This window comes from Astatotilapia calliptera, chromosome 2, assembly GCF_964374335.1.
Source record: "Astatotilapia calliptera chromosome 2, fAstCal68.1, whole genome shotgun sequence".
Taxonomy (NCBI): Eukaryota; Metazoa; Chordata; class Actinopteri; order Cichliformes; family Cichlidae; genus Astatotilapia; species Astatotilapia calliptera.
In genome coordinates this window covers 24,111,774-24,243,598 of record NC_137423.1, presented here as the reverse complement: position 1 = coordinate 24,243,598, position 131,825 = coordinate 24,111,774, and the positions used below count along the sequence as shown (strand labels likewise).

Genomic DNA, 131,825 nt, shown 5'->3' with positions numbered 1-131,825 from the left:
TGCTGCCGGACCCACTGAAGTTAGGAGGAAACTGACACCCTGGACCTTGTTTCTTGTACTGCCTTTCCCAACTGTCCATTTTTAACGGACAAAAGTAGACGCTGGCCTTGTGGGGAAGATGGATGGCCGTAGTAAACAGGCACTGGAGATGGAAGGAACAGGAGTGCAAAGGGGAGGGAGTGAGGGAGAGATGTATGGTAGCCCACATCGCCTCAGACAGAATGACAGATGATAGGATTATGGAGCATGGCTACTTTCCACAGTGATCAAAGTTAGGTGGCCTCCCTTTACAACCAGGTATAGTCCGAGCCAATCGCTTTGGTGGATAGGGTCAAAAAAGAAGAGAAGCAGGAAATAACCCTCCCATTTCAACGTAATATTTCACTCCATAGTGCAAAATTCCCTGCTTAAGTCCCTGCACTGCAAAGCAACACTTCGATTGCTGTTTCCATTATTTGCAAAAGAACTGCTCTCCTGAAATACCAGGTATTTTTCATTCTCCCAGTGGTGTAGCTGCTTGCTTCGAGTTGCAAGTGGGCAATCTCTTTCTCTTTTCATTCTCAATGTTAAAGTTCCCTCTAAAGACACTCTTATAAACATTGCTAACTCTAAATTACAGTCTCCCCCCACCCCCGTCTTCCAAGCCCAATGCATATTTAGCAGGAGCACAAATGAAATTTTACCATAACAGTCACATTATCTAAAAAGCATTACCGTGGTAATGGCAAATTTCTTCTCATGCACTTATTTAAATAACTGCTTATATGAAACAGCTGCAGAGAGCATGTGTGTATACACGTATAGCCCACATATGTGAGTGCGTGTGCAGGTTAGCGCACATTGGCGTGTGAAGCAGGTGGGATTGTAATTTTGGTAAACACATGGTGTGAAGTAAAGCCTGAATAATGGATTCAGCCACGGTAAGAGTAATCAGTGAACCCTGAGCTCAGCCTATTGAAGTTTAATAACATTCTGAATGTCAGAACACATGACAGCAGAGAAACATAATCCCCTCTCCCTGTAGAGAGAGGCCCAAACGAACTCTACCTCTCTCTCTCTCTCTTTCTATCCCCTTCCCTACTCTCTCTCTCTTTCTGTCACACACCGCACACACACACACACACAAACACACACACACACACACACACACACACACACACACACACACACACACACACCAAGGTTGGTAAAGCCTTTTTCAGATTAGCTGGTGTGATTTAAACAGCATTTAAAGAGAAGTAAATAAGGGGAGAGTTCCAGTTCACCAGAGTTCACATATCCCCATCCCCGCAGAGTTCTGTCACCTTATCACACTCAGGTTCTCTCTGTTTGATCATTAGAATTAAAGTTACACAGTGCCCCGCATGGCTTCTTTTCTGTTTCCAGCTCATGTGACCCATTCTGTTTGCGGGGTTTTTCTGCTGTGAAATCACCACTTGTTGATACAGTAGCTGATACTTTGAAATGCTTCTCAGATTTTCATTAAGATCTCGAGTTAAGCGAAAAGAAAAGGGCTTTAGGCTTATTAGCTGGCCAGAAACAATGCCTAATGAATGATAATGCTACTCTGTCTGCTGGATGTGTAAATAAGCATCTATTTCCTTAAGTGTGCTTGACTTGAAGTCTATAGGATAATGATGTGCTTCCAGTTCCCTTTCCACTGGCCCAAGTTAGTGCTGTGCGATACTGTAAATTTTGGTATCGATCCTATGCCGATACTTTTAGTCAGGTTATGTAGAGCAGCGGTCCCCAACCTTTTTTGTGCCACGGTCTGGTTTATGCCTGACAATATTTTCACGGACCAGCCTTCAAGGTGTCGCGGATAAATACAACAAAATAAAACTAGTACCGGTACCGGAAAAAAGAAGATTTATTCATAAAACACGTGAAAAGACCCAGGAAAACCGAGTCAATGATAAAAACGATAACAAAATAACGCTGAAAACCGATAAAAACCCTGAAAACCATACATTTCACACCTGAGCCTCAACTCTCATGGCCCAGTACCAAACGACTCACGGACCGGTACCGGTCCGAGGCCCGGGGGTTGGGGACCACTGATGTAGAGGACAGCAGTGTGTCATGCTTTATGAGTTGAAGCATCATCAATTTTGAAATTCTGAACAAATTTTAATGACCACTAAATCAGTGTCATTTTTTTTTTTACATTGTGCAATAATTAGTTAATACATAAAAGCACACCTTTCAACTTTTCATGTATTTTGAAACTGTTTGGGGGGGGGGTTGGCGACCTGGAATGTAAATGTGCCTGTCTTTAAAGGACATATTTATTTTGTTAAATGTGCTTTAAAAAAAATAGACATGACAGTCAACACATTTATAGTGCATGTCTGCGGTCTATGTTTTCATTTCCAAAAAAAATTTATCAATATTTAACACAATTCAGTGGGCTACATATTCAAGTTAATAGAAACAAAGTATCGATTCTATCGGGCTATTGGTCCAATACTAACACCAGCGTTAGTATCGTTACTGGATACTTGGATCGATCCAGCCACTTCTAGCCCAAGTGGCTGAAAAAACAAACCACTTAATGCGATTGTTCAGCAAGTGGATGTACAAACCTAAATGTCGCATTAACATACAGCAATTTTTAGGAAACCTAAATCAAAGGTTTTATGATATTTACCCCACCCACACTGCTGTTTTCTATAATGAAACTCAAGGCCAGTTGCTGATTGTCGATGTTAAATAGGGAGCATGCAAATAAAGTGTACACGGGAAGAAAGGGATTGTGAAATCATGATAGCTAATGATGTTGCTTGTATCTGAATGCCTCATTATCATTCATTAGCATGAATTCAGTACTTGAATGCCTCTTTATCTCTCTCCATTGCTCCCTCTGCCTCTCTCCATCCATCTCTTCCCTGTGCCCTCTCACTCTCTCTCTGGCATCTATCACATCGTCTCTCCACACAGTCCCCCCCCCCACCCCAACCCCATCGTCACATTTTCTCACTGTCCCTCTGTAATCTGTAAAACCGCACATTTGGCTCGGTACAGAGAGCGATGAGAGGAAATGTCACATTCCAGCGCAAAGCAGCGGACCATCACACTGGAATGTCAATTGGCCAAGTGGTGTTGGAGGTGGAGGGAAGAGGTGGTAGCGGTGGTGGGGGGACGGCTGGATGAATGGGCGGAGGAGTGGAGGATGACAGGAGCAGCCCCATTCTATTGTGCGTTTTTTTAAAGACATGGCGGTTTTTTAATGATTATTCTAATCCCACCGAGGACCTCTCAGCCAGAACTGGGTGTCTTATCTGCCCTCCACAGTCATTCTCTCATTAAAACACAATCACAGGCCACCAACTCTAATAAACCTTCAACTTCCTCTTTGAAAGAGGGAAGGGTGGGGTGGTGGGGGGTGCAGATTACAGTAGGTCTGTCTGCCAGCGCCTCTGTACGTGACACGTGGAACAGGAATCCTGCTTCCAATCACTTCTTGTGCAAAAAAGGCTATTTTAAAAAAAATCATTGGATTTGGTGATATTTTTTTTTTATATCCACAATGAGAAAGGTCACTCTTTAATAAAGACTATAAGGATTATGGAGTGCCAAGTGGGATTTGGCTGGCGTGTACCTCGATTGTTTTTGATTGCCTTAGAGAAGTGACTTGGTGCACACTTTTCAAGTCACTGTTCTCTTGGAGTTGTCCAAAGTTAAAATCAAGCCAAACACTTCCAGGCATTGATGCTGCAGCCCACAATCCATTTTGACTACCATATCCCCCCTTTCACTCTCTCTCTCTCTTTTTCTCTCTCTGTGACAAACACACATGCACAAACACACACTCCAGACAGGGTTTTAAACCCTCTTTAATCATCAGCTCAAGTGAATATATCAACCTCTGCAGCTTGGCTTTAATTCAGACATGATGCAGTGAAGTGGGCCAGTTTTGTCAGCTGCTTAACAGCTTCAGTATTTAAGTATATATATAAAAATATGTGTGTGTAGGACTGGATAATAAATCAGATTTACTGACAATAAGAATCTCTAACCGATCTAAATGTACTTTTACAGTTTTCAGTAAAACTAAAGGCTTTTAACTGGCAATATAGCAAACACATTCAGATAAACAAAAGTAAGCCATATTTCATTTGTGTGACTCTATAAACTGTGCAAAGCTTTCAGGAACTTCAGATATTTGGCTTTATTGCCGTCATGGAGGGAGGCATTACCTGGCAAACAAAGGCCAATTCTTGGCACTATATTGAGAAGTGGTCTCATTTTATCTTTACTGTGCACTGTTGTAACTGCAACAATGTAAACCCTGGAAAAAATGAGGCACATGAAAGGATAGAAAAACTTTTGCTTAGCTTAGCATCTCCTAGTAAAGGACTGCTGCTGGCTTAATGATGACAGGATGAAGAAAAGAATGGGCATTGTTTCCCACTAGTGATGATTAAGCAAATGGAAATAATGATCCAGCATGAGAACAGAAAAAAAGATATTTTTTTCTCAATGACTGTGAAAAGGAAGACGCCACAGTAGCTGGGATAATATCTTCTCTATTAAAGGTTATGTGCACAGCTGCTCCTATCTGACTCGTCCTGGACCTCTGCAATGCACCACCTTTTTGTTTCTGTTTCCTTCCTTCTCCCCTCCAACCCTTTCCGCTAAACCTTCCCTCTGAAACATTCTGATCACCACTAGCTATATCTGAGTGGAAAACAGAAAGAGACTGTCTGCCACTCTCAACAGAGTATTAGTGATCTAAGTCCGATTCTTCTGTAATGTTCCACTTTCATCTACATGAACACTGCTATGATATTTATTTCCAGTCCACCTCCCTCCCACGTCTTCCTGATACATTTTGACAAAAGGTAAACCGCTATGGAGTTTAAGTGCTTCAAGAAATCTTAAGGCCACTGCTTCCTTCGAATTCCAAGTACTTTGCTGACTTGTCCCTCAGGCCATAGCCCCTGCTTGCATGTCAGATTCGGCATTATGTCCTTTGCATCTGGACACAGCTTAGAGATGTAAGGGGAAGAATTTATGGAAATAATATGCATTAAAAAAGATGAGAGAGGAGCTAAAGTCAGAGCAGGCACCTGTCATTGGTAGTGATTCAGAGGTCTATGAGGCCTCTCACTTTGCTCCTAAATTATTCATGCAATCTGTCAATGCTGCTGTCTAGGCAGACTCCTCTCCTCATGTGTTCAATGATGACAGAAATCCTGCGCTATGTTCACTGCTATCTTCTGCAAATCCCTCACCGTAGACATCCACACTCGCAAAACATCAGCACATGCTTTCGTGTGTATGCGCGTCTGCGTGTTTTGATGAGGGTGCATGTGCACATGTAGATATTAGTGGGCTCCCACTTGGTACTGATAAATATGGCTACACGTGTGCTTGGGTGTCTCCTCTTGAGAATTTCAGTAACTTTAGAATCATTTTTCATCTTTGTGCTCTTTGTGAATGTTGCCTTGTGTCTCTGTAATGATGCATTATGCATATTAGATGCAAAACGCACTGTGGAATATGAATCCAGGCACAAATGTGCACATGCAAGCGTCACAAACACATATGAAGAAGGAGCTCCTTTGTTCTTTCCCATCTTGGTGAGAAGTAGCTCTGCAGCACTTTACATCCCTTTGTGGGAGACTAAGAAAAAAAAGACAAACATCCCTCAGATCTTGCAAAGAGTATATTGTGGAAACACAAGCATCCCCAACATGGTAAAAGTCTTAATATCAAAAACAAAGGGTGCAGGATGCACCAATGATGAGCCTTGAATGATCTTTCACACTGCACTGCAGTTTTCTCTTTAAATTGTATGATCTTGTGAGCAAATGAAATAGAGCTTTAACGTGTTGCCAGTTTTTTTTAATCTGTCTTGGTTTCAACAGTGTGGCCCACACTGTTAAAACCAAGACAGACGCAGCCGTAGATCGTAGTGGTCCAGGCTACTGTCCCTCAGCATTAAGATGGATCATGTCTCATCTTTAAGGCATTACTACTTAGACTGATGACACTTTGGTTTTTAAAGCAGTCTTGGTGTCACATTGGACCTTTTTCTTTCATATTCTATTAAAGAAACTGCTTCTGTGTTCTTACACTATGTTTTGCCAGAAGCCTCAGAGATGATATAAGCAGCTGAATAAACAGACTAATAGAAGGATGCAGAGTTAGAGACACTAATATATTTGTATGAACACACTTTAAATATTGTGCCTGAATACACAGGATGTTTGCTTCCAGCAGTGATTTCTAATTAAGAAATACTCACTGAGAATATTATCAGTGTAACACAAACCATGGTTAACAGCTTTACCTCCATGGCAACTAAACATAAAATTCTCAGAAACTCCCTGCCTAACTGTCTGAGCAGTTAGCCATTGTTTCATGGTAACCTGTAGGTGCCAACTCTTTACTAAAACATTACTGTTTTTCCCCTTTATTTCCATTTCATCACATCTGACGTTTCACCTCGTTGTGCTGTTGCATATTGTCACAAGACTTGTTACGGGACTTACTGATAAGATAAGACCTGAAGGCTCAACAGTAAATACGTTCACATCGACTGAGGGCTTTGCCTTTTGCCATTCCTGTTTAGACGTTCCTTTATCTCCCAGAGACATCTCTCCTTTGCAACAAGCTTAACTTCCAAATTCTGCGGGGGTTGGGAATGCTTTCCTGTGATCACGTCATGGCGTCTTGTAGCTGGTTAAATTATGACCACGAGGTGATGGGATCAAATAGAATAATCAAATCGATCATGCGTGTATTTTTTGATAATATAAACCAATGTCTGTATCTGTTATATCAAAGTGGTTGCCAAATCACTTTTCCCCCCCACGGCTGTCTTTTCTAAGTCAGAAGTATAGCAACTTCTTTCTTCCTTTCCTCATCTTTATGGTGATCATTATCCCCTCCATTGTCTTGGACCTTGTTGTAGATATGATCTGTCACACTGTTTTTCATTATTCAGATGGTCGTTAGTCAAACGTTATCTCTCCCATAAGTCTCCTACCATCCTGACACTTCTTTAAGCAGAAATATCTGTCTTTTGCCTTCACTGAAAGCTAAGCCTTGTGATCCCAGTCTGACTTTTGTTCTGCTTCATAGTGCCTTTGGAACTTGTTTCTCAGAGGATTGTTTTTTAAATACGGTTTAAGTGCTGTTAATGCATGGGCTGTTATGGCGGAGACGCCGGAGGGAGAGGGTAGACCCAAAATGCAGAGTTAACGTGGCTTGGACATGAAAACTTTATTACACAGAACTCAATACTCAGTGATACTAAATATAACGAGAAAGCCGTGATTGGAATCCGGTGCTTGCAACTAAGAACAGATAAACAGGCAATGGGTCGTGGTTCCGGGAACAGAGACTGGAGAGCAATGAACCTAAGCTTCTCCTAATCCTACATTAGCAACCAGAACAACCAGAACACTGTCGAGCTTTCAGGACAGGAGAAAATATTGCTGTCTGGAACATGCAAGTCTGTCAGCAGATATCCTCATAGTAGGTGTCATATTTCACTTCTCTGAAGTCAAAATCCAAACAGATGAGATGGAGGATATGGATTCAAACGGTGAACGCTCCACATAAAGCTGAATCCATCAAAGATGAATAATAACTCCCTCATTTACCAGAATGTGAGATGCTACGTAAAGCTTTTAGCTCAGTTGTTAGCACTAGGTTAGCAGCAAAGAAGGACAGCTGAAAGCTGAATGTTAATTATAATGTAATGTAATATGAGAGCCGATATATGAATAAAAGGCAGCGGTGTAGCAGACTGGACTGCTTTAACTAAGCTGGAAAACTGGATAATTTAGCTTAAGTTTCCAATAGCTTAAAACCCAGTACTAATATTTAGCTGTCACCTGAGCACATATCAGAATTATGATTAAAAACCTCACACAAATGTTAAATAGAATAAAATATAAACAGAATGAAATAAATTTCACAAATAAATTTGGAACAGAAATTAAAGAAATTTGTGTTTGGTTGATTCTTTCTTTAAATGATGTCACATTTAAAGGGAAATACATTTATCAGTTGGGCAGCAGAGTTTAGTATGCGAGTTGTACCCATGAAAAACTTGCCAAATCTTCTCTCCCAATGCCAAACAGCTTGTTTTGCTATTGACTCTTGTTTGTTGTCATGTATTGGATTGAATCATTGAAGTCTGAAGAAACAATATACAGATATACTGGTAATTTAACAGTTTATTAATGTAACAAACTGGGGTCTCAGTAACATGTGGAAGAATCATACACATTCACAACAGCCAGGCATCTCCTCCTCATGCTGGTCACCACCTTGGTCACACACTGCCGGGCGATGGCATCCCATTCTTGAACCAGCGTTTGTCGCAAGACAGCCAGTGTGGTTATGTTGGTCACTCTGGAATGAACAGCACGACCAAGCTGATCTCACAAGTGTTCAGTGGGGTTTAGTTCAGGACTACAGGTAGGCCATTCTATCCTCTCAAGTCCCAAATTCTGGAAGTAGTGTCTGAGTTTTTTCCCCTCACTGTGGAGATATGGGATTGGTTGCAGAATCTCAGATCAATATCTGCCAGCACTGAGATTGCCTCCAGTGATGACAAGTCTTGTTTTTCCAGTGAGAGCTATGCCATCCCACACCATCATACTGCCTCCAACAAAGGCTATTACCCTATCAGTACAGCAATCAGCATAGTGTTCTCCGCGTCTTCTCCACACTTTCACCCTACACTCATATTGCTGTAGGCAAAATCAGGACTACTTTATGAACATAAAGTTACCCCACACATTCAGATTCCAGTGTGCATGAAGCACAATCAGTTCTGATGATAAAGGAAGTCATGGCAGGCCTCTTGGCAGTCATATGAAACCAGAGATTCGCTGTGTGCAGTCAATCTGGATTGTCTGTGTAGAGAGCCGTCGGCCATATCATGCCGCAAACCTTGACTTAGAAATCTGTAGAAGACTACCTACGCTTTACATGTGCTGGTAGGGTAAGGAAACAGTCTTTTGCTGGTGTCATCTTCTTGAGATCCCCACTTCGTAGCCTGTTTCTGATTTGCACCGTTATATGGAACTTGGCACTCCAACTTGGAGACTGTACTAGGCCTCACCCCAAATAAGTAGTGAAGTTGCTCTATGGCATGGGCACTATCCAGATCAATCAAACGTGTCATGCTTGGAGCAGACACCGACTGACCGCTGCAGCAGGGTCCATGCTCACAGGTGCAGCTAATCAAAATCCAATTGGGCACCTGATTATCAGCACCTGGTGTACCAGAAGCTCACAATAAGATTCAAGAACAGACTAAGCTGTTTGGCACTGGCAGAGAAGATCTGGCAAGTTTTTCATGGGTACAACTCACACACTAAACTCTGCTGTTCAACCCACAAATGTATTTTCCTTATAGATCTGACACCATTTAAGGGGACATAAAAGGGATTTCCAACTGTGTAAGATTTATTGCCAAGAAGCATTGTTGCAACAAAGAAATAATCGACCAAACACAAATGTCTTTACTGTACTATAATCAAGGTAGGGATATATCCAACTTCAATCTGTTTGAACTGAACACAGCCTTGAGTGCATGCCAGACTGAGATCATTGAAGTGGCTGAAACTTTGCATGTTCAGCACACACTTATTTAGTGACACTTGGATGTCCATCTATTACATTCCTTCAAAGTCCTCACAATAAACAATTTTGATATAATGCACATGGCTGTTTTGTGTATTTTAGGTTAACCAGATAATGGAAGAAAATTTAAGCATGGAGTTTATAGCAACAACCTTCAATCAAATAGGAATATTATGTTTCTTATGAATCATTTTTAAATCCAATCGTCATTCTATTGTATATATTAATCGCCATCTGTGGGTGGACAGCAAAGAAAGAATTTCATTGCACAGAGAAATGCATTTTTCTCTTGTGACACATGAATCTCGAATCTGTTCCTATATTATTCTTTAATCTAATCTATAATATAAAGTAATGAGGGTTTGAACAGTGTCTGGCTATACATCGAAAGTTTGTACAGGCAAGGTTCAACTCTTTACCCCTTGAAAGCTGACCAAGAGTCACCACTGCAGCTCTTTTCTCTGCGGTTTTTGTCATATTTCAGGCCTGCTTATTAAATAAAATGACTGGATGTGCATCAGTTAGCGAGGGTGGTCTGTGCCTCTTTAAACTATTCTAATGGTCATCAAAAAAGAGGTTTATTGATATATACTTGGGTGTCAAAATTAATATTTAAATGTTAGTGGCCAGTTCATCAAATGCATTCTTTAAAGAGTCCAGGAATTTTAAACATCCACACAGCAGAGTAGTCAAGCTGGGCTGAACTTCCTCTGACATGCTCATGCTGGTATAGTAAAAACACAGTGTAGCCCAGCTTCCCAGTAGCTTCCACAAAAACAGTCATTAACCTTATCTTGGAGCAAGCAGCTGGCCTTTGACCCTCAAATACAATTCTGAACATCTATTCACATAATGCCGGTGGAAACTCAACCACGGACACATTCATATTCCTACTAATTCCTAGAACAACCTCTTGTTATTATATTCAGCTCTCCCTTTTCTTTGTTCTCGTACACCAGCAACGCGCCGTGCATGCAGACCATACAAAAGCAGCCCCACAGCCAGGTGTGTGACTCTGTGGGCATTAGCTCTACAAATCAGTGAGCCAGTTCCATGACATCACATCTCCTGTGGTGCCCCAACCATTTCCTGTTTCTCCTGTCCTTCATCTGCCAGCAGGTGATCCCAATCTGCTTCATTTGGATTGTATTTTTTTTCCCTGTGCAGTATGTAAAGAACACGTAACAATAAAACCAACTCAATCTGAGCCAGTGTTTCCTTAGAGATGTAGTGGCACCGAGGGGTACCTAATCCATCTTTATTTTTTTGACATGTTAGCATCCACACATACAACATCCAAAGTCAAATTCTCTCGTTCTTATCACAAATCACAAGTTTAGGCCTTGACTCATAAGGTGTCGTAGAAAGCAGAGTGTGGCTGGTTAACCTTATGACGTGATGCTCCTTTCCAGGCTGTCTCTCGCTTGTTCTTTTATTTTTTAAATCTTGTGTTTCTCTCCACCAAAGTATTTAATATGTGCCTTGGGGGAGGGTGGTAGCCAATATGTTTACCTTGGCTCTCGCAGCCACTGACACACAACAGCGTACTCATGGGTTTGTCATCGTGTAGACACTCAAGAGGATTATACAAAGACAGAAACAAGCTAGGTTTATCAGCTTCAGCCCGACAAGAGAGCATGAGTACACACACACACACACACTAAAAAACTAATCTTACAGCAAGAAAACACAAACACACACAAATTTGAGCTCTTTTTCCTCTATCTCCCACTCCCCTTCAAGCTGCTTCAATTCACTGCACTTATATCTGAAGGAATTAGCTCCCTGCGTGTTGTCTTTCATGCTGTGTAAGGTACACAAAAATGCTTTTCTCTTCAAAGAGAAAGTTTCTTTACTTCCTAATTGATAATCCTGCTCTTGACATGTTGGTTTTCCAGGCTGGGTTTTGTTCCCAGGACAACAAAAGCATGCATGCGTTCTCTGATGCTCTTTTTCTGCTCTTGTTCCATATTGTCTGGCTATGTCTATTTTAGTAGAAGCCCCTGCGGGTTGTTCCACAATCATGGGGGATAATTATTAAGTAGTCGTGCGCATACAAACTTGTTTGTATCAATATTGTTTCTCGGGGCCTTAACTTTACCTCTATCTGTCGCCTTGCACCGAGACCCTTACCTAACAGAAAATTCCAACTTTTATATATTATAATTTAACCAAAATATCCAGGGGATTCTCTTTTCCCCGTCAAGAAATGTTGGTTCTCTTAACAGCAGAAATACTAGCACGCACAGAGTCACAGCGAGTTCTCCCCTTTGCGATAACTCCTACAAAACGCCTGTCATCCTTACTCAGTCATACACAAGCGGGGAGTCAGCGCAAGCCGATGGATCAATTTAGTAGAGAAAAGCTGTGGCATTCTTCAAATGTAATGGGCTTTGATGTCGACGCTGAGCTGCATTACAGAACCTCACTGAAGCCAGTGAAACCTCTTTTTATCTGTCTGTTTCCTATGCAGAGGACGTCGGCAGGAAATATACCTCACTTCTGCTGCACAGATGCTTTTTTCCCCCTTATTATTGTTCAAAGACATCTACATTCATCTTCTTGTATTAACGCCTCTGTATTGGAGAATCTCACGCTGACCCTATTTTCGTGGACGTGATCAGTTTGGGACTGAGATTATAATGAGAAAAATAAAATATAATAACAGTCTTGTGAAGCCTTCCTCGTTTATGAAGTGCCATGCCTTAGTCTTTAGCGGGTATAGACTGCCCCCTGGTGGAACCTTGATTCATTACGTATATGTAGGCTATTGCAGGTTTAGAGTTTATGTAAAACAACAACAACAAAAACATGTATTAACATATTTTTGATTGTGCTGCTGCAGTCACTTCCTCCAATTTAACACATAAGGTCTGGGTTGGATTAAAAATAACCAACTTTGAATTATGCACCATTAATAAAAGAAATGCCTGAAGGTTGTGAGTCATCATAACCCCTGCAATTTCTTTAGAGCTGGTGTAGTTAATCTAGAAATAGCTTCCAATTGGATATTCACAGGGAATACCCATTCAACCTCTTCTAATTTAAATTTCTATCCACAAGAGGAAATCATGGACTCCTTTCTCACTGCCGCAGCTGCAGCACTTCACAGTTCTCTCAGTAATTATAACAGTTTCCCTGCCAAAGTGTGTTATTATCAGTATGTGAGGCATGTTTCGCTCCCATCAATTCTTCCTATGTGTCGGTTTCTGTCATGCTGTGAATTGTAATAGACCCTGGCTCTCCCATTTGGCGTGAAATGTAGCCAGAAAAACTGGCAGCGTGACATTCAAATCACTCAGACACAAAATTAAAGGAAGATTACGCAGAATGTGAGAATTTTTTTTATTTATAACAACATTTAAAAAGTTCAATCTGGGAGGGAGGGGGTGGGGTGGGCAAGCAGGTAAGAAATATTCAGATCAAGATCATTCGCTGCTCTTGGCTTGAAGGGTGGGGGGATTTAAAAGCAAATCCGTCATCTGGCGCACATTGTTCTCGCTTTCGGCAGATTTGCATGCACCCATTGCTGACAGAGTGGTACTAAAACAGGCATGTCTTCAGTTCACACGCAGCCCACAGACCACTGACCGTCCAACCACAGCGGCCAACGTTTCCTGTAAGATCTGCAGCACATAGCAGGAACAAGTCGCCATGGTGCTTTTCACAGCCTTTTTATTTTTTCCTGAGCAGACAACTGTGCGGCTCATTCTCATGGGCAATCGCTGCCAAGAACAGGTCGCTGATTATGCCTCGTGTTCAGCATCGGAGACGGTGTGGATTCAGTGAAAACTGGTTTAACTGTGCTCGTGGGCATTTTTTTGACAGTCCGGTAGCACCGATGTCAATGAACAGCTGCCAGGGTGTAAAGGGGGGGGGGCATGCATTAGCAGACGTTTGAACCTACACAATGAATGGACACCAGCTAAACACTAAGATGACAAAGAGTTAGACTGGGATGAGTTGTTTTGTAAAAAAAACAAAAGCATTGTGAATTGTAATCTCACAGCGGCGCAGGGTAAACTAACGTGACATAGCTGACTATGATCGACACAGATCATTATTCTATTCATGGAAATCTCTTCAAACAATAACACTGACAAACGGAAACATGCAAGAGGTGTGAGGGACTGTAGGTGAGCATCAGAAAACAAAGCCCCACCAAAATGATTTTACTGTGCAAAAGTATTTGTCTTAGAAATTGAGTCAGAGAGGTGAAAAAAATCGCCTCTGTGGACATGGAATTAAATCCCTTTTCTGATTTGAGTTAGCTTTATTGTCTGGAAGCAGGAAACTGACTTTCGTGTTTTATTTTTGTAGCACATTCATTGTCATCTCTGATTCTACCCTCATCTTCAGATTACCTCAAATCTCTCAACCGTGCATGTGAAATTTTTCTTTTGAGCGTAAGCTATATCTAAGCGGTCTCTGTAGCGGGGTGTTGGCTCGCTGTCATACAAACTGTATCTGTTAAGTGTGTTGCTGGTCTAATTCTTATTATTTAAAGTGATATGTTGGCCAAGAAATGTTAAAAAAAAAAAAAAAAGTTTGCTGCCCACCATACAAAAGGCATAAAAGGAATCAAGGCTAGCTTCAGCATCCATGATATAGACAGACATAAACACAGTGACAAGTTGGCCAGCTATTTATATAAAGCAATTAATATAGAAATATCAATGGCACATGTATCAATTTTTCTTTTTTAAAATCACCCAGTTAAGCCTATAGTGTTTAGTAAATTAGTTCTATGTTACTTTACAGCTTCAACATTCCACGGAATGTAGCACTATATCCACAAAAGATCACCCAGTTCATCATCAACGCCATGTAAAAACTAAGACTTGCAGGTCTCCTGGTGGGTCAGCCCAGGCACTCAAAGGCACCACGACTTTGGTGGTAGATGGGCCAGAGTTAGGTGTCACCACCTACACAGACTCAAACTTTACAGTAACTGTTATCAGTGCAGACAACACACCATATCTACTTTTGAAAAAAAAAAGAAAAAGAAAAGAAAAAAGAAAGAAGTGGAAAAAAATGGCTTGTGTCAAGAGTGACTTGTTATTTTACACCTGACACACGTACATGCAGTGCTGTGCTGCTACTTGACCATCAGCATGCATAATCGCAGGTTTGTAGCATAATGCAAACCTGCTGCTATCTCAATGCCATCATTTCACTGAAAAAGAAAAAAAAACAGCAGCTTTTACTCTTTAAAAAGTGATACTCAAGTTGCTGCCATGTGATAGTATAAATTACTGGATTATTTGCCAGTGCTAAATAGGGATCTTAGAATATTCTTTAATAGTACAAACTTAGTCATAGTCAATAGCGTAGATGCAGTTAACATGCAGGCATTACAAATAGTGTTGTGCAGCACAAGACAATCACTGTGAATTTTCCCCAAAAAAATATTTTGGCACATGAACTTTCACCCTCTGGAGGTTCATAGTCTTGCAAAAATATCTCTACAAATTAAGTGCCGATTGCTGTTTATGCTTATTTCAGCTCTCTTCCTTCTGAATGCAACAAGTGCAGCTGAAGTAGATCATATATGCACGTTTAACAGTTGGGCTGATGCTATTGCATGATTTTCTAAATGTAACAACTGGAGTAAAACAGTGACACCCAGTGTTAGTTTTCTGCAATGTTATCGATTTCCCCACAATTCATGATCAATCTTTGGTCAACCCTGTAGTTCTCACTGGTACAGCATGTACAGTGTGTGTGCGCAGAAGAATATTCTGGTGTAAGAAATATATAAAGCACTCAAAAGAGCAAAAACCTGACTCTGACCAACTGGATTGTGTGATAAAAATCACAAGCTTTTAGCTAGCAGCCAGGTGATCTGGCTTTCAGTTGTGACTCGAGCACAGTCCATAGAAACGATACAGGATAGTTACAAACCCAACCCTGAAACTCAAAATGTGTTGTGTGCGCATTTGTTTGATTTCACTTCTTTTTTAAATGTGCTGTGCATAATATTGGTGTCAGTTAGCCGTGGTCTCAGTACCACTGTGCTGGAGGGTTTAGCTCTGAGAGAAGTACTCAAGGACAAGGCGGAGGTGTCCCAGGCGATCTTTGAGAGAGTTCAGGGACAGGACGGTGGTCTGATAGGCGGGGTCCAGCTGGAGGACAGACAGCAGCCACCAGCACCATCCTGGACCATTAGGCGAAGCCTAAAAGAGAAAGTTTAGCCTCTGTAATCATGAAAATACATTAAGTGCCAAACCAGTCCAATAACCCTGTGATGGTAATGAAAACTTAAATTCTCTCAACCAACCGACAATCGTCAATCCAATAATTGAGGATGGGCGATACATTCGCGCCTGTGCAGACTTTTTGACAGGCGCAGCAATGTAATCAGGCACAGACGGATTTGCGCGTCTACAACTCAGAAGTCCAAACATGAACGAATTAATTTCCCCAAAAAATTAGGGCTGTCGGCGTTAATGCGGTCATCACAATTAACTCATTTGGAGCGCAGAATGAACAAACTTTGGACAAACTGCCCGAAATCCAGACATTTCAGGGATTTTGAGTCAGTCTGTGCTCCAGATGGGTTAATTGTTAATCATGTTAGTCGTGATGACGGCGCGTTAACGCTGACAGCCCATTTGGGACGAAAAAGGGTAAACCTAAGGATGTAACCAAAGCGGTGTGTGACTTGTGCAGACGTATAGTACGAGCAAAGTACTCAAACACGACTTGTACGTGTCCGCCATCCGGCTGAGTATGCTAGGCTAGGCTATCACCAGCTTCTGCAGCTCCATCAACAAGCATTTGGGCGCACTCTGAGGAGGGTGCATTTGCTCGCAGATGAAACAAGGTGCTGTTAAAACAACGCTATTACTTTTTTTTTCTGTTGACTTTTCTATTAGCTGCATCATTATTAGCAAACGTACCCACTGGCAAATAAATGAATAAATCGCCCTTGTAAAAACGATCGATATATTCGTCCAATCGCCCAAACCTAAGTGTAACTGAATAATACTCTGGATAATTCTCTGTTCCACTACCACAAAATCATTTAAAGAGACTGAAAGATAAAAGAAAAGCCATTCTTTAAAGAAACACTACTCAAAACCAACATCTGAATATAAAATTTGGACGTAGCTGCAATTACATAATCTCACTGGTCAATGACGTGCTGAGGCAAAACCTCAGTGTTTTTGCTATTGCTATTATAACTTAAACATTACTATTACATACTAATACGACGCATGAAAACATCGATCAGAATACTTAAGAAAAAAAATTAATCTTTTAGATTTTTTTTGCACTCATGATAACACTGGTCACTATTTGACATTTAAAAGGGTAAAAGCAGTGGCTACTGAGCAGAGTGAGGGAAATGAGTTTTACAAAGGTTATCAGAGCAAACGTCACACTTAAAGCACAAACCTGAATGTTGTCCTCCTTATCCGGCATAGCACCATACTGTCTGTTGATCTGTTCACGGAGGCGGCTGCCGAGTCGCTGGTACCAGTCCTGAGCCTGCTGGTACACGCTGTCGTGCAGACGCTGCAGAAGCTCCAACTCACTGCCATCAACCTAAGAGGACGCAACGATATTAACAATCACAAAGAGAGAGACAGAGAGAGAAATGCTGCTGTTTGTAATCTCAGAAACCCTCACCTTGATGTCCTCTAGGTACTCTATATCAGCGGTGTGGTAACCATCCCTTTGGCCTCTTTTCAGTACCTTGAATCTGCTCCCACCAATTGTTTCCACATAAGAACGTCCATCAGGCAAGAGCTCCAGATCGAGAATCTCCAGCATACAGCCATAGTCTGCGAATCTGACGCACAAGAGATAAAAAGCAGTCTTTAGGTTCAACATATTAAAATACATCTTAATGCAATAATTAGAAAATTATGCAGGAAGAATATGAGGGGGTTGGAGTAAAGCTTATTTTGCGATAGTAATGAATATAAACTAGTTTTGTTCTGTGCGTTTTCAAGGCATTATTAGCTTGAAGGAACACAAGAACGTAACTGGAAACCATGTCAACCTGTGACACAAAGATGAGGATAACTTAAAAATGATTAAGGTCATCAAAGTCCCACCATGACTGCTGTCTCCCAACATGGTATACCCAGCACAGACTGTATATATACACATATCAGATGGATGGGATTAGTTAGATTAGATTAGTTTCTGGACCACATTTTAGAGCCTCAACATTAGTGTCTATGGTCTCTGGATACTGACTTGCTTTTTGGGGCCAAGAGTCCAGTGGCCACTCAAGGAACTACAGATTTTTTTTTCCAGTCTGTGCTGGCTTTATTTTTCAGCCCTGGAGGTTGTAGTGTGATCTTTAAAGGCACGCTATTCAGAAGCAGATGAAAATGCACAGCAGATCTCATGGCAAACCTGTGACCATGTTGTTATTTTCCCATCCCCTCAGGGTCACAGATCAGTGATTTAAACTTTGCCCCTGCGCTGTCTACTTGCGGTGCCCTGCTGACATTCCCATCAGGTTCCACCTAGCCTGTTGTGAGCTTCACAGTCGGGAAAATGTCAAACCCAAAATCTCTCTACACACACAGACAGCCTAGAGAAAGTTATTTTAAATTTCTATACACATGCAATCATATAGGCCACTGTTCTCATCCCAACATCATCATCAGAATTTGATGTACAGTATGCTACGTGTGGAAATAGGTAGAAGATTCTGTTGCATACCCTCTGCCATGCTCGTAGCTGCACATGCCAAACTTCTTGGTGCCGGTTTCCATGCAGCGGCGCATCATCAGCCGATAGCGAGGCTCAAACACATGCAGTGGACAGGGCACTCCAGGGTAGGCCACGGTGCAGATAAATATAGGGATGTCCTTAGTGAGACTAGAAGAAAGAGAAAAGACCACAACTGTAAGGACAACGGGCTATTTTGTGACAAAACAATCTATTAAAGTCGCGACAATAATTAGGTGTAGACTGTGTCGGTGAAGCGCCTACTTTGACAGTTCAGCCATCTCAGCATCGTGGACCTGTTTCCTCTCAGCCAACTGGGGGGCAAAAAGTCGGGTCATGATGTCCTGGAGCAGAACTGTGGGGTTGTACTTCCTGTTTCTGAAGTACTGGAAATGAGAAGAAAGAAAAGATACTACAGTACTGCAAAAAATAAACAAAAAAAAAAACCCTGCAACCATTAAACAAAATTATACTTTGCACTGTTGTGCTCCATCATTAATGTGAGTGTCAGGGTGCTCATAGATATACAATTGTCTGTGACTGATTTGTCTGTGTTTGATTACGGATACTCCAGTGGCAGTAGTCCAGCAATGGAAGCATGAAATGCAGTGGTGCAAGTATGCATATAATATGCAAATACGCAAATTAGCAGCACAAGTAATTTCTATTGAAGCCACCCTTAAAATATTGATTTTTTTTTTTAAATATAGTACATTTTTAAAGTCTTGTCTCAGCTGTATATATAGCTACTGTCGAAAAATATAACTGTGCTGATATAACTGTGTGATTACTTCATTTTGGCTATTTTACATGTCCTATAGGTATCATCCCATTTACTAAAATCAACTTGAATCCGTGCTGGATGTCTTCAGTTTCAGTGTTATTCCTCTGTAGTCCCGCATATAGCGACTGATATGAGTGTTGTTCAAAAATTCCCTGAAGTTTTTCATCTTGGGCTAACAGACCAGCTGCGCCATATCCTCTAAGTGTCTTATTCTTATGGTCTGTTAGTATTTTTTATGCTAAAACGTTCCTTTTTTTCTTCAGCCACAGTTAGCTTTATTAGGTTAAAATATATTCAGCAAAGCTGCTATTTATTTCAGCCCACTTTTAAAGCATGATCACCCCTGTGGAAAAACTTTGGAAAGTGTGCCTTTTCTTCCTTCCTCTTCAGATACTATTGTTTCAGTGTCTTCAGCCAGACCTTCTCTTTCCTTTGTTTGAATGGTACAGATTTAAATGTGTTTCCTTATAAACAGTGAAATGGGGATAAAAGAGTGTGATAGCATGTTGTATGTTGCAGATTGCAGGTAGCAAGCCAGAGCCCACTGGTTTAAAATGATTCAGATTGACTGACACACAGACAGTATTAAGAATTAAATTGGCCAACATAAATCCAACATTGATTTTGAGTGTGCTTAGTAACATTTCTATTAGAAAATGAGGCCCAGTATCTTTGCACACATTGTCACAAAAGTAGAGCATTGAAAAGATTCATGTCAGAGTGCCTGAGCTAAATCTGGCGCCTGAAGACCGCAATGTGGTAGCATTAACAAAGCTTATATAATAAAAAAAAGTACTTTTTTATTTAAAGTGGAGCTGTTTGGCCTTCTTCCCATTGGGTTTAAATGCACTCAGTCTAGTTACCTCTTGCAGCGGCTGTTTGCAGAGTGGACAGCGGAGGTTGTGGTCTAGGCTCCTCTCGATGCAGTTTTTGCAGAATGTGTGCCCACAAGGAGTTGTGACTGGCTCAAAAAATAACCTTTAGAGGACAGACATAACACATTAGGCTGTTTATGCTATGTATGATTTAGCTGTTAAATCTGGTGAGTGCTGGCATGTGTGCTAAACACTAACCAGACAAAGCAAGGAAAGCGAGACCAGCCAGATATATGACCCCGTTACAAACAGCGGTGCATTATTGATTGCAGCGAGCAGTCCAACACACTCACCTAATGCAGAGAGGGCACTCAAAGTCTGACACGGTGAGAATAACCATGCCGTTCTCTCTCTCGTGATAACTTTCACCTAAGACTGAAAGAGAAAAGACACAAAAACAGATTCCCTTGAAACGTTTGCAGTGAGTTTGACCTTTCGGAAAACAAGTCCCGATCATCGTGTAGTTTCAAACCATCTGCTGGGTGGCGGGGGTGGAGAAAGCTGTTTGCAGTTGCAAAAGACAAAAATGACTCCTACTGGGTACGCCGATGTTAAAGATGAGAGTCAAATCATAATGAATGCGAGCACCGATATATTGACTTACACTTGCCGTGCAAGTCTTCTTTCCTCGTCATCATCTCTTCATCCTCATCAGCAGCGGGGAGGAAGGAAACCGCTTGGCAGAGGCTGAGGCAGCATTCAGTACCCGTGTCATGCTTCACCTTGGAGAAAGCAGATATTAGGTTTTATCTGTTAAGATTTATTTTTAAGTGCATAAGCTTCCCCACACTCACCTCATGGGAGGACCTTAAAACAGAGGAAATTCCAGGACTACGGCCATCTATTTGCAAATTCTGACACGCCTCATGTTTTTTTTTTTTCCTGTTTTTCTTAATCTTTAAAACTCATTTTCTAACTACATATGAAATGTTTACCTGATGTGTATCTCTCCTCCCTTTTCCTTCTCCCTTATCTCCATGAGGATGTTTGAAGCCTTCAGCATGAACCGGCCCCTGCGAGCTGCCGAGGGTTGTGATGGGACAGGGCTCTTTTAGGTACTCGGACACTGCCTGCAAAATGCAGGGCATCTCCTCTGGCACTTCCACTCCCTCTGCCTCCAGGATCTGCCATTGTAAGAATAAAATCAATATAAAAAGAAAATGTGCCATGATACCTCACTGTCATCACAGTGAAGTTAGGTTTTAGTGCAAGAAGACTGAACTAAGTGAAGTAATGCAAATAAAGCTAAAATGGGGGTGTGAACATTAATTTTAAGTATTAATTTTAATATTTTATGGTAGGTACACTAGAATAAAGGGGTAAAAAGGCTTTTTTTCAAAGAAATAATAACTCTTTAAGTAAATTTAAGTACTTCACCTGCACCATAATACAGCCCGTACAAGTGCCATATTCCTTACATTTCACAAAGTTTCTATGAAATGATGCCCAGCTTAACATGTATTTACAATATAATTATTTCTTTTTTTCTTGTAAAAAAATGACTACAAATTTATTCTATCGTGCATAACTTTAAGTATTTGTAGGTAAATACAACCATATTGTAATTTCAAATAAAAAATATTAAAGTTCCATTTAATTACAAGGGAATTATGCCTGTAATCATGGGTTATATTATACAGTGATATCATGTATATTTATTTATTTATTTATTTATTTATCTATTCATTCATTCAGTTGTTTGATTTAAACACACACACACACACACACACACACACACAGAGAAACAAACTAAATCTAAACTGATTTGGAAGTTCAAACTTTAAAATTAGCTCTCTAATAACTGATTGCATCTGTTATTAGAGGTATGTTTGCCTTCTGAACATATGACCCATGGTGTGACCTATAATTAAAAAAAAAATCATACATTCACACATATCAAAAATTCAGGTCAGATCCTAAAACATCTCTTAAGATCACCTGTTCTTTAAATGATTTGCGCAACTCTGCGCAGAATGCTATTGCAGGTGCTGCTTTAACCTTCTATGACTCCAGCCTTTCATTTAGCAGTGTCTATGTCTGTGCTACATCCTGTTATACATAAGGAATCGCATGTGCTCTTCAACTTGAATTACATTACATTTCTCACTGATGAGTTCTTGGGAGGTTTAACAGACCTTCTTAATCTGGCTCTTTGCGGGAACAAAATCAGCTTGAAGTTTTAGGCAACGGTGGAAGTGGATGAGGGCTTCTTTCTGCTGACCCATTTCCAACAGTACATTCCCTTTATGAAAGGAGCCCTGCACAAACAGAATGATGCAATCAGCACATTGGTGTCTGTTTAAGCAAAGACCTCCAGAGCATTTAAACAAAAACTCTACATGAAGTATGTTGCAGAATTACAGATTTTTTTTTTCTGCACTAGAGGCAGAGTCAGTCAAACTGTAAAATGATGGTGTTACGGAACATTTCCTGTAAAATAACATCTCTGGATATTCAGTTCAATTCAGTTTTAACTATATAAATATAACTATCACAATGACAAGGTGCTTTCTATTGTAAGGTAACGACCCTAATATTAGAAAGAAACGCCAGCAATAAGACAAGCACCAGCTTAGGCCTATTACAGTTTAACTAAGGGAGCGTTCAGGGTCAGCTGATCCAGCCCTAACTATATGCTTTATCAAAAAGGAAAGTTCTATGCCTAATGTGAAAAGCAGAGACCATGTATGTCTCTCAAATCCAAACTGGGAGCTGGTTCTACAGAAGATGGGTCTAAAAGCTGAAGGCTCTGCCTCCCAGTAATCCTAGGAAGTACAAGAAAGCCAGCAGTCTGAGAGCAAAGAGCTCTAATGGGTTGATATGGTACTAGGAGGTCGTTAAGATAAGATGGGATCTAATTATTCAACGTTTTGTAAGTGAGGAGAAGGATTTAATTAATTATATTTAATTATGAATTAACATTGATGCAATGAAAAGAACCTAATATGGGAGAAATATGCTCTCTTTCTAGTCCCTGTCAGTACTCAGAATTTTGAATCAACTGAAAACTTTTCAGGGAATTTTTAGAACAACCTGATACTAATAATGAATAGTGCAGCCTAGAAGTAATAAATGCATGAACTAGTTTTTCAGCAGAGGTGAGATAGGATGTTTCTAATTTTAGAGATATCGTGCAAATGAATGAAGACAGTCCTTGTTTAGTATGTGTGCTGAAGGACATATCCTGGTCATAAACAATTCCAAGGTTCCTCATGGTGCTACTAAAGGCCAAAGGTGATGCCACCCAGAGTAAGCATCTTGTTAGAAACCATGTTCCTAGGATTTCTAGGGCCGAGTACAATAACCTCCGCTTTGTCTAAATTTAGATATAAAAACAGAAACAATGCAATAATGGACTCTGTACAGTATGTTTTTCTGCATTAGCAGTGAGTCACCCACTGGCATGGAGTGATTAAATGACATTATGACATAAGTAGCTGTTTGCATAACATTGTGAATGACATAACATCAATAAAAGCAGGGGAATTGCTTCAAATGTATCAGGTCGACATGGTAAGGCAAATTATGAAATGAGGTAACACCTTCTTCCTGCAGTTACGGTTGTGCCGTAGCATGCATGTTACAAAACCAAGCCGACAGTGGGAGGGTGTGCAGGTTCAGATTCGGCTTTCCCACACCAGAGTGCAGTGAAATGCTATAAATGTGGCACTGTTAATGTTCCCTACAACAGATCAGCTTTTGTTGTCCGGACAAAAGAACCACACAGACAGCAAAGGCACACTGCGTCTGGCTGGCTCCGCTCCGTTCTCACCTCCGTCCAGCTGGGGCGAAGGCAGCAGAGGTAGTCGAGGTCCGTCAGAGCGTCGGAGAAACGCCTCAGGCCCAAGTTCGCTTCGGCCCTGAACACCTTCAAACTCTGGTCGTCTGGGACTAGAGGAAGTGAGAAAAGGTGAGATAGGTGAGGGATGATGGTGTGTGGAGCTTTTGAGGAGAAGTGGCCAAAATTAAAACAATCCAAACATTCAAATGAGGAAACACGCATCAGGTAGTAACAGGCCCACATAACAAGTAATTCTGCTTTCTGGAGCATGGAGGAAATCGATCCAAGAACTTATGATGCGCCGCCTTAAGGAAATAATTGCTTTTGGCACCACTACTGACCATATAAAACAAAAAATGCAATTAAATGCCACTCCTCAATCACTGACATAACACACACATGGGCACGCTATATAAAGATAATTAATATTTGATCGAGCCCCTCCACCCCCCTGGCGCCGACAGCATCTGCACCTTCTGCTTCACATATGTGCACAGTCATCTCCTATTCCAGTCCATTCAAGACTTTCTAGCTTCAGCTGACACACTAGTGTGCATTCTAGGTTCCTGGTGACATTGTTACCTAAAGCTGCTTGACTAGTCATTACAAAAGAACCTGCAAGGTTATGCACATAAGCATTTGCAAACACAAAGTCAGTTCTTGGTAATGATCCTCTGAAACAACAAGTGAAAGTGAACAGGTGCCATGAGAAATCATCAAAAGAAAAGACAAAGAAGAAGAAGGGGAAAAAACTAGTTCACAAATCTGCAGGGAGCTCGTTACACAAGAGCCCGCAATGCTGGAGCAAGGTAGGTAGAAGTATTTAACTGGATTGGCAGAGGAGGCGAACATGAAGGTTAATTCAACTGATTCCCCATAGCACAAACACTCTCATGATCCCCTGGGCGCCTGCTGACTTGATCGACACATCTAAGGCAGGAGCAGACCCTTTTACTTCCTTGTGGCTGCATGAACCAAAAAAGAAAATAAAAAGAAAAAAAATCAACCGCACATGCAAAAGACGCCGAAGGTAAGCAGTTGCACAGATAACAGCTTGCAAGGCTGCAGTTGTTTAGTTTTTAAAATATTACAAAACATCTTTAAATTCCCCTCCTCCTGCAGAGGTGCATAAAAGAAGCACACACACCGACCGAGTCTGTGCCAGATAAGTTTATCCAATCGACATCTCACCTTATGTCATAATGCTTAACTGCGTAATACAGCTGAATGAGACAGATGTTTCTTCCACTGCATCTTGCTTATTCAGCACAAATCACAAATTACTTTGTTGTTTCAATCAAATGGTTTAATATGTTTGATCATTTTGCATTCTCTATTAACCTTCTTAATAACCCGGGTACTTGGCTTTTAGGGGGGCTGCACCATCACTGGACACCAGCAAAGAGTATGTGCAGTGCGTAAAAGTGGAAGAAAAGGAGGAAAAAAGTAATTTGATTCCACGGAAAATAATAATAGTATTTATAAATCAAACAAACACTTAAAAAGAAAGAAAGAAAACACACACGCACACTTATGTGTGCCTGCACTTGTCAAGACCTCTCACGTGTGTCACTTACCTAAGTTCAGCCCCTCGTTCGCTAAGCGTAACGCTTCCGCGAACTCGGTGGCTTTGAGTTTCTCCTGAATTTGGCACTTCATCCCCTTCTCTTCGGGCCAGCACTTTTCCACGACGCCGATGAGCAAGACGTTGTTCCTCGTGTTTTTCACCTCCTTTTGTTTTAGCCTCTCTTTGCACAGCGGACATTTGGAAGGCAGGTAGCCCCCGACGCACCTCCGGCAGAACGTGTGGCCGCACGACACGGTCACCGGCTCGCACATCAGACAGAGGCAAAGGGGGCACTCCAGCATTTCCATTGTATTTTTTTTTTTTTTTTTTTTTTACTGGTTATGTCACTAGTACAGTGTCCCACGGGAAGAACTGTCGCTTTGTTCGTCAAAGCACTGCAGATAGACGGTTTGGCGGTATTGTTACTGCAAGGACCCTTTAAATTACATGCTGGCAGCTGGCGATGCACTAATAATAGTGTCACACATCAGCCTAAACCAGACCGCTTTCCGTCCGGCTGCAAAACTGAGTCCTCATACGCTCACCTGGCAAATTTTCTTTTCGTGTTCAAAACATTCAGTGACATTGTTCGTTTTCAGCCCTAACTTAGTCTTTGTATTGGGACAAATGCCATGTTCCCTTTTCAAAAAAGACTCTCGGCTCCCAGTCCAATGCGCCGGTTTCCTCGACGCTCCAAAAATCCAAACACGCCGCACGATCGAGGTCGGTAAATCCGCACATTAATGTTATTTCTCTTTAGTAATCCGAGTCCGCTATTAACCCCTGTAGCCTACTTCTCCGCGGCCACGAAGCTAGGTGACTGTGTAACACCATTGCATTACATAAATAAAGATCACGTGACGCAGCAGCGAGCAACCCGATTGGGTGAAGTGAATGGCTTTCCACCCTGTTGTGAAACCCAACGATGCCGAGTTTCATAACATAATTCCTTCGACTACGCTTCCTATTATTTTCATCTGTACATTTAAACTACCCCAGGGCACGAGTTGATGGTATAGCGTGAGTAGGGGAAAAATGGTGGATATGATAAATCCAAGGGTGGAGAAAATTATGGAAACTACCTTGCCTCAAAGCAGGGAATTCCAGCTAAGGGTAATAACTTCCGAGGGGGTGCGGTGAAAGGATCAGTGCATATTACCTGGTTCTGTCCATCCTGTTTGTCGTTTAAAACAAAAGGTCAACACAAACACAGCTTAACGTCTATGCACAGCTAAAATGTGCATACAGTTTGTGCCATTACATCATTACATAAAATGCAGTGTGCTGCAGAGCATTTACTCTAGGTCAATGAAATAAAGCTGGAATTTGCAACTGGCCAAATACACATACTCTTTATGTCTCAGAGCGACACACATCATGACTCCTGCCTGCTTCAAAAACAGCACACTTTTTGCACAGACATTAGAACAGAAATCCTTGATGAATTCTCAGAGAAACAACCTTGGGTTGTCTTTTCAAATAAAAGAAAAATTGGGCCAAAACACATCTTGTGTATCACGCACTGATTTATTGAACTTATGCAAGTTACATAGACACCTCAGCTAACATCACAGAAACGCAAGTAGTGAAATCTGCGCTGCAATCACCAGCCTGAGGTGTATTTTCAGTTTCAACAACCAAACATGTGCACTTGAATTGCTTTACAAGCAACCAGTTGAAAGGCTCACATTTCTTTCCCTGAACAGTTGTGTAAGAGCAATCTGCTGCAAGGCAACACAAAATTGGTTATACTGTTAGGTATGCTTATGAAAACCTATAAAAGAGGGAAGGGGGTCAGAATTATTTGACATTTTACATAATATACATGACGACTTTTTTGTGACGACTCTCCATGGATTACACAATCTGCAAATCAGTGACAAGAATCATGCATTGCAAACATAAAGGCAGTCCAGCATTTACATGAGTTTTCATGCGACTCTGCTCTGACGGGTCTAATAAAGCCCTCTATGTTTCTGTGAGATGACTGCACTCTGACTGCAAATTTGTTTATTGGGTTTATTACAATTATGCAAACTTAGCACCCCCACCTGATCTATGTTAAAAATTTCTATTCTGGGAATATGTTTTCCGGAATTAGTCAGAATTTCTACATTTTAAATAAAAACAACATTCAATGGGGCCCTTGAAAACACAGCTAGCACCCTCAAATGTCCATTTCTGACATTCACAGCTTCCCGTTAATGTGACAGCATTTATTGTCATAGTTTCAAGTTTCGTGGGTGAACGAGTACACTGGTCACTTCTAAATAAAGGTTTAGGCATCAGCCTTACTGTGTGGTACCTAGTAAAACAACACAAACGTGAATGATAAAGTCACATTAACTGACACACATGGACAAAAGCATGACTGTGCATTTCTCTTGCTGGAGTGCTCATCTTATTAGAGCAGCAGTTCTCACACTACCTGCATGGCGGGAAACACTGGTGCAGTATAATCAACAAGGTGAAGTGAAACTTGAGTGGATTTTTTCTTAATGTGACCTTTAAGTAAAACTTTTTTTCTTAGTGGTTGGATAAAAACTGTGGAGTTTGGGGATTTAAATTAAACGTACTAGAAAAACTTTGAGAACCGATGCAGTTGAGAAAGCCATAAACAGCAAAGATGAAATGAGATAAAATGTTGCGCCCAACATTTTATCTCACCAGCTGTTTCAAGCTAGCAGTAAGAAACATTCGTCGATGATGTGTTTTGAAAGTTCCCAAGTCAGAAGAGAGGTTACCGAGCATCACTGTTGTACAGTGTGGTTACACTTGATTTAATGCTGATAATTCTTGAGGCCCCAGGCACACATTTTTTATGTGTATGGCAAAAACCACAGGTATAACATGTTCACTCTCTAAATCACTCTCGTACATGAAACCATGAGAACAGAGATGTATTACAACCATATACGTATAACTCAATAGCAGAATGCAGTCATGTTAAAGACTTGTGGAGCAAAGACCAGTGACATAACCAGTTATAAAATAAAAAGAACAAAAATATTCTGTGTATACCATGTACGAAAGTGCCATATTTACACAGAGTTCAGCAAAGAAACGACAAAAAAGAAAGAACATAATATTAAACTATGCTAGTTCATCAATAATGCTGCACATGGCAGCATCCTTGTCCCATTTGTCACTTCTTGAAGTAGGGATGCTCTTCTCCTGCTGACTCGTTGCCATGCAGCTGGCAGCTGCTTCCTCTATATCCATAGGTTCTGTTTTCAGCCTGGTGGCCTGCCCAGATGAACAGCCAACACTAGCTGCAGGAGGCGCACTCTTTGTCCCATCACAAGCACCATCCTGACCTTCCACTTGAGGCAAGTCATCAGGCAGGGAGGCAAGGCACCCCTGGATCATCTCCACCACCCTCTCCAGATGTTTCTGGAACCTCTCTGCTGTCTCTAGCCTCTGTCTTTTCTGGACCTCCATCATCACCCTTAGCGTCTCCCTGGCTTGATGCGGTCTGTACTCATTTATCAGATGGTGCATATGGACAAACAGAAGCTTTATGTCTTCCAGCTTTTCTTCACGCTTTATACTACCAGGGCTCTTGATAAGGATGTCCAGAAGGTCCAAAAAGTTCACAAGAATGGACATGTTCAGTTTCTTGAGCTCCCGTTTGTGGTCAAACTGCATAGGGTGAAGCCTCTCAATGCCTTGGCTTTCGAGAGGCCGGATGATGAGGTCATCACACTGGAAATGGTTGCCAAACATCATGTAATTATCTCTGATGGGTGGAGGTGGCTTAGGGGCCAGACCCTTGCGGATGTTTTCATCTGTGTACTCTTTGATGTACTGCATCGGTGGAGGAGGCAGGGCGCTGACCTGCTGTGGTTCACCCATGATACCGACCTGAAAGCACAAGAATCCGTGTCAATATATATAAAAAGGAAAGCAACATACATTAGGTTTTGCAATTTAGTATCTTAATTTTAAAAAAAAAAGTGTTTACAGTTCACAGTAGTTGAACATAAACACATTAATTTAGGCTATGTGCCTAAATATAACAGAAGTGAAAAGGTGTCTCTCTCACTTCACTATTGGGGGCACAGGTAGACAAGAAGCAGGATGTTTGCCGCAAAAAGACGGCATAGCTTTTTAATTGCAGAGACGTTAGCCGTGTCTAAATAGTTTGCTTGCACTAACTCCAAACAAATTCAGTGTTTGTTTGAGACCATCGCTTCGAAAGATGTGCTAAGAGGCCTATGCTAACACAAACTGCCCAGCCAGTTGTCTGTACGGTAAATATCTGCATATAACTTATGTTAAACGCTGTCTGCATGGGAATAGAGTTGAGTGAAGACTACCATTTACTGTCGCAAACCTTTGTTTGTTTTATCAACATGTTAGCCCTTTACTCTCCAACTAACTGCAGTCGTTAGCTTACCTGCTGACTGACTAACTGCTAACCTCCGCTAACGAGTTAAATCGCTACACCAAATATAATGCTAACCCACAATACCGTTAAAAGGGGGAAGACTTATGATATTTATACACACCTTTCAAATAACTCTTTAGTCGCTGAAGATATAAGACGCTAGATATAGACGTCCGTTAGTTCCGACCATTAGCTTGTAGCTAGTTTAGCTCCTTCCATTCCACACTAACAAGATTTTCGTTTCAGTCCCTAAGGCTCGACGTCATTGGTTTTTGTCCCGCGGATTGGACGATAGCAATTGAACAAACTAAACACCGATTGGGTGTGAGGATACCACGCTTGATCTTGTAGTTTTTGATACGAAAGTGCTTAATTTGAAGCTTATTTTGTACAGGACTGATGTCTTTTTACAATAGTGACCATCTCCAGCACCTGTTATCATTTGGTAATGTCAAATATTTTTCTAGTCAAAGCAAACCAGCAGTTTACAACGCCACCAATACTTTTAGAATAGAATAGAAAAGAATAGAATAGAATGCCTTTATTGTCACTATACAGTTGTACAATGAGATACAGAGCACCTCGTACTCAGTGTAAACATGCTCGGGGGGGTACAGTTCTGCAGCGCTATATACATATAGACAGTATTAACATAGGAAAAAAGATATATATATATATATATATATATATATATATATATATATATATATATATATATATATATTAAATATATATATATACATTTTGTACAAACATGTACGTTTTTTTAAAAAAAAGTAATATGTAAAAAATTGGGGGGAGGGGGGGGGCTGTGTTATCGGTGCATGTGTGAGTTCAGGGTGGTTATGGCTTTGGGGAAGAAACTGTATTTGAGTCTGTGGGTTTTTGTGCTGATGCACCTGTAGCGCTTCCCTGAGGGAAGCAGGCTGAACATGTTGAAACCAGGATGGGAGCTGTCCTTGATAATGTTTGCTGCTCTGCTGAGGCAGCGGGAGGAATAAATGTCCATCAGGGAGGGGAGAGGGCAGCCAATGATCTTTTGTGCTGTCTTGACCACACTCTGGAGCCTCACTCTATCCACCTTGGTGCAGCTGCCATACCATACCGTGATGCAGTAGGTTAGCAGGCTCTCAATGGACGAGCGGTAGAAGGTCAGCAGCAGGTAAGAGGTAAATAAAATGTGGAAGAAAATTACAATAGATATAAACTATTACGAATACAAGAGACAAAAGCTTAAAAATTCAAGGATCTATCCTTAACGTTGTGTCAGTATAAGACAATTTTCTAAACTTTCCTTTGTTTTTTTTCTTTTCCCCCAATTTATCACTTATATATGGCTTAAAACAACAAGAAGAATAAAATACAGTTGAATGCTTTTAAACACTATAGTGTATTGAGCATCTTAAGTTCACCCTTCTGATTCTGTCACATCTTTAAAACAAATGAAAACTTTCCACATTTTTAGTTTGGAGCTTTAGATTTAGAAAATAAATTATTTAGTGTCACACGGTCCTTCACATCTACTTTTACACTTATTTTATACTTATTTGCACTTATTCACATACAGCATGACAAATGTTCTCTTTTATTAAATACTCATATGGAACAAAATTGCTGAACATTTCCCATTCAACAGCACGTTAACTCCTAAAAATGTTAAATTCAGGTATTTTCTGGAAATGTTTTTAATTGACAAAAGAAGAAAGAGCCTTGAATTTTGACATTTACACAGTTCAAACTGTATAAAAATATACAGTCAAAGCCGATTTTGTAATTTTGGCTTTTTGGATCTGTTTTGTTGTTGTTGTTTTTTGACAATAATTAAATTAAATTAAATTAAATTAAATTAAATTAAATTAAATTAAATTAAATGGCAATCCCAACTCATTCAATCCACACCAATCTGTTGGAACTCTTTCCTGGTGGTGGTGCTGTAGTATCCTTTAAATCTTTCATTCGGTGTGACTGTAAAAATATTTTCAGATTTTAACTTTAACTACATTTTCTTCCATTGTAAGTTGACAGCACTACCTCAGCAGTTTGAAATTTTTCGGTCACTTTAAAATCATTAATGGAGCCCAACCATATTCTTATTACCATATCATTACTGTTACAATATTATTGTTACTATATTATAACCTGTATTATTATTATTAACCTTCTTTTCCTGCACAAACCCCCCCAAAACCAAGTAAAATATAAGGGAGAAAAAAGCAGTGATGGAGAAAAAACAGGGCAAATCCTAAAAGACATCATGAACACGTAACACCAAACTCTAAATGTATTAATTATGGCAGGGGAAAAAAACAGATTCTTTTGTGTGTGTGTTTCTTGCAATCTCACAATCTCAGTAAAAACTTTTGTTTTTTCCCCTATTACTTTCTTGTTTCAAGTTAAAATCATTTATGCCATTTTTTGCCCTCTTAGATTGAACCCCCCTTTGCCCAATGCTGACATTATAACCCAACCTCACTGTAGTAGTGGGACACATCCGTGACCTTTGAAGTGAATGTTGATGGAAAGCGTTGAAAAATGTAAAGGTTAACGAGTCATCCTTTTTCTGGGGATCGCACTACTCATAGTGGCTGACTGCAACGTGCACTAAGTGAGTGAAAGTGCCTGCGAGCACCCTGAACGGTGTGTATGTGCGCGCACGCGTGTATTTCGCTTGCACAACGCATTTGTTGCCGTAGGATGTGGTTTACTGTGCAACAACCCTATGCCGGAAACTCTACGACATCTATCAACTTATCATCCTCAATTTTTTTTTCTTGTACACTCACTGCTACTCTGTCTCTGCATGCTGTAGGCAATGCCGCCTCTCTTGGTATGACAAAACAAGGCAGTATTTCTCATTGCGCTTCTCATAGCTGGTAAAATGTTCCCCAGGGTGATTTTGAAGGGAACTCTGATCAAAAAATCTCAACAGAAGAAGCGAGTGTCACCCTGTAACTATAAAGAGCGATTTTTTGTGTTGGATACCCAAGACCTGAAGTATTCTGAACGTCGTCCCGGGGTAAGTACAGTATGTGCGGTTAATCTGTAGAGCTGTTTCAGGAATGCAGACTCTTGGCTGTTTGCTGTAATCTAAGCTGTTTTGTTGCAGAAAAAGCCTTTGCTGAAAGGTTGCATCGAGCTGTCCAGAATTAAGTGCGTGGAGATTGTGTGTACTGATGTGCCTATACCATGCAGCTTTAAGTACCCTTTTCAGGTAAGATTCATCATTTCCTAGAGACCAACTCAATTGTCACCGCATTAAAATCTACTAAACACTGCGACATACACCCTATATACAGTGTATGGTGAAGTATGACTGAAAATGACAACGCATATAACCTTTCTTTAAAATCTCAATTCTTCTGCAGGTTTTTCATGAAAGTTATTACCTCTACATATTTGCACCAGACAATGACTGCCGTCAGAAATGGGTCAGAGCTCTTAAAGAGGGTAAGCCATTACCATATATCACCAGTCAAATAATAATAATAGTACTATGACAAGTCGATGATAAACCGCTGATTGTATGAACTGCAAACACATACGGATGGATATTTCAAACAATATTTCCCTTGTTCTGTCTGATGTAGAGACAAAGAATAACAACTTAGTTCCAAAATACCACCCAAACTTCTGGATGGATGGAAAATGGAGATGCTGCCAGCAAACAGAGAAACTGGCGACTGGGTGCAACGTGTACGACCCAGTGGGCTATGGTTTGTAGCATTTCTTTTTCCTTCTCTTCTACTTCGTGAATCCAATGATTTGTGGTAGCGATTCCATTTGAATTAAGATATTTGTATGGCTTTCGCACATATGGTTAGAGTAAACTTGAACTAAATGCTTTCGTTTTGCCTAATCCAGTTCATACCGTTGTTGCTTTGTGAGTTTAGATGGGCCAAATAGCTCTCCAATTTAACATTTCTGTTTCCCCTACAGCCTCTAAAAAGCCGCTTCCCAGCCTCCCGGAGCCAGAGGTACCACCATCTAAAACACAAACGACACAAGCTTTTGAAATGTTATTGTGGTTATTACTGATATTCCAATGAAGCGAGGGAGACCAAATCACTTTTTCAGTTTTAATGCCTATCATGTTTGTCTGCAATACTTTTAAACACAGTTTCTCTCTACATATTTAATAATTAGGTCATGCATTGGTTTTTAACCACTGTTTCTGTGGTTTGATTTTGTGTGTTCAGGCAGCAGCTCTGTAGTTGTTTCAGCGCACATGTGTTTGAGTGTTTACTTAAATAGATAGATAGTAGAAGAAATAGAAGTACATTAAAGTTTGTCAAATGAAAATCCTTGTTGATACTTTTTCCTTTGGCACTATGAAAATGTAATTTTATTTGAAACCTCTGGATTTCGTATTTGTGTATGAACTTTTTGGGAAGAGTTCACTCAGACCTCTCAATAATTTGTACCAGGTTATTTCCACCACTTAAAAAACATTTTCCTGATTGGCAGAGCTAAATTCAAAATTTGGGGTTCTTATTGCAAAACTTCAGCTTCATGATTCTAAATCTCGAGTTATTTTCTCATCTCATCTCGGAAGTTTATGATAGTATGTCGAAATTTAGAGGTAATAACCCAAAATTTTGTACATACCTGTACAAATGGTTTTTAAATCAGATTTTTTCCTCCCTTTCCAGATGGAGCTGGAAGATTCGGGGCAACAGAAGGTCATCGCTTTGCAAAACTACACGCCACAGGGAGACAATGACTTACCTCTTCAGAAAGATCAGGAGTATCTCCTGGTTAAGAATTCCCATTCCACCTGGTGGCTTGTACAGGATGAGAGAGGGTAAAGCGCATTACAGCCAATGCCAAATTCATTTGAACTGTTTACATTAAAAAATAGCAGTACATTTCAAAAGAAGAACCATTAGCTAAATCCCTTTTCCTGTCACCCATTAGGAACTCGGGTTTTGTGCCCAGTACATACGTAGCTGAAAAATCCATCAACAACTTTGAAAGATTTGAGTGAGTTTGAATTCATTTCTTTTACTCGAGCTTTTAATTTGCAGTGTTTATTGCTGCTAATGAATTACCATGTTTTCCCTCCAAAACTGATTTAATTGTTGTGTTAAATGTTTAATGTGTTCTCAACAGATGGTACAACAAAAACATTAGCAGAGCGCAAGCAGAAGAATTGCTAATGAAAGAGGTAAAAACAAAAACTCAGTTCTGTTTGGCAATAAAATTTCAAATGATGATTTTGATATGATGATGACAGGCAAGATTTAGCCCCTGTATGACACAGTGCATTTTGATGCGACTGTGCCGCCAACAGCAATGTTGCATTTGCAAAATCGCTGCATATGCACCTGCACAACGACAATTCGACTTGACATAGAACATGAAAAAAAAATTTCTCACAACCACAAAGTTTCCTCCAATGTTGAATTTCCTGCTTTGCTAAGTTTTGCAAGCAGGAAGGGAAAATGGTTATCCATCGTCGTCTTTGAATTAAAACGGCCGCCAGACGTGTTACAGAATGCACCGCCGAACGTGGGAAATCTTATGTGATCTCGTTATTCTGTCTTTAGGGTAAGGAAGGTGCATTCATTGTGCGGGACTCAAGACAGGCGGGAGTGTACACAGTGTCTGTTTTCACCAAAGCACCAGGGTAAATGTTATTTATAGTGTTCTTATGAATTTACTTAAAAAATATCTATCAAACAACTCTATAATTAAAACAGTCATATATGGTTACTTATATCATGAAAAAAAATTGATGGCTCATAGGATTTCAATCATTTTAAGTGACCGTTAAAGATGTAACCAATGAGAATTAAGTATAAGATTAGTGTAATCTTGTGATATTTTTCTGATCTTCCAATGTTTATGTGTAATCATCTGCTCAGGCAAACATTTGCTTTAAAAATGTTTGTTAAGTTAAGCATATATTCTCATCAGGTCTAATGGGGAGAAGAATCCGAGAGTGAAGCATTACCAAATCAGACAAACCGAAACGAGCCCAGCTTCTTTTTACCTGGCAGAGAAGTACCTGTTTAGCACCATTCCTGAGCTCATATATTACCACCAGCACAATGCTGCAGGTAAGTGTGCCAGCTTTTCTCATGCAACAGCATTATTTCAAAAAGTTCAAAGGATAAATGAAGTTCATCTTATGAAACGGCTAAATTCTTGGTCCTGCTTTTTAAATTTCCCGTTGTCTCTTTCTCTTTGTGCAGGGCTAATAACACGGCTGAGACACCCCGTCTCTCAAGGTCGATGCTGTTCCCAGGATTCTACTGATATCACAAAAGGTTTAAGTCTTTTTGTGATGCCCGAAGTTTGTTGAACTAAAGCTCCAAGCAGTCCTAATTTATTGCTGTGAATCTTGTTTTTGCTGACCTCTGGTGGGTTGCACAGAATTACACTTCAGGGCTGTTAAGTAACTCCACCCTTTTGTCTTTTAATATAAACCAATGTAATACAAATTAATCTTTGCTGAAAAAAAGCAAGTGAAAATGAGAAAAAAAAAGTCCTTTTTTATTTGTGAAACTTGCATGAAGAAGTTTAACTCTATGGTTATATAACTGAGCTATAGTGTGGATGCTTTGGTTCACTGCTGGTTTGCTGGTTAACAGATCAGTGGGAAGTGGACCCTGAGGAGCTGATACTGGGTCAGGAGATAGGCAGCGGCCAGTTTGGACTGGTGCTGGAAGGCAGCTGGAGGGATCTCAAGGTAGCGGTGAAGATGGTAAGAGAAGAGTGCATGTCAGACGACGAATTTAAAGAAGAGGCACGGATTATGATGTAAGTACAGTTCACGGTGGAGATCTGTAAAACGAGTTTGAAACCACTCAGTTTATCTGTGCATGTGTGTTTTAACAGGAGACTCTCTCACTCTAAGCTGGTACAGCTGTATGGCGTGTGCACACAACATTCTCCTATCTGCCTCGTGTTTGAGTACATGGAAAACGGCTGCCTGACGGACTACCTGCGAGAAAGGAAAGGCTCGTTGTCTCAGGATATATTGTTGGGGATGTGTCTGGATGTCAGCGAAGGGATGGCTTATCTAGAGATGTCCAACTTCATCCACAGAGATCTGGTAAATAAATAAAGTGCTCTTTCACGATACACTTTCATATCCCTGCTTTGTTAGAGGACTTTATCCTTCCTTTCTTCCTTCCAAAGGCTGCCAGGAACTGTCTCGTCTCAAAGAACAACGAGGTGAAGGTATCGGACTTTGGAATGACCAGGTATGTTCGTGAAGATCAGTTTTTTAAATTATTACATAACATTAATGTCACAGTGAGTCACAGCTTATGGTCTGTGTCCACTCTCCATACCCTAGATTTGTTCTTGATGATCAGTACACGAGCTCACAGTGCTCCAAGTTCCCTGTCAAGTGGTCAGCCCCAGAGGTCATCAGATACTGCAAATTCAGCACCAAGTCTGACGTCTGGTCATTCGGTGAGTTTGGGCGCTTGTCTGCCATTCAGCTGTTTGGTTTGCATTTCTGATTCACTCGTCTGGCAAGTTTTGCAGGTTGGGTGAGAGCAGATTAAATCATATTTGTTTTCCTGATGGCACATGTGCTCAACTGTAGTTAAATAACACTGCAGTGGTTTAGACGTTATATATTAAACAATTCTTTTTATCCTGTGAAAAAAAAAAACTGTGCTCAAACTGGAGCACAGTTTTCTTGGGCAGACTATTACTGCAGTTATCCGTGACAAAGCCATTTTTTTTGGTAAATTTTTATATAAAATAGTCTAAAAGCTAGCCATTTTCATGATTCAGTGACAATTAGTGGATGCACAATAAGCTCAGACAATTGCCGAGGTTTGAAAGGAGATTAAACAGACAGAAAGCTTTTAGCTTGACGTCATCTTTGGGGGAAAAAAAAGATTCTGTATTATGAATCTATGATTTTCTTGTGTAAAACGGATGTGCTAAAACTAAGTAAAAATAAAACATATTATAACTTCTACAATAGGGGTTATTATTTCTATTTCTAAACAGATTTGAATTATGACCTATTCTAAAAAGGTCTGGATCCAATTACTGACGTCCCTTAGAAATCGTGAAAAACAAATGAACTGCAGTGACAGTTTAAGCAGGCTATTGCGTTTCATTGGTAACACAAGTGTTTTCAATCATGATTCTATGCATTGAAATGGTAAAAGAGTAATAATTCAGCTGTATAGTATCATTGTTACACTGATGATGGGCAGGAGAAAGAGGGGAAAAGTTTGTCTGAGGCGTCTTTCAAAAGATTCTTTATGTCAAGATTTTTACTTCCTGGTTAAATAACGGTTTAAAACTAAAAGAGACAGTCGGACCATCTACAGGCTGTGTGAAGTTCTTGAGACTGCAGCTGCTAAGAATATTAGGAAACTCTTTCATTGGATTCTTTCATGCCGGCTTCAGTGGATGAGGCTACCAGAGGAACATTAACTCCAGACTAAACAGAGCTGATTTAAAGGATCAAAGTGCAAAAGCGTCTGTCGACACCATACGTTGGTTTCTGAATGAAGGTTGAAAAAAGAGACCCCGCTTTTGAAAGAGGATTATAAAAAAAACCCCTTAAACTTGTGTTTGATAAAATACAAATAGACAAGTCAAAGTGGTTCTTGTTGGATGAAGTTTGGGATTTAAAACTAGTTTCCAAGTTTGCCGAAAAAAAGAAGCTTTTGAAGAAAAGAACGCTGGGGACGACGGATTTCATCAAGATCATCTGGAGTGAAATACATTTATGTGCCAGAGCTCTGTGCCAGTCACAGGCCAACGCTGCTTCTTCCAACAGTATAAAGATCTGAAACATACTTCCAACAAGATGGACTGAAACAAAATCATTTGAGCCGAGTGTGGAAAAAGCTGAAACTCACAGTGGGGGGAAAACGTGTTCATCAAACCTGAATGAACCGCAGCGGTTTGAACATGAAGAGTCAAACGACCTACAGAGATGTGTGAGTGTGTGTGTAGGTGTGTGTGGGGGTAGGTAAGTGGGTGAAAGGGAGGTGGGCGTCCTCTTGTGAAGAATCACAAAAACTGCTCAGCTGCACAATATTACAATTAAGGATCAAATACTTTAGGCAGACGACTATATTTGTTGTATTGAATGAAAGCGAGATGAATTACTTTTAAAGTAAGAACTTACAGCAGAGCAAATTTTAGGTGTGTGTGTGTCTCATGTGTAGGTGTGTGTATTTTTTTTATTGGGTAGCAACAATTTTGGCCAATTCTGATCTGTAGTAAATTACTCTCAAATGAGGCTAAAAATAAATGTGTTTCAGTTATATAAAAAAAATAAATAAATAAAAACACACTGCACTGGACTAGAGTAGCTCACTGTTAAAAGAACGATACAATATGGACTAAAATGCTTCCATATTGTTTAACAAGTGCTGTCTCCGTGTCCCTCTTCAGGTGTGCTCATGTGGGAGGTGTACAACGAAGGCCGACTCCCCTATGAGAACCGCACTAATGCAGAAGTGGTGGACTCCCTGAACGCAGGCCTGAGGCTCCTGAAGCCACGCTTGGCCCCGGACTCTGTCCACCTACTCATGGAGTGGTGTTGGAAGGAGGTGAGGACATTACCCTTTTTTCAAGCAGAACTTCTGCTGATCATAAAATGAGCAAACGATTAACTGTCGTTTGTTTTCTGTTCTGTTCCCAGAAACCAGACGATCGCCCAACATTTGGGCTCCTCTTTCACGAGCTGGCCTCCCTTTCAGACGCCTGAACCAACATGTGATTTGTGATTTTTTTTATATATAATATTTATTTTATTTATTTACTGTAACCAGTTGCTTGTCATTTGTAAAGTTAGATTATTCCAAAGCAATTTTATATCCTGGATTTTGCACTTTATCTCTTTCGTAGCTTTGTAAGTATCCCCTGAGAGGGCTCACACAGTCCATTCACACAGCTACTGGTGCTTCCTGCAGAATCATGTAAAGGTCTGAGTAATTCTATAAGCCATATAAAAGTGAGATGTTTGCTTTTCAGTCAGCTGACTGTCATTAAACTGAATGTTTTACATCTTGTCACTTCTCACTGTCTTAGTTTCCTCCACTACAATAATGAAATCTTGGCATAAGAAATATTTTTGTTTCTATATGAAGAAATTATTGAAGTTGCCAGATGTTATATATATTTAGAAATTAGAAAGGCTTTCCTGTTTTATGGAGCTCACTGACATTAGCCACAACAGTCATATTTTTGATGATCATCCATATACTGTATATAAAAGATGGACATAGCTACAACAAAGTCATGAGTCATGTTTTTTTTTTTTTTTATGAATTAATTTTGGAGTCACAGGTGACCACATTTGGTCAAGATAGATTTATTACTCATTGCTCGGATACATCGTAATATGTGGTAAGTAATATGAGTCATTGAAACTGTGCTAAAGGTGGAGCACAGTCTTCTTGATTAGACTATTACTACAATTATCCAGAGATGAAGTCATGTTTTTGTGAAATTATATTTAACAAAAAAATGCTCCATATCGCACCCACACCATGAACAAGGTTGGTCGATTTCAACTGTGTGACTCTAACTTCTACAGCTGTCTATACCAGCAGCCCCCCACCCCCGGGCCACGGACCGGTCATTTGGTACCGGGCCACGAGAGTTGAGCCTCGGGTGTGAAATTTATGGTTTTCAGGGTTTGTATCGTTAACTCGGTTTCCCTGGGTCTTTTCCCGTGTTGTAGTTGCGTGTCTTTTTTTGAAAGAAATATTTACACATTACCATAGCGACCAGAGAGCATTAAGAGGCAGAGAGGAGGATGTTACTCTCAATGTTGTTGGTGCATTTCAGGAGGACGCTGCTAATTAACTTACACAATTACACAGTGAATTCACGTTTATTATTATATTTACAAAATACCACAGTTTTTGTCTTGGTCGTATCTTTTTTTGTTGTTGTTGTTGTTGTTGTATTTATCCGCAACACCTTAAAGGCTGGTCAGTTAAAATATTGTCTGACATTAAACCGGGTTGTGGCGTCAATTTTTCAGTCAAATAAGCCATACGTTATTGGAATGACTCACTTTTGGAGCCAGACTCCAGTGGCCAGTCAAAGAACTGCAGTTTCTGGTACAGGCACAGTAACTTTTTTCCCATATCAAATGATCAATAATTCTCTTGTATCATGTAAGTAAGTAAGTAAGTAAAATTTATTTATATAGTGCTTTTCACAGATAAAAATCACAAAGTGCTTTACAACACAGAAAATGGGAATATAAAAACAATATAACAGTAAATAAAACAATGTAAAACAATAAAACTATAAAAACAGCATAAGAAGAAATTAATCAAATGCTTTTCTAAATAAAAATGTCTTCAGCTGTTTCTTAAAAGAATCAATGGAGTCCGTGCAGCGAAGAGACAGTGGGAGAGAATTCCACAACCGTGGTGCCACAGTCTGAAAGGCCCGATCACCACGAGTTTTAAAACGAGTGCGCGGTGCCACCAGCAGTCTCTGATCTAATGACCTTAAAGCCCGAGAAGATGTATGTGGTTTCAGCAGGTCAGATAAATATTGAGGAGCCTGACCATGTAGGGCCCTAAAGGTTAGAACTAAAATTTTAAAATGAAACCTAAAATTTACAGGCAACCAGTGAAGGGAGGCCAAGACTGGAGTGATATGCGATCTTCTCTTGGTGCCATGTCAGCCAACGCATTCTCTTCTGACGATAGTGGCAAGACGTGGAATTGCAGTTTCCTGCTGGGACATAGAGCAATGTGCAAAAGTCTTGAGCCACCGCTCATTTTTTAATATCCATTATAGGAAAATGGAAAAAAGGTGCAGAGAATGGAAATCCAGTGTAATTTGGCATACCTCAGCCTTTTCTTTCCATTTCCCTTCCCTAAGGATGTCTTCTTGACACCAAAGTAGATGGATCAGCTGAAGGGTCAGGCACATCTCTCAGGTTCTAAAGATACAATTTAAAACTGATTTGTTGCTAAATTGTGTGTTATTTGCAGATAGAATGAATGTTGGTTCATTGTTTGAGTGCCTTGGTGGCTTTTAAATGCTTGAAGTGTTAAAGCAGCCAATGTATAAAGAAAAACTTTGAAAGACCTTCAGAAAGCCTGAAGAACTATCACTCAAGACCACATTAAGAGGTTACAAGAAAGTCAAGAAATCAAGAATGACTAAAGACTCTGCACAGCATTTTTTTTCAAAGAAGGCCTCGCATATTTCATCAAGCCAATACTGAACACAACACAAGGCAACTCAATTACAACATATGGCTACATATGGTAGAGGAGTCCGGGTGCAGAACTGGCCAGTACAGACGTTTCTCCATATGAAAACATCTGGCGTCAAATGAAATGGAAAATACTACAAATCAAACCCAGGAATGTCGAGCAACTACAATCCTGTATCGTTCATTTTTTGTGATTTCTTTGCTTAAAATGAGCAATTTTCTCAAATTAAGCATGTTATATGTTTTCTATGTTGTTGTGTGAATAAAAAATAGGTTTATAAGATCTGCAAGTGAAAATGGGATTTCTGTGGTCTTTAAGCAGTTCACACAACATTCCAAGTTTTCTGGAATCAAGGTTATAGCATGTTGTCATTATAAAGTACTGTATTCAACACATACGTTTGAAATAATAAACAATAATATTTAACTACATGCTACTACATGCAACTTGAATTCATAATTATAAATAGTGGTACAAGGTGGGTGAAGTAGGGCCCTTTACTTTTTTCTATATCCTATTTATCATGTAATTAGAATTCATACAGAGAACTAAGAATTTACCACCGCCTCCTTTAAATGAGGTTACCCTCAGTTTCCCTATACATACAACATATACCCACAGCTTTTGATGTTGTCAATTTAAAAGCCTGAAACGCATTGTGTATTTATCCGTACCCAAAGTATTTTTAAGCAGAAAACTAGCTCAAATGAAGCGAATCAACATGTCGGGGCTCCTCTCATCGTCGCCTGTGCTCCACTGTGACTGTCTCTTTAAGAAAATGCACTTGCAGCCATTTTCTGCTCTTTGTGTGGGGTGGATTAGCACCGGGTTGGTACTGGGCGAAACTAGAGCATCAGTCGACATAGAAGACGTGGAAAAAAAGAAAAGAAAAACCTAGGAAACATTGGCTCGCCGTCGCAGACCGCGACACGGTCCGCCCGATTTAGTTTGTCGCCGGACGGACATGCAATTTTCAGGTATGTGGCAAAAAGTAGCGATGGATGCAGACGCAGCGAAGAAGATGAACGGGGCTGGTGATGTGCTTTGGGTAGTGATGATGGCTGGAGACTGGAGTGCTGTTTTTCCCCCCCTTCTTTTTATTTTGCCTCCTTTTCGCATTTCACATCCTTTCCCTTTACTTATCTGTCCGTGCGCAAATGTAACAATAGGGGGATCCTTGTAAATAGGAGGGACTCGATTGGGATCGAGCGCCCCGCTTTATCGTGGATAATTGTGGCACATGAATGGGATCCCCGTTAGCTTACATCGGCATCGTAGCTCACGCTGAGATGGGTGGGGTGAGGAGAGGGTGCCTGTGTGGCAAGTGCACTGATGAATGATGGAGCACGTAAGGCTCCACGGTTTTCTGAGCTGATAACAACCGTTTCGCTGCACAGACACAGAAAGATGTCGAAAAATAACGTTTTGGTGTTTCAGATTGCTCGATTTCACGACGATGCTCTGGCTTTTAAATTTTTTTCCCCCTTAAAGGTCCTCTCCCCTCTTTCCAATCGACTAACAGGCCACAGCACGGTCAGATGCACAGGATTGTTTCACAGCTATCACACCAGCAGGCAGGCAGGGTGTTCCAGATCAACTGGCGTTTAGATCAACTGGCGTTGGTCGAACAGATGTGTGGCAGTCTTGCGTTTCAGGAGCTCCTACCGACAAACCAGCAAAAAAAACGCCAAATGTGTCATCTGTGACACTTGTGAGGTTATCTCAAACACACTCCGTCAGTCTTGATGCTGTTGAACAACAAAATGTTTAAAAATGTGGCGAGTTTACCTGGTGATATCCTCATGCGCGACGCGATCGCGAAAACAGCAAACAAGTAACACCACGCCGTTGTTGTTCACAGGACAGCAAGAGTAAACGATCGGGAGACCCTTGTCGTCGTTATCGTTCCACTCGCACGGTTTATTTCACCGAATTCAGCGTTTTTGCTCCACAACTAAAGCGAGCAGTTTGCTCTGTGCACTAACATGGACTCGAGTCAACCAGCGCCACCTCTGGCCAAGTGCCACAGCCTACAGCCAGATCAACCTGTGACACACATCTGCACCACGTTTGAATTCGTGTCATGCACATTTGCACCTTTCAATTGTGTGTTTGTGCGTCATGCAAACAAACCTTTGAAATGAATGAAATGATATCATGTATTTAATATCAGCCTACATTTGTACAAAATGCCAAATGACATACACATAAGAATCACCATCCTGATATCAATACTTTTGCCCATACGAAAAATGTCGTGAACACACTAATATTTCACCAGTGTTGTAACATCACATGTCGTTAGCGTAGTCTGTCTGTGTCTTCCCTCTGCAAACAAACATGTTAGAGTTGGTTGTGATATACAGTCTGCATAAGTGTGGTCAATCTAATAAACATTTGTAAGGAGATGGCAGTTACTGTGAATGTACAGCAGGTGATTAGTAATAAACAGCCAGACAATGACTCTGACAATCTCATTCAATCTTGCAGATTGCACCTTCTGTGGAAAGTGGTACCACACAGTGTGTGTGGACTTCCCCTGTGCAGAAGGCGACTACAAATGTTGTGGGTGCTAAATAAACAGAAAAAAGTGATCCCTGTTGTCTTTGCTTACTGATTGTTTTCAGTGTTGACAATCCACATTGCTGGCATTGCATCTTTCAACATGTTTGTGGGCAGATTTGGATGTACCAGGGGTAAGTGCAGCCACTCAGCCTCTACTCACTGTGATCATAGCAGCAGGTGCAGATGTGTCACAAGTTAATCTAGTAGTGGGCTATGGTCATGTGTTAGTGGTGGGAACAGTCATATCCACTCACTCTCACTGGCTGTTTATTACTAATCACTGTGTAACTGCTGTGGATTCACAGTAACTGCCGTCTCCTTACAAATCTTCATTAGATTAACCACACTTATACAGACTGTATATAACTCCAGCCATGTTGATGAATTGCCTATATTGGCTGGAAATATTCATTTTCAGGGAAAAGACACAGACAGACTATGCTAGCGACATGTGATGTTACAACACTAATGAAATATTGATGTGTCATATTTGTCCAAGGCGTATTTCATTGTTATGGAAAAAGAGAATATTAAAATCATGATGACCAATTGGAGTGGTGATTTCTATGACTTTGTGTATATAATTTGGAATTTTGTACAAATGTAGGCCAATAAGGAATATATGATATCATTTCATTCTTTTCAAAGGTTTATTTGCATGACGCACAAACACACAATTGAAAGGTACAAATGTGCATGACACGAATTCAAACGTGGTGCAGATGTGTGTCACAGGTTGATCTGGCTGTAGGCTGTGGCACTTGGCCAGAGGTGGCGCTGGTTGACTCGACTCCATGTTGGTGCACAGAGCAAACTGCTCGCTTTAGTTGTGAAGCAAAAACGCTGAATTCGGTGAAATAAACCGTGCGAGTGGAACGATAACGACGACAAGGGTCTCCCGATCGTTTACTCTTGCTGTCCTGTGAACAACAACGGCGTGGTGTTACTTGTTTGCTGTTTTCGCGATCGCGTCGCGCATGAGGATATCACCAGGTAAACTCGCCACATTTTTAAACATTTTGTTGTTCAACAGCATCAAGACTGACGGAGTGTGTTTGAGATAACCTCACAAGTGTCACAGATGACACATTTGGTGTTTTTTTGCTGGTTTGTCGGTAGGAGCTCCTGAAACGCAAGACTGCCACACATCTGTTCGACCAACGCCAGTTGATCTAAACGCCAGTTGATCTGGAACAAGGGCCGTTACTTGTGCTCAAATGACAGGTTCACCCACTTCCGTCTCAGACAGGCTTAGTCTAAACCCAGATGTTTTTCCTTTCCATTTCTCTCCTACAGACGAACCTGCCAGTTTGGGTAGAAATGTAAGCCTGCCATTGCTGCAGACTCTCTGAGCTGTAAATCTGTATGCCAGACCCTCACCCACAAGCAGTGATGTAATGCTTGAATCTTGATGCTTTGCTCCTGCTAACACTAAGGATTGCAAAATTAAAACCACAATGAAAATGAAACCCGGTGCCATTAATAGTCAGGTAAAATTAGGATTGTTTTTTTTTTTTTTTAAAAAAGAGTCTTCTTTAGGTTTGTGATAGTTTTACGGGAAAACTTCACATTTTTGACTGATTAAAACGAGTGTTTCTTGTTTCTCTGAAAGTGTAATTTGCTAAGATTGATAATAATAATAATTATTGTTGTCAGTAGTAGTAGAAGTAGTAGTATTAATAAGAATAATTTGTTGCAATTCAGGTATTATTGTTAATATTAGCTTGCTAACCTCGCTCATGTGTTAAAACAAACACACACATATGTTAATTTATGATGTTTTTTTTTTATTTTCATGATTGCACTGTATTCAGTCAAATGGCAAAAAGTATTGTTCATATACACTAAAATATAAATAGATAAATACATAGGTTTATTGTTTGTCTTCTTTGCAAAATCCATATTCATTGCATAAGATAAAGTAATCAATTACTGGCATTAGTAGCATCACTGCTTGATTGACATTTATTTACAGATATACATTCCAATGAACCCAGAGTACCACGGCACTAAAATCTGTTAAGCAAAATGTGTTTACAAAAACTACAACATGCATGTAACATACACATATGTCAACAACGTACATGTAGTGTACATCTAATGTCAACAACTAACAAGTACACGTAATGTCAGCCACATACACGTAACATACACGAAATGTCAACAACATACATATAATGTTGTTCATTTTTCAGGTCAGGTACTTCACCTACATTTATAATTTGTAAAGATTTGACTGGTATTAAAAAAAGTTCCCAAAAGCTACATAGATGTTAATAATCCTGGTAACATAGACAGTTTACATAGTAAGTTACAGATTCAATTGTGTCTAAGAGGGTTAATACGTACATATGCTACGATCATTATATAAGATAATAATTAGTTGCAACTCAAGTGCTAACATTACTGAAGTGAATTCAAGGTTGGTTTCTACGAAAGTTGGCTTACTGCCACCTGAAGTGAAAAACCATCAAATCATTTACTGTGAAGTCGGTCATGGTCATGTTTGTCATGCTTTAAAATTAGAAGAAAAAACACATCTAAACACCACCACAGCATCCCGCTATTATTGTCACAGAGAGATGTCTGAACTGCTAAGGCTAGTTACCAGCTGTATGCCAGGCTAATGTGGTCTAAACCAGTATACAGCTAGAAATGGAGCTGTCTAAAACATCCCTGTTTGAACCATCTGCTGAGAATAAATCATGAGTGGTTAAAATTGACTCATAAACTCATCTCATCCCCGTTTCTCCTTTTAAGAGCTATGCTGTGAGTGCAACCAGGCAGTTCCCTTTAACGTAAAAGGGAAGATTGAATTATATCCTTTAGCTTATTATCTATTTTGCTTTTGGGTAGTGAGGGGGGCTGGAGCCTATCCCAGCTGTCATAGGGCAAGAAACGGGTTAAGGCTGATTCTTGACATGAGACACCTACAGTCATTTTAGAATCACCAATTAACCTAAACCCAAGCATGCCTTTGGGTTAGGGTTAGGTAGCTGGAGTAACTGGAGAGAACCAATCAGAAAAGCCCCAGATTGGAGTTCAAACCAGACATTCTGTCAGTGAGGCAATAGTGGAAACCACAATACCAATGTGCTGCTTTCATACCAGTTCCATTCTATTAAATTGGTTAAAATTAATATTTAAACATCCTTATATCTCCAGAGTTCTTCAGAAAACAGTATATTAAGGAGCAACTGAGTAGTCCGTTGTGAAAGATGTGTTGGAAGCAGGAAACTGGTCAACAGTAAGAACTTGCAAATGACAAATTGTGATAGCTAGAAGACTAATTAAGGGCACCTCCTAAACAGAGGGCTTTGTGGGGTATTCCTGGTGTGCAGTAGTTAGTGCCAACCAAAAACTTGGTGAAACGGCAGTTTCTTTGTCAGGTAACAAGGCTCGTTAATGCTTTTTTTTGGAAGGAAAGGCTTACTTGTGTGAAGAGCTGAAACACAAATTGCTGGAAACTTAATTCTGGCCATGATGCTGACCCCTGTTTGTGCTCACAGGAAGCATGTGAGCATTAAAGTGGCCAATGGTGGGCTGCTCTGATTAATCATCATGTGGTCGGCTATATGTGTGCAGTGTTTACCTGGGAAAGCTATATAGGTCCATAAGCTAGAATATTGGAATAAGTCAGTGTGATCATCAGGAAAGCATTCTGCTAGGAAACCTCGGGGTCATTATCACTCATGTGAGTTTCATTTTTCCACTTATCACCTACCTAAACATTGTGGCAGACAACAGCATTCAGCACATTTTCTCCTTTAGCAGAACAATTTGCTCTGCAAGAGTCCGATTTGTTGATTAGGCCTTCAGATTTCCGAGATCTAAATCCTGTGGGATGTATCCAAAGAGGAAAAAACAATATGTGCAGGTCCCACCTCACAACTGTTACTTGCCCGAAACAGCTCAGTGATTCAGGGTACAAGTACAACTATTTTGCAGTTGACTGATTTGAGAAACACAGCGAGACAATGAGTCTAGATATAAATAACGAACTAGACAAAGAAAAAGGAAGCAGCGCAAGCTGTTGTGGAACTGTAGCAGTCAGATGAAGTTATTATTATCACCACTTACAAATGTATTTTCATAAAGTTGCCAACATAAATACAACTAGATACACCTGGTTTACTTTTCGTTTGCTGTCTGTACTTTCCAAGCTTGCTGATGGTTATGCGAGGCATGCTCTTGTTCTTTCCCTAGTCTATATTCATCTCTGCAAGCATGACATCACAGAAATCATAAGATGAAAGCAGTTTTTTTTTTTTTTCTTCTTCTTCTTCTTGTGCTGCTTTCAGAAATGACAACCAGCCTGTGAAATACCTCAGCCACACACCGTCCCCTGCACAGGATGCTCTGCACAGACGCTGCTGGGACGCACATTTAGCCGCAGAGTTAGTTGGTGTCGCTGAACGTTTTCTAAATGATCGCATGCGTGACTAAATGCTCGAGATCCGTATTGTGCCTGCCTTCAATGCTGATCACATATGGTCTTATTGCGTGTATTACAAAGCTAGCCTTGGGTGGGAGATCCCATGGAGTGGTGCGAGGCTGGAGTTGACACACTTTCTCTCACTTTGTCTTCCTCTCGGGCAAGATGTATTACACAAAGGCCTAGCAGCGCAGAGTGGTCATATTTTTTTTTATTATTTTTTTCTGCCTGTTACATCATGCTCCATGTTCTGACTGCATCTCATTCCTTTCCTCTGCTTTATTCATGATATTCTGGGATCTTCTCACCACCTCATTGTTTAGTGCTGTCACGAAGACATCAGACCAGAGCTCTTCATGTATAGAGGCTGCAGTTATAACGTGAACTCGGCGGGGGGGAGGGAATATTACTGTGTGAGTTTTGTGAAGCGAGTTGTTGTCTCGTTGCCTCATTTGTCCCTCTTTGGTTGTTCTACTAGGTTTCCAAGTGCCCAGAAGGGAATGAAGGGGCCCTTTTTGCTGGGCGAAGATGCACATACACACAGAGACTGACAGATAAACCTACTGTTTAACAGAGCCCTGTATAGGGTGGGAAAGTTTGTTCAGCCAACCCAGGCTTTAGAGCGCGTCTGTATTTGCATGCACAGATGGGAGTTTAGCAGCACTGAGCGCGTTTGTCTGCCCGACAAAGCCCCTGTAGCGAGCTGCGTGTTTCATTTTCTGTATGCCGAATGGTTATAAATAACCAGCCAGGTCTTAAAAGAATCAGGCAGTGTGCGCATCCAGGTTGTAAAGCAGCACAGCAGTGTAAAGAATACAGGAAACACTCTGTTCAAGATGACAAAATCCTCAGACGTTTAAAAAAAGGGGTTTCTCACACACACACACACACACACACACACACACACACACGTGTAGAGTATAAGTTGGTACACAACATCCTTGATACACTGCCGGCTTTTATCTGTTTCACAACCACCGTGTCCACATTAAACGTCATACTTAAAATTATGGAACAGAAACAAAAAGAGCAGTTAAAGGGCGATAGCGCTCAGCAAATGAGTGGTACTCTATACCATAATGGAAAATGATGTCACCGATAATCAACTAAAGAAGCGGTTATTCACACAATAGCAGAAACGGGAAGTGGAACAACCTACATTTAGCATCCAGTAATCATTATACTTATCTGTGTACGTGTTTACGTGTGTTGATCATGGTAAAATCTGATATTGATGAGACCCGCTGTAGCTGGAAGTACTGCAATAGTGACAGAAGGTTGGTAGTTGTTGTTTTGTTTTTTTTTTTCCTTTTGTGGTGTTGTAACACCACAACATACACTCACGAAACTTTATGGGTCTTTAGTTCAGATCAAAATAAAGGTTGAGTTTTGAAAGCCCGTGTGGTCTGATCCACAAGCGCTAACTAAAGAGGCCAAGTGGCCGTTTACCCACTTGTGCCACATTCTTTTTTTTTTTCTCTTCTTCTTCTTCTTCTTTATTTTGTGTTGCAGTGTAAACTGTATACAGAGCTGCAGCACCCATATAAAGTATCTTTACTGTGTGTGCATATATTTTGGAAGCTGGGTGAGGTCTGAGAACTCGGTGCTGTTTGACTGGTGGCCTACCATGTGAAAAAAATGTCACAGTCTGATATGACAGGAAACCCCACCCACTTTCTATTCAGATCATTTGTGATCATTGGTTAAGCCTGCATATGCGACCATTACCGATGACCAAGAGCCGGCGAACTCATTATGTAGGCTTCTCGTCACAAAATGACGGTTTTGCAGATTCTGCATTTACTTTAAAGTTGTCCCGTCTTCCCATTTCCCACTGTTGGAGGATTTTATTTTTCAATTTCCCCTCTCTTGTATTTTGGCGTTCACACTTTCCTCTCTGCTTGTGCTGGCTGTGACTGTGTAGTTTTTAACGTTATCCTGCAGTGTGAAATCGTAATCATGCATTCATATATACCACCTGATATTTATTTGAATTGATAAAAAAGTACAAAGCTGCCAGCAATTTGAGAGTTTAACAGGAAAGCAGATTTTGCCAATGCCGCATTTACAAGATAACACGTTTTTGTGTTTGCTGTCGAACTTTCACTGTTTTTCGAAGCGTTTTCTGCTTTTTGCCAGATCAATGGCATTTTCCAGGTCTTGGCATTTCATGAATTATGCTCTTCAGATATTCTTCTAGTCAAGCAAAAAGCCAAAAAGGAAACTGCAAGGGGCCTCTTCCCCTTTCTTCCCCCCAAGTGATACAGGTGCAGGGTGAATGCACACACTTTCTGCACCAAAACAGGGTTTCATGGGAGGAAATGAAGTTGTCTAGACATACTAAGACAGTGTCTGGTGTATGTGTCCTTTAACCCTGCAGTATCTGACTATAGAATGCATTTGAATTGCTAGAGTGTAACCTGCTTATTCATTTTTATCTGTTTATTCAGTAATTTCTTGATCAGTTGTCCCCTGACTTTTCTGTCCGATTGAGACAAGCACCCCAGGTTCATTTTGCTGCACAGTATCACGTGTCAGTTTGGGTTTTTTGTATCGAGGACACCAAATATTGATATTTTATTATTATTATTTGAAAAGAAACACATACATGAAAATACTCTGGAGATACTACTCTACTAACAAGAGGGCTCACCTCCTGATATAATATTACCTTAGCAAAATTACAATAAATCAGGCCAAACAGAAAAGACACATTTAGCTTGACAGAGTGTATAATTGACCCCATGCAACCGTAGACTGATAGCAGACTTGATTCTGTGTTATGGCAGGTTTTACTCACAGTTTAAAAAACGGTTACTCACAAAATATAACTTTAAGGATGTAATTTACAATTGAAAAAGGTAATAAATGGACTGAGAGCTTAAAGTGTTTTATACAACATGCCTCATTCACCCATTTATACAAGCACTTTTTTCTAAGCTCTTTCTATGTAAGTGCTTTGATGCGCCAGAGAGCAACTTGGGGTTAGTATCGTGCCCAAGGATATTTGGCATGCAGACTGGCGGAGCAAAGATCGGAGATCGAACCACCAACCTTCCCATCAGTAGATGAGAGCTACAGCCACCCCAAATTGCAGTACATGTCAGTGCAATACAGAGCCTATCCGATTGTTAAGTGATGACGTGACGAATCCTACTTCCGGACCTAAAGTAGTCTGCGTTTAATATGGCTTTTGTGTTGTTAACATGTTTAATGTTATGTATTTTCTTCTATTTAATCTCAAAAAGCTCCTAAAACAGTCAGTGATCACTGTTGACCTCCCTCGGCTTTTATTACCACTAATCATTTATTTAAGCTCAGTTTTTAAAACCTTAGGATGTAACTACAGCCCAGCCCATGCAGCAGTATATAAATGACTAACCTCGTATTGTGGATGGATTATCTCAGTTGTTCTCCTGGCTGAAGTTTGGTCCTTTTACAGCATCCTGCCATGCGATTACATTTGTTCCTGACCACCGAGAACACTCACGTTAACTTTTATCGAGTGGAAAAAAAGTTAGCTTGTTTATATTATGCTAACATAGCTGTGTCACTAGCGGTCACGTAGCACATCATTATATACCAGCTAGCCCAACTTCAGTAACCCTACAAACGTCACTGCTGTTTAGTTTTCTGTCTTCATTTATGCTGGAAGTGATAACAGAGCTGTACGTTTTAATTTGTTTCCAAAACCCCGCAGTCAGGACATGCTATATTGTATTTAGATAGAAGCTAGCGAGCTAACTCCCTGCTAACTTCTAACTCCGTTAAATGTCATAAATTCCGTTTTCATGGATGCCTGGATGTTAAACTCAATTGTTACACCTGGTAGAGCAGAACGCTGATCATTTTATTAAAGATGAAAGACTTTAGACAGTTTTTCAACTCTCAGTAATGCCATAGTGATCGTTTGATATATGGACCTGCAGCGGAGTTTAGGCCCAGACACGGCTAGTGACGTCAGACTTAACGACCGGATTGCAAAGAGTATTGTGTCGTGACTGACCAAGTCATTTTCACCTGTAACTTTTTGACCCGTTTGCCGACATATATGTGTAAAACTGCAGTAGGAAGTACTCGTGTGAGACCTTCTGTTTTGGGAATCACAAAAGCACTTTTCCTCCTTTTTGCGGTGCCTCTTTAACTCCTATCTTTCCTTCTGTTTTCTCTTTCTATGTCAGCCTGGGGCGTTGTTTGAGTGACACCTCGTTACCATGACGACCCACGTGACCCTGGAGGATGCTCTGTCCAACGTGGACCTGCTGGAGGAGCTGCCGCTCCCGGACCAGCAGCCGTGCATTGAACCCCCTCCCTCCTCTATTATGTACCAGGTACGCACTGGTTCACAGTGCCGCCACCGCTGCCACCTACCATCGTCCCCAGCTGATTGGTCCTTTTCAGTGTACAGTCTTTTGACCCCTTTTTGTCTCTCCTTCGGCAGGCAAATTTTGACACCAACTTTGAAGACAGGAATGCTTTTGTGACTGGCATCGCCCGTTACATCGAGCAAGCCACAGTCCACTCCAGCATGGTGAGACCTGCGGCGCTGGTTACTAAAATAAACATCACGGGATTCCTCTCCATTCCACTGTTTTTTTTTTCCTTTAATAGCTAACTAGTGAAATTCAGTCTTTTGTGGTCTCAACTCAGTAGTTTTTGTTCCTCTTTCAGTAAAATCAAAGCAGACTGTGGGAAGCAGCCTCGTGCCCTTAAAGAGAGCCTCGTTTCATGTGAATTGATTATCATTTGGCTCGGCCTGTGGCGGGACACACATAAAAATAACGCACGCACACTCTTGCAGACACAAATTCCACTCACACGCTGGTGAATCAGAGAGGCAGCCGAGCACTAAACATCCCTCCCCTGATTGTGAATGAACAGAGAATGTGATGTGACTGTCGAAGAGGGGAAGTGAGAGCTTTATTTAACCGGTTCAACGAGGAAGTCACATTCAGGTTGAGGCCAGGCTATTTGGGGGCACTCATCCTTTAGCCGCAGGGATGGAGGAATCTGTCTTTCCTATTTCTGAGAGGATGAAATGTTTCCCTGCTAAAATATTTATCAAGTCCTGCAATGTGGGTTTAATCTGAGATGTGTGATGTGTTTAGTAGCTTTGCAGAATGTCTGTTACTAAGATATAGTACCGTGTAAAGGTATTCACCCCCTTCCAGATATCTTTTTAGATATCTTTTATTTTATTTTTTTGCTTATTTGTCACACTTCAAACAGATGTTAATGTTAGACAAAGATAACCTGAGTCAATACCAACTGCAGTTTTTTAGGGAAGAAGAAGCTATCTAAACCTACCTGACCCTGTGTTAGAAGCAGTTCTCCTAAACTTCCCCTAACTGTGCCACAGCAAGAACTGCAATCAAGTGTATGCAATAACTGGCAGTGAATCTTTCACCTCAATGTGGAGGAATTTTAGAGAGCTGTTTTAAATCAGGCACATCAGAGGGTTTTCAAGCATGAACGGCCTGTTTAAGGCCATGCCAGAGCATTTCAATTGGGTTTAAGTGATTAGGCCACTCCAACACCTTTATTTGGTTTTTGGTTTTTTTGAGCCACCCAGAGGTGCTCTTACGGCGTGTTTTGGATCATTGTCCTGCTGTGTATCCCAAATGTGCACAGATTGATGGCTGGACATTCTCCTTCAGGATTTTCTGGTAGAGAGAAGAATTCATGGGTTGAAGTCATCCAGATCCTGAAGAAGAAAGCAGCCTCAGTCCATCACACTACCTCCACCACTGCGTTTGACTGGTGGTGTGATGTTCTTTATATGAAATTCTCTCTTTGATTTTACACCAGATGTAACGGCACTCAAAGATTCCACAAAGTTCAGCTCTCTTCTTGCCAGCCCACAAAAGATTTTCGCCTCGAAAGTCTCGGAGATCATCAATCAGAATCAGAATACATTATTGATCCCTAGGGGAAATGATTTTGGGTACAGTGCTCCAGGCTTTTTTTTTGGCAAATGTAAGACGAGCCTTTGTGTTCTTTGTGGTCAGCAGTGCTTTTCACCTTGGAACTCTCTCACAGGTGACATTCTTGCCCAGTCTCCTCTTGTTGAATTTTAAATCATGATCACCGACCTTAACCAAGACAAGTGAGGCCTGCAGTTCTTCAGGTGTTGTTCTGGGTTCTTTGGTGACCTCCTAGATGAGTGATCGATGCGCTTTTGGAGTAATTTTGGTTGCCTGGTTTAAAGTTTTGTCTCCATTTGTGGATAATGGCTCTCACTGTGATTCACTGGAGTCCCAAACCTTTACAGATGACGTGGTAACCCGTCCAGACTTCAGTGTTTTACATCTGTTCTTCATTTTATTAGAGATCAAAGCTTGATGAGTTGCTAGATGAGATTTTTGTAGCCTGCTTCAGTTTGTTAGAGAGGTTATAGTTAAGTGTTTTGTTGATTCGAAAGAGCTGGCAGTAATCAGGCCTGGGTGTGGCATGTGAAATTGAATTCACAGTTAATTAATGAGTTAACAGTTAATGGGGGAGGGGAGGTTTTCACAGAGGGCCGGGTACGGTTGGGTCATTTTTATTTTTACTGTTTTAATGAATAAAATCATCATTTAAAAAAATGTATTTTGCATTTACTCAGGTTTTTGTCTAATAAAATAATTAGTTTGATCATCTGAAACAAAAAAAATGTGGCATGTGCAAAAAAGAAGATGGGAAATACTTTTTCACAGCAATGTAGATATAATCTTGAGCTTGTTGAGGTATCTAGTTCTGGCGTGACTTCAGCTGTGCATGAGGAATTAAATGTCTTTGTTCTGTTTATTTCTACAGAATGAGATGCTGGAGGAAGGACATGAATATGCTGTGATGCTTTACACATGGAGAAGCTGTTCCAGAGCCATTCCCCAGGTTAATGATCACTTCCTTCATGTCCTCACATCTTAACCTTTAGATCTAATGCTAAACCATCATAACAGAGTTTTATTCAAGCTGTCACACTGTCTTTTCACTGTAAGGAACAATTACCCAAAAAAGGCCGTATGAAATGCAGATGTTGCCAGGCTTGAGTTGTGGGTTGGTAGTTGGGTTGCCTAACTTTGCACCTTTTAGCCACTGAACCAGAAGCTCAGCTGCAGGCGGTGGTGATTCTACAGAGCAGAAACAACGCCGCCTGCAGCTGAGCTTCTGGTTCACTGACAGCTGTATTTTTAGCTATAAATAAAAAGGGGGGAAAAAAAATCAGAAACCACCCTGTTACGTAAAAAATTCAAACCGAATTAGACTGCAAAGCATTTGCCTTAACAAAGGGGTGCAGTCACAAGTTCAACACAGTCAGGCTTTTTTACATTAGCTGGCTCAACGAAACCTTAAACCCCAGTCAGAGGCATTGCAGCGGGTGGTTGTCGGCTTTTTCTGTTTGTTCAGACTTTCTCTGTGCACGCTCACATAAACTGACCCTCAAGTGCTGCCCACTTAACTCCCAGAGGAACATGTGAGAAAAGGAAATATAAAGACTATTAAAAGAAAGTCAAACTTCAAACACTGCAAATAAATCAAGGTGGGAGGATGCTGTAAAAAATCATTCAAATGTAGCGAACTTGTATGTTCATATTGTCCTACTCAGTGTGCCCTCATTGATGCTGTTTATGGCTAAGTCGCTCTCGCTACAGTCGGGACTTACTCTGTCCTGTATTCTGAAGATGTGGAAATTGTGGCCAGATGAGAGTGAAATCAATTTCACACATTGGATATTCTTAAGCATTAAAAGTCTACAAATTGGCCGATCGATTCACTCATCTTTGTCCTGTCAGCTGCTGGACTGAGCAGCAAATTAGGACCACGCAAGCTGGACCTGCTCAGCGTTCAGTGTTAGTTGCCATGGCGATGTAGACGGGTTAAAAAGAGAGAGAGAAAGAACTGAGCATACCTCACTAATCTTGTTTCCTAGTACACCCCGCAGGTCTGCAGTGTGACCTTAATGATTTTATTGTTACATGTAACAAAGTTCCCCAAAACTGACGTTTACAGTTTTAAACGAAAATGTTTAGTAATCGCGATTTTTGGGAAAACGGAGCAAAAAGATGGGAGTGGGGTGGGGTCGTGGGGGATCGGAGCAGCTAATATGTTACCTGGGGGAAAGTATATGTGGTGCATTGTTGCTGTGAGATCAGGCTGTGTGATGGCACCATCTTGTGTCTGCTAGGTGAAATGCAACGAGCAGCCCAACCGAGTGGAGATCTACGAGAAAACGGTGGAAGTGCTAGAGCCCGAAGTGACCAAGCTCATGAAGTTCATGTACTTCCAGGTAAGATCCTACTTTAAGATTACATAAACTAGATCAATGAAACTCTATGATAAAGCACTAAACAGACCAACGTATGTTTATGTCTATAGAGACAAAGGAGGGTTTTTAAACATTTTTTATGCATATGTATTCATTATTAATAGAGCTGTTGATAATCAGTTGGTTTTGTGTTTGTTTTTTATCAGAGGAAAGCCATAGAACGCTTCTGCAGCGAAGTGAAGCGTCTGTGCCACGCCGAGAGGAGGAAAGACTTCGTGTCTGAGGCCTATCTGCTCACTCTGGGCAAATTCATCAACATGTTCGCAGTGCTGGACGAACTGAAGAATATGAAGTGTAGCGTCAAAAACGATCACTCTGCCTACAAACGGTAGTGAACCCTAAGTAAAGAGATTCAAATGTACGTTTTTTGTTTTGTTTTTTTCTCACGCTGCAGAGCCAAACTAACTTTCCTCTCCTCTCCTACCTCTAGGGCAGCTCAGTTCTTGAGGAAGATGGCTGATCCCCAGTCCATCCAGGAGTCTCAGAATCTCTCCATGTTTTTAGCGAACCACAACAGGATCACTCAGGTCAGTGCGGGGATTATGCGTGGCTAATAAAAGACTATGACTTAGGTTCCATCTTTCTTTTGTTTTTTTTAGTGCATCTTTGTGAAAATAGACATTTTAATTGGGGGTTTATTGCAAATACAATTAAATATCCTGGTGATAGTACAGCAGGTGACTTGGATTGCTCCAGGATAATGACTTGAGCGAATGAATGACTCACAGCTGTACTCAAGGTGTCACAGAGCTGCTGCCTGAATGTTAGTCAGAGCAGAGGAGCTGTTATGTAATTAGTGTGGCTGTTCTCACCTAAATCAGCCTTTAACTTGCTGAACGCTGACCCAACAGGAAGTTTCTCATTGAAAGTCTGCTTATTAAGATTTAACAGCTGCCGGGGTTACGGCTCAGTGTATTGCTGGTTTTTGGTCCTCTTGAATTGTGTTCGATCTTATTTTATTTGTGTTGTTGTTGATGCTTAATCCCACGTACGCACAGGGTACAGTGAGTCCTCCTTTCTTGTGTTGTCAGTGCATTACTGTTTATCTAAAGGTGACTTGTTGTGTCGCGCTTTTTCCGTGCAGTGCCTGCATCAACAGTTGGAGGTGATTCCCGGCTACGAGGAGCTTTTGGCAGACATTGTCAACATCTGTGTAGACTATTATGAGAACAAAATGTATTTGACGCCTAGCGAGAAACACATGCTGCTTAAGGTAAGCGCGCGTTTGACATCGTTATCTGCCGCCAGCTCGCAACATTTCGAAACTATCTCTTTCTGGCGTCTTTTTGCCAATTTGTCTTTTCCCCTTCCGTTTCTTTTTGACAGGTTATGGGCTTTGGTCTGTACCTGATGGATGGGAATGTGAGTAATATCTATAAACTAGATGCCAAAAAGAGGATCAACCTGAGCAAGATCGACAAGTTCTTCAAAGTAAGGGCTTTTAAGCGTTTTCTTTTTCCCATTACACGCTTTGTTGTGTTTATCCCACGAAGTGAGGCATTCACTCTTGTTTCTCAGCTGCAAGTGGTGCCGCTGTTTGGAGACATGCAGATCGAGTTGTCACGCTACATTGAGACGAGCGCACACTATGAAGAAAACAAGTCCAAGTGAGCAAACCCATCCACCGGTGTAATTTACAGAAATCTGGATGTTACTCTTCTTTTTTTTTTCCACCACTACAACTACAGGCCGAAGTAAAATTCCTTGATGACCAAACTCCCACACACTCCCTCCCAACCCTCTTTTCCCATCTGTGCCCAGGTGGACGTGCACTCAGAGCAGCATCTCTCCGCAGTACAACCTGTGCGAGCAGATGGTGCAGATCAGGGATGACCACATCCGTTTCATCTCCGAGCTAGCGCGCTACAGCAACAGCGAAGTGGTGACCGGCTCGGGCCTGGACAGCCAGAAGTCAGACGAGGAGTACAGGGAGCTGTTCGACCTGGCTCTGAGGGGTCTGCAGCTGCTGTCTAAGTGGAGCACGCATGTCATGGAAGTTGTGAGTAAAGCGTGGGATTGATTGCATCCCTGTGTGGGTAGGGAAAATGCTTTGTGGGGCCGTCAGTGTGAATATGAGTGGGTTTTGGACGTATGATGTGGGTTGTTTTTTTGCTATTTATTGTTCTGGCTTTGATCTAATTATAGCTCTCCTTTGTTTCAGTACTCATGGAAACTGGTACATCCCACGGATAAATTCTGTAATAAGGACTGTCCAGGCACGGCGGAGGAGTATGAGCGAGCCACACGTTACAACTACACCAGTGAAGAGAAGTTTGCCCTGGTGGAGGTCATTGCCATGATCAAAGGGCTGCAGGTAAAAGATTATTGAAATATGAGTAGCACTCTCACTGATGTTCACTATCTGGATATTTTTTTGCACTTCAGCTGAGTGCATGGTTTGACACAAGCATAGTTTTCACTAGTTTATTTCCAAAAATGCAACTTGCACAATTGACATTAAAGCGGCATTAAAATTAGGTGATGCAATAAACGATGTTATGTGTCCCAAAGGTTCTGATGGGCCGAATGGAGTCTGTGTTTAACCAGGCCATTAGGAATACCATCTACGCAGCTCTGCAGGATTTTGCCCAAATGACCCTTAGAGAACCTCTGCGCCAGGCTGTACGCAAAAAGAAGAACGTTCTCATCAGGTACAAAAATGATGCAATCACAAATGCATCCGTTTCTTTTGTTTCAGACTAAACAACAGACGAAGTATTTTTACATTTTTCTGCAGCGTTCTCCAGGCCATTCGAAAAACTGTCTGTGACTGGGAAGGAGCCAGGGAACCTCCAAATGACCCCTGTCTGAGGGGTGAGAAGGACCCGAAAGGCGGTTTTGATATCAAGGTGCCTCGTAGAGCCGTCGGACCCTCCAGCACACAGGTGAGACGTGAAACGGACCAGGGTGCTTAAAGAATGGTGTTCAGTCTGTAGTGAAAGCATTTAGATCTGCATGTATTATCTTTGAAACTACTGAGATTTTTAAAGTAGCTTAACTTCCTATTAGCAGTTGCAAAACCTGAAAATGTACATGTGGTGTGAGAGTTGCGTGAGTTATGCTGCACGGTGTTCCCATTTAAAAGAAACTGACACTGTTTGGAGTCTGATACATTTTCATGAAGGTTATGACTTTTTAAAATACATAGATTTGGGGTGTGGGTTTGAGTAAAGGTGTTATCTTTAAATTAGAAATGAAGCTTTCTCTCAAGTTACAGTGGTCCCTCGCTATAACGAGGTTCACCTTTCGCGGCCTTGCTGTTTCGGGAATTTCTTTGTGCAATTTTGCATGCTTTTTTTTTTTTTAACAGTGCATTGTGTTCTGTTTCCCGATTGGCTCTAGACTACTGTCAATCAGTCTCCTCCGTGCCGTCTCTCCTGTACAGTACAGAATGCGTTCAGCTTGTCAAATTTACATAAATCTTTGATCGCTAGCAGTGTGACTCTGAAGTGCTGCACTGTATGTTTGTAAGTTTATCCCCAACAAACGCAAAAATGTTGACAAACCATTTTGCAACGTCAAAGGCAGTGGAAGATGCTAACCATCGCACAAAACGTTATACTTCTGGACATGCTAAAGGAAGGTAGAAGTAACTGTATTTTTTGGATTATAAGGCGCATTAAGTGAAACAAGACAGTCAGATAAGTCAAACTTTACTCAACTCATTCTTCTTGCTTCCTCTACTTCCGTACCATTGATTCATTAATATTGAATTCTCTTGCAGCTGACAGTCGTGTTTCATAAAGGTTTCAAATGAGTAATAATGGTCTGTCACATGAGCTTTTGTCCACTCATATTCGTCTGATGCAATGAGTGTAAAAGTTATATACACTACTGTTTAAGCATATCAGTTGTTTAAATGGAAACATTTTATTATTTCATAAAAAAATTTAGCATATTTTGAATGTGATGCCATCACCAGTCTCAAAAATGGCAGACCATCTGCTCTTGGGTGCCCATGATCTTTGGGCCCCTGAGTGGCACTGCATTAAAAACAGGAATGATTCTGTCATGGAAATCACCGTATGGGCTCAGGAACACTTCCAGAAATGACTGTCTGTGAGCACAGTTACTATCTGCAACCTGCTATCTGCAGGTTAGAGTGCAATCATGCAAAAAAGAGCACGATCCAGAAGCATGTTCTCTAGGCCAAAAGTCATTCATAATCACCGAATAAAGGTTTTGTGGTCAGATTAATCGAAGTTTTTAATTCTTTTTGGAAAACACGCACACCGCGTCCTCCAGACTAAAGAGGAGAGACACCATCTGGCTTGTTATCAGCGCTCGGCTCTAAAGCCTGCATCTCTGTTTCATCTGTTTGTACATTAGTGCCTGTGGAAGTGGCTCCTTTTTACACTTCTATACTGGCTTCATTTTTCACCCAGGTTGCTGCTTGGTAAAAAGGAGGTTTCCACTTTTTTATATTTTAACCTTTGTCTCTCTCCTCCACAGCTGTACATGGTACGCACCATGCTGGAATCCCTAATAGCAGACAAGAGTGGATCCAAGAAGACTCTGCGGAGCAGCCTTGATGGACCCATAGTCACAGCCATAGAAGACTTCCACAAGCAGTCCTTCTTCTTCACACATTTGCTCAACTTTAGTGGTAAGCTGGAATTCTGAAAGTTCAAACAGACCAAGTTGTCAAAGGAAAAACCAGAAGAGAAGTGAATGAATACTCCACAGCATCAGCTAACATTATTAACAGCTTTTACTCTTGCTTCCTTTGTGAGGCAGAGGAAGAGCAATGAGAGCAAACATTGCTAATGCTTGCCAATCTTTTCTGCCATTTCTTTCCTTCTTCCTGCCACTGTCCTGTCACACAGAGGCCCTGCAGCAGTGCTGTGACTTGTCCCAGCTCTGGTTCAGAGAATTCTTCCTGGAGCTCACCATGGGCCGCAGAATCCAGTTCCCCATTGAGATGTCCATGCCGTGGATCCTCACTGACCACATCCTGGAGACCAAGGAGCCTTCCATGATGGAGTAAGAAGTAGATCAGTTAAACACTCATTGATTATGACTTTAAAAAAGAGCAGTATTTTAACTCCCACTATCTCTTCTCAGGTATGTGCTGTACCCTCTAGATTTGTATAATGACAGTGGCTACTACGCTCTCACCAAGTTCAAGAAACAGTTCCTTTATGATGAAATCGAGGCTGAGGTAAGTTCTAATAGCCACCATTAGGAGTATTCCCATGGAAATTTAAAGGGATAAATCTAATCTAATAATCCTCAAAGACCCCACACACCCCCAACACGGACTGTTCACACTTCTGCCCTCTGGGCGGAGGTTCAGAAATGTGAAATCCAGAACATCCAGACTCAACAACTCCTTCCCCACTACCATCAGACTCTTGAACTGCTGACCCATTTTTGAACAGTAATAATATGTATATTTTTTTGCACATCAGGCCATCTTGCATATTAAGCCAGCATATTAAGCTATAGCTCTTTTGCACACATCTCTGTTTCAAATCTCCATATTCTGTCTCCTTTTCTGTCTCCATTTATTTGTATTATTTGTATTTATATGTTCTATTTCTATCGTATATATTTATCAGCATCTGTGGGTGTTCATTGCACAGAGAAATGCCTTTTTCTCTCGTGACACATGACAATAAATACTTTGAATTGAATCTAATAACCATTTTCTTTGCTTTGTTCTCAGGTAAACCTCTGCTTTGATCAGTTTGTCTACAAGCTAGCAGATCAGATATTTGCCTACTACAAAGCAATGGCTGGAAGGTAAAAAAAGAAAATGTGACTTTAAAAAAAAAAGTATTTTAGAGTTATTGGCAGATATTGAAGCGCTCTTTGCAGACTTTACAAACTCATATGCCATGTGTTCTTCAGTGTCCTCCTAGACAAGCGCTTCAGAGCTGAGTGTAAAAATTACGGCGTAATCATCCCGTATCCTCCATCAAACCGCTACGAGACGCTGCTCAAACAGAGACACGTGCAGGTAGCAGAAACATGAAAACACATCTGCTGTATCTGTATTTATTTAACCACCAGTCTGACTTTCACACTGTATTTTTCATCAATCCCTGTTGTCTCACGCAGCTGTTGGGTCGCTCGATTGACCTGAACCGTCTGATTACCCAGAGGATCTCTGCAGCAATGTACAAGTCCCTGGACCACGCCATCAGCCGCTTTGAGAGCGAGGATCTTACCTCTATAGTGGTGAGCTCAAACATCAGGGAAACTAGTGAAAATCGTCAATCTATTTTTGTGTCCTGTGCGCATCATCCTTCTCACACTGCATGTCTGGACAGGAGTTGGAATGGCTGCTGGAGGTTAACAGGCTAACCCACCGCCTCCTGTCCAAGCACATGACGCTGGACAGCTTTGACGCCATGTTCCGCGAGGCTAACCACAATGTCTCCGCCCCCTATGGACGAATCACTCTCCACGTCTTCTGGGAACTCAACTTTGATTTCCTCCCCAACTACTGCTACAACGGGTCCACGAACCGGTCAGTTTCACGCTGTTGTTTTGCAGGAATATATTTTATTTGCTTTTACCTTTTGTGTTTTTTCTTTACCTTTTTTTCGCCTCCCTCTGTTCAGCTTTGTACGGACTGCTATTCCCTTCACCCAGGAGCCTCAAAGAGACAAGCCAGCCAACGTACAGCCTTACTACCTGTATGGGTCTAAGGTGCGGTACCATCTGTGATATTATAGTAAAGACTTGTAATTTTTTGTGTAAAGCAAACTTCCTCTTGCTTCAGAATAACATTGTGTCTGTTTCTTCTTTCCCTCTCAGCCTCTCAACATTGCATACTCCCACATATACAGCTCCTACAGAAACTTTGTTGGCCCGCCTCACTTCAAGACCATCTGCCACCTCCTTGGTTACCAAGGCATCGCTGTGGTGATGGAGGAGCTGCTTAAGATTGTCAAGAGCCTGGTATTTATCTTCATTTTCCATCCTGAAAAGCATGCTGTCCTCCCCCTCAGTGTGCTGGATCCTCACAGTTATTATTCTCCTTCCTTTTTGTGCCCTCTCTTCCCTTCGCCTGCTGTGAACTATCCATCTTCTCTGTCACTTTACAGTTACAGGGCACCATACTGCAGTATGTAAAAACCCTGATAGAAGTCATGCCCAAGATCTGCCGCCTACCGCGCCACGAGTACGGCTCCCCAGGTGAGTTTATAATCCCCAAAATTACAATGAATGGAGCACATTTTGTTGCGTTAACATTTCCACATGAGCTGTCTTTGTTCGCTTTGCTTAAATATGATTCTTTATTTGACTTCAGGTAAGTCAAATTAAGCCGTTTTTGAATAAGGGGGCAATCAGAGAAAAAGAAACTAAATGGTCTGCATATTGGTTGGTGCTTTGACCGACATAAACTTGAAATTTGAGCAATACCTGATTGATTGCTGTGAAATTTTGTACCACCAGCATACCACAATTTTAGTTGAAATATATCTGCAAAATTAATGTCATTCTCATCAAGCTGTGTACCAAGCACGAGTTTATATGTCAAGTATGATAAACGGGCTGCGGATTAGCACATTCAATATGAGATTTTTATCATCGCAGATCATTTAGCCTGAAAACCACAGCGTCAGAATAACTTCACACTACTTTAATGCACTTACAGTACTGTGCAAAAGCCCCAAAAAAATGCTTTGCTTTACTTTCTTGAGCAATTGTTCTGCACGCTTTTTGAGGATGCATCAGAGTTTTGCTTTGAACGTTGGACATGTTTTGTTTGTTTTTTGAGCCACTTTCAACAATATAAAAGGCGCAAAACAGAGAACTTAGCAGAGAACCAATTTTAAACTGTATCTTTAGGTGCTTTGTTACCTGCCTGTCACAAAAAGGCAAAAAGACACTTTCATAGCTGAGTCTGTGAAAGTTGCCAAAGAGAACACAGTTTGACAGGCATAAAATAGTGTTTTTTGCACAAATTAACTGATTTCCAAAGAGCTCTTATCCAAAAACTTGTTATATCTTAACATGGTGTGTGGTTAAAAAAATGAGGAAACTAGAAAAGTGGAGAAAAATCCAGCAACCAGACCTGACACTGCAGCTGAGAGCATGCGTCTGGCCTTTCAGTTGAGTCATCTACTGTTGAAGAAGGTGGTCAAACCAAAAATTGGCTTTCAAGCTTGTTAGAGTTCTATACACTGTGTTTTTGCCTCACATAGTAAATTTTCATTTATGTTTTTACATGTTTCAGTTAATCACTGCACTTATTTTCCTATTTTTCGAGCAAAATATAAATAAACAATGCATGGCTCAAGGCTTTTGCACAGTATTCTTTACATAATGAAGAAATATGAAACAAAAGTGCTGTAACAAATGTGCACTAACTATTTATAGCTGGTTATAGGTACAGATATTTTATTTATTTGATGCATAGCACAGCAGTTTAAGTCACATTTTCCTCCAGGTTCAGATATCGCCGCTCACTATTGGAGAAAGTCCTGCACAGACTGCCTCTCTGGCTTCAGTCAGATCTTGGAAACATTCAACAGTACTGGAATAATATTCAGCCATAAGTTGGAGAAAGCAGTACAATTCTAGATAACAACATATGAACCACTACAAAATACAGTTAGGAACACGACTGTTCTCAGCCATTTGGGTTGTGCACAATGTCCAATTAAACCACAAAAAATCCTCTACCTGCCTAATTCTTTTACGTCTTTGTGCACTCCGTGACCTGCCTTAATGCATTTTGACTAGAGCTGTGGTTGCAGATTAGAGGCAGTCAGATGGAATATCCCTAAGAGGAGGGCTTAGTAATCTGTAGATTACTGATGTTCTGTACCCTGAGGTCTGTACCTGGCTTACTGCCTGTGATCTCACTGACAGCAGTTAATGATCCTCTTGTCCTCTGCTGCGAGGCTCCGATGCTCAGACCAAATGTGGGTCAGAGAGGCCGCGTGGACCCGCTGACATCACCGCATTTCATCCCGCTAGCAAGAGATTATCAATGACATAACGAGATATTAGCAGGCGCTTGCTTCCTAGACTGTAGGAGAGTATAGATGTTATCAGCGTATCTTTAAAAATGCAGATGGAGCGCCGTATCACACCTGTCTTTTTCTCCATCTGCCATTCCAGGCATCCTGGAGTTCTTCCACCACCAGCTTAAGGATATCATTGAGTATGCTGAGCTAAAGACGGATGTCTTCCAGAGCTTAAGGGAGGTGGGAAACGCCATCCTCTTCTGCCTGCTCATCGAGCAAGCTCTGGTAGGACTTTTCTCTTTACAAGTGTCAAAATCCCATAATGCTTTAATGTGATTATTGCACACCCCCACCCCCACCCCCCCCCACCCCCCCTCTCTCTCTCTTTTTTTTTTTTTTTTGTTTTGTTACTACTGCTTTCTCAAAGATTCCTCTGATAGCTCTGTCTGTGGTCTCCGAGCACGCTCAGTAAACAGGACCACTGAAATGAAGTTCTCTTGACTGCCTTGTTTTAATGTGGGTGACCAACAAACCTGGGTGCCTGAAGGTTTCCACCCAATTTGTGGTGTTGATTCACTCGCTAAATCAAACACCACGGTCAGAAGTCATCAGGCTCCCAGTCCACACGCCCCAAAGTGTTTAATCTCTGATTGTGTGTGAGGGTTTTTTACGTTTCTGAAATACAATTCTGTTTTTCATTACACGCTGGCAACTACCACAGGTGGTAAGGATTCAGGTCTTCCTATTGGCTACCAGAAAATGACAGCATGACCAAATATGTTTGCTCTTTTATCTCTTGTTGGTTTGGGCTGCTGTTTTCTGTTGTTTCTCTTTTTTTCCGTGTTAGTTTGACACACACGCAGTTTACCTTCAATTAGCCATGGAAGCAAAAGCACTGAGACATCTTTCATTTTTTTAAAAAGAATGAGGTGAAACTAAAAGAGTGTTTGAAGAGTGCACCTAAGACGTATGCAATAATTTGTTGCTTCTGCTTCACCTCTCCGACACGTTTCACGATATTCACATTGCAAGCTTTCAGTAATCTTGCAGGAAATCAGTGAGACAGACAATCAAGCTGCATTTGTCACAGGAAATGTTTTTTACATTGAATCATAACTATTTTAGAAGGTGATCGCACATTCTTGTGCTAAACTCTGCACTTTTGCCTCCATGACTGTCTTTTACTTCTGGGCACTTGTAATGCCTGTACGCTGCCCAGATCTCACTCTTTTTTTTTTTCTTCTTCTTTTTTTTTTTTACCATTTCTGTCTGGCTGCACTTGCTTGTGCGTCTACTAAAAGCCTAGTTGTGTGTTGTTTGTCTCTTAAGTGTGCGTTCATTCGAGTGCGTGTTGCATGGCTTTTTCTTCTAGCCGGTCCCTTTTCTTTCTTTTGTTTTTTTTAGCCGAGGTCTCGAGGTGCTGCTCCTCTGCTCTTTCTTTGATTTGTACCTTGTCGTCTTGACAAACAGTCACCACCACGATCGCTCTGACCGCTTGAAATTGCTCCTTAGTCTCTAATGGCAAAAAAACAAACAAAAAACCACGCACTGAGCCACGTGACATTTTCGATTCATTAAGATGTTTGTAAACTTGACCTCGAGCCGCTAAACCCGACTAGATGGGATTTTGTGCTTAAAGTGTTACAAATTATAATCCTTTTAAAATTGGCCTGTCATCATTGCTTGATAATCGTAGCATCATTATCCACACAGCCAAACTCTAATTCAGTTATCTTATCTCCCCACTCTCCCTAAGCCTGACATTGTGTTGACTAATCTGTCAGCACACACCTGTGGTTCGGAGCTCGTGTTAGGCATTCAAAAATATGTCTTTAAAACACTTAAATTAAGAAGTTCAGCAAAAAGCCGCCTCATGGCTGTCTGCATGCTTTGTCAGGGCATCCGTAGAGAATAACAGCGGGCGACTTCCTGGATTAAAATGAGCTGTTTGTCTGTGTTGTGCTTAAATCTCAGTCCCAGGAGGAAGTGTGTGACCTGCTTCACGCCGCTCCCTTCCAGAACATTCTTCCCAGAGTCTACATCAAAGGTATACAACAAGTTTGGAAGCGGTGAATTAAAAAGCAGACGGGTGCAAATTACATTACTCACAGTTTGAAGTTTGGGATGATCTGAGAAGCATTTTTCTTTTGAAATACGTCCGCAACTGTTGGTATTTGTGTGCCGCACAGAGGGAGAGCGTCTGGAGGTGAGGATGAAGCGGCTGGAGGCGAAGTACGCCCCTCTCCACCTCGTGCCTCTAATTGAGAGGCTGGGAACCCCGCAAGTGAGTTCAACATCTGCTCTGATGGGCATGAAAGCCGACCTGAAAGGACATATTTATAGTCTTGCAGCTTAATCATGCGACCCCTTCCTCCTGCTTTTCTCAGGCGTGTTTCATTGTTAACTATTTATTGATTATAAATAAATAATTCAAGGGAATTTGCACAATTTTCATAGCTGGTCTTCAAAAAATTTTCTCTTTAAGCTGCCAATCTTTCCCACAATTTTCTAAATTCTCTAAAGACTTTTTAGACTTTTGGAGGGAAAGTTTCTCTTCTCTCTCCTAGCATTATCCTTTAAGCTGACTGACTTACACTAGAAGCCTGCGGATTTTCAGAGGAGGAAAGAAAAAGCTGAGTAATCAGCTTTAAGTTTCTAGCAGCAAGCGACAGAGGAGGATAGCAGTGGCAAAAATCCCCTGGCAAATTCTCTAGGAAGTGAATGGTCTGATTTCTCTTTTAGATTTTCATCCTTGAGCATTCTGCCTGTTTTCTTTTTTACCAGCAAATTGCCATTGCGCGGGAGGGAGACCTGCTGACCAAAGAGCGCCTGTGCTGTGGCCTTTCCATGTTCGAGGTCATCCTAACGCGAATCCGCAGCTTCCTGCAGGATCCGGTGTGGCGCGGTCCTCCGCCCACCAACGGTGTGATGCATGTCGACGAATGTATGGAGTTCCACCGCCTGTGGAGCGCCATGCAGTTCGTCTACTGCATCCCCGTGGGCACGCACGAGTTCACGGCAGAGTAAGTGACACCTGGCAAAGAAAGTCATTACTTGCAAAGCACAGCAGCAAGCGACAGTAGAAAAGTCATTCAAGGGAAGTCTGCAGTTATCAGCAAACTAATGGTAGATTCCAAGAGTGTCTGTTGACCTCGGCTGCTTTATGGTGAAAATTAAATTCCCCACAGCCATGTGTTGATGGCTTCTGATGGCTGTTGATGTATTTTCCTTTTTTAAGCTAAATTTGACCTGCTTTGTTTTATTCTTTGGGTCCATTTTGGTGCAGATGTTGATATGACAGGTCCAGCAATATTTTTCTCTTCTGATAAAAAGGTTAAAGTTGGCAAATCAGAAGAGAAGTTAAAGGGGTGGAAAAGTTTTGGGAGAAACTTTTTCAATACACACTATGTGACTTCTTTAGTTTCTTCCCCTTAATTAACTTTTTTTTCTATCACTGTGCTACACACCCTTTACATCACCCTCCTTGAATAAGATTGCTGAAAATAAGTTGAAAGGGGCGGGCTGTGTATATGTGACAGCAGTTTGGACCCAGACAGAGGGAGGATTTTTCCATGGCGCGTTGCTCCCTTGTGTCGCCAGAGCAGCTGGAAACATTAGAGCGTTGTTGCATCAGAGTTGCATCATTGTTTTGCAGACTTGTCACATCTCGAGTTGTGCATCACATAATGAAAGCGCACCCCTCCGCCCCCTCCCCGTGTTGTTTGTGCTCGTCCTTACAGGCAGTGCTTTGGGGATGGGCTGAACTGGGCCGGCTGTGCCATCATCGTGCTGCTGGGACAGCAGCGTCGCTTTGACCTCTTCGACTTCTGCTACCACCTGCTCAAAGTCCAAAGGCAGGATGGCAAGGACGAGATCATCAAAAATGTGGTGGGTACACGTTATCTGCTGCGTATCCTCAATTTTGCCTTGTTGCTGAAGACTTGCAATTATAAGTCCAAAAAATACATCCCTTCTTTTCTTCCGTAGCCGCTGAAGAAGATGGCAGATCGCATCAGGAAGTACCAGATCCTCAACAATGAGATATTTGCCATCCTGAACAAGTACATGAAGGCAGTGGAGACGGACAGTTCCACTGTGGAGCATGTTCGCTGTTTCCAGCCTCCTATACACCAATCCCTGGCTACCACTTGCTGAAAAGACCTTTGAAAATTGTACACACACACACAAGTGAAGACACATTCCCCTTAGCTGTGATGCTAATTTCTGCCTCTTACTGCTCTTTGTGAGGTGTAAGGTACCACAATAGCTCCCCATTGGCTGTAAGAATCCAAAGACACGTCTCCTCAAACTGTTCCTCTATTTAATACAAATGAGTGTCTTTGGGTTCTTACGAGAAGCGGAGCACCCCAGAGGTAGAAGTGTATAGTCACGTCTCTTCTTTTTATTTCCTCGTTTGTGTGGCTTCCACTCAAGACTCGTGCATGCCTTCTCTTACTCCTTCAGTTGCTTACCTGTTCGCTGGACCACTGATACAAATGCCAAAAGAGACAAAAATTAGACTATCTGATTTTAAAAAATGTGATATGAAACGGCGCAACAAATAACAAATTTTCCAAATTATATAGATATAGATATATATAAATATATTTAAGTCCAACATGGTGCTCTTACGTGATCCGACGTCTCCCAACAGTACTCGCACAGGCACCAGTACACCTGTGCGATCTCTACGCGTGTCCTCTATTAAGACCCAAACTTGTTTATCGTGATGCATCTGTATAATAATCTACCCACTGTCCATGATACAAGGCGTCTGTCATGACGCGTTTATATACTTTTCATTACTCTCACACACGGCCTGCTTTTCAGAGGAGCGGAGGTACACTGCATCTTTGATTTGCCTTCAGTTTACCTGGTTTTTCGTCGGCCTCCTGACACGCTTTTACTCGGTAACCAGTTCCACTGTAAATTTCACCGTTGAACAAAGTGAAGTGTTGAGTGTCGTAATTGTTCTTTGTTTTTAATTATTAATATTTTAATTTAACCATCCTTTGCATACTTGCCTCTCTTCTATTGACTGGAAAACCTCATCAGTAGTTTTTTTTTTATTTATTTATTTTTTATTTTGTTTTGTCCCCTCCTCCTCTTTTGCCTGTTGGAAAGATTTTTATATTCTGTATATGAATACAGTGATATTATTTACAGTTTGCAAAAAGACACACAGTCATCTGAGTAAATGTGTTTGCTTTTTCAAGAGTTAAAAAGGAACAAAAAGATTAGAAAATACCTCTAGGTTGTATAAAGACAGTGCTGTACTAGATTAACCTGTTTTGAGTATGAATGGGTGAAGATGAAATATTCTCCTCATACAGCGAAGGAACAAATAATTAAAAAAAGAAGAAGTAATAAACTAAAATGTCAGTTATGATTAAAGGGCAGTTTCCTAAATATAGTCAGTATTTACTATTGTGGGACTCTTTGCTTTAGATTTAGCAGTGTTATCAAAATATGCAAAAACTTTGTCCCTATTTTTTTCTTATGAAGAAAGACAAATGAAGTAACCCTCTTCAAAGCAGCCTTCTTTTTTCTGCTCCGTTTTGAATGAAGAAAGTTTCTTTTGTAACTCCGGTGTCTTTTTAGCGTATTTATTCAAGTCTGACTTGCGGTTCATTTAAAGGTTGATCTCGTCAAAATGAAGGGTACCGGCGTGTCATCTCGAAACCTTAGCATGGCAAATGTAATTTATTGTCATCAATGGCTCCATTTGTGACATGAGGCTTTGTTTATGATATTGTTGTACAAGTGACCATGTTTTGAAGTACAAAAAAAAAAAGTGGAGAAAAAGAATATAAAATGTACAACAATGTTCCTGCAAAGGATTTGAAATTATGTTGTATTTCCATGAAATAAAAAATGTTTAACTGAAAAAAAAGAAGTTGTATTTAGCATGTTTGCTTTTCAATGGGTTCTACCATTTACTTGCAGCATGCCGTATTACACCTGAACCTACACCTGAGGATGTTTTCAGGTTTTAGTTTTCCAAATTTGTTTGTTTTGAGAATCTTGTAGAATGAAGCTTGTGTACATACTACATCTGTTACATATGCCAGGTGGCCTATAGGAAGGGTCTCTCATATCCTCGTGTTGGTGTTGTACCTGGATCAATGTAGCATCTCAATCATGTTGTTATATCATACCTTTGCGACTTGAAAAATTAAATGTGCTGCACTGCCTTAGCCAGAATTTATCCTAATGTATCTTGGAAAAAAATGAAACAAAAATTGTCTTTGCACCCATTCTTCTCATCCAACCCTATCTGGGTTGGATTCTGTCAAGAATGGTAGAAAATTAAAAAAATAATATGTTGTCAATATTGTAGGACCATAACCTATAAGGGGTCTTGAACTCCAGGCCTCGAGGGCCGCTGTCCTGCAGGTTTTAGATGTGTCCTTGATCCAACACAGCTGATTTAAATGGCTAAGTTACCTCCTCAACATGACTTGAAGTTCTCCAGAGGCCTGGTAATGAACTAATCATTTGATTCAGGTGTGTTGACCCAGGGTGAGATCTAAAACCTGCAGGACACCGGCCCTGGATGCCTGGCGTTCGAGACCCCTGCATAAGACAAGACGATTGAACAAAATATTAAGTAAATGGTTCTGAATACTTATGTAATAATGACCTTAGTGAACTGCTGTCTGTGATCTGTGTTGATTTTGACTGTGTAATTATTGCTGGGGATTTTAACATTTATGTGGACAACCCTCAGGACAAAGGGACTAAAGACCTGAGTAACACTCTGGGCAACTTTGGGCTGACTCAGCATGTAACAGAGGCCACACATAATAGAGGACACACTCTTGACCTACTGATCTCCAAAGGCCTGAGCATTTCAAAGGTTACTGTGTCTGATGTGGGCGTGTCTGATCATTACTGTGTTTTCTTTGAAAGTAAAATCTCAGCCCACACAAATATATCAACAACAGTGATCACAAAACGGTGTATAACTGAACACAGTAGTGAAATTTTTAACCAGGTCTTCCCATTAACACCTGACCTGCCCAGAGGGTCAGTCAATGAGCTCGTCAATAGCTTCAATGCTAACATGTTAAATGTAATGGACACTATTGCTCCCATTAAGGTGAAGGTTATCTCTGGAAGGAAAAAGTCTCCATGGAGAAACTCCACACTGGTGAAAAATGAAAAAAGAGAGTGTAGGAAAGCTGAGCGCAGATGGAGAAAAACAAACCTCCAGGTTCATTATGACATTTATAAAGAGAAACTTCACAATTATAATTTACAACTGAGGAATGCAAGGAGTTCCTACTTCTCTGACATCATCACTAAAAACAGCCATAATGCTCGGGTCTTATTTTCTACAGTTGACAGGCTAACAAACCCTCCTGTGTCAGTGGCAGCTGAACTTCATTCGACCATGGCCTGCAATGACTTTGCCAAATTCTTCACTGAAAAAATCCAAAAGATTAGACAAGCAATTGGTACATCAACAGCAGATCCAGGATATGTACTGTGTCCACCAAAAAACTGTTTAAACACCATGAAACAGTTTCAACCTATTAACAGCAAAGACCTGGAGGACATCTTAGGTCAACTGAACTCCTCCTCCTGCTGTTTAGATGTCCTGCCAACAAGTTTTTTCAAAAAGGTCTCAAAGACTTTAGAGTCAGACCTGTTACAGATCGTCAACTTTTCTTTATTATCAGGTGTGTTTCCAGAATCACTAAAAACTGCTGTAATCAAACCTATACTGAAAAAGGACAATCTTGACAAGACACAAATGAACAACTACAGGCCGATCTCAAATCTCCCGTTTTTAAGTAAGATCATTGAAAAAGCAGTTTCTCAACAGCTCAGTTACTTCTTAAAACAGAATAATTGCTACGATGCCTTCCAGTCAGGTTTTAGACAGAACCACAGCACTGAAACCACTCTGACCAAAGTGTTTAATGACATATGTCTGAATACAGACAGTGGAAAAATGTCAGTCTTAGTTTTACTGGATCTCAGTGCAGCATTTGATACAGTTGACCACAACATATTACTCAAACGACTGGAGAACTGGACAGATCTTTCAGGAACTGTACTAAACTGGTTCAAAACATACGTAGAAAACAGGAAATACTTTGTATCAATAGGTAACTTCACATCTGAGCAGACAAGTATCACATGTGGAGTTCCCCAAGGTTCCATCTTGGGACCCCTTCTGTTTAACATCTACATGCTCCCACTGGCACAGATTATAAACAACAACAAAATAAACTATCACAGCTACGCAGATGACACACAAATATATATCACAATGTCACCAGGAGACCGAGGCCCTGTACAGGCTCTTGGTAAATGCATTGAGGAAATCAATGACTGGTTGTGCCACAATTTTCTCCAGCTAAACAAAAACAAAACTGAGGTAATAGTCTTTGGCGCCAAAGAAAAACGATTACAGGTCACCAGAGAACTTCAATCTATACATCTAAAAACCACAAACCAGGCGAGAAATTTGGGTGTAGTGATGGATGCAGACCTAAACTTAGAAAAACACATTAAGACAATAACAAAGTCAGCTTACTATCACCTCAAGAATATATCAAGGATAAAAGATCTGATGTCTCAACAGGACCTGGAAAAACTAGTCCATGCATTCATCTTTAGTAGGCTTGATTACTGTAACAGCATCTTTACAGGTCTACCTAAAAAATCAGTCAGACAACTACAGCTCATTCAGAACTCTGCTGCTCGAGTCCTCACTAAGACCAAAAAAGTGGACCACATCAGTCCAGCTCTGAGGTCCTTACACTGGCTGCCTGTCCGTCAGAGGATAGACTTTAAAGTTCTGATGCTGGCCTATAAAGCTCTGAATGGTTTAGGACCAAAATACATCAATGACCTCCTGACCCAGTATGAACCATCCAGATCCCTCAGGTCATCTGGATCCGGTCTTTTATCAGTTCCCAGAGTCAGAACCAGACACGGAGAAGCTGCATTCAGCTTTTATGCTCCTTATATCTGGAACAAACTCCCAGAAAGCCTCAGATCAGCTGAAACACTCAGTTTATTTAAATCCAGGTTGAAGACTCACCTGTTCTCAGCTGCATTTGAATAAAGCACCAAATCCACACTTTAAGCTTAAATTTCAAAACTTACATTTAACTACTGATTTTATCTACTGTTCTGATTTTATCTGTTTTGATTTTATATACTGTTGTTTGTTGTTTGTTTGTTAATTAGTTAGTTAGTTTATTTGCTTGTTTTAATCAATTTTAAATCATGCTTTTTATTTGTTCTTGTTTCTAATGTCTCTGTAAAGCACTTTGAATCACCTTGTTGTTGAATTGTGCTATACAAATAAACTTGCCTTGCCTTGCCTAATACTATTATCATATTGCAGAACTATAGTAAAAATAGATACCAAGCATTTAAAAAAATTTTTGTCTCACTGTGGAGCACATCTGTACATATTAAAGGGAAAAAATCATTTTGAGATAAACTGCAATATAACAAAGGTTGGAATGCTTTCTGAATGCATTGTATTTAAAAATTAACTGGGTTAGCGACCAAAGACCAAACTGGACTTTGTAGACTTTTGCTATTCTATTAAACAGAATTATTTTACTTAGCAATTTATGCCAATTAAACTGTTTTTAATTATTTTTGGATTTTTAGTTATTTAAAAAAATCGAGCTATGGATGGTATTTTATTTTTCAATGGGAGAAAGCGTCCATGGTAAGCCATTTAAAAAGACCTGGGGAAGCCCCTCCCCCAAAAAACAAATCAAATCGAAAACGAGTATGTTAAGTCTGTACAGGTGTACATCAATGGGTGTATAAAATAAGTAAAATATATAATTTCTACAGTTACGGATTTAAACAAAATCCGAAACTACACTTTCTAAGTAAACTTGAGGGCTATTTGAATTTGTTGTGAAAAGAAGACGCTCGCGATATCCGGAACTGCGTCATGGGGACTGGATTCCTATTGGCTACGGGCAGATAAATCTACGCATGACGTTATTTTGAAATTTCAGCGGCGAAGCGTTGCTTGTCAGTGAGAGTTGCACTACAGCCTTTGCGACACTTCTAGAAATTCAAAGTTAGTCACATACAGTGGGATAAAATGTCTTTTTCACGAGCTCCTTTGAGGAGATTCAACGAACACGTAGGTAAGTAAAAGCTAACGGCTGTAGCATGCTGCCAAATTCAACCACTTAACGTTAAATGGCTTATGTTCGCTGGCTAAAGCTAAGCAAGCGTTAAGGCACATTTGGTTAGCGGGGTTTCTTGTTTAACGTATGTAAATTAATAAAACATAGCCACGGGTGGTTATTTGTTTACATAACAAAGGCCTGATGGTGTTTATGATACCACTGTTGATTGCGGTGATCGACATTACAGCTAACGTCTTCTTGTTGTTCGAAGGTTGCGCCCCTCCTCCGGGGTCCTATGAGGTTAAACCTGGGGACCTGAGAGGAGTGGCATCCTTTGACAAATCTGATCGATTCAAACCTCCTAAAGCGGGTGAGTGGCTCTGCTACATGTAATGCTACAGGAAATGGTGTAACTGGTAACACAACGTTAGTACCACTGTTTTTCTTTTGTGTCTTCAGCTGATGGAGCTGCTATGCTGCCGCCACCACCATCGCCTTCCAGAAATGCCTTAGTTTCTCCTGTCCGCAGGACTCTGTCGCTTGATGTCCTTGTGAGTTTAATGTTATTGTTAACGCCACTCTGCAGAGCCTGCTGATCATAGAGTTGCTTGAGATATACAATATTTGTTTCCTTTGTCTTTCCCTTGTCAAAAACTAGCCTGAAGGGTCAAGTGCAAAGAAAGACAGGAATGGCATGACTGCGGAGAGGAAGCAGCAGAAACTACTGGAGAAGGAGGTACACCTCAAAGATTGATAGTCCTCTGTAATCAGTAGCTTGTGTCCTTAGTTATTACTGTGGAACTGGTGCACCAGTAAGTGTTCAAGCTGCTGTTCATCCTGTTGGTGCCTGTACCAGAAAGATAGTTTGAGCTTTGATTCTTCCCAGATCCGGTCCCTGGTGCAACAGCGTGGGGAGCAGGATCGTCGGGTACTCGCCCTGGAAGAAGAGCTAAAGAAGGTAGAGGCCAAGCTGTTGGCTGCAATCAGGGAAAGGACCGGGCTCACTGCCAGTGTTACCACACTTGAGAGACAGCGAGCTGAACTCAAGAAAGTCAACGAGTTCCTAAAAAACAAGGTATGATGATATCTAGGCTCTACTTGTATTTAGAAATACCATCATGAGTGTGTTTGGACTTGAATGGTGGGTGTTTTTTATTTTTTATTTTTTTTCAAGGTGTCTGCTGATACAACAAAAAAGAGAATCAATTCCCTTACCATGGAGTTGATGGAAGCTAGGAACACTTTGGATGTGAAAAACCAGGTATGATTCATTCAGTTTGTTAAATCCTACCTTAATATTAACCCATGTGCAGTAATAAATTGTCTTTTTTTTTTTTATTCAGGAATTTAGTGTACTTCAGATTAACACTGAAGGCCAAATAAAAGTTTTAGAAACTGACCTACAAGCTGCAAGGGCTACACTCGCAGCTTTAAAGGACAGGAATAAAGACTTGGGTAAGATTTAAGACTATATATCTATCTATTACATATGCAGAATGTGTAGGTGAACTAATTAGGGATGCTATCTTTCTCTAGAGGACCTCCATCAGGTGACAAAAAGTCAGAATGAAGATCTGGAAAACGAAAATGCTCGATTACATGGTGAGTTTTCTTTTGGATTTTTCACAAAGTCTGTTGAGTTGAACTGGAAGGCAAATGAACATTTTCACCATCTTTGACTTGGGAATAACATTAGTAAGCAAGTAGCATCACCTTTACTGCGTTTCTTTTTAATGGTTGCATTCTCTGCCAGCTGTGATACGGGAGCTCAGGGAGGAGATCCGTGTAGTGCAGGGATACCTGGATGCAACCAATGATGAAAACCAGGTATAAACTAGATTTACATTACCACATGCTGCAAATATGTATTTATTAATTTGTCTTCCCCCATCTTTTATTCATAAATTGTGAAAGTCATGTTTAATCCATCTTTGTGGCCATAGGAGCTCCGCTTGAAGATTCAAGAGAAGACACAGAACACTGTTGCTGGTTCCCAAGTGGAGAAACTAAAGTGAGCAAACGCTTAATGTATATCTAATTAAATTTATCCTTCCTGCGTGTCTTATATGTTCATTTGTCATTTTTCCACAGGCAGCTGGAGTCCGAACTAGAGCGGTGTGTTTCTGAGCTTGAAACCACTCAAGATGCGCTGCGGCAAAAAGAGGAGGTGGTACGCAAACTCCAGCAAGAGCTGCAGTCAACAAAGGATGCTTTATGGGAAATGGAAAAGAAGTTGGAGGAACAAGAGCAGGAGCTGAAGTCTTCTATGAGTGCCATGGAGGAACAAATAAAGTTAGCCAACCAAGATGTTCAAGAATCTCAAGTGACAGTAGGCCAGCAGGAAGCAGAGCTTTCTAGACTGAGGGAGGTGCTCCGGAGAACGGAGAAGGAGCTGGATGAGCGAGTGGCGCATCTTGAACAGAGGTGTCTGTTTTCCGAGGAAGAGAGAAGTATGTTCATCCTGAGCCAGTGGCTTTGGCTATTCAAGGTACAGAAAATAATTCCAGGTTTGTGAAGTTCTTGTTTTTATATATCTTAGGCAAGACTCAGGAGGAGGGACTAAGGAGGGTGGAAGAGTTGAAGAAGGAGCTGGGCTTGCTAAAGGAGGCTAAAAAAGAGGAGACAAAGAGATGCACTGAGCTCCAGGAAGAACATGCCAAGCTTACTGAGGAACTGGCAAAGGAAAGGGTGAGACAAACTTTTTCTTGTCTGTTGGGTTTGCTGTTGTTTTTTGTTAACCAAAACTCAGTGCAATAACTTTTAAGCTGTAACTTATTGTTTCTTTTTTTTTGTCTTTTCACCTCTCCCTGCAGTCATTAGTGGACTCCCTATCTGTGCTAGTGGAGCAGGTGCGAGAGGATTCTGAGAATCGGTTCAGACAGCTAAAGGAAGAGATGGAGGAGGTCCTGGGAGAGCTTGCCCTTATGGAAGAACAGGAGCAGAATAATCAGGAAATGACAGAGAGTCGGGAGACCCTCCAAAGGCAGCTGGAGAGACAGCTGAGTGATACAGAAGCACTTTTGGAGAGGTGAGCAACCAAAGGGCAAGCAAACTGATGGGTGTCACTGCCCATGTGTTACTATTTTTGACCCACTAGACTGGCAGCATGTCCTGGCATGCACTGTAAATAAAGCGGGGAGAAAATAATTGCTGTGCATCAGTCCATCACAAGCATGACGGAGTCAGTGGGTCACTGTCTCTGTTTTAGACCAATTTAAAGTTTCCAAATGTACTGACTTCATCCTTGGTGTATAAAGAAAGGAGGGCACTTGGTGACCATGTTTTCTTTCTTTTCTCTTTTTGAGAGTCTGGTAAATGTAAGAGGTTTGGAGGGCCACGTCACTTTAATATTGATGATGTGCACCTTGTAGCTAGGGCTGCAAGCGAAGATTTTATTACGACTCAAGGTTATTCCATACCATAGACTAATTCTCTTATGGTTTGTTCGCACCAAACACAAATAAAAGTTTGGCAACACGAGAATATTCGCTGCAGCCGACAAGGTAATTGGAATGAAATTAAGGGAGCAGTTTCATGAGAAAACAGAAAGTCCTATTATTCCACTTACATTTGTACAAGTTCACTCCGTTAACACTACATAAAAGTGAAGTTAAACCATAGAGCTCCAGTTTTCTTCAAATAGCATCAGTAAGCTCTTCCTCCAGTTGTGATAGTCAGTGGCATCAGGAGGAAATCCCAGTGGACGGGTTTTCACAAGGCAACATGAAGCGAATAGTTTATGAAAGTTGAAGTATTCACCCCAGATCACCTCGTTACGTAGACCGTAGATGTGTGCTCGCAACAACCCCTGCTGTTGTTGCGAGCACAGTTATTCCACTATATCTTCCAATATTATTATTTATTTATTTATGTGTTTTTAAAAAAAATCCAAACCCAAAGATACAGTAATTTATTAATGTTTTTAGGAAGTTGAGGAAGAAAAAGTTTGAAAAACTGTCTCATCTGTTTTTCTAAATGCAGTGTTACTTGATGCATTATGTGACCACTGCTATTTGATTTTGTATATTTTTTGATACTTCTGTCAATTGTTATAGTGAATTGGGTGTTTTAGGAACGTAAACTGACAATGTGTCTTATTATTATTATTATTATTTTTTTTTTTTAAGTAAAAGCAATGACATGGCAGCTGTGAAAGAGGAGCATTTAGCTGCTGTGAGAGTGCTTGAAGAGGCGCACACAAAGTCCCTGAGCAAGATGGCAGAAACTGTCACGGAGCTGGAAAGGTGAGCGCTCAAGCGTCTGTAGTTCTTGGATGTGTCTCTTGAAAAGCCAGTTTGATTTGTGCTTGCTTTAAATGTGGATTTCTGCCAGAGCGTGGGCTTCACGGGATGCTCGTTTTAATTTTCAGTACCAGAGAGGCTTTAAAGGAAGCAAAGGAAAGGCAGAGAGAGCTAGAACTTGAAATTAAGGAGGTGATCCTCACAGGGTTTCAACAGAAGGAGGAGGAGATCAAGAGAGTCAGGGAATGGTTAAAAGAGCAGCAGGCGATACAGTTAGCTGGAGTGAAAGCCAGCGAGCAGATTTTGAGGTATCCTAAAAAAAAATTTTTTTATTTTTATTTTTTTTAAAACAAAATTTCTACCTTTGCTAAAGTTGTCACTTTTCTACCTTTCTCTTTGACTTTGTAGAATGTTGCTGGAGGTGCAGGCTTGCCTTGCACAAAAAGATGATGAGATGAAGGCCGCGGAGGCGAGCCACGCTGTTCAGATCAGTCAGCTACAGCAGGAGGTACAGCTGCAGAAAAAGGAGAAAGAAGACGCACTGGGACAACTGGGGGAAGAGAGAGGTCAGAGTGTAGCTCAGTTCCAAAAAGAGAGGGAAAAAGCCCAGAAACTGCTGGAGGAAATCAGTGGGGAAAAGGAGGAAATGACGACACAGCTCAAACAAGAAAGAGAGGAGAAGGTTAAAATTCAGATCGCCCTTCAGGAGGAGAAGGAAGCATGTGAGGTTGAAAGGAAAGACCACCAGCAGCTAAGGTCAGAGGTGATCATACTACAGACTGAGCTCGAGAGATTAAAGGAGGAAAGGAAAGGTCTACTGTCTCAGGTAGAGCTCAGAGACCAATCTAAGGTGGATCTTGAAAATCAACTTAGCACGGCCGAGCAGGCCAGAAATCTGCTTCAGTCTCACCTGGATGAGGTTGAACAAGAAACCGAGAGCTTCCGGGCCCAATTAGGCCTCGCAGAAGAGAAAACACAAGCTCTGCAGCTCGTGTTGGATGAGGTGCGACAAGACGGACGAGCTATAAGAGAGCAGGTAAAAGTACTGACTCAGGAGAAGGTTACGCTGCAGTGGGAGTTGGAGGAGCAGCGGCAGGAACTGCAAAGACAAATAACTGAAGCACAAGAGAAGAGGTGAGAGAGGTTGATCTTTGTGTGTCCTCCGGAGGTTTTTGCTGTTACAATTTGTGCATTTTTTAACTCATCATATACTTTCTTTTAAGTTCTTCAAGTTCAGAGACCGAGCACTGGAAGAAACAATATGAGGAGCTGTTTGCCAAAGTCAAGCCCTTCCAGGTCTGTGATTTATTTTTATGACAACTCATAGAAACCCACACACGTTTTCATTAAAGTTGGACTAATTAGTATTTTTAGATTAATAACAGCAAAACCCCTCCTTGTTTAATTGGTTTAGTTGACAGGGTGCATGCACTTTATGTTTATCTTACCAGCAAAATAAAACTGCCACATATGAACCCGCAGATATTTCTCACCCACCTCTGCTGTTCAGGCTGTCTTTTAGTTGTCTTCAGCTCAATTAACAGCTTCAGTACTTCTACACACTCTCTTTGGAGCTCCAGAGTTCTAATAATCCCAATTTACTCTATTCACCCAGCATCAAATGGCTCACAGACACAGTTGGTGAAGAAGGTGATTGAGAGGAAAAAAGTGGAGGTTTTTAGCAGTGAATGGAGCAGTACTTGCACAGTACTTTTCTAGTCTTACCGATTGAAGTGCTTTTAAGCAACTAAAAGGCAAGACTTTTTTTTTTTTTTCCCAGAAGTTGGTGAAGATTTGAAGAGTGGAGATGTGTATTCATCAAGTGGTCAAATCAAAATGAATGTTGATGTCATAACATTTCTGTGAACACACAGTTATCAGAATAATAGTGAAAACTAATTAATGTGTGTCTGCAGGAACAGCTCAATGCCTTTGCAGCAGAGCGAAATGCACTACTTAATGAGAACGGGGCAAACCAGGAGGAATTAAACAAACTGGCTGACGCTTACGCTCGCCTCTTGGGACACCAGAACCAGAAGCAGAAGATCAAACACGTGGTGAAGCTGAAGGATGAGAACATCTCTCTGAAACAGGTAAAACGTGATGCAGAATTGCCTGCCTTCCAAAACGCAGACATCATTTCAAGCTAACATGCCTCTACACTACACCCTCCCCACCTTCTTTTTATTTATTTATTTTCCCTTTTTTTTTCGTGTGTGTGTAGGAGGTGTCTAAGCTTCGCTCTCAGGTGAGCTGGCTAAAGACTGATCTGGAGCAAGTGAAGTCAAAGCTCCCCGGTGCGCCTCGCCGCAGGTTTGACCCCAGCAAAGCTTTCCAACATGATAAGGAGAACAGGCAAACTGAAACGTCTGAGCCGCTTAAAGACTGTAAGCACTTTCATCTGGCCAGAACCTTGAAGGAATGATGAGATGAACTATGACATTTTTTTTGTGGATGAGTCTCATTTTTATGTAACTCCTAAAGTGTTTTTAAAACTCTGATTCTCTGTTTGTTTTGTTAGGAAACCATTATGGGCTTTAGGACTCTGCTAGCAGTGCTGCCAAGAGACTTTTCTGAGATCTAGTATCTGTGGGTTATGAGAGTGTAAACTGAGGTTTTACAGCCTTTTGTTTTAGTGTGTACATTTTGTTTGGATTTTTTTTTTTTTTTTTTTTTTTTTAACAAAAACTGTTTAAACTTAATGAGGTAAAAGATGGAATAAAGTCTTAGATGCTAACAATTGGAGATCAAAAGTATAACTGGCTAAAAATCCAAGGTGCATTTTGCTAACTGAATTTTAATCTTTTTCATTAATCTTAGGGTTGTAGTAATTATCTCATGGGGAAAAGCTCTGTCTTATTCTGTAAATAAAGACAAATTTTAATACTCTTCTTGTGCCCAATCGTTCTTGAGACCTATTCACATGCTAGGTGTAGAAATGCTTTATAAGGAGCTTTTTTCTTTTCTCTCATTTGGATCATTTTGGCCATGTCTATCCTTAGCCAGAAGAGAGCACTCTAGGACTGCAGCCACAGGTTGGAGTACAGCAAAAGGCTACCACAGCCCATGTTTCAGCTGCACTATATATGAGCGACAAAAAAAACACAAATTCACATCTTTGCAGAGAAGAGCCTTGGGTTATGGGTCAGGAAGCTTTATTTCCTTCAGTTGATAAGACATAGCCAGCAAGTATCAGGCCAGAAATTGACTTCGGGACCTTTTTACAGGCTATGAGTGGTGCTCCTGAAGTGGCGAGTCAGTCGCAGTAGCCCTCCAGGTGGTAAATGCTGCACGGCTTGTGGCAGCACTGTTCCACGATCCCTCTCTTCACTTTGGGCTCGTCGCGGCCCGACAAAGCCCTCCACAGTCGCTGGTCCTGTCTGGCCCTTTTAGACAGGAACCCTTTGAAGTGGAGAAAGTTTCCACAGCCCTGTGTTAAGTCCTGATGCTGCTGTGCAAATCTCCAGTTCCGCAAAATACCATTTACTGTTCACACTTTAATGGAGACTTAATGGCTAGTTAATCTGATCTCCCCAATCCATTTAGTCTTGTTAGTCTGTACTTCAAGAGGAGATATGATGGAGCGCTAACGGAGGCATATCATAGCTTACACCCCTAATGTTAATGTCGAAACATCAATAGACCGTTTGATGCGGAAGATCCAAAAAAGTTTCTAGAAATAACATAATGAATAATTTAGCGATTTCACAATTTTGATCAACTGGTTTTGTCACAGCATAGATGTTGAAAGCTACAAACCACAAGCCTGGCTACACCACTGAACTCAGAGGAGCCTGGAGTTAGGCTTTGCACACTAATGATGACTCAATACATTGATATAGTTCTGTAAAGTTTTCAGCATGTTGTCCCTAAACATTTTTCTTCCAGCTAGCATCCAATTTGGCATTTTCATTAGACTGAGTCTGAACTTTGAACACTGTGTTCAGAGACTAGACACACAAAGCACCACTGGGGTCTTGGGGTGATGTCATGCTGTTCCTTTCTGAACTCCCACCATCAAGGGGACAATTAGAGCTTATTTTACACAAGTCAAAAAAAAAGAGAAGCAGAACGGTGGTCTTACCGAGCAGATGTTCCACATCACGCTTGTGGGTCCGGCTCGGATTGTAGAAAAAGCCCCTTTCTCCACACACAAAGTAGAGGGCGTCCACCAGGTGGGAACCACACAGATGCTTGAGGGGGACCGAAGACCCCCCTGGAGAGCAGAGCATCAGCAGTAACAGCATGGACACTGCCCATGATACCCTGGCCATACGAGGGAGACCGCTTGAACAAAGGACAAAAAAGAGGACTTCATACACAAACATTTGAAAGCTATTCAGATTTTTATTGTGTTGGGTTTCAAAGAAAAGTGTAAAAGTGAATTCAGTTATTAATACATAATGCCTGAAGGTTTGGAGGAGTGAAAGAGCATGAAGTGATGCCGAATGATGACTTTTCCTGGCATTTTCTGTTAATAACTTCTTGTGAGATTCTACCTAATAGCTGCAAAGATGAGGCACGTGGCAATACCCCAACTCAAAATTTAGAAAGGAGGGAGAGGGGGGGAAAAGCTAATACTGCATTCTTTGATGGAAATGCCATTTGAAAAACAAGATCTGTGGAAGAGTTGTCGTATTCTCCAAATTTTCAGTGTTTGAGAAAAGAGGATCATTTGAAATGTTACATCTTGATGACGCACTTGGTCTTCACTCTGTTTTTCACAAGGCTAATGCAACATATAGTGATAATCTTTTTCTAAATAGAAAATCATCCCCAAAAATGTAATATTTTTGTAATGTTCTAAGTTTCATAGGTATATTTTTTTTTCCTTTTTAGTTTTTTTTAGATTTCAGTCACCCAAAGTTGAGCCTAATGTTATTTCTGCACAGCCTCTGTTGAAGTAGATTGAAAATTGATTTTGTTCTCAGTCCGTTTGCTTTACTTTTATCCCCAGTTGAGCCAGATTTTATGATGGCCCCATCAAAGCTAGAAAGAATATGCCCCAGAATCACCAATGTGGATACTGTCAGTGTATCCTCAAGGTCAGCCCACACCTTGCTGTCCAGCTTAGCAGTTACAGTGCTCAAGAGTGGAGATGATTTGTCCAGTATTACAGAAGTGATATTAGTTAAATCCTATTTGTGATGGATATTCTTGCACGTTTGAAGTTCAGCTTCTGTTTCAAGGTGAAAAACATATTTAGCAGTCATTTAGAAACTATATAGACCTTTTGTGGACATCATATAATGTACTGCAGATTATTGGATTGAAAATAAATCATTTTAACAGTGTCTTTAACAATGCACCTGTGCCAGACATTACAGCATTGGCAGAACACTCTATCGGGTCCGCCACTCCTCTATCCCTCTCGGCCTTGTGCCAGGCTCCTTGGCACAGTAGATGGGTTGAATTATAGATTCTGCCCACACTTTATTTTCATCCTGGTTATTATACACATAAATTTTAACAGTGAAAATCTTGAGGGAATACAGAGAAACTTCCTTACCTGTGTTTGAGGCCTGAGTGCAGCAGAGCAGCTGGTGGTTAAAGATGAAAAGGGCCTAGGCATATAGGGCTATACTGGTAGAGAACATCTCTACTTGGCTACCTTTGCCCCTTAATAACTCTCCACCTGGCTTTTGTCAGCCTCAGCGGAAAACCCTAAGGTCCTCTCATTAAAACCCTGATCTAAGCATGCTGATCTGCTCTTCAGTCGCACTACGTCATTTAACGGAGTGTGGACCTGCAATAACGGGATGTAGTTGAGAAGGCAGACATCCAGCGATGCCCAACTCAACCCCTGCTGTGTGTTGTCCTGACTTGCTCTGGTAACAGGATGACTGACAAACACCATATGCCATGTTCTGATCACAAGCGCCATGGACTTCCAAGTTTGCCAGTGACCACTGCTGGTGTTTTTAGGTACTGTCACATAGGACTCATGTGAATAATGTTTGCGTCATTCAAGTCCAAGTTACAGATGTACATATGCAAGTTCACATGGGCGTTTTTATTTAGTCGAGAAAAAAGTTATATTGTATTATATTCGTGCCTTTATCCCCATATCACAATACAAAAGACACACACACGCACAAATAATATAGAAATCTCTTAAAAACTAAAAATGACTGAATTCTATGTGTACATATATATATATATATATATATATATATATATATATATATATATATATATATATATATATATATATATGCATATACATGTGTATATACACTGACTACAAATATAAATGTATGACATTTATAATAATATATATATATATACTCTAAATGATAAAATACTCCTATCAAATTTTGTACAAATTTATTTTTTGAAACTAATTATGAATTAGAAATGTAGTCACATTTCTAGATGTTGTGGACATGTGGATTAATAGCTTGCTGACATTTTCTTAAACAACTTACACTCAGCAAATGCTGTAGATGATGTGGACTCAGAAAATGTATTTTTAAAAGGACACTAGAAAAACTTGCAAAGAGATGCAGATGTTAATAAGATGACTGCTAAAAGCATGAACCTGGTTATTATAGTACCTGCTATGGTTACGGTTTCTAGGTTGAGGAGGGAATTTGGCACAATGTCACAAACTTTTATCTTTCCAGGTCTTTGCAGTGTTGTTGTGCTTTTATTGAAGAATAATAATGATAACACAAAATGAACAAATTACATTTGTGTTACTACAGCTTTACTGCTTGGACCCATAAAAAGACAAATAATTCTCATAATGTAAAATGTTGACCATTCACTGCATGCAACCAGTAAATATATTCATCATTAGTTCTGTTAATCTATTTACAATTTACAATTCATGGTAGTTACATTCTTTTATAGCTTTTCTATGCTATCATATGAACTCTTCTATGTGCGATGTGAAATGTAAATCTTTTCTTTTTTTTATTACATTACTTATCTTGCAGTTAACCTAACATTTAAAATACAGTTTTCCGATTCTATTCAAGAATTAGCATTATTTGAGCATTAACCTTCAGAAATTATTCTGTGCAGCCGAGGAATCTGCCAGCTTCAAAGCTTCGTGTGTTTTTTGAACTTGACGAAACAATTGCGTAAGCAGTGGGGGACTTTAACAAGCATCTGGAAATGGAGGAATCTAAAAATGGGGTCTCCCATTCTTCAACAATGTAGTTTCATATTTTTATCTAACACTTTTAAATAGAAAAGGAGGTTATACAAAAAAATTGAGTCAATATTTAGTATGACCACCCTTATTCTTCAACACAGCCGGAACACTCTTAGGGAAACATTATAATTTCTTTAATTAGTCTTTGGGAATAGTTCTCCAGGCTTCTTGAAGGACATTCAAAGCTCTTCTTTGGATGTTGGCTGTCTTTTGTTCCGTTTTCTGTCAAGAGGAAGCCACACTGCTTCAATTATGTTGATGTCCAGGTTCTGGGGCAGCCAATCCATGACTGAGAGTCTTGGCATTGCCGAGTTTTAGGAATCACTTTGCCTGCTTTACGCGATACCTTTTTTATTTTAAAGAAATGGGAACAATTTATGTATTTTTGTGATAGGCTGCTAGCAACAAAGTGCCTAAATGTACAATGTAAAATGGGATTTATGAATAAAAGATACCTGGTAGCACTTCCGACACTGTTTCATTCACGTCTTGTCTTGTTAAAATAAATAAATATTCTTAACAGCAATATCTGTACAATTTTTCTTTGTAACATTGTTACTTATTTAAGCCTTTTGTAACTATTCTTTTTCAGTTCCAAAGACAGATTTATAGACTATGTTTCCAGCTCTAATGGGCCATGGGCATTTATGCTTATGTTATTAATGCTATAGTCCAAAAGCATACACAAACACAACAAATACAACAGTGACAACCGAAGCAGAATTTGTCCTCTATTAATGTTTCTCCATAGATCAATCCTGCAAAAGATGCTTAATCATGTTATTTAATGTGCAGTGATTTCTCATTTCACTCAAGAGAGCATCCATAAGTCTTAGTATTTCTTCTCTGTGTATATCTAATTGATTCATGTTAGGTAAATCTGATGCTGGTAATTAGTTTTTATCCTGAAAGCACACGTGTTCAATCAAAGATTTCGTTTTTGCTTTGGTTATTTTTATTTAAAGGAGTTCTGTGCTGCTTTTCCCTTATGAATAGCAGAAGGAGCGGGAGCTCCTTAAGGAAATTATAAAAACAGGAATGATCTCTTATTAGCTATTGTACTGTCAAACAAGGGAAAAGCAAGATTAAGAATTGTTTGCGCGGTAGAAATGTTATAATTTAATTTACACTGCACAAACACAGGTTATGCTCACATTTGACCGCTGATTCATATGGCCTATACTTGTTTTAATAGAAACAAGCAAGACAGCTACAGCCTTGAAATTCTTCTACATGTTTTTCACCAACTGCCAGAGACTAATTAACCCAAAGTTCAACTTGTTGTTCATTTATTTTCCACAAGGGGAATGAAAGCTGTTTCTAATGAGTAGACAGAAAAAATCTTGTCGGTTTTTACCATTTTGAATATGTAATTAATTTTTTTTCATGGCTGACATGATCTAATATTCTTTTAATCAGTAAAATAACCTCACATTAAGGGCTCTGTGTGCTAACATGGCTTTTAGGGACCTCAGAAATAATTTGAAACAGATTTTGACAAAAGAGACGTTATAACTAAATGACAAGGGAGGGTCTTTTGAGGAATCCTTAAACAGTGGGTAAGGAGGGAAGCTATACAGCACCTTAGCTCTGCGAATCGAGAAGGTGTTAAATGCAGAACCAGGAAAGGTCCAACTTTGCCATGCTTTGAAACTCGTTCCTTGAGGGATCAGAGCAAAGCGGCAAGAGCTGCGAACAACAGACACATCCTTTCCTCCCCGATCGCATGGCTGCTTCAAACATGCACATCAAACAGCTTAGAACTAGCAGATGCCCTAGACATGCAGAGACAGACAAAAGTTGGGTGGAAAGTCGGCTGGGTCCCTAAGGTGGGAATTACGTAACTCCTCTTCTCTTCTACTGTGTTTGAGGAGATAAAAGGGAGTGAGGAGTTCAGGCTAGTGAGATGTTGTTAATCTGCTCTGATAGGGAGCCTTTTTACTCCCATAATTATCCCAGACTTTCTGAGGATGGAAACTGAAGAGACTTAGAACATTAAAAAATCGTTGACTGACACAGCAGACAACAGAAACAGCTCGGATCATTATATTTTTATGTGAGATTTTGAACCATATAAGGCAGAAGTAATGAGAGAGATTTCCATAAGTCAACCCTGAGAAGCAGATACTGATGCAAAGCCTTTCGCGAGGATTCATCTGTGCTTTAATGGAGCAAATCTTTGAATATTGAGCAACTTCTATTTAAAACGACTCCAGGCCAAATAAGGAAAACATCAAATAAGTGTCCAAAAAAAAAAAGTTTGGCAAGGGCAAAGAGTTTGGATTCTGGCAGGTCAAAAGCCCCCGTCATATCCAAACACTGTGTCGTGCATGTGTGTGCAGACACACAAAAGACGGACTGGACACGTCCTCCTGTTCCAGACACTGCCCTCCATGTGTGTCACGGCCTGCTGGCTCAGATCCATGACAGAACGCCACAGAGTTTCAAAAATCCTTGGTTAGAGTGTGTGTGTGTGTCTATACTGTGAGTGAGAGGGTGAGGGCTGCCCTGGTGTCTGAACTCTCATGTCGTGCCGGTGACAGTTGCTAATGCAGTACTAACCTCTGTCATGACCTACTTTGCTATGCCACCTTTGTCCAGATCCTTATATTACACACATTTAAGTGCACACACTCACACGGAATATTAAAAAATTTAAAAAAGAAATGAATCCCCTTCCAATTCCAAAGACATTTCTCAAAAACTATACTTGTGCGCACACAGACGTTTGAGTCGATTAGATTTAGGAGCTGACAGCATGGGTTGGGGGACCGAGCTTGGTAAGAGCATGGTTTGACAGCTGAGAAAATGGCTACATGTTATAAATGTGACAAGCCCCCAAGAGATAGGTGATGCAGGACAGAATGATGGCCAGTTTGATTTTCAGCCCAGAAAATAGATATCTATTTAAACCCTCATGTGACTGGCCTTTTCAAGTTGAGCTCAGCGCAAGACAAGAGAATTTCATTTAGGAGTGCCATTTTACTACTTTTTGGTTTGATGGATTGATATGGGAGCTTCTGCTTCTTCTCTGAAGGGATTTTTTCTCCCCTCATCCAATCTGAAGGGAAAAGGATGTTGTGACTTTTTGAATTGTGACCCTCCCAAACGGGTATTATACCCTTCAATGCCCCAATAAGAGGTAGCATCAGCTTGAAATGTGTTTGATCTCTCACATTTCTCAACAAAACAGGGGGGTCACTTCAGCTAGGGATTGGCGGGGTGCAGTTTCTATGTTTTTGGTGCATACAGCATTCGGAACCAGTTTTGAGGTCGCATCTGTCTTATGTTTACGGCCATGTTAGTGTGAGGCTAGTGACATTAGCATATGTCTGTCTTTTGCAGTTTAGCTTGCTGATTAGCCCCATATAATGCCCATTATCTAGTGTCATTACAACCAATATCAAAAAGACAGGGAACATCCTGTAAGGTGGCTCCTCTTGTTTGTGCTACCCTTTAGCTTAGCGATCCCATAAAGCCTTCACAGAACGTCTGTCAGGATCAAACATAAAAGTCTGCATCAGATTTCATGGTGTTCCATTAAACAGCTGTTTTGAGAGTTGTTTTGAAGCAAAGCCACAAGTTTGAAGTAAAAAGATCAACAAAAGTCAGTAGAGTCCATCATGTGGGACTCCACTTTTAACCACATTTTAACTAAAATTCATTGGAGTCTGTTGAATCTTTACAATGACCAAGTTTAGAACTAGTATGTAGCTGAGAGTAATATCACTATGCGGAGTAGACTAGATGGAGGAATAGCTTTTTGATTATAGCCATGTTGTGCACAGATTCTAAAAAAATGTTTAAGAGTGTGTATGTGTGTCTGCACGTTTGCACAAATCGATACGGTTGGTATCACCCCCCTGAGTCTGTCTCCCCCTGCTCTTAAAGATAAAGCAGAGAGAGCAGACCTCCAGCCAGATGTATGAGTGGGATTAACAACAGGCGCTTATTTGGGAGAAGAAAAGAGGCAAAAGCTAAAGATATAAGGATTTCAACACTTTTCATTATTTTGTAGAGAATGTGTACAGCAGGTACTGTCAAGGAAAAGGTCAAAATCAATCAATCCAATGTTCTCTGTCAACCTGCCTCAAATTGCATATTGACCCATTGTAACAGTCTCCAAACTGGTGGATTAGTATGTGTTGACAACTTTAATGCTGGAGTGGAGCTTTTCTGCAAGAGTATCTATGTGCCGTTATTGGGTATCTCGTGGAGTTTGAGTTGACATTACTAAGCCAGAGTTGTTCGTTTCACTCCTTTCTCTATCTCTTCCTTTAAAACCTTCTCTCACATATGTGGCTGAGAGAGATAGGAAGAAAGAGAGGGAGAAAGAGATAGAGAGGTGGTTGCTTACATAGCAGAATGCCAAACATGTCCACGTTTGTGTGTATGTGCATGTATATCTGACACTTGAGAGTTATCTCGATCTGTTACTGTCTGCTTTTGCAGGAGCTGTCAGTGCAACACACACATATATATTATATATATATAAAATGATGTGTTGCTACGTTGACTCGTTGGCATCCACTGGGTTCGCATATAGCATGTTGAACAGGAAGTACGAGCTTTGATATGTTGATGAGAACCTTTTATGTTCTGTGTTTGTGTCTCAGAGAGAATGTGTGTGTGTGTGTGTCTGTGCATGTGTTTTACTCTTTTGCTCAAGAGCAGGAGGGAGATGCTTCAGATGTGTTGTACTTTCATTCCGGAGTCCTCCTTTGAGGTAAGAGGATCCCATGGAAACTTAACATTTCATTGTGGCTTGCCGCTGATAAAGATTGAATTATCTGTGTTCTCCTTAAATCCCCATTCAATTTTTTTTTCTTAACAGGGATGAAAGATTTTGTCTGCGGTGCCCTGGGAGCTGTGTACCCTGCTGTTTGGTAATATCTGAAATTAATTCCTCCACCAGTCCCAGTTGTGCCTAAACAATTCAAGGGCAGTGTTAGATCCTCAAATTGAGAATTTACTGAAAGGCCTTTGTACCACCGCCAGTGATAGCGTTTTTGTTAAGGATAATTCCATTTATCATTACTGTGTCCTACCACAAACTGGTTTGTATTACCCAAACAACAAATTATATGTGACGCTCAATCACAAGGGTTGTTACTCATTAATGGAAGTTGTTTTTTTTCCCCTTCTTAAAGCCAGGGTTAAAGAAGAAGAAAGAAAACAGATAATTCTTTGAAGTGGAAGCAGAGGTCTCCACAAAGAAGAATTTCAAGAAACAGAAGGCAGGGTGGGAATGGAGAAAGGTGAAGCAGAAGACTCTGTTTTTAGTTTTGTTGAAAGCACACAAGCACACTTAATTTTATCCAGGCAGGGGTTGCTCATAAATTCAACACTATCTGGACCTTAGTTTCTCATCCACTCAATATTTCCACTATACACACACGCACAAGCATGATCACCTTTCTTGGCCTTTGCCCTGGCTCAGAAGATGGTTGCCTCGAGATGTGAGCCGTTCTGAATGCAGATTCTGCATGCTGGACCGCAAATATAATAAAATATAGACATTGCTAATAGAGTCTGGCAGTTATGCCTTTGGATGAGGTTAAAGGGCTTCCTTTTTAACTCAGCGCTACATTTGAAGGGTCTCTGGTGATTAAACCAAGAGTTAATTGTACGAATTTCAAGAAGCAGAACTTTTCAGCCAGTGCGAAAATGAAATGATCATTTTACCTATTGTTACATTTACAAAAACAAGAACCAAAACCAAAAACATGCAAACAGAAAGATCTTCAAAGAGTGTTTGATCTCCAGTTGAGCTGTAGAGCAGTTTTAGTCTCAAATATTTACTTTGTGTTTCTTTTTTTGTCTTATGCATGCACATAAATATACAGTGGAATTCTGATGAAAAGTACACCAAGTGGTTTCACACTATTGCACAGCAGCTGCACAGTAATGTGAAAACCAAGCCAAAGAGCAAAGTGATAAAGAAAAAAAAGTGGGATTCAACTTTAAGAGAAATTAGCTTTGGAAATGTTTCACGAGGAAAGAAATGCACTGAGTGCTACACACAATCAAAACAGCTTTTATCTACAGAAAAACTTCACAGAACACCTTAAATGCTGACACTTTATTTTTTATTGATGTAATTTTAAACACATTTTGTGGCTATGTGATTAAAAGATAAAAACCGGTGTAAAATAACAAAAAACCAATGATATAGCAGGCCCGTTTTTCTGTTTTGTTTTTTAAGGTCCTCTATCGCCTAAAATGTATGGTTCTTTAATTGCAGCTTTTTATTGGGTGAACATAAATACATGGTGTAATATATGAGCTAATTAAGTAACTTGCTTCGTTGGTGAGGTGTCAGCAGTGATGTGGGTGTTGTAGCCTCGATTGCAAAGTGGCTGAGATGACTTTCTTCCACAGAGATAGGGTGACATCTGGAGAGAGCTGGGAGTAGACCTGCTGCTCCTTTGTGTTGAAAGGAGCCAGTTGAGGCGTTTCGGGCATCTGGATAAGATGCCTCCTGGGCGCTTCCCTATGGAGGTTTACCAGGCAAGTCCAACTTGGAAGAGACCTCCGGGTATCTCCAGAAGCTACTGGAGAGATTATATATCTTATCTGGTTTGGGCATGCCTTGGGCTTCTTCCAGGAGCAGCTGGAAATTGCTGCTGGGGAGGAGGACATCTGGAGTGCCCTGCTTAGCCTACTGCCACTGGAAGACAATTTTGGATAAGCAGAAGATAATGGATGATTGATGGCTGCGTAATTAGCTAGCGACAGGTCTGTAAACTGATTGGTTAACTTCAAAGAAATGTGCTACTTTGTAGAAATAATTCAACAATGCAATGTTACATACACTATCAGAGAATTCCCTCTGTGTGATTGACAAGATCAAAAACCAATTACTGAACCTTAGGGCCCCCACTCTGCACTTCTTTAAAGCAGCCAAGATTGTCTAGTAAAAGTAAAGAGAGTTCCAGAAACACTTCTGAAAGTCTTTGTGAGTGAACAGCAAAAACCCCCCAAAAAAACAACAACCCACCTACATGTTCACTACTTGTTATTTTTGTCAGAGTTGTTATTTTAACAGTAAGTGGGTGGAGAGACATCTACTCCTTTTGTTTGTACTTTTAGACATTTGGATTGTAGGGGGCAGTTACTTGAGGTAATGCATTTATAGAGGGAACTTTCATTCAGGTGCACCACGGGGAAAGCAACAGTTTTTCACAGTATTCTCTGTAGCACGTAAACCACCACTGAAATATAAAGTTAGGCTGCATAACTAATGCTCTTCTAGCTGTTCCCAGAGAGCTGATTGGAATTAAATTCTTGTGCCTTTGATTTCACTAAATCCCAAATCACTTTGATTTAAGCCCAGACATGGCCAGTCCATCAGTTCTAGTACTCCACATTCCCTTTTCTCGGTCAAACAGTCTCTGCACAGCGTTGAAATTTGCTTGGGGTCATTGTCTTGTTAAACCCACAATTAATCAGTTTTACTTCAGAATGTTCATAGTTTTTATGGACAGAGTTTCTAGGTGTAGCCAAGTGGTAGAGGCTTGCACTTCGGTAGTCTCAGAATCTCATGTCTGCTTTTCGCAAATGATGTGGTTCAGTTGGCTTCATTAAACGATGGCCTCCAGTTTGTACTGGAGCGGTTTGCAGGTGAGTGGGAAGTGACAGGAATGAGAATCAGCACCTCCAAGTCTGAGGCCATGGTTCGCAGCTGAAAAGGGTGAAGTGAAGAAAGAACAAGATTGCAGATACAAGTGACGGAAAGGAGCTTCCTCAAGGCAAGGCAAGGCAAGGCAAGGCAAGTTTATTTGTATAGCACAATTCAACAACAAGGTGATTCAAAGTGCTTTACAGAGACATTAGAAACAAGAACAAATAAAAAGCATGATTTAAAATTGATTAAATCAAGCAAATAAACTAACTAACTAACTAATTAACAAACAAACAAACAAACAAACAAACAAACAAACAAACAAACAAACAAACAAACAAACAAACAAACAAACAAACAAACAAACAAACAAACAACAGTATATAAAATCAAAACAGATAAAATCAGAACAGTAGATAAAATCAGTAGTTAAATGTAAGTTTTGAAATTTAAGCTTAAAGTGTGGATTTGGTGCTTTATTCAAATGCAGCTGAGAACAGGTGAGTCTTCAACCTGGATTTAAATAAACTGAGTGTTTCAGCTGATCTGAGGCTTTCTGGGAGTTTGTTCCAGATATAAGGAGCATAAAAGCTGAATGCAGCTTCTCCGTGTCTGGTTCTGACTCTGGGAACTGATAAAAGACCGGATCCAGATGACCTGAGGGATCTGGATGGTTCATACTGGGTCAGGAGGTCATTGATGTATTTTGGTCCTAAACCATTCAGAGCTTTATAGGCCAGCATCAGAACTTTAAAGTCTATCCTCTGACGGACAGGCAGCCAGTGTAAGGACCTCAGAGCTGGACTGATGTGGTCCACTTTTTTGGTCTTAGTGAGGACTCGAGCAGCAGAGTTCTGAATGAGCTGTAGTTGTCTGACTGATTTTTTAGGTAGACCTGTAAAGATGCTGTTACAGTAATCAAGCCTACTAAAGATGAATGCATGGACTAGTTTTTCCAGGTCCTGTTGAGACATCAGATCTTCTATCCTTGATATATTCTTGAGGTGATAGTAAGCTGACTTTGTTATTGTCTTAATGTGTTTTTCTAAGTTTAGGTCTGCATCCATCACTACACCCAAATTTCTCGCCTGGTTTGTGGTTTTTAGATGTATAGATTGAAGTTCTCTGGTGACCTGTAATCGTTTTTCTTTGGCGCCAAAGACTATTACCTCAGTTTTGTTTTTGTTTAGCTGGAGAAAATTGTGGCACAACCAGTCATTGATTTCCTCAATGCATTTACCAAGAGCCTGTACAGGGCCTCGGTCTCCTGGTGACATTGTGATATATATTTGTGTGTCATCTGCATAGCTGTGATAGTTTATTTTGTTGTTGTTTATAATCTGTGCCAGTGGGAGCATGTAAATGTTAAACAGAGGGGGTCCCAAGATGGAACCTTGGGGAACTCCACATGTGATACTTGTCTGCTCAGATGTGAAGTTACCTATTGATACAAAGTATTTCCTGTTTTCTACGTATGTTTTGAACCAGTTTAGTACAGTTCCTGAAAGACCTGTCCAGTTCTCCAGTCGTTTGAGTAATATGTTGTGGTCAACTGTATCAAATGCTGCACTGAGATCCAGTAAAACTAAGACTGACATTTTTCCACTGTCTGTATTCAGACATATGTCATTGAACACTTTGGTCAGAGCGGTTTCAGTGCAAGAGGATAGCTGGCCGCTTCCTTTGAGATAGGGTGAGGAGTTCATGAAGGGCTCCGAGTAGGGCCGCTACTTGTCCATGCACCTCCTGGGTGAGGTGTTCTGGGCATATCCCACTGGACGGAGACCCCGGGCAGACCCAGGACAAGCTGGAGAAATTACATATCTTTGTTGCCCTGGGAATGCTTCGGTGTTCCCCCAGAAAAGGTGGCTAGAGAGGTCCCTAGCCACTTGGGCTTCTCTACTAAGGCTGACCCGGCCCCGGATAAGTGGAAGAAGATGGATGGATGGAGGGGTCGGATGGGTGGTTCAAGAGGGATTCCAAGTTTTGGTGGATCCAAGATGTTGTAGTAGACCTTCTTCTTCACTAATGTGTCCATGCTGCTTCTATAATAACTATACCATAATGGAATCTTGCCCCTTTTTCACTGTCTTTGCAATCCATCTAACATTCTCCAGCTTTTCTGTGGACATAACACAATATTGCTGACTGAAGAGTTGAAATCTGTACTTGTCTGCCCAGAGTACCGTCTTCCAGTTATCTACAGCTCAGTGTTTGTGATCAGCTTTCATATTCTGCCTCTTCCTTGGCACTTTTTATAAGTACCAGTCTCAGCAATTGACTCCAAAGCATGACCACACTGTGAGAACACTTTTAGTCTTGCCCAGATTGTCTCAAAGATCATCCATCATCACAAAGTGCTTTATTGCAGACTCTTTCCTTTTCACTGAGTTCTCTACATTTCACATGGAGTGACGCAGTCCACATATTTATACCTAGAGTTTGAGCCAGCACACTGGACTTCCCTGAGAAGTCAGAAGTGTAATAAGTGTAATTTTAAAGTCCTTTATGATTTGTTTCTAAATATCAGAAATAATGTACTTTAGCATTAAAAATTATTTCAGTTAAAGAGCGTAAACATACTGATGGATTAACCATTAGAGAAACTGATTCAGAAATAGATTCTGGTAATTACTCGTGCTAATTTAGTGCAGCTTACAGTGGGTGGTGGTCTAATGAATGCGTTATGCACTGTAGTTATATATGGATTTAAAATGATGAACTGGGAAGTATTCTTTGATAAGGACATAGTCATTACATGTATTGTTATGTAAAAAAAAATTAATTAAAGCAGCTTTTAAAATTTCCTAATTTGATCCAAAATTTAATGGAAGATTCAGAAATTTGCCAAAAGTTTGTAGTAAAAAAAATATCACATAACATGTTTTTTTTTTTTTAATTTTTTTTTTTACATGATTAAAATTTCAGTGTAATTCAGATTTAACATCTTTTGCTTCATTGGATGTAAAGAAAAAGGTTTCTTATGCAAGCAAAAAATCTGAAAGTTGAGAGAGGTAAAAAACACTAAATACAGTATTAGTCCTCAGACTAACAACTGAAGGCCGGAAAGAGATTTAAATAGAAAGTTACACTTTTCCGATTTAGGCATTATAACATGCAAAAATAATAACGCAAACAGCACTGATGATTTAATATGGCAACCTGACTTGCCACAGAAGCAATCCTTCTAATAGAACCACTATGATTTATTGCTGAAACTCTCCACAATAGAGACTGTAATGGGCTTTATTCATATTTTTATTTTATGAAACACGATGAAAGGGGTCATGGTGGCCATTAAGCGGATTAATGGTATGTGTTGGGTAAAGAAGATGCTATAAAGCCTTAAAAGTTAATGCTGTCATCTGCAGACTGCTGTCTTGATGGAGTGGGAGGGGCTACATGCAGCTAATAGACATAATTCAGCCAGGTAATGTTGGATCACTGGGGGACAAGATGGATATCACTTGGCAATGTTATAGGGTGTGTCGTAGTGTGCCGGCACATTTACGCAGGTTATTTATGCTCCATAATGAAGAGCATAATGAAAATTGGACACAACTATAAATATGAGTAGGGAAAGCGTAAATGTGGAGGGATAATCATTGATGCAATTAAGATGTCGTACACATGCAGTGTGAGCCTGGCCTCCCCTGACTTTCTCCTCTTCCTTTCACCAAGGCTGTATTTTACCCTGAAACATCACATTTAATCCGACTGGGGATGTCAGCATAAATCCACTGGACTCACACAAGGCGGCTGGCATTTTAAATATGTTAATGCCAAAGCAATAAAGTCCTTGCTTAATCTATTGCTGAGGTTATTGACAACTATTATTAGATTGTTAGTGGTATTTCTTTGTCTTAATTGGTGTGTGGATATGCCTTTGTGGACACTGTGCTTGCTGTGTGTTAAGTCCCAACCAGTCCACTAACGCCTTCAATTGTACATTCATTTTGAAATGAAATAATGGATATTGCATTAAAGTGCCAAGTCACAGCTTTAATTTAGTAAGCTTGCATCAATATTGAAATACTGTGTGTGAAATAAAGACCTTTTTACTCATGTAGACCTGACTGCAATTGTTCAAAAGTAAGTAGACAGAGTATATGTCAATTTTATCCTGCAGGTTAAAGCACTGGCACGTTCCTGCTCAGGGGTTTTGCAATCTGGCTGGTATTTCTTAAGATGTAACTGTTTTTGTTTTGCAATTTGTCAGTTAAATGTCAGGTTCCAAAACACAATTAAGCCCCATAACTTTAGATACAGAGAAGGAAAGATACATTAACTTTCATAAATGGAGAAAAGGAAACTGATATAGTTTAGGGATCCAGTTCCATTGACTGCATACCATACTTGGCACTTTAATGCAGTTTTGTGTTTTATTTAGGACTGAATGTACTGAGACAGACTCTGAACAACAGAATGTGAAACTGTGCAAAAACTTACAGTCTGGGTTGTATATGTGGGTGTATGAAAGGGAAAAAACTGCTTGCACATTTTGGTTTTCTGTCAGAACTGTCAGTTTAAGACAGAGGAAGTGAGGGAGGAAGCGTGGAAGGAGGGGGAAGCAGAGTGAGAAGATGCAGGAGGAGAGCGATGGAGACAGATGAGAATTGGAGCCCAGGAGCTGAAGTGACCCCGCTGACCAGATGCTGATAAACTGCCATTACTGAGCACTCTGTCAGCTCTGCCTCTCATATGTCACTGTCATCCTGCTGCACTTCACCTTTTCCCTCTCTTCTTATTTGTCTTTCTCTGCTTGTCTCCTTTTTGTGAACCCTTATTACTTATTCACGACTACATATTTATGTTGGGAAGCATCATTCGTCTCTTCAAGTCTTTTTACCCCTTTTTAAAATCCCAGTGAAGAGATATTTACTTACCTTTGGTTCTGTTCTTCAGATGCATTGCCTTACATTCAATGTGTCACAGCAGGCATGTTCAGCTTGTGGGAAATGACTCAGCTCTAGCCATTATTTTGACTGACTCAGACAGGCAGTAGAAAGAAGCAGAGGCTTATCTCTGAATGAATATCTCCTCTTTTTTCTTTTAAGAACCAGAGTGGTTGCTATGTGCCAACCAATACTTTCTTCTGTGTTCATATAAGAAACGAGTTTTACTGGATTTTTAGCTTTGTGATTACGGGTGGTTGTTGTTAAGATATCCAGAAATAGGTGCTGTGTATGAGATGTTCTTTAAATCTTACCCATGACTCTACTTCTGGCATTAGAATAGTGGCTGGCCTAGGTTGTCCTACATATACAGTGCTTTTTAACTGTGAGTCAGATCCCTTAATGCAGCACAGCCTTGCTATTATACAGTTCTTCGTTTTTTCTAACACTGGTAGGTAACACTTCATAGGCACCTAACTCAAGGAATGAACCCATGTGCTGTCCAAACAGCTTTATTTGTTCCCATCTCTTGAGCTTAATCTACAAAAAGTGCCAAAGATAACACAGTTTGACAGGCACAAAATAGTATTTTTGCACCAACAAGGTGATTCCCAAAGACCTATAAGTAAAACACAAACAGATACACGCACACATGCTTAATGTGTAGTGTGTCCTTCAAAAGTGAAGGACAAAAGCAGGAAAAGGTACAAGAAAGAATCTGTAAAACAGGGATCTTGTCAAAATTTATTAAATTATGATTGCAAGACAAGCGCCATCAGATTTTGAGCCACCATGCAATGTCATCTGAAAAGCGTCTGATTGGCAACGTCTTTCATTTTTCAGCATGAAAACGATCCCAAACACATTACCAATGCAGTTAAAGCTTACCTGGATAGAAAAACACACAATGGAGCACTTTCAGTCATGGATCAGCCTCCCCGGAGCCTGGACCTCAACATTATTAGGGCACTGTGAATTCATATTGATAACTAACCAACAATCTAACTATCGCAGCAAACTCAACACAAAACTTAACATATTTCGTAAAACACAGATTCTACCACACGTATTAACTGCAAAACAAACGACTTGCTAGCAGTTAGTTATGTTGTGTTGACTTAATGCAATGCTTGCCAACAGACTGAGGGAGTATTCCCAATCCCCAGATGTGGGAGACACTTATGACCTTATTGGCATTCCCAGTATTTTGGACTGTAGCCAAATAGCTCCAGCAGCAGAAGAAATAAACAATATAAAAAAGTATCTAAAATTAATAATAGTGCACGTGAAATGGTATCAGCAGGTGTCCAAAAACAAAGACAATTTAAATGTGTTTGTTCATGAGGTTACTGACTTCTACAGTCATCTAATGTTTAATGTAATGTGTGACTTCAAATATAAGAAAAAAATTAAACTATTGTGAAAAAACTTTTCATCTTTTTTCTTTTGTTCGTGGTAAAAATAGCTATTGTGACCAAAGGTGATGACACTAAACTGCCACTGTGCCATTAAAAAGCTTGAAAAAGCTTTGTCCTTGCCTGGTAGTAGAGGCTGGTCAGAACTCATCTTAGGTTAATCTGTCTAATAGCAGCCATTCTCACTGTCACAACCGGGTAAAATAGTCACTTTCCTGGTTCAGATGACTTGACTGTCTGAGTGAAGACCAGTTTGACTTTTAAAGTATGCGATGTTTTGTCCTTCACCCCGCCCTGCCTTTGGTCACAGATCTTTTATGCATCAGGTTTGGCTTAGACTTGAAATGGTGTTCTACATTTCGTTGTAATATATAAGAAAAAAGTGCTACAAGGGTCCTCACAAAGATAGAAGTAGAGCGATTTGTGTGTGCGATGAAAATTGAGCCACACAGACATTGATTTGTGTTTGGTGGAACAGATCAAATTGTCCCCTCATGCCTTCACCTACTTTCCCATGCCGGATGGTGTATGTGTGTGTTTTGAGGATTATGCGTGTAAGTGAGCGAGTGCGCAAGCAACATGGCATCCCGATTCCTGGGCCAAAACCTGTCATTTTGTGCCTGTCACATTGTGTTAAGTGTAGCTCATACTGCTTCCTTAATTCCCCGCATTCCCTTGTCGCCGCCAACACTCATAAACAGCATCTCTCAAAATGGCATCCGATTCATTACACCCCACCCCACACAAAGACGAGAGAATACAAACCCACACACATACAGCAGTTTCTGGTACATTACCAAATCTGAAGCTTAATTTCCTTTCCAACCAGCCTGACTTTTAATGTTTCATTTTTGCTGCTACGTACCCAGGCTGCAGCATATTCTATTTGGTGGATGCTTACAGAAAACACTTTAAAATATTAAAGTGCACATATTTCTTCTGCTCACAATCCTATTTAAGTTTATTAACTTGATAGTATTACTATTCAATGATATTGAGCTATAGTACATGGAGTTTACCCTATACAGGGAAGAGCAATCAGGAACAAAGGCAATTCATTGAAACTTCATGGATTCTTTCAGATGCTGCTATAACTAAGAGTCCAGACAAGTCAGCTCATCTAACTGAAGTCTATTTCAGCCAAAACAGGGCGAAACTGGAGGTCGGCTTTATGTTCTTCGGCTACAGCCGCTCGGGGCTTTTCAGTTTGAACAACATACATGTAACCATTGTATTTCTGCCACATTTACAAATGCTGAGTCCTCATGATTTGTGTATTCCAACTTTTTGTTTTCTTCTATACAGCACAAGTAAAACTACTAACAGAAACATACACCACTTTCTCTTCTGTCCACCAGTTTTATTTTAGGAAAAGAGACATTCTGTAAGATGCCAACGGACATATTTTCTGGGTCTCAAGACTCAGAAAAGAGAGAAGGCACACAACTGAGAAATGAGAAAAGCCCAACCTGTGACATCAGATAAATGGATAAGTAAACTGGCTGGAAATCAACGTGCCTTTACCTTTAGTAGGTCTGTATAACCTGAGATTATTTGTTATTTGGTTCCTCCTGTTGCAGTTGTGCTCATGAGTAAAATTGATCATAAATCCCGGAACTCAACAGATAAAGACTAAAAACAGATGTTAACTGGTCATTCGAAGTAAAGTTCTTGTTAGCATTTGTTTCAGTACTGTTCAGTGAAAAAGACAAACCCTCTCTACCAAGAGTGTTACTTACTGGGAGTGGGGCCTAGAGGGGACTGAATAGTGGGCAAGCAGGTAGGTGCTTGGTCATGATGCGGCTCTTTAGTCCACAATGACGAACGTAAGGAAGAATGAAAGATGTGGAGGGAGATTTAAAATACACGGAGTGAAGGCGGATTGGCCTGAAGAAGCTGACTGGACTAGACGCATGATGTCACAATCAGCTTGACAGCGTGGGAAAGTGGAAGTGATGTAACGCTTAGATTATCCGCCAACACCTGGGAAGTACACAGATGAGTAACTACAGATCTTCCTTTTTAAACTTACACAGAAGCTTCATTTATTTTTCACTTCAACAGGTCCAGTGATGGTGGAAAATGGTTTGAATTCCACTGACAGGATATAAAAAGAACCTGCCCTGTGCAAATAAAGAATTCCTATGAATTGTGCTTGAAGTTGTGGGAAACCTTACTTTAAACACTCCATAGAAAGTAAAATAAAAGTGTCAAAGTGTGTACCACGTGTGCAGTGTAGTATTGCCTAAGCAATGCCTAAGATCAAATAATAGAATAATAGAAAATGGATGGGGCAGAAGTGTATAACTTCTCATCTGTGTAAAAATGCAGTGATGAACCTTCCCAGGAGTGGTCAACTGACAAAAATGACCCCAAGAGCACAGCGACGACTTATCCAAAAGACCCCAGAACAACATCCAAAGAACTGCAGGCCTCCCTTGCCTCAGTTAAGGTCAGTGTTCATGACTCCACCATAAGAGAAACTGGGCAAAAATGGGTTGCATGGCAGAGTTCCAAGATGAAAACCACTGCTGAGCAAAAGGAACATAAAATCTCATCTCAGTTTTGCCAGAACACATCTTGATGATTCCCCAAGACTTTTGGGAAAATACTCTGTGGACTGACGAGACAAAAGTTGAACTTTTTGGAACATGTGTGTCCCATTATATCTGGCATAAAAGTAACACAGAAATATCATACTAACAGTAAAATATGGTGGTAGTAGTGTGATCGTTTGGGGCTGTTTTTCAGGACCTGGAAGACTTGCTGTGGTCAATAGAACCATGAATTCTGCTGTCTGCCAAAATGTGCTGAAGGAGAAGGTCCAGCCATCTATTAGTGATCCCAAGCTGGGACAGCAGGACAATGATCCAAAACACGCCAGCAAGTCCACCTCAATATAGCTTAAGAAAAACAAAATTAAGACTTTAGAGTGGCCTAGTCAAAGTCCTGACCTGAATCTGATTGAGATGCTGTGATATGACCTTAGAAAGGCTGTTCATGCTCAAAAATCCTCCAATGTGGCTGAATTTAAACAATTCTGAAAAGATGAATGGGCCAGAATTCCTCCACATTGCTGTAAAAGACTCATTGCCATTTAAAGCTTGATTGCAGTTGATGCTGCTAAGGGTGGCCCAACCATTTATTAGGTTTAGGGGGCAATCACTTTGTCACTCAGACCCATGTAGGCTTGAATTTTGTGTTATCTTTGTCTAATATTTAAACTTGTTTGATGATCTGAAATGTCTGAAAAGTAGGCATGGGATTTAAAGCAACTTTACATCCTCCTTTGAGGAGCTGCTTCACAATTAACAGATGTGTAAGACTGGTGCAAACTGCAATAATTTATTTCCTTAAGCTTAGATGAAGTAAAAAAAAAAAGTCTTGAGCCACACCTTATTTGTTTATGTCTTGCTAGGAAAATGTGAAATAGGCGAAGAGATTTTTAAAAAACTTGCAAACATGCATGGAAAGCTGAGTTTGTACACCTCTAATGAATGGAAAATGGACTGGTTCTTATACAGCACTTTATACAACTTGCCTCATTCACACAAGCACTTTTTTCAATTCTTTTTCTACTAAAGTGCTTTCTGTTGAACATTCACACATATTTGCTCTCCAATGGATACATCAGAGGGTATCTTTTCCCAAGGATATTTAGCATGCAGAATGGCTTCAGGGACTGAACCATCAGCCTTCTCATTATTAGATCACCTGCTCTCACACTGCTTCAATAATATTGATGTCAGAGCTCTGCGGAGGCCAATCCATGACTTATAGTGTTATATTGTGTTTGTTTTTTCTATTGGGGTGTGCTTTTACTGCATTGACTGAAAAAATAAACTGTTGCCAGTCAGATGCTTCCCAGATACTACTTCATGGTGGATCAGAGTCTTCTGGTACTATTTTTGCATTCATAGTTCCACCACTTTTGTCAGAATCCCCAACATTGCTGTCTGAAATGGAACTCCAAACCATGCAGATGACTTTTCTCAATAAAATTTCAGTTTTGGATTTGCACTTAATAAGACCAGTTGCCATCAAATTTCAGTCTTGTTCTCGTTTAATTTGACATATCATATCAGCCTTTTCTCCCCTGATTCCTTTCCCTGATCCCCAAGAATGAGACCATTTCTGTAGTTTAGCAAGTGCTTAGTCTCTTTAAATATTCAGCTGTTTAATTTGTGTTCTTTCGTTCATTTAAGCTGGCACAACAAAGCTCCACCAAGAACTCGTTAATATCTTACTTTCCTTTTTATGATAACACTCTCCACTGGTTTTGAAAATAATGATTAAAAACTCATTAATCACTCTTATGCAAAGCTAGCAAAGTGAGGTGTCTATTAACCAATTAACCCTTGTTGACACTTCCCGTGCACACGTCTCCACAGCCATTGGAAAACAAAAAGCAGAGCATTTAAGACACAGTGAGCATTTCAGTATCTTCAGTTTTCTGCCGGGCAAAGTTATTAGACAGGACATTTATACACCACTTATAGACTAGTGCCTCAAGCCAGAGGAAATGAACGGGGTAGACTGGGCCACGGGGATCTGTCTGGAATCATTCTGTGTGGTTTCTTTCTCACCTACGGGGGATTGTAACAATGATATCTATAAAACAAAGCCATTACTGTACTATAAGAAAAATGTGCCAGAAGAAGTTCCAGAGTTGCTCTTATGCCAGGAAGTGTGGCAGTTATTGTAGCCCAGCCAGTCGTGAACTGGGTTGCACCGGCTTCTTATAAATCCACAGTGGATTATGTGTGCGAAGTCTTTAAGTATATACCAGCTTCAGACAAGTTGATTTATTGAATCAGGGATGAACTATTAAAACTCACAGAAAGTCTTAAGTAATAAGGGGAAGTCACACTAAGTATGCTTTCTCGCAGTAAGCAGCGACCTTGTTAAATGTCATTCTTTTCTAAATCTAGATGTGAAACACATCTTCCGTATATACACTTAATGCACACGGAGATACATTTGTATTTAAGAGACCATAATGTGAAAAACAGCAGATGCAACAGGCTCCAGGATCAGCATGTGGCCAGATCCCCGAACTAGTGCAGTCTACAAATAATGAATACCAATGTACCTTTTAAAGGTGGGCATTATAAGGTGTGCTAAAGAAGTAATTCACTTTCAGTGCATGCATAATAACAGGTTTGGAATAAAGCAAAGCCAGAACCTGGAATAAACAGCTTTATCACCATTTAGCATGAGCGACAGTGGCTGTGTGGGCAAGTGTGGCATATGGAAATGCAAAGTAACTTTACAACCTGAACTTATAGTTTATAAGACATCTTTAATCTACACATAAATATGTAAACTTAAGTGACCTTTAATTTAGAGCGATTTACCGTTTAATCACTGCTGGATGCTCTAGGACATAAACTCCTTCCAATGGCCTGGGTGGTATGATAGAGATACGTGAACCTTTGCCAGGACTGAGGATAAGCTGAACATATTTTATTGGTTTGTTAGTATTATGATGACACACCGCTGTAAACATCAACAAATGCTTTGAGGATTTGGGGGTAATCATATCATTATTGTTGATAAAGATGTGTGACATTTTACTGAAGTTCCCTCGAGCCTCGAGAGGCACATGAAGTACACATAAAGTTCCCACTGATCTTTAATCAATTTATCCTGCAATAAGGCGCAGAAATAGGTGGAGGATGGCGCTGCATTATAATTCACTTTCATTTCACTTCAAAAGAAGCTTTTAATGTCTGACATATTTACCTTTGGAGATGGACCTCTTTGAATGATTCCTTCATTGGGATTTCCTGGCGTATAGTCTCTGAAATATGTCGGGGAATACTGAGTAGTTACCACATTGTTAAAAGCGAGCTTTTGTTTGATAATGGTGGAACTCGGTTTTAATTTGATCAAGACGAGGACTGAATAAAACTTTAATGGAATGCTTCAGTAAAAAGAAAACTTTTCTTTAAAGTTCAGCCCTTTTTATTCTAGGTGCGGTGCACCGGGAGCCCAACCAGGGCAAATGGAAAATATTCAGAAACTGCTTCAGCAGATTAGAAAAGCACCTCAAAATAATGGCAGCTTAATAGAAATTACATAGAGAAAACAACACAATGAGATCTTTTAAAAATTGTACCTGAAAACTGACTAATGAGCTCCGTCCAATATGTTGCATATCCATATGTTTAAATTGGCTTAATGTCTTTTTTTTCCCCTGGGAAAAAGAATATGTCTAACTCTTGTAGTAATTCTACTAACAGATTGCTGCAAAGGCTGCTGGCAATTGATTCCAGCCTTACCGTCCACAGGACTTAATCCATGCATTCCTGCATAAATCATGCTCTAACCTTGAATGTTGCTCGAGCCAAACATTTCATCTCTATTAAATCTGTAAATTATAATTAACATTGCCGACAAGTCCTGTATTCGTTAATACGGCCATATGCTCATCTCCCTAGGCTTCACAGCAGCTGAATCAGTGGTCGTCTCTTTTAACCAGAAAACACAATATGACAGTATTTGGCAAAGCCCGCGTCCTCATCTTAATGCCACTGTGGGTGCCAGAGATCTCATACTTCTTTTTTTTTTGATAAACTGGAGCAGAGCCACAGTAGGTGGCAGTGTTGCTCTTCTGCAGTTCTCCTGTGGGTTTCCTGGCCTCTGCCGAGGCCCAACGTTGATTAATTAGTTTATAAAATGTTGTGTAGACTTTGGTGTATTGGCTCTCGTCCGTTTTGGCTCTCCACCTCTGGTCGCAGACAGATTAACAGATAAATGGATCACCAATGATGCAGCGGGGATCAATATCTATTGTCCAGTAATGGCTGCAGAAAAGAGACAAGAATCTCTCTCTTTCCCTTTATTTCAAACCCTCCAACCTCAAAACCTCAAGCTATCATACTCTGACACAACAAGCAATGGATCATTTCTAGGACAAAGCATGTTTATTCACTTGCATATCTAAAATAATAAGGTTCTGTGTACTGAAACACCCCACAATCAAATGCAGGCTTCTTCGCTGGCTGCATTAATCAAGGAATATACACCTCAGTGTGAATAAGTCCATTGTGTCAAAATATTCATACATAAGGTGATGGAAAATCTTTCAAGCTTTGCTAAATTGCCATTGGTTAAGCATATTGTTAATTTCAATGAAAATTAATTTCCTTTCATTTCAATTTCGTAAGGTCAGCTAACTTTGAATAGCTTAGCCAGAGTCCACCATTATCATTAAATGTGTCCTGATTGGGATTGGCCTCGACTGAACAGTTTATATGCTTGAAATGAAACAGGAAATTGCGTGTGCAAACCTTCTGGGAAAATGATAAGGAGAATCCTCTCTTTTTAATGAATCAATTGTGTTTCCAGCAAAAGAAATTAATTACATACCTAAATATCGCTTATTGAAATAGACAAAGAAGTTAAAGACTTGGCAATCAGTCCAGACAGAAAGACACTTCATTTGTCATATAAATGAAATGCTGAATGAAACATCATTAATTAGCAAGAACAATAGGAGCAGTTGTCTGAAGGATACAGTGAAGGGTAAAGGCATATGCTTGTGATCAAAGCTTTTGAGCTGAGCAAAACTTTGGTCTTTCAGATCAAACGAGAGCACTTAAATTAACAGCGCCATCAATAATGGATAAAAATTGTACAATTAGGCCCATTCATATGTTCTTGTGCAGCTGTCTGAAAGACATGGCCTCACAGATAGGTGCACTGTGCTCATGTGGTTGTAAATGCTAATCAGCCTGTCATATAATTTCTTCATCACTTTACCGGATGTTAGGAGTCGCGCCGTATCCGAGTCTGTTTCTGTATGAAAAGAGTGTCTCTTTCCTCCCCGTCAGAGCAGGCTGATATGAAGATGTTAAGATTCCGTGAGTAACATGGACTGCTGAGTGTATCCTTCCAATGCTAAGGAGGAAAAAAAAATATTATGACAGACACTGTGACCGTGTTCTCCCTCTTTGCCAACAACACACATTTTTACACATAAAAAAATCCCACGCTCCAATGTAACAGCAGGACCGGCCAGTCTGCAGATTGTTCAGATTTAGCTGGACGAGTGAAACACAGCTAACAGTAACAGTATAGGGTTGGCATTTGATAGACTTTTACACAGACAGGGTAGCTGCAAATGCAACAGTCAGCACCCTGACCAACCAACAAAACCTTCCCAAGAATGAAAAGAAAGCCGTGACGTGTTTAACACCACTCGTGTGTGAATCTAGTCACGCCCAGTTCTCTTTGAAACCCTGGAAACTAGTAATTAATTTTTCATTGTCTGAATTACGATCCTAATTTGGAAAAGTGACATCAAAAGAAACTATTTTAATGGGAGGCTAGTAGTGGTAATCCTTAGTGACCAAAGACAAGAGGCTGTGGTGTTCAAGATATTCCCAGTGGCAGCTTTACGCCAAAATGTGATTTACTGCTTTTTGCTAAATCACATTAGTAAACCTAGTACCTATTAAACCACAGCAACACTCCTGAATGAGTCATGCTCATGTTTTTCCTTTTATACTTATTTTTAGAAAGTCGTGCTCTTTTAAATAGCATCTAGTCTGCTTTCCCAGTAATGTCTCTGTGCCAACTGTATAGCCATAGGTTGTACGGTGCATGTTTGACAAGCAGCTAACTGAGTTTCACACATATTCAATACATAAAATAGAAGCAATTGCATCAGGTCAGTATCACTTCTGCAAGCTGAATGGAAAGGTCGCTGAGGTTGTGAATCACAGAGGAATCCTGATCAGACTATGTTGCAGCTCTAATTAATTACAGCCCAGAGGGCAACAGATCATACAGAGACCTGCAAGTGTACACACTCGCAAAACACACGTGCACAAAGGGAAATTGTATCCTTGGATTACCTTTGGGGGTGTCAAAATGGTGCAGCGGCTAGCACTGTTGCCTCACACCAAGATGGCAGTGGGCCAGCACGACGGGTCTGCTGTGGCCTTTCTGTGTGATTTGGTTGGGTTTTCTGCAGGTGATGTGCATGACCTTTGGACAGAGCCTGGACAGTTTCTTCATTTTTGATTTTATATATCATATAACGAGATATATACACTGAACAAAAATATAAACGCAACACTTTTGTTTTTGCTCCCATTCCCCATGGGATGGACATAGAGACCTAAAATTCATTCCAGATACACAATATAACCATCCCTCCCAAACAGTGGTCACAAATCAGTCCAAATGTGTGGTAGTGGGCACATCTGCTATATTGAGATAATCCATCCCACCTCACAGGTGTGCCACATCAGGATGCTGATCTGACATCATGAGTAGTGCACAGGTGTACCTCAGACTGCCCACAACAAAAGGCCACCCTGGAATGTGCAGTTTTGTCTCACAGCAAAATGCCACAGATGCCACAAGCAATGAGGGAGCGTGCAATTGGCATGCTGACAGCAGGAATGTCAACCAGATCTGTCGCCCATGCATTGAATGTTCATTTCTCAACCATAAGCCGTCTCCACAGGCGTTTCAGAGAATATGGCAGCACATCCAACTGGCCTCACAACCGCAGACCTCGTGTAACCACACCAGCCCAGGACCTCCACATCCAGCAGGTTCACCTCCAAGATCGTCTGAGACCAGCCACCCAGACAGCTGCTGGAACAATTGGTTTGCACAACCAAACAATTTCTGCACAAACTGTCAGAAACCGTCTCAGGGACGCTCAACTGCATGCCCGTCGTCCTCATCGGGGTCTTGACCTGACTCCAGCTCTTCGCCGTAACAGACTTGTGTGGGAAAATGCTCACATTTGATGGCGTCTGGCACGTTGGAGAGGTGTGCGCTTCACGGATGAATCATGGTTCACATTGTTCAGGGCAGATGGCAGCTGAGAATGTCCCAGTTCTTGCATGGCCAGCATACTCACCGGACATGTCACCCATTGAGCATGTTCGGGATGTGCTTGACCGGCGTATACGACAGCGTGTACCAGTTCCCACGAATATCCAACAACCTCGCACAGCCATTGAAGTGGAGTGGACCAACATTCCACAGGCCACAATTGACAATCTGACTAGATGCGACGATGTGTTGCACTGCATGAGGCAAATGGTGGTCACACCAGATACTGACCGGTTCTGGGTCCCCAGATCCCCAATAGCGCAAAAAACTGCACATTCCAGGGTGGCCTTTTGTTGTGGGCAGTCTGAGGTACACCTGTGCACTACTCATGATGTCAGATCAGCATCCTGATGTGGCACACCTGTGAGGTGGGATGGATTATCTCAATATAGCAGATGTGCCCACTACCACACATTTGGACTGATTTGTGACCACTGTTTGGGAGGGATGGTTATATTGTGTATCTGGAATGAATTTTAGGTCTCTACGTCCATCCCATGGGGAATGGGAGCAAAAACAAAAGTGTTGCGTTTATATTTTTGTTCAGTGTATATATATCTCGTTAAAATGACATTAACACCATAACGCGGCAAATCTCCGTTAACGAGTTACCGCAAATCGCCCTGCGCGTGGGGCTGGACAGCGTCAACACGTTAACGAGCAAACTGCGCTAACGCACTAGTTCCCAACAATTGAGCATTGCGTGGCACATCCGACATACTGTTTTACTTTTGTCCATGACGCACTTATCATCAGGGTCATGCTTCACATGAAAACCAAGATAGTTCCAAACACCAGATCTGAATGAGGGTTGCCATGTTGCAACGAGCTTAGCTTCTGTCTTGCTAGCTTGCGCTGCGCTCAGTGGATCTGCGCTCGACAGTGCAGCCTAGTCGGAGTAGTCGAACGCAGATCCACTGAGTGCTCAACACAGACAGCATCGTCAGAAGAAAAGCTGATAAAATAAATAAAAAAATTTGTATTGTTCGATACATATGCGTACCAAACCGAAAGCACTGTATTGAACGGTTCAATACCGATACGAGTATCGTTGCACCCCTAATATATATGTACACATGGTGGTTTATGTCTTCTAGACAAAATAAGAAGAAAAACCCCCACTATTCCTTTACTCTATGAGGCACACATATTCCAGCACTGATTAAAACAGCCATCTATGCAATATGAAATGACGGGACATGGCACAACTGACCAAAAACAACAACAAACAAAAGCTTTTTGGAAAGGTTGTTGTCTGTTTTAATACCGGATACTGCACTCGTGTTTGCAGCAGCTGCAGAATTAGAGAGGCCAGTGTGTGGGAGCTCTGATTAGCAGTGGAGAGGCCAGCCAGAGGCTTCTAGGGCAGCTCTGTTTGCAAACACTGAGAGAAGCAAGGGCAATCCAAAGCAGGAGATCACAGGGTTGAGTGTGTCTGTGAACGGGTGCGTGCGCATGCATAATGACATCAATCTAAATTAGACAGTGATGAGTGAAACTTTGCTGACTCAAAGTCACTCTTGGATTATCATTTGGTGTAAAATATCATGATCTTTGATGGACCTCAAGTCAGAATAGACTGATCAAAAAAATAAAAAATAAAAAATTAAGGTGATAAATCATTGACTAAGTAAAAGGATCGCCTATATGAATATGTTAACCTTGAGTTTAGCGTTTTTGCTAATGTGCTGAGTAGGTGAAAAACACTGCTGTCAAGTTCTCAAACTCATACTGATGCAGAGTACATATTTTCCTAATCGATTTGGGAGAAAATCCTCCACTGAAGGCAAACAGGACTTTAGTATTCATGGGGGCTCGTGTGTCTCTCTCTATGTTAATAATGCTGTCCTCAGACAGGCTCGGGCTATAATGAGGATTTGTGAATTCAAATCACAGTCTGCTACATATGTCGGTGCCTTCAGTATCTCACAGCTGGAGCTCTACAGTTTCCTCTTCCATTTCTGACACAGGCCGACTTCTTGACCCTCCTCACCCCAACAAGGAAGCAGTAAGGAAGTTATCGTTGCTCCCATCAGATAATGACAAGATGATGACTGGCCTCTGGCCCTGGCTTGACAATGCCATAGTTTACAGGAGAGCTGTTGGCAAGCAAAGGGCATAAAAAGGAAGAAAAAAAAAAAGACGAGAGAAATTGGAGAGGTCTGCTATTTACTACTTGTCAACATATCAGCAAGTGTGATGCAAGTAGAGGTTGATGAAATTCAATTCTCTCCACTTTTCGAAAAATAGACTCACATTCATTTTTTTTTCTTTTTCTTTTTTTGCGCCTGTTCTAGTTTCTCTGTATGGCTTTTTTAACTCTGCTTTCCCACGATGAACCCATCTCCCTTTTAACTATGTTTAATAAATGTTTAATTGGATGGGTACATGAGAGTCAATCTACTTGCGCCTGCCTGCTCTGTGTATTGAACAGTAAGTGTTTATGTAAATGAGAGCCGACTCGCAACTCTGCCTCTGTCTGGCCTCAGCAGATACTATTTATATACTCGACAAAAGGAAAAGGATTAAGAAAGTATTGTTTTTCAATCAGATTTGATACATGAACCTTCTTTTTTAAGGTACAGTGCTAGCATGCTAGGTGTTAGCTTAGTGGAATTTACCCAGACTTAATCAAAGTGATTCCCAAAGCGTGGGCCTCAAAGGTACTGCAGGTGGACAGCAGTAATAAATGAAATTAGCCTCACAAGTGTACAGTTACATATTTATGTAAATGTATTTATTTCACTCATTGGCCTTGACTGGGTGGCATTAGCGATTTGCAGCTAACAAGCTAACAGTCTGTGATTTATTTTTTAATATAAAATTTCCAAGGAAATACATCCTTTTATCTTGTATTTTGATTAATAGTTGTTTATGAGCCCAGTGTTTGGTCATAGAGGGTTCGTCTGATTGTGAGGGTTTCTCTGTAATATTGTAGGGCCTTAACTTATAATATAAAGTGCCTTGAGGCAACAGTTTTAGTGCTATATAAATAAAAGTATGATATGTGGTGGTTAGTTTGTGATATTATTCATTACACTGACCTAAATTTACTACTCTTCTATTGAAGTTGGTGTCTCAGTGGCAGCTGGGTCACACACCTAAACACTTTACATATGACTTGCTAGCATTAGCAATTTATAGCCAACAGCCTGTGTGGTTTGTATTCTTTGAATACATTTTTAAAGGTAATACATGACTTTCTCTTGTATTTTGAAGATTTAAGATTGAGTGGGCCCAATGTCAAAGGACTAATTGTGTATTTATTGCAAAAAATAACCCTTTTTTTTAGCAGTCAACCCATGCGCCCATGGGTACCACAGCAGCCCAGATCACCTCCTGCTTGTGCCCTCCCTCCCTCCCTTCTTGTCTAGTCTCCTAAATGTCTGATCATGTCCTATCAAATAAAGGCAAAAAAAGTCCCCATATAAAATAAAAGTAAATCTCGGTTTATACTTTATAATCTGCACATTTCTTCTTTTTCCTTTTTTTGTTTTATTTTTTTTTTTTCACATTGCCTCCTAAATAGTTAGTTTGATGAATGGACTTCAGGTCCTTATTGCCAAGGCGCTTGATTAATTAAAGTAGGTAAAAGTGAAAGCACAGAGCGATGGTTTGTTGAACACTTGTTTACTACTGTTTATTAAAAAGAATCCTTTGGGTGAGTGGACCTTTTAAATGGGGTTAGAGCTTGTTGAAAGTGGGATTTTGTGGTGAATAATTGGATTGCAGCTTTGAGCATGTGTGTGTTTAAATGCTGGAATCGAGCGGCGCCTGGGGTGTGTTTACCTGAGAAAGCTGTATCCCCCCCACTCCCTTCCCCATCCAGTCCTTCTTGTCTCCCCCCCTTCCCATCCATCGCTCCTCTCCTCCACTCTAATCATTCTGATAAAGGATATCCTCTGCTGCCCCCTCTGCTGTAGCTCTGCTGCAACAGATTAGGGAGTCTCCACGTATGGCCACACATTATTTCCTGCGGGCAGATTTTGTGCTGCTGAAAACCGCCAGACCTGACAGACAGAATTACAGAAGGACAAAGGCTGAAGCACTGAGCTGCAGATGTAAAGTCACACAGATTGGTATTTTTTTTCCTAACCCTCTTCACAACAACACACTCATACACACACAAGAAAAGAAAACACACACTGCGGCAGGCACGGGAGGCATTCATGTACACGTTCACATGCTTAGACACACACGCACACTCGTGAAGTAAATTTGCATACGCACTAGAGTTAGCAAACTCTCAGACATGAAGTACTCTGCTAACAAGCAGAAGTGAGTGGCTCTGACAAATTGGTGTGTGCTGATGAATTGCTGTGTGTATACTTTGTGTAACAACACTTGGGAGTAATGAGCAGGTTGCCCCTAAGGTAACCTCTGCGCACTGAGTTACAGAGATGGACGCTGCCTTAAGAAAGCAGCGAGAGCGCTCGAGGTTGCACATCTGTATGTGCATCCATGTAACATGTGTCTTTACAAAGCTAAAGAACCAGGAGGCCTAATCTGCTTTGTGTGTGAATGCACGACCGGAACGCTCTGAAGGTCATCACAAATGTCCCAGACTTAGGTGGCCACTCAAGCACCGGACCATTTGCACCCCTATAAATACAGAACATAGCATAAGAGCTTGTTCAGTGGCTTTTACTATACTATGGAGACTGTTTGCTCATCTGCAAATGGCCTGCCAAGTCAGAGGCATTAGTAGATGGTGGTGCTGATTTCAGAAATGTTTTTATTTGCTCTGAGCATGAAAATTACACCACTCAAGCTGTTTGTGGCACCAGAAAGCTTCTGATTTTCTAACCTACTGCCGGCACTTGGAGGTCTCCAAAACCATTGTTCCCAAAATACACATGTCAACACTGCTGCCGCCTCAGTGACAAACCTATCACGCTTTTACTTACAATGGCTTTTACGACTTCATGGAACAGGGGCAGCTGCGATTACAGTACACAACGGCGTCTGTCTGAGTCTGTATATAAATGCACCAGCTTGCCATTTTGTGCAGATTCTTTATCAAAAATAATGAATGCAGCCATTTTCATTGTGACATATCTTTTTATTTCCCTCCAAAAGTGCTGGTTTTTTTTTTCTTTTTCTTTTCTCTTTCTGGGTGGTCTCCCAAGTGAGACGAGACCTGCTCAGTGGATCTGCCTGTGCATTGCTGTGCCCTCATTTAAACTCCCTGATGCTGAATAGAAGCTGTTACTAGCTCAGATTGTCACAACCTTGATAGATGTAGCAGTCAGCTTAAATCACACACTTTTATAAGCATCCCACCCTGACACACCAGACTGAAGAAGATGGCATTCTTTATAAGTGGAGGAATGCATCACCTGAATCATCTCTAAGCACAGTGCTATTACTGGACATTGGATTTGGATTTGCAGTAGACGAAGTTATTAAAGTACAAATCCCTTGTGCCTTTTATGTATAAGGCTGTTTTTTGTTGTGTAAGACTGCTGCTATAACATGACTCAGAGGACTAAAGACATTGATTCAAAGTGCGGGTAAATGTAATGGTCACCCCCCCAGGTTTATTTAAGCAACAAAAACGGACCGTAACCGCTAACCATCAGAAGTTGTCGCATTTATATGATGTTACCCGAAAAACAAAGAGCAGGCGAGTTATTTGATCTGAATAAAATATTCAGTGACACAGAAGGAAACCAAGATAAGCGGTAAAGTTGTTGTCGCTGATATTGGCAAAATTGGAAATGCGCGATTGCAGAATCGTGCGGAGAAAGGTTAGAAAGCTCCGTGCTCTCATCTCGGGATCATGAGGCGCTTTTTCTTTTTGTGAGTGTGCCTGCATTTACACATGTGAGCAAATTCTCTTTAATAAGGTCCTGAACTTCATCAAGACACACAGCATGGCACCATTATCTGCACCCAGAGAGCCATGCAGGACCCCGGTGGCTGATGGGATTAAGGAACAAAGAGAATCATGGGATTAGTTTTGTACGGTAGAGGTGCCAAAGTCTGGAAGGCAACCATTTTGTTTACCTTTGTCTTTATTCTTTTATTCCAGTTCCTCAACGTTGTGTTGTGACTCCCTGTTGGGGGGGTTGGGGGGGGTGGCTGGAGAGTGATATCTTGTTTGGCTCCTGACAGCATCACTTGGAGAAGAAAATGAAAAGAGATGGTGATAACGCAGAGACTCATGCATTCACACACACCTCCTGCTGGCCTGTCCACCCCACGCTGTTCATAGGGCAATTCAGGCCTGGCAATTTAGGGCCGAGTAAAGTGGAGGAAAAAGCCTAAAATAGTGAGGAAAGGCGAAAGAGGGGGTAAGAGGGGAGGGGGAAAAAAAAGGAGACCCAGGGAGTGATTGGTGTAACGGTGGGGGACAGATGTAATTTTCAGACAACGGCGGGGAAGTGATGTAATTTTCGAGATGCAATTTGTGTGTGTTTGTGCGCATGCATGCATTTGTCTGTGCACCGTGTAATGTGAAACAATGCAGACGCTATAGCAGCACTTGGATGGAGGACTCATCAAACGAGAGAAGCAAAACATCTCATTTTGGCACTTAGATGTTTTTGGGAGATGACAATTGATGCAAGTTTTCATGATATAATGACCACATTCAACATAAAAGGAAAGCTTTTATTATTATTTTTTCTCCCTGTAGGCTTATGTAACTAGTTTGTCCACACATTTGTCTTCAGATGCAAACTTTCACTGTAAAACAGATGATTGTCGAGCAACTAATAATTTCCTTGTTCATCTAGCTTTTCATTTTAACAATCCAGTCATAAAACAGCAAGAGTAATCTCAGGCAAATGAGCTTTAAAATTTGGAAAGGACACAATTGATATCCCTATTAATGTAAATTGTGACTTCTATTTTGCCTTCTCTGTTGGACTTGCCAAAGTAATGTTATGCCAGGGGGAAAAAAAAGAAAAAAACAGTTTGATGCATTATGCTCCTGGCTGTCTTAGTAGACAATTAGTCTGACAGATGAATTAAAGAATACAAGGCCATTTTCCGCAGGAGATGGATCCCTCCCGCCTAAGCAAATATCAATTTATGCGAGCAGGGTGTGTGGGGGATATCTTAGTATCATAGTAAGGAGAAACATTAAAAGTTTAGTGTTTGATAATTGAATGGCTTATTGGCAACTCTCTCAAAGTCAACCAAGGGCATCTTTGTTTGTGAACCGGAACTGTGAACGCAAACTTTAAATGCCTTGACACAGAACAAAAATCTTTCCAATTATCAATGAATCCCATTAAAAGTGAGAATCCATTATCAGTTCATTCTAACAAGTATTTCAGAAGATGCAGGAATCTGAGATTGTGCACAGCATATGTGGTGGATCTTAATTATTCTCCTGTGTGTCCATTAAAGTGCATGATGGGTTTTTATACAAAAAAATAAATAAATACATTTTATTTAACCTTGGATTCACTACAGCGGTACAGGCACAAGTTTTCTGCATATACATGCCATGCTGTATAGACACAGCTCGCTATAGCTTATCATTATAGAGATAGGGTGCCATTTCTTTGGCTCATCACTTTGGCTACTGTTACATTTCCCTAAAAGGTCCAGGGGATGTGGAAAGTAACAAACAGTGTCTGGTTGAAAAAAGGAGACAGGAAGGCAAAACTGTTAAATTAAAGGTTGTTATCAATATTTCTGTTACTAATTAAAGTAAAAGTAATTGGCAAGCCGCTATCAGCTTTTAAAGAAGGAAAGCAAGAAAACCCAGGAGTTAATCACTGGACTGAAAAGTATGTCAAAAGTGGGTTAGTCACCGAAATACATTCCTCTCTAGAGAGCAGGTGCAAACAACCACTGCACATGCTCACGGCTCATTTGCTGCCCAAACCAACAAGGTTCTCTGGCCGCAAGTACTCTTAATTGCTGATTAGAGTCAGCTACAAAAAGGGTAGCACCTAAGGCAGGACACGCCCATACAGGGTCAAATTCACAGGAAGACCTGCTAGGGCTGTAACACGCCCTCCCAAAAATATAAACCCGTGGTTTGTTACAGAGGGTCCTACATAAACCAATTAATCAGTTATGCCTGCCTGGTCATTGCACCACCAAATTTTAAATATACTACTTACCACAGTATACCATAGTAATGATTAGGCATAGCCTGTGGAATCTGCCAACACCTTCTAAATGGGTCCAAAACACTGAAAGTTGGCTCAGTGCCCTCAAAATATAGTCCTATTTCACTGCCAGGAGTTTTTTGAGCCAACATATTTGGCGAACACTGCAGGCTGCTAGGCGACCTTACTGAAGCACTTTTCAGGCCCCTCTTTACCACGTCATGGCGACTGATATGCTGGTTAGCCATGATCGAGGTATACATCGGACACACTGCAGGTCATTAGGAGGACCAAGGAGATGGTCAACCTATGACACTGACCACATGGTCAGCCTCCACCTGGAACTTACATAAGCAAAAAACAGGAGTGAAAATGAACAATGCCACCATCAGGTGTGGAGGAGCGGAAACAATGCAGTGTAATTCACTTTACTCGTACTCCAGCTCTGCCACACTGAGTAAGTATGCTACGTGCCTGAGTAATGGTGGATGCTATTGTCCTTTAGCAAATATTCCTGCTTCCATATGACATCAAGCTCTGATTGAATTGTGTTTTCAGTTCCTGTATACTCGGGTAACTGTGTCTCCATTGCAATGCTGTCAGAAGCTAGCTTGTCTAAAAACATACCAAGGCAGAAGGCTAATATGAGTATTGCCAGACACAAATGTTAGCAAGTACAGTAGAAGTGAATATAGAGTTCTTCTTCCATAATAACACACTAACATGACAATGTGGATTGTTTTTTCAATTTTTTTTCTTGGAAAAAGGTGCATTTTTCATTTGGTTCATTTATTTGAACTTAATTTTTTTTCTTCTATGTCAATGCTGTTGATTGACAGTAAAAATATACTGATGAAGAAGCAGTCAGTTGTGGTGAAATAAGTGACAAAAAAAGAAGCAGACATGTTTGAGTTTATGGGAATAAGTTCTGGTAAGACTGACCAGGTGAACCAGAGGCAAACCTCTGTTCATTATCTCTCCTGTTTTACAGGATTGTAATCTGTCGTCATGCCCCCTGTAACAGGGCCTGTTACATATGGTTCGGTGACCGTGGTACTGATAAAAAGGACAGTCAAGGTGGCAGAGTTGAAGATTTTCACTAAGAGTGACCAGAATGGACAGGATTAGAAATGAGTACATCAGAGGCAGAGCTCAGGCTGAGCGGTTTGGGGAGAAAGTTAGAGAGATGATTTGGCCATGAGAAGAGGAAGGATAGTGGACATTCTGTCAAGGAACATGAATGTGGCAGGGAGAGGGTCAACCCGGATGCAGGATTCGTCGGACAGAAGTGGGTGGCTGTAGCTCAGGTGGCAGAGCAGGTCAGCCACTAAGGTCGGTGGTTCGATCCCAGGCTGCATCCTGGCTGCATGCTAAATATCCTTGGGCAAGATACTAACCCCGTGTTTGCCTACTGGTGGTGGCGCCTGTGTCCGGCAGCCTCGCCTCTGTCAGTGCGCCCCAGGGCAGCTGTGGCTACAATGTAGCTTGCTATCGCCAGTGTGTGAATGTGTGTGTGAATGGGTGGATGACTGAATGTAGTGTAAAGCGCTTTGGGGTCCTATGGACTAGAAAAGCGCTATACAAATGCAGGCCATTTACCATTTACCATTTATAATTTCAAAACCACAGCTTTATTTGCTGGAACAGGTGAAGCAAAAAAACAGGAACGAATCTGACACAAGGCACACAGAACGTCAGAGCCAGACCATGAGAGAGATCATGACAACAGACAAGGAGGACTTAAATATACACAGGAGGGAACACAGCTGAAACTAATACAGACAAACAGGACAGGGGAAGTAAAACTAAACACAATGAATACAGGATGAGAGACACAGAAATCATGAGACAAAAGACGTGTAGTTGACAGAGTGACTGAAGAATAAACACACAAAGACACGTTTGACTGGGGGAGGCAAAGGGAAAAAAAAATATGATAACTAAACACCACCTAACCTAATAGGGAACACAGATGGGGGAGGGGAAACTAACATAATCAAACAAGAAGCCATGAACCAGAAAGAGAGATAATGAAACTTGGGACTGGTACTTGGGACAAAAGAAGAAACAAAAGACTAAACTTAGAATGAGCTGTAGAGATATTTGATAAGCAACACTGTTCAATACCTGTAATATATGTTTTTTCTCATTTTTAAGAGTGTAGATTTAGGCAAAAAAGCCACAGTCCCCTAGGTATTTGAACCTAGAAATTTGTGACCCTTTGTAAGCAAGTTAGCTGCAAACCTCACAATTTAATCCTAATTCGGTTGGTGATGCCATCTGCTCACAAGCATGGCTTCGACTTGCAAGCTTACCTCTTCCTTACATCATTATGCTGACATCAGCCAAAAGGTTAGAAAGAGTTAAATGGAAAAGGCTCTGCTCAGCTTGTTACACTTCCTGGTAGTGTGTGCATTAAATGAGCTTGATTACCTTTATTGGACCTTGTCATTATGCAACTGAGTAGTTTATTTAGTAAATCCTGTAGCCAAAGGTCAGAGAGAAAGGCGGATGTATTGCAAAACTGCACATAATCTGCCCAGATAATTGAGTACTTTAAAATAAGAGTCCATAACCAATCAGGAACATGAACTGGTTTTTAAGTGTAAACACACAGGTCGCAACCTCATGAAATCTCAAAAATCTGTGCAGCTGAACAGATTTTATTGGAGCATTCGCCTGAAGATAAGACAGTGTTTATTGGCTCATCTTGTGACCTCCTCGTCCTTGTGATTCTCAGGGGGACTGTTAATGTCTTGATGGAAGGTTATCTCCTGGTATAAAACGCTCAGCCTCTGCAACAACAACTTTATAGAACACCTGTGGGGGCAGGCTTTTATGAGCTCAATGGCTGCATGATTTTACATTTTCCCATTGACAAAGTGACATATGCTGCTGGAAACAAACACTGAGTCCCGAGGAACTTCATCCCAAACCTGTCAAGCCACATGGTGGCACCAAGCCATGCTGGTACATACTAAAGTGCTCTCTCTGAAAGTCAAAACGATGAGTCAACACCAGTCGTTCGCTGTTAATGCTCAATTAGCACTTTTTTTTTAAGACCATCCAGTAACCATGGCTATTTGCATGCATTTTGCATAACCAAGCTGGCAGAGGCTGACTTAGAAGAGCGGCAGTTATATATCTCTTTGCGGCAGAGCACCTCGATTCTTTTGGGGGCAGTTGAAATTGTGCAGAAGCCCAGTTTTCATTTTCATGGCTGCATTTACATGCTGTCCTGGAGTCTGCCCCTTTGAGTTATATCAGGGGCTTTATCACCTGAAATAAAGCAGAGATAAATGTTGCTGAGAAAATGTAAAACACAGGGCTTTCAACGCTATATTGGTGTGTGTGTGTGTGAGTGCACGCCTGCACGTGTACGCTGGTGTATGCGCCCGTGTGTTATTTAATGCTCTAAATCTTGAGCCCAAATGTGTGTGTGTGTAAACTATGAGCATTCTGCAGACTCGGCTTCTTGCGGCATTCTTGGGCTTCTGCTGAGGATGCACTTTCAGCTCAGGGCTGCAGGAGGTCACTGTCTTACAGAGCACGCACACATGCCAACACACACGCACACACATTCACATTTACCCTCATGTGTACGGTTGTACCTTTCCTGACATTTAACACCAATATGGATCCAGCTGTCGCTAAAAGAAGTCCACTCCCTGGTGACATTTACTTGGGGTTAGCAGAAATCATTAGTTAAGGCCAGTTTCATAAGTTCTGAATGGGAAGGGGGATAACAGACTTGACTCTAGCTTTAGTACTCCGCCGGGCTGTATAGCTTAACAGCCATGTGGGTGGGTGCACGGAGCGAAAGTGCCATCTGAAGTAAATCTGGTCTGTTTTGATGAAAACTGTCTTGTGGAAAAAAACGTTTTGAAATCCTGCTCTTGAAGGGTGCACATAGTGAAATTTACAACCTACTCTGTTTGTGTTTTTCCTCATTTAAGGTCCTATTCAGTTTAACGTGTCCCATGTCTCTGTTATCTTTTGTGTTCAAGTTGGAAGACTGGGAGCGCTTTTATTTGCAGATGCTTTGGTGAACTTCTGAGCTCTCCTGAGAGACTGAGACTGCTTCCTCAAAACACAGCTAGATGGGGACGACAGCACGAAAATCACGGCGCCATGCACATGAATATACAGTTAATGCAAGCACAGGGCCTGTTTGTGTGGTTGTCCTCGCGTTTGTAGCTGACAGGTAAAGTGCACCAGGGAAGGGATTTAGAATAGAGATCTACTATTTGCTATATTCCTTGTAGAAAAGAAAATCACTCACTATTGGCAACAATACATCCTTCCAGAGCATCCACTGACGTGGGACTTAGTGAAGTTTGCCATAGTTTGCTGCATTGTGATAAGGGAGTCCCTGGATAAAAAGAAAAGCCAACCTTTACATTTCACAGATGCAAATGGATTCATAAAAAAGCAACCTCATTGGCTCACTCAGAAACGGTAGACAGAAGAGGACAGAAGTATTCTGATCATGTACCACTGGCGTAAAGCTATTTCTTTTCTTCTCCCTCTTCTCCAGCGATCCAAGTCTCAGCTGACCAGACCTGAGGCTCGGTGCAGACTCATAAGTGGTAACTGAGGACTGCAGTGGATCACCAATCATTTAATGACACAACATGAAACAACACTAGGACATAATGTAATATCACAGTGCAATCCAATTTAATCATACCTGGGGGGTAATTGATAGAGCTAGGCAGGAAAACAGTGACATGGGTAAAATGCAATAAAGAAAACAGAAGTAATAGATTATTCAGGTAGTGATAGAAGATAAACTACCATTCAGAACAACCTAATTTACCGCACTCTCTGCCCACACGTATATGCAAATCGTGTACCTGCGAGCAAAAGAGTTACAATCGGAAGCAGAGAAATTCCTGCTCATAAACGTAATTTCACTCAATCTATAAAATTTCAAATTCTCCTCATCTGCATGCAAACCTACTGTATTCTGACCCAGCACTGCTGACACAGAGTGAGGGAGCAGAATTTCTTTGCCAAGCTGTGCAGAGCTGTGTGGCTGTTTTTGCCAAGCCACATACGGCTGGACAGGACCAGACTGGACTGGATCCCCCCTTGGAGTGTTGCAATTGCTTCCACATTCACAATCCGAAGAAAGAAGAAATTGATGCAGACAGGTAGGATGCCGGTTATGCATGCTGGAGGCCGTCTAAAGAGGCTCCTTGTTTTCTGAGCTCAGCAATACCCAGTGCAACATGGAAACAAACTTTGTTCCACTCAAACACAAAGGAGATTTCCTTTCTGTCAGCATAATTCTCTTTGTTGGGTTTGAAAAAGCCCTTGAATGGATACACACACAAACGCTCAGAGTGGAGTTCTATTATCTATCATGTCGCTCAGCTCACATTTGTGCTCGCGTCTTTGTAAGTGTACACATTGAGTGAGGTGGAGATATGTTCCATAAAATGAATGCATTCTCAATTGAGAAAGAGCAAACAGGGACACTTGGAGGGATCCTGCTCTTTGGACAGAGAAGAAGCATTAACGGCTCGGGGAGGGCGGGTAATTGAGAGGCAGGCTGGCTTAATTTAAGAGATTTCTCGGCGTAGCTGTTTGAACCTTCCCAGTAGTGAGCGGAATGAAATACTGTTAAATATTTTAGATTTACATGATTTGATAATTGCTCGCCTGGACTTCTAATTAAGGCAGCATCTTGTATTTGAAGGTCAAAAGCCAACTTTGGCGTGCTGAGCAGAGCATTTAACGATGTAATGCGAGGGTGCTGGACTCATATATATAGAAATGTGGGAGGATGGATGGATGTTGTGGCCAGGGAGTGAACTATTAAACATTTTCTTCCAAAGGCAAACCACTGTACCACCTAAGCTACTGTTTTCAAACTGGTAATGACAGCTCATCTCTTCACTGGGCACTAAAATGCACAGAATGACACACAAAAAGCACAATGTGGGCTGCTAAAGTATTATTTAATACAATTAAATGAAATGTCATGTTTCATGTTCAGTGATAACTGCAAGCAAATACTACAAAACTGTTAAACTGTAGCAGCTTATTAGCTGTCATCTCTCATAAGGAAGATGGTGAAGAAAGACAGGAACGGGGGTGGGGTGTAATGGCCTCTCACATCAAAAGTATTCCAATAAATTGTGCTCTTCCACCAATCAGGCTTTCCATTTGAAATTCAAATTATGACCCAGTGATGTCACTATGCTTTGTTAAAATTATGTGACCAATCTAAGAGGTATTTCAGTTGTATTTTGTGTGGTGGACCTAGCAACTGTCATTACAGCTGCTAGAGCCAAATGTAAAGCAGTGCATATGCTTTGAAACACTTGTATCAAACATACGGCTCTATCCTTTTAAATATATAACATTATCTTTTTTTTTATAGCATTCAAATGATAAGCATCCCACGGTACTTTGAAAGCAAAGAACCTTGCAAACATAAAGCGTATTCACCACAGACTACACAGTGTGAACTATGGAAAAAAAAAAGGATTCTTTCTAAAACTGATCCAGATAGAATGAAACAAAGGAAAGGTTACCATGAGGACATTGATTCATTGCATTCTTTTCCTAACAGCAAGTAGTTTGACCAGGGGAGTTCTCATATTTTATTCACAATAAGACAACCCTGACTCTTTTTGTTTTGGCTTTTACGCAGACACGAATCAGAAATGAATATGCTGCAAACTATGTTTTTGGAGATATCCAGAGAATTGAAGTGTCTGCATGCATTTATCAAGTTTGTCAAACTTGCCACGGCACTCCACGGGTGTTTTCTTTTCCCCCCCCTCGGTGTTCTCACTGAGCTACAATGTCACCCCTGATGAATTAATTGTCTGAATTTCTTATGCAGAGACAGACAGAGAGGGAGAGAAGTGGATGAGTACAGTAAGCAGTAGGGGACAGTAATTGAATCCCAGAGTTATTGATTTAGTCAGAGTATCACTACGGGAGACCTACGGCCAAGATAAGTCGTCTTTAAAACTCTGATTAGCATTTACTGTAATAGCAGGCTTACTGTAATTATGTTTTGGTTTCTCTCCCTGTCTTCTGTGTCCTCCTCAACAGCTCCTTTCTGCCAACGTAACGTAGCCTACAGTAAGTACTAATCTACTTCCTCTCTGTACTTTGCCTCCCACCTCACGTTCTTTCTTTGCCCTTTGTCTTGACAACCTACAGAACCTCTTTGCCCTCCCACCCCTGGCGTCTAACTCCCATGGTGCTACTGAGAGTATGTACCCCATGTGGTTGCAAAATACCATGGCCAGCTCTGGTGTTTTACAATGAGCCGAATGAGCAGAACTGCAGCGGTGGCACTTTCCACCTCGGTCCCTCAGTCCTCCCTCCCCTCCCCTTCAGCCTCGTCATCCCCTGGGGATTTGGGTAGATAAGGATTGAACATCTCCGGATGCCACTTTGCATAAATGTTTAATAGCAGGGAAAACATTAGCATCAGTAATTAAAGCAGTAATTTAAGCCTAGGCGCCATCAACAGGCAAGCTACTTCCACGCTGGAATAACACCACTGAAACACAGTAATTAGCTTTGCTCTGATTGGATGGGAGACTGAGTTCAGAGAATGTGTGTTTGTGTGTATATGTGTGTGAGTGTGCATGTGCCCTTTTGCACATCTTCATGCATGTTACAATAGAAAACATACTTATTATATTTGGCTGGCCTCCACGCCGCAATGTTGTGAGAATCGCCCATGCTTGCACTTGAGTCGCGGACTGATTTGCTACTCCTTGCATGATTGTGCTGTTATCGATCGCATGTGATTTTGTGTGCATACACCTTTTACGGGCATGTGCGCCGAATGACATTTGAACAGTGTTAAATATTGGCCCTAGGAGGTCAAATGTTGCCTGGGACTTCCCTGAGGAAGCTGATGTTGTCCTGTGTCATCAGTCCTGTGAGCCTTTCCCTCTCCCTAATTCCCCTTAAACTTTAGACTCTAACCTTTCTATCTGTCTGACACCCCTGGGACAGTACCCTGCATTCTTTTTCATTAAAGGATAGCAATATGGCTGTGAGGGGGTATAATATGTTTAGCTTTTTTTTTCCACTGGTTTCAAAAATCATTAAGAGTGCAAGGAGGTCACTCTTGCTTGTATCTGGCTTTTAAAGGCTCCTTAAAGCCAGGCCCCAGGGAAGGGTATACACATACACGCTTATACGTCCACAGAAAAACTGCAGGGTATCTGAAACTGAGCCAAAGCACTGCTCTCATCTCCCCTCTCTTTATTTCACCCGTGCTCATTCTTTTCCTGTCTGTAGCCAAATAGCTGGAGCCTTTGATGCACTGCAAAAGACTTATTGCTAGAGCATCAGCGTTATTCTGTGATTCCAGCTTCTTCTTGGCTCTAGTTGAAATTTCATGGCTGTTTTTATTATTTTTTTTATTGTTCCCTCTAGTCCAGTTAGTCTTTCAAACGTGTCGATTTGTCCCATTCAAGGTGCATTTCTATCAGAGTGTGTTCATAATTCTTTTTTGTTTTTAATTATGTAAAATATGCTTAAATCATGACCTTTTGACCTTTGTAGAAAGAGCGCTTTTCACTTGTGGCAGCACCCTGCTGCTTCTTCTCAGTATGCTGATAAAGTTTCTGTGCAGTTTAATTAAGCGTATTGAGTTTGCATCAGCAGCAGGGTGTTATATGGCCAGCTGGAAACGCGCACGCACACACATACACACCCAAACAAACATGCGCACACGGCAGCAAGCACACATTTCCCGTGTTGCCATGCACACTCTTATCCATCCCAGCTGACAGCTTGTTAATTGCCAGGGGGTTAACTGGAAGTGGTGGTGTAATTGCATCAGAGTTTTAATTTACCCCGGCCTCTTATTTATTTACCTAGCCGTAGATTTTAAAACAGCATTAATCGTCTCAGTGAGTCAGAGAGGGGATCGACGGGGCTGGGTGTTAGTCCAGATTTGCTCCAGAGAATCTGGAGATTGTTCAGTTAGATGTTGCAAGAGGAAAGTAACTGCGCTGCGATGTTATCAAGGTTGTTAGCTGCACATTACGGAGGCAAAATATTCAAAGCATATTCTAAAAAAAAGAGTAAAATAATTGTTTCAAAACAATCTTCTTTAAGGCTTCAGGGTCTTTTCTTACTGAACTGCTACAGCGTTTTATAATCTCTGGCAGTGATGAATGACTGGCCTCTGCATAGCTGTCTTATTATCAATGCTTTGTGCAGCTAGACTTTTTTTCGGAAAAATACTGAATATTGCAGCTTATGAGGCCTTGATGGCATTTTATGGCTGCATTGACATTTTTTTTCCAGTTATGACCTCGGGGAAACAGCAAAGCAGGATGGCCTTGGTAATCAAATTTATTTGACAGGGAAGCAACTTAAAAGCTCTGCCGCAGACTAGCCTTTAGTTCAAGGCTCTGAGTGCGAGAAAGAATGGGAGACACTTGAATACCTACGAAACACACTTTAGAAAAGTGTCGTCTCCTTGATCTAGCCGACCACGCTGGCTTTGAAAAGCGATTTGATTAACTGAAAAATTATAAAATCTGTTTAAGTTAGATTTTCTTTCTGATGTTGAAGGAATTATTTTGCGTGTATGTGCTCGTGTGTGTCTGTGTGCGCTCTGTGTGTTTGTTCACACTGCACGCCAGTATGACACAGGGCAAGAAAGGTTGGGAAATGGGCTAAATTCCCAGAAGCAATCCGCATCTTCAGCTCAATGCCTCTTGCATTTATCTATCCGACTGTCTACCCTCGCGCACGCACACACACACTCAATCACTCACTCCTGTGAGCCCATCCATCCATCTCCTTGACATGATTGTTCCTCTCTTGTTACTTTATGTTCTAATCCATCAGCTCTGAGTAAAACGGCAATTACACCCAGCCATCGATGCAGCGAGCAGACAGAGTCAGAATTATGGCATGGTGCATTACTGCAAATTGCTATTAAAGTTCCTTTTTTTCTACTCGAGCAAGGAGAGCAAGTGGAGAGTAATGGACACTCATAATAAGGCAGATCATTAGGATAGATTCTGTCAATTCATGGTTTTAATTGAATCCTCAAATTTTCCTACGCATGCTAGACTATCAGAGTGTGAGGTGTGGTTTTCCTCCTGCTTTCAACTTTTCTTTTGAAGTCATCGCTCCAGCTTTGTTTTAACTTACCTCGCTGCCTGCTCTGACTTTGTCACGGCTTGCTGTCTCTCCCCCTCCTCCTCATTCCTATGTCTTATTTTCTTGTGAAATTATTTTTCACAAGAGTTAACCAACACTAGCTGGAGTACAACAATCAGCATGTTAACAAGCTGATTGTTCATGATCTCGTCATGACTTATGCATCCAGAAAGGCTCATCTGCACAATGAAACGTGTTTTTTTTGTCTTGCTATTAATGTCAGGCTGATACATGAAACCCTGCAAGATCATTTCCCAATTCAATTACTTAATGAGAACCAGAATAACCTGCTAACATCACGCATGGCTGGGAGAAAGATGGAGTATGGAAAAATAGAGCATGATCAAGGATAGATGGAGGGAAAGGTGAGGTGAGGAGTGCTGTTCTATAAGCCAGTGCTTGAGGAGATGGATGGATGGTATGTGTGTGAGTGTGAGTGAGTGTATGTGTGTGTGTGTGGGTGGGTGGGTGGAGCTGTCCTTGGTATGGTGCTGATTGTGTATGAGGTGGTTCTCAGCCGGACAGATGGTGCTAGTGGGCAGATGAGTGAATAATGATGTTTCACCACAGTGCAGTAATTACCCGCTCCTAGGCCCACTCTGTAGTCTGCGCGCCTTGCATGCATGGGTTCAATATGCACACACAAACGTATGCACGCCCTCATAAATCACATACGTTTACATACAGCACATGCACATTGACACGCGCACATAAATACTGCTATTGACGATGCAGTGCTTTCACTCTCTGTATTGACTGAGTGCACGCAACAGTTGTACTTCCAAGCACATTGTTTAAAATCCATACACCTGCATACATAAAATATGAGTGTGTGGTTGTTTCATAACTGCAGCTCTGTACAATGTTTGGATTCTCTCCGAATATCGCAGCGGTAATTTTCTCTCTGGAAACACACAAACCATAATGCTGTCATCTAACTCGCATTGTAAACTATGCTCTTTACACTGTAAGGCACACAGCATTATGCAGACAGATGGAAACCCCAACGTGACTTTAATTTGATTTGTCTTTGTGTTCACAACACTGTGACTTCAGTTTCTGTTTTTAATTACACTTAATTGTAATAAATCTTTTTGGACAGCTATAAGTAGCAGCTTTTTTTTTAATGTGATGACCATTCTAGCTAATCTGACAGATCAAAGTTATTTTGGCTTTTTATTGTGTTAATGTTGCCGGCGCATTGCACACATCGTTTGACTCTTACGCAATCAATGCCTGAGTTGCGAACCACACAAACTACACATACTTGAAATATTTAAAGAGTACAAAACAAAATATATACTTCATGCTGTGTCCTGTGAGGGAAAATTCTGCTCAGTAATGCTCAGAAATATCTGCTTTAACTGTTTCAAAGTTTTCATCAATAGCAGCAGATCAAAGTTTCCAGCAGAAAAGCTCTCATTAATCCACAATAACCCTACCTACCCAGACTGTGAGGATAAAACAGTGAAACATTTAACAGCTGCAACAATGATATTTTTGTCTGGAGGTGGTGGAGCCTGAAAGATTTATCTGAAAGGAAAGTGAATACTGGACTAACTGTTAGCACTCCAGCTTCCTTCACAGAAGCAATGTCAGCCAAATATGTAGAGAATTAACGAGTTTAATGAGTAGGTTTTTTTTCTCCCATGCAAGTGTGCAAATAAAAAAAACAGAATGCTAGCCTGGTGCCAAGTGCTACTTGACTAAAAAATGTAGTACTTGTTGTTTAAAAAAAACATGTCTTGCCTGCCTAAAAACAAGAATAGCAACAACAATTACAGACAGGAATAGTACCCCTAAGCCCCAAAACCCTGAAAGTAAGTAAGAGATGTAAGGTTACTTATATCTCGGCCCAGCCAGGATTTGGAGGGAATCTCGAACAGAAGCAAAATCAAGCAAGTGCACACACATCATGCAGAACACAAAGCTTTTTAGGTATACTCAATTCTAACCTTAGTCTCAGACAACAACTAGCCACTAATACTGGCAAAAAGGAAAAAGATGAGGCATGGGTCCTACTGCTCATTCTAAATCACAGCTGCCCTGCTGTGCAATTGAGGAGGAGCAATAGGAAGACAAGCTAGCGCAAGTGCTCGCACATACTAATTAGCTTGCAAACACAGTTAAACACACAAAGGAGCAAC

General features: G+C 40.9%; 6 protein-coding genes across 9 annotated transcripts; 3 read left to right on the top strand and 3 right to left on the bottom strand.

Moving 5' to 3' along the window:
- Positions 1–12,943: 12,943 nt before the first annotated feature.
- Positions 12,944–26,175, bottom strand: lonrf4 (LON peptidase N-terminal domain and ring finger 4). The gene is made up of 12 exons (XM_026188816.2): positions 25,324–26,175; positions 23,738–23,856; positions 22,101–22,223; positions 20,901–21,089; positions 20,570–20,687; positions 20,259–20,340; positions 19,954–20,068; positions 18,571–18,692; positions 18,298–18,456; positions 17,248–17,410; positions 17,014–17,163; positions 12,944–15,788 (listed from the first exon to the last, which is right to left on the bottom strand). The coding sequence occupies exons 1-12, from the start codon at positions 25,619–25,621 to the stop codon at positions 15,639–15,641; spliced, it is 1,788 nt and encodes a 595-aa protein (XP_026044601.2). The 5' UTR covers positions 25,622–26,175; the 3' UTR covers positions 12,944–15,638.
- Positions 26,176–26,821: 646 nt separating this feature from the next.
- med7 (mediator complex subunit 7) lies at positions 26,822–29,967 on the bottom strand. Its single transcript, XM_026188807.2, has 2 exons — positions 29,825–29,967; positions 26,822–29,177 (listed from the first exon to the last, which is right to left on the bottom strand). The coding sequence occupies exon 2, from the start codon at positions 29,166–29,168 to the stop codon at positions 28,407–28,409; it is 762 nt and encodes a 253-aa protein (XP_026044592.2). The 5' UTR covers positions 29,169–29,177; positions 29,825–29,967; the 3' UTR covers positions 26,822–28,406.
- A 2,218-nt stretch (positions 29,968–32,185) lies between these two features.
- On the top strand, positions 32,186–39,704 carry itk (IL2 inducible T cell kinase). Its single transcript, XM_026188796.2, has 17 exons — positions 32,186–32,719; positions 32,810–32,914; positions 33,069–33,150; positions 33,291–33,416; positions 33,640–33,677; positions 34,353–34,504; positions 34,618–34,683; positions 34,813–34,867; positions 35,250–35,329; positions 35,620–35,762; positions 35,898–35,972; positions 36,297–36,465; positions 36,544–36,760; positions 36,847–36,911; positions 37,007–37,125; positions 39,085–39,242; positions 39,335–39,704. Exons 1-17 carry the CDS (start codon positions 32,582–32,584, stop codon positions 39,398–39,400), a joined length of 1,854 nt encoding a protein of 617 aa, XP_026044581.1. The 5' UTR covers positions 32,186–32,581; the 3' UTR covers positions 39,401–39,704.
- Positions 39,705–42,650: 2,946 nt separating this feature from the next.
- Positions 42,651–72,010, top strand: cyfip2 (cytoplasmic FMR1 interacting protein 2). 2 transcript variants are annotated; one of them, XM_026188780.2, is made up of 30 exons: positions 42,651–42,859; positions 53,064–53,213; positions 53,324–53,413; positions 55,678–55,755; positions 57,050–57,151; positions 57,337–57,518; positions 57,621–57,717; positions 58,275–58,403; positions 58,517–58,621; positions 58,709–58,797; positions 58,952–59,189; positions 59,352–59,504; positions 59,702–59,841; positions 59,928–60,075; positions 61,643–61,796; positions 62,017–62,173; positions 62,255–62,351; positions 62,859–62,935; positions 63,044–63,152; positions 63,254–63,373; positions 63,466–63,665; positions 63,760–63,847; positions 63,956–64,099; positions 64,246–64,336; positions 66,272–66,402; positions 68,092–68,164; positions 68,307–68,401; positions 68,902–69,140; positions 69,858–70,005; positions 70,105–72,010. In XM_026188780.2, exons 2-30 carry the CDS (start codon positions 53,097–53,099, stop codon positions 70,270–70,272), a joined length of 3,759 nt encoding a protein of 1,252 aa, XP_026044565.1. In that variant the 5' UTR covers positions 42,651–42,859; positions 53,064–53,096; the 3' UTR covers positions 70,273–72,010. The 2 variants fall into 2 exon arrangements, with proteins under 2 accessions (XP_026044565.1, XP_026044567.1); XM_026188782.2 differs by lacking the exons at positions 68,092–68,164; positions 68,307–68,401; positions 68,902–69,140; positions 69,858–70,005; positions 70,105–72,010 and adding an exon at positions 66,839–67,028.
- Positions 72,011–76,078: 4,068 nt separating this feature from the next.
- On the top strand, positions 76,079–83,371 carry hmmr (hyaluronan-mediated motility receptor (RHAMM)). Of its 3 annotated transcripts, XM_026188749.2 has the most exons (20): positions 76,079–76,256; positions 76,513–76,611; positions 76,701–76,792; positions 76,900–76,977; positions 77,128–77,316; positions 77,416–77,502; positions 77,585–77,696; positions 77,778–77,843; positions 77,995–78,068; positions 78,185–78,252; positions 78,333–78,691; positions 78,781–78,929; positions 79,055–79,269; positions 80,369–80,485; positions 80,611–80,790; positions 80,891–81,616; positions 81,706–81,778; positions 82,399–82,575; positions 82,707–82,869; positions 83,004–83,371. In XM_026188749.2, coding segments are annotated over exons 1-20 (3,072 nt in total). In that variant the 5' UTR covers positions 76,079–76,210; the 3' UTR covers positions 83,006–83,371. The 3 variants fall into 3 exon arrangements, with proteins under 3 accessions (XP_026044534.2, XP_026044525.2, XP_026044552.2); XM_026188740.2 differs by having other exon boundaries at positions 82,707–83,158; XM_026188767.2 differs by lacking the exon at positions 80,611–80,790 and having other exon boundaries at positions 76,082–76,256; positions 82,707–83,158.
- Positions 83,372–83,620: 249 nt separating this feature from the next.
- On the bottom strand, positions 83,621–86,133 carry insb (preproinsulin b). The gene is made up of 3 exons (XM_026179904.2): positions 85,992–86,133; positions 84,567–84,769; positions 83,621–83,884 (listed from the first exon to the last, which is right to left on the bottom strand). The coding sequence occupies exons 2-3, from the start codon at positions 84,754–84,756 to the stop codon at positions 83,739–83,741; spliced, it is 336 nt and encodes a 111-aa protein (XP_026035689.1). The 5' UTR covers positions 84,757–84,769; positions 85,992–86,133; the 3' UTR covers positions 83,621–83,738.
- Between the last annotated feature and the right edge of the window lie 45,692 nt (positions 86,134–131,825).

What these genes read in the sequence shown, in the direction of transcription:
- lonrf4 (XM_026188816.2), bottom strand. Translation starts at nt 25,621, where the DNA reads ATGGAAATGCTGGAGTGCCCCCTTTGCCTCTGTCTGATGTGCGAGCCG. An exon ending in GCAAACAGCCGCTGCAAGAG is followed by an intron (nt 18,693 to 19,953) that starts GTAACTAGACTG and finishes TCTCATTTCCAG; the next exon opens with TACTTCAGAAACAGGAAGTA. An exon ending in GAGATGGCTGAACTGTCAAA is followed by an intron (nt 18,457 to 18,570) that starts GTAGGCGCTTCA and finishes TCTTTCTTCTAG; the next exon opens with TCTCACTAAGGACATCCCTA.
- med7 (XM_026188807.2), bottom strand. Translation starts at nt 29,168, where the DNA reads ATGGGTGAACCACAGCAGGTCAGCGCCCTGCCTCCTCCACCGATGCAG.
- itk (XM_026188796.2), top strand. Translation starts at nt 32,582, where the DNA reads ATGTTCCCCAGGGTGATTTTGAAGGGAACTCTGATCAAAAAATCTCAA. An exon ending in AACAACTTTGAAAGATTTGA is followed by an intron (nt 34,684 to 34,812) that starts GTGAGTTTGAAT and finishes TGTTCTCAACAG; the next exon opens with ATGGTACAACAAAAACATTA. An exon ending in GTCTGACGTCTGGTCATTCG is followed by an intron (nt 37,126 to 39,084) that starts GTGAGTTTGGGC and finishes GTCCCTCTTCAG; the next exon opens with GTGTGCTCATGTGGGAGGTG.
- cyfip2 (XM_026188780.2), top strand. Translation starts at nt 53,097, where the DNA reads ATGACGACCCACGTGACCCTGGAGGATGCTCTGTCCAACGTGGACCTG. An exon ending in GATCACTCTGCCTACAAACG is followed by an intron (nt 57,519 to 57,620) that starts GTAGTGAACCCT and finishes TCCTACCTCTAG; the next exon opens with GGCAGCTCAGTTCTTGAGGA. An exon ending in TACAACGGGTCCACGAACCG is followed by an intron (nt 63,666 to 63,759) that starts GTCAGTTTCACG and finishes CCCTCTGTTCAG; the next exon opens with CTTTGTACGGACTGCTATTC.
- hmmr (XM_026188740.2), top strand. Translation starts at nt 76,211, where the DNA reads ATGTCTTTTTCACGAGCTCCTTTGAGGAGATTCAACGAACACGTAG. An exon ending in GAGATTCAACGAACACGTAG is followed by an intron (nt 76,257 to 76,512) that starts GTAAGTAAAAGC and finishes TGTTGTTCGAAG; the next exon opens with GTTGCGCCCCTCCTCCGGGG. An exon ending in CTTTGGATGTGAAAAACCAG is followed by an intron (nt 77,503 to 77,584) that starts GTATGATTCATT and finishes TTTTTTATTCAG; the next exon opens with GAATTTAGTGTACTTCAGAT.
- insb (XM_026179904.2), bottom strand. Translation starts at nt 84,756, where the DNA reads ATGGCCAGGGTATCATGGGCAGTGTCCATGCTGTTACTGCTGATGCTC. An exon ending in TGATGTGGAACATCTGCTCG is followed by an intron (nt 83,885 to 84,566) that starts GTAAGACCACCG and finishes TCCACTTCAAAG; the next exon opens with GGTTCCTGTCTAAAAGGGCC.